Raw genomic sequence first — 105,000 nt, 5'->3', positions numbered from 1 at the left:
AGCATCACAACTCGCCCCCCCTCGGCCAAGCCCACCGCATCACTCTGTTTTCTGGAGCTAAAAATAGACTGGCCTCTCTCGTCACCCAGTCATCACGTCAGGACAGCCCCCCCCCCCCCCCCCCCGTCTCTCTTCATGTAGTGAGGTTTTGACAGCGTCAGATGGTCACATGGTCACATCAGCTGTGGACATGTTTAGAATCCATACCAAGAAAACCACTTGCAGCTTCAGTTCGTATACATCGGCTGTTGAAATTATTTGTTTGATAAGGCATTGTTTTTCTATTCGATTCTATTCGATTCGATTTGATTCTAGGGTTGCAACTAACGATTATTTTCATCGTCAACTAATCTGTAGATTATTTCCTCGATTAATCGATTAGTTGTTTGGTCTAAAATGTCAGAAGATGGGGGGGGGGGGATGTCGATCAGTATTTCCCAAAGCTGAAGTTGACTTCCTCAAATGTCTTGTTTGTTTGATCCACAACCCAAAGAAGCTGGAATCAGATAATAATAATAATAATAATAATAATAATAATAATAATAATAATAATAATAATAATAATAATAATAATAACAATAAAAATAATAAAACTGATCAATCAATTATCGATTAAGTTTATTTGTATAGTACATTTCATACATAGAGGGGATTCAAAGTGCTTTACATAAAATGGCTAAAAGGAAGAGAGCAGAGTCTTACAAGGTAAAATATAAGATCCAAAAAATAGTTGGTGAATAATTTAATAGTTGACAACTAATTGACAACTAACAATTAATTCGGTTAATTGTTGCAGTTCTATTCTATTCTATTCTATTCTATTCAAGACATATTGCAATATGTTTTGACGTTTCCTCTAACGGATTGAAGGAAGGAAGTTATGTTCATTCGTTTCACATTTGTTTCGTAATGGAAAGCAGAAGGTGGCTTTGGGTATTTATGGGTTTGAAACCTTTGACAAAGGGACTCCTAACTTCACAGAGTTGTGTGTCACTTAGCTTCTGGATTCAACCTATTAGCAACACAGCATCTGATTGGGTCTCATATCGTGTGCGCTTCTCATTTGCAGGAAGAGGCGTGGCCAGCGGCTGTGAAGATGGACGGCAGGTTAGTGTGTGGATGTATGTATCAGTAGTTTTCGCATCTCAACTCTGAACGTTTACTGTCACATGAGATGATGATGGAGCCAGGACAGAGAAAAGGGGGGTGTGGTGTGACAATACTGACAAATGCCATCAGTAACATCACAGGGTCTGTCATAAGCTGAGAGCCAGGCGCTGCCTGCAGGGTATCTGTGGGGTCCTGAAAAGTATTAAAAGTTGATAGATCAATTTAGAGAAAATGAAGGCCCTTAAAAAGTCTTAAAAAGTCTTAATCGCCATTTGATCAGGTATTAAATTTGGTAGCTAATTATCGTGCTGATTGTGTTAAATGGGCATTATGTTATTGTCTCATATCGATCGCAGACCCCTGATTTGAATCAAAATTGTATCGTGGCAGACTTTGTGATATCAGCAAATATTGTATCGTTGTCCATAAAATCGATATAATATTCTATCGTGATAAAACTTGTTGACACCCCTATCGCTGGTGTGACGAAAGTGCCGTTGAGGCCTTGAAATAATATTGAAAAGGTCTTAAAAAGGTATTGAATTTAAGGTGAGGATTCCTGCATATACCCTCCCTGTGCCTGGTGCACGTCAGGTGAGGAGAGCAGCATATACCCTCCCTGTGCCTGGTGCACGTCAGGTGAGGAGAGCAGCATATACCCTCCCTGTGCCTGGTGCACGTCAGGTGAGGAGAGCAGCATATACCCTCCCTGTGCCTGGTGCACGTCAGGTGAGGATTCCTGCATATACCCTCCCTGTGCCTGGTGCACATCAGGTGAGGATTCCTGCATATACCCTCCCTGTGCCTTGTGCACGTCAGGTGAGGAGAGCAGCATATACCCTCCCTGTGCCTGGTGCACGTCAGGTGAGGAGAGCAGCGCTCGACACCATCAGGAATGGAAACAGTGGGCCTGTGCTGTTTAGTGTCATGTAGTGGAGTACAGGCTGATTCTGTTAGCCCCGCTCTGCTGATCTTCAGATAAAGTGTGTGTGTGTGTGTGTGTGTGTGTGTGTGTGTGTGTGTGTGTGTGTGTGTGTGTGTGTGTGTGCGTGTGTGTGTGTGCGTGTGCGTGCGTGTGTGTGTGTGTGTGTGTGGAGGACCCGTCGACAAGACATTTAATTGTGAGGATGCGTCTGTCTATGCCTGCAGCTTGCAGATAGAAAGGGAGGCAGGGAGGGAGGGGGAGGATGTACGGTTTGCTATGGAGCTGAACAGTCACGTGACATCTCTTGCCCCGGAAGTGAGTTTCCCGTTCATTTTCTCCACAGACATTTGGAAAAATCCGGATATAACGAGTTTTAAGGCTGGAACCAAGCCAACTGAATCGTGAGCGACCATAAAACATTTCACTTGGAGCAAAAACAAAAAATAACAGGGACAAATAATAATTTTAGATTTTTTTCCCCCTGTTTTTATTTCTTGTTTTTGCTCTAAGTGAAATGTTTGAATCGGAAATCGGTTTTGTATTGATACAAAGCTGGTTGAAAATGAGCAAAATGGCCCTTTAAAGGAATAGTTCACCCAAAAACAAGAATTCTGTCATCATCTACTCACCCTCATGCCAGTTGAGACACAGGTGAAGTTTGTCCATATAACACACAAGGAGGTTGCCAACTCGAGAGAAAACCAGTCACTGACACAATTTGTCTACAAATTGAACACTGTGTTGATTGAACATTTTTCCTCTATTCCTTGGAGCTGGAGCAGCGGTCAGCCCCCTATAGGAGCTGCAGTAGCGGTCATGCAGCCCTCTATGTGGAGATGTAGGAGGCCACCAGATACTTCTAAGCTCAAGCCCACTGAGACATGTCGGCTGGAGGTAATGAAACAGACGCGTGAGTCATAGACTCTCTCGGTGCACATCAGGTCGAGGCACACAGACTGTTCGAGCTCTTATTCACAGAGCATGTTCTTAGATACTCACCTGCTTTTCACAGACTATTAGAGCTCTTAAGAAGCTGAAACAAGAGAATTTTAGTATTTTTTCTTAAAAATGAGTCTTAACACATTCACTGCCAGCCGTTTTTCAATACTGTAGTTAGCTTCTGCCAAGGTTTTTTTTTGAGGATTCTGGCTCATCTTTCAAGAGCCGAGGATTCGTTTCTGTTAGGATTTTGTGAACACACAATATCTCAAAAGAACTAATAGAATGTGTGCTTTCTCTGTCTAAAAGAGTTAGTTTGTAGAGTTAGTAGTTATGTAAGCATTAGCAGTTGAATACAGCATGGTTTCAGCGTCTGAAAATTTATTCTGAGATAAACGGCTTTTTGTGAAATTCGATAGAACAGTCACTTTAACCATTAATTTTTGGCATCAGTAAGACGTCAGACATCTAAACAATAGTTTTGAACAGTCATTTCCTCCATAACAGCAGGAAACACCCCTCTCCTTCAAACTCCTCCCTCCGTGTGTGTTCTTCTTGGCTGCAGCGGGCGTGTCACAAGCTCGTTTCTGTTGCTGCTGTAACCTCGCGTCACCAGGCTCACTGCTTTGCTGCTACTGTGCCTGTCTGCTGGCGGCCGCTGTGCAAGTGGATGGGCTCGCTCGTTTCTTGGAGTTTCGGTTGAGAGCTTTGATGAAGCTTTTGCGATTCTGGTCATATTTATGCTGTTTCAAAGTGTGTTCCACCCGTAATCTATTATGCAAATTTGCAATCCCGCACCGCCAGCAAAAAAACGAAAGCGTTTTCGCCAATCCATTTTCATGAGAATGGCTTCCTCACACTGCTTTTTGCTTGCCTTCCTCTAGTCAGGAGAGCACTGTCGCCACTTAGTGGGTCGGTGGAATGGGTTGTACACGTTCGGTGGCTCCAATATTTATATAAGAGATGTAAAAGGGTTAGATGCACATCCCACGGTAAAAAAAAAAAAAAAACATTTTTTTGACGTCTCAACTCGTCATTGGCAGTCAACCGTTGGATTTTGTTTGACGAGTCAACTCGCCATTGGCAGTGAACGTGTTAACAGTTAATTATAAAAACTAGAAATATTGCGTGCTAAGCATGCTCATTTCTAGCTTGCATTACATTTATACTAGTGAGATATTTGTTGATTAGTTTTCTGTCGATTGACTGATTAATGGACTAATTGTTGTAGCTCTACAGCAAAGTGCTATATTTTAGCTACAAGGGTTGGGTATCTCCTCCGATTTCCCGATTCGATACGATTCCAATATATACACAAGGTCCTGATTCGATTTGATTTCCGATTCGATACGATTCGATAGCGATATTTCCAGGGACGGCTGGTATCAATGGGCTAGGGGGGCTAAGCCCTCCCTATCATTTCCAATAAAATGAGAAAAGTATTATTATTATTTATTCTTTACATACATTATATCAAACAAACTTAGAATTGGTTGTTTATGTTGGTGTAACCTATAGAGCAGCAACAGCGCCATCTGTAGTCACAAGAAAATCATCAAATTGGGCTAGCTTTGTCCAGCCCCAAGACACTAGTGTCAGGCTTCAATCACCTTCGTTATAAGTGATTGACAAGTGTCTGGCACGCCCCCCTTGAGCTGCCGCCGTCTACGGCTCATTTGGGCTAAACTCCTGCAGCCCACCAGACAGAGGAGGCTGGCCAACGAGACTCTTGACAACCAATGACAGCTCGAATGAGATTCACACACATCCATTTTCCTTCATGTTTGACGGGGGGAAATTACAAGTGTAGAGACTGGAGGCACATTGGCACAAAGGGACACAACAAAATCGTAAGTTTTGTGTTACGTGGTTTGAAGGCAGACAACAGCTGTTGCTCGTTAGACATCAAAGGGAAAAGACTGGACAGCTCTCTCTCTCTCTCTCTCTCTCTCTCTCTCTCTCTCTCTCTCTCTCTCTCTCTCTCTCTCTCTCTCTCTCCTCCCAATAGACCCTTCTCACGGGGGCCATTTTGTGTCGAGAAGCCAGGGTAAACACAGGTGCAAGCAAAACGCTAATGAGGGTTTCCAAATCCCAATCATGGAAGTTGGAAACCCTCATTAGTGTTTTGCTTGCACCTGTGTTTACCCTGGCTTCTCGACACAAAATGGCCCCCGTGAGAAGGGTCTATTGTTGTCTGATAAAGATGGACTGAAATCTGTGGGAATGTGTTGGTTTTGAATGTAGTCTGTTCTATCATGTAGCCTATCACACCATTCTTGCATACTGTATCTTGTTTTTGTTAAAGGGTATGTGCTAATGTGTAGCCTACAGAGCAAAATAGTCAAATTGTGTGTGTGTGTGTGTGTGTGTGTGTGTGTGTGTGTGTGTGTGTGAGAGAGAGAGTGAGTGTGTGTGAGAGTGTGTGTGAGTGTGAGAGAGAGAGAGAGAGAGTGAGTGATACAGAAAGTTTTGCATCAGGCAAGTGTCGTTTGTTGCTGCAATTTGGTATCTCGGATGCTGCTGTTGCTGCAGCATGAGCTATTGATGATTATCATTTTTTAGCCCCTCCACCCAATATCACCACCAGCCGTCACTGGATATTTCAGTTACAATTCCAATTTTGCTTGGATATGAAAGAGATTCTCAAAGAATGAATGCTGTAAAATTGTATAAGGAACCCTCTAACCTGGTGTATTATTAAAAATATAAATGTTTACAGATGTTTACGAGATCTCGTTGTGCTAACAACCAAACCACGCAAGTCTAATAGGGTTAAAGCTTCAAGCATCCACGGGAAAAGGCATCCTCCTTTGTATAAAAGGTAGCAAGTGGAATATCTGTCTGTTTCATTTTTTGTTCCACTGATGATGTCACAATGTCTATGACATCATCAGTGATGTCATCAGTGACATCATTATTGACCAAAATCAAATCATCTTATGACATAACTGATGATGTCATAGGCACTGATGATGTCATCAGTGATGCGAAAGTTGGGCAATTGTGCGCTGTGTCCGGCAAGCCCGCACAGCTGGGGCCGATACCCTAGTTATATGAAAAGATCGATATTGGGATTCATGAATCGATATCAGTTCCTTCAAATTAAATATCAATATATATATATATTATTTAACCCAGCCCTACTAGCTACTGATGCTAGGTATTACTAGATACTAGAGTAGCAACACAGCAGTACCAGTAACCATATTTGTAACGCATTCAGTTGTGTTACTCATCAAAGTAAACACATTGCTCATTCATTGATTTGGTAGTCAAAAGGAAAGACCTGTGTTGGCGCCACACAGCTGGCTCATTCAAATTCTGTGGACAATGCAGGTGTGTGTGATGATCACGATGCCCTGCAGATAGACGCACAATCACCAGGTCATCTGCACAGGAAACCCATGTATGCACATTTTTGCATGGCTTTACTGTGGCCTTTCAAAACAGATATATCTCTAATAATACATATTTGCAAATAATGACATTTGAAAGAAATCCACCTCATTGAAAGATGGACCGGAGTGTTTCATGTTACGGTAATATGCTCATTTGTTACACACTTTATTCAGTTTAAATGAGGTAGCTATAACTATCCTCAATCACAATGTGTCAGGAGAGCGTAGAAGATTGAATGGATTAAATAGACAATTTGTAGGAAGAGAATTGAATGAAAGAAGAAAAGAACAGAGGAAATAATGAACGAAAGAAGGAATGAATTAATGAAAGAGAGAGAGAGAGACAGAGAGAGAGAGAGAGACATAATCAATCCGGTGGGCTGTGCTGTCGACTCTGCATCACAACAAACTTGGCCAATCAGGCTGCGGCCTCATGCGTCTCCATGGTAACAGAGCCTCCTCGCTCTCGGGTGGAGGTGGAGACAGCGAGGGAAGGGGAAAAAAGGAAAGAGGTGTATGGGGAAGAGAAGGCAGACAGGGAGAGAGGGAGGAGATCCATACCTTCTCCCGTTTCACTGTGGGGGTTTTATAGAAGCCCGCCTGGTCCAGATTTGCTGGGAGCTCCAGAGGAACGGCGGAGGATGCCTAGGCTGCCAGCCTCTTTGCATATGGGACCAATATCTGGAAGGGCCCCTAAAGCCCCTGCTCAGCGGAACAGTTGGGTATAGCTGTGTTTGGGTGTTCCCCTCCTGCAAGGTAAACGTCCGCTTCCCCCATGGAAATACGTCTGTAGTGTCGAAATGTCCCGAGTGGCTTCCTCTCTCAGTCTCCTCCCCCACCCCCTGATCTGAACCCATATATGAAAACACAGGTAAATTATGATGATGGCGTCATGGAGGATGCCTGTCTGTTGGGCTATGGCTCACACCGGAGCAAATTGGTGAAGAGGGAAGGCTTCTGCTTGAGGGTTGGGGAGGCTGCGCTGTGTTTTTGTGCAAGGAAAAGACCTATCTCGTGAATCCATACCTGCTATTTGTGATTATTGGTACTAGGGTTCAGATCAGTACTGCTGCTCGGGTGCGGTGTGCAGATATGATGTACAGTAAGGCTGCTGCTTCTTCACCTGCTCCGGTGTGAGCGAGCGCTGCATGCAACACGTTTAACGGCAGGGTTGGCTGGTTGGAGATGTGCCGCACGTTCTGACTGCGAGTTGATCATTTCTCCAGTGCTGCTGCTGGCACGACGAGAAGCAAACACCCAATACATAGTACACCAGTATATACAGATGAACGCTTTCTGTGTGAATATCTATGTTGATCATCTTTTGCCGCCGATGTTTTATCGGGAAGTGTCAATCTAGGTAGATGAACGAGACGTACTGTAATAGTTCCATGTTATATATCTGCCGGTTTGTGTGTGAATGACGATAGCAATGAGAGCATAGCACATACAGTATAACCTGGACAGATGATGTGCATTCATTGTGCGCGTGTGTGGCAGACGTCTGCTTCATTTCCCAGTATACTGTATGTCATCAGATCTGAAGAATGGTGTGGTATCTTCTTCATACATCTGTAAAGATTATTAGCATCAGAAGCAGAGCTGATCCCCAGCGGGGGATCCTGTAAACGCAGCACGACTCACGTCGCTCTCCTGACCACTGAGGAGTTGGCTCAGATGCATCAAACGTCCGTGCATCAGCAGGAGATCACAGCTGCTTCACCTCTTTTTTGCATGTGCTGCTTCAGAGGATGAAACTGAGACATTGTGCGTTAGCTCACAATCAGGATCATTGGCTGGCTGGATATTGATCCGATTGCCTCGTGGGACTGGCAGTAATGCAGAGATGTTCTGGGGAAGTTGGTGTGGCCTGGGTGGATGTTGCAGACATGCACACACATTGTCACTGTCACACATGGAGCAAGAACATGCAAGAACCTCGCATGTACGCAGTGTAAGAAGGGTTTGTGCAAGAAGTACATTAGTTCCCCTTTTCCATACACATGTGCAGGCCTGGCCTGGCCTGGCCTGGCCTGTGGAGTTTGCATGTTCTCCCTGTGTTTGTGTGGGTTTCCTCCGGGTGCTCCGGTTTCCTAAGATCTGCTGTATTTGTGTAGTATCGTAATGTATATAATCTAGTCAAATGTGTAGTATGTATGGTATGGTATGTAAAGTACGTTGTGTGTAGATGTGGTATATGACTGTGATGATGCTATGTACAGCGCTTTGAGACATACTTGTGTGATAAGATAAGTGAACTGATTGTTGAAAAGCAGGGGGCTGTGTAACGTCACCATGATGGCTGTGACTAGTGGTCAAAAAGTCACGGCTGTAAAGCGGCGGATAAACATTTCATTTCCTATAAGTTCTTCACAATAAAAAGGCCTCCGTTTAGGTTGTCAGTGGAAAGCTTTTCAAATGAAGCAGCAGCAGCAGGAAATGCTTTTTTCATTAACAGCACGGCTCTGATATACGGCTGAAAGCGATCAGGAAACTATCAAATAAAGCGGATATCTGAAATGACAAACAAACATGGGAGAGGAAGTAAAGTAAAGCTATAAAAGTATCCTACTGAGAGCTGAACACAGAGAGGCTTCCCTCTGGTCTCTCCAGCAGAGACATGAGCTGAGTCTGCAACACAAGCTTCTTTGTTTGAGGGGGAGAAGGCAGAAGGGGGGTTACTTACTTATTACTTGGTATCAAAAGTAATAAGTTATGATGTACTTGTTATTACTATATTTTGCTAGCCCCCCCCTTCCAAAAAAGTACAACCTGTTTAGCCAGCTCCTTTTAGAACTGAATCCACTCTATTGGAACAATAATTAGCCAACAATCAGCCAAACTGCATACTTTTATTTATTTGCCTACTTAGGACAAAAAGCTAATCGCGTTCTGTCGATGCAGAAGTCTCGCATAGCCAGAGCTATCTCCATTCGCCATACATTGTTTTAGCGCTGTGCCAGCGCTGGAGAAAGTAATGGAGTAACATGAAGTTACTTCATAATAATAATATAAAGTAACTTAATATAATAATGTAATATTATTTACTGTATTGGAAACTGTAATTACACTACTTGTTACTTGGAAAAGTAATATATTACAGTAATAATAATATTACTGAGTAATATATTACTGCCCAACACATGGTCAGGGGTCGGCCGCGGTTGCCGAGACGTCACTGCAGCCTGCTTGGAGGCGGGTCTGGCGCACTTTGCCGCGACTCGGGAGAAGGTCCATCTCGAACGCGGCTCAGCGCATTTAAACTGGTTAAGGAAATGCGAGTTGGTGCGGCGCCGGCGAGTGCCAATGGAAAAGCCTATCCACCTTATTTTTGAATGCCCCGCTGTACAAATAATTGTGGGTACAAGTTCCGGTTTAACGTGACTTATTGTTGCAGCTTGGCATTTCCTAAAACGGTATTCTACTTGATTTGAAAAGATGGCCGCCTACACTCCCTTGTACCCTGGCTGAATGGAACATAACTTGGCCAATAAGTATGTAACATACCAAATAAAACAAACATTATACATGTATACATTATACATGTATACATGATTATCTTCGGCACTCGGCCTGCGGCCTCGTGCCTACGACCGAATCACAGCAGTGCCGATATTAGCCAACAACTGCACGACCTCTCGTGTGATATTGCTTAAGTAATGTCTTTATTTGATGTAGAATGCAGAGGACATGTAACTGTTTCGTTAAACTCGCGTTCCAGGAACATTGTATTTACTGCGCTGCTCTAAAATAACGTTAGTGGCGAGAGCCTGTTCGTCCTAGAAGCCACTCGCTTTGCGCCAGAGCACAATCGATTTGGGGGTGGAACACGCCAGGATTGGCCAACGCCAATGCCAGTGCCCAGAACTGTCGAATCAAATCATCGAAAGACGATATGGCCCGCCTCCCAGTATTTTCAGTGTGCAGAGATAGATAGATAGAACGTTAGAAATATAGCCAACCACGTTATAAACAACTAACCAACGCTGATGTGGTTAGGGGAAAGGAATGGAAACGTATGGAAACGGTTTTGCCCGAAATGGTTAAAAGTTATATCAATTTGGTCATTCAGTGGCGTTTTACTGCCATGTAACATAACTAACTAGCAGCTAATATTAGCCACAGTAGGCGATTACCCATGAATGCACTGCGCTCTTAAAGGGATATTTATCGATGAGATGTTTGCCCAGCTGGACCTGATTAGTGATTTGCTCCGTTCGCCCAGACGGGTGTCAAGCTGTCTGCAACAAGGCTGGGAGGATCACACCGGAAGAAAAACCCAGAGGCATCATGGCCACTAGAAATAAGGTGGATAAGACAATATGCAGACACAAACAATCCTGATGAGTATCAACATGAGCATCCAGAGCAGGGGTGGGTGGGCAACTGGCGGCCCCGACCTCACTCAGTGTGGCCCCTGGGTCAAAAAAAATTTTTTCATCTTTTTTTTACAAGGCGGACATTTTTGGTTAGGTTAGGTTAGACCAGAGGTTCTCAAATGTTTTTCAGCCAAGGACCCCTTACAAGATAGAAAATATACCAGGGCCCCCCTCATTCTGATTTGTGATTTTGGGCTTAATTGTTTCCATGGTAACGTGCTTGACTTTTAATTTCATAGGTTTGTTATCAGAATGTAATCCATGAACCATTTTAGATTTAAAGCATAAACTATTTTCGTTGAACTATGAAGATTTTGCAAAAAAAAAAGATATATATATATTTTTATTACATTACATTTACATTACGTCATTTAGCAGATGCTTTTGTTTTGTCCAAAGCGACTTACAATATCACAATTTGTCAACAGTACAGAAAACCACTATGCAACACAATCAATGACAGCCAAGATATTTTGATAGACTAGCACCATGTAGGAAGTAGTTTGAGAAGGAATAAGTAACATGTAGCATTTTTTTTTTTAATTAAAAAAAACAAAAAAACAAAACAAAAAACCTGAAAACTTTTCGCGGACCCCCTGGCAAAGTGCCACGGACCCCCATTTGAGAACCACTGGGTTAGACCACCAAAATCTGTGTTTTTATTTTACTGTAGCCTACAACCCAGAACATGGCACTAATGGCGTTAGCATTGTCCATCCACATACTGTTTAACGTTAGTATATCCAGGATGCACATTGCACATGCAACATTACTAATCTGATTAATATGACATATTTGGGTGATGTACCCCATCAAATTGCTGTAGCAGCGGGCTGTTTTAAAGCTAGAGCAAAGTTTCTGGTGTCATCTGAATGGAAGAATTACTCAATTTGAATATGAAAAATATAAATGTTGGTATAATAAACTTTGATTACCAGTCCTTTTCATCAAATTAGTAGCTATAATTGGGAGTGATGGTGTTACAGTAGGCTACTGGTGGAAGTGCACGTTCACAATCTGGCCTTCTGGTAGCCAGGAATTTTTGTGTGTGGCCCTCTCTATCATCAAAGTTGCCCATCCATCCCTGATCCAGAGTTATTGATGTTTAGTTGAAGTTAGCGTTCAAGTAGTGCTGTCATCGCTGTGGTTATATTTTGATCAATAATAATCCAGCTAAACATCGTTACATAAGATATCATTTCCAAGGCTGTAGACCTGTGTGGAAGAGCCTGTGAGGAGGGTATGCAAATCGCTAGTCCCAGAGATAAGTGATCTCAGCTTTTGACATTCAGGCTGCGACAGTCACTCTCCATGGTGGCTGGCATGTTGCACAATGGGCGCGAGTGCTCATGTCAGTGTGTATGGGTGGAGCGAGGGGGTGGAGTCACGGGTGGGGTGGGGGCGGTTCGGGGGTTCTTGGGAGGGCTGGCTGAGCAGTGAGGCGGCCCCCCAAGAATAAGATGCTGGCAAGCGATACTGGGTTGAATGGACCAGCACTGCTTTCCTCTGGGCTGTGTTATAGAATTGGACAAAGATCGGTTTTGGGAGATTTCTCACTCGCTGCCGGCAGAACGTCTGTTGGACTCTTGTGTATGGTGGAAATGCCATCCCTTTGTGCTGGTTATGTTATGTAGTGGCCACGAATTTGAGCAGGGATTTCTGTTCTGATTTCTGAACTGCAAGATGGATCCGTTAGATGACGAGTAGGATAGAAGTGCACAGGAAGTACGAGTAGAGACGGGCAGAAAGAAAAGTTGGTAATGTGTTGTGATGGGGTCGCTCTGTCTGTGAGCTGTCTGTGAGCTGTCTGTGAGCTGTCTGTGAGCTATGAGCTGTCTGTGAGCTGTCTGTGGGAGCTTGGCGAAAAGCCCGGGGATCTTTTCTTTTGGGTTGAGATGAGGTTTGAATTCAGAAGTGGACATTCCCAAAGTAATTAGAGGGCGAGAGAGAGAGAGGGGGGGGGGGGGGGGTGGGAGAGAGAGAGAGGGAGAAAGAGAGGGAGAGAGAGGACGCTGAGTTGAAAAGCATTACCTCACAAGTCGACAAAGTAGTCTCCGCCTTGATTTATCTGAATGATGTAATTGAAGTGTGTGACTGTGTGTGTGTGTGTGTGTGTGTGTGTGTGTGTGTGTGTGTGTGTGTGTGTGTGTGTGTGTGTGTGTGTGTGTGTGTGCGCGTGTGCGTGCGCGTGCGCGTGGGTGCGTGCGCGTGGGTGTGTGTGTGTGTGTGTGTGTGACTGTCTGCCAAGTCAGAGCTGCAGGCAGCATTTTGAGTGTGCTTGTTTGCCAGCCTACAGACCAGACCATTAGCAGGGACTGAACTCTAACCTGTGGAGCTCGGCTGCCGCTGCCGCTGCCGCTGGGCATGCCATGCAATACAACATGCAATACAACATGCAATACAACATGCAATACAACATGCAATACAACATGCAATACAACATGCAATACAACATGCAATACAACATGCAATACATCATGCAATACAACATGCAATACAACATGCAATACAACATGCAATACAACATGCAATACAACATGCAATACATCATGCAATACAACATGCAATACAACATGCAATACAACATGCAATACAACATGCAATACATCATGCAATACATCATGCAATACAACATGCAATACAACATGCAATACAACATGCAATACAACATGCAATACAACATGCAATACATCATGCAATACAACATGCAATACAACATGCAATACAACATGCAATACAACATGCAATACAACATGCAATACAACATGCAATACAACATGCAATACATCATGCAATACAACATGCAATACAACATGCAATACAACATGCAATACAACATGCAATACAACATGCAATACATCATGCAATACATCATGCAATACAACATGCAATACAACATGCAATACAACATGCAATACAACATGCAATACAACATGCAATACAACATGCAATACATCATGCAATACATCATGCAATACAACATGCAATACAACATGCAATACAACATGCAATACAACATGCAATACAACATGCAATACATCATGCAATACAACATGCAATACAACATGCAATACATCATGCAATACAACATGCAATACAACATGCAATACATCATGCAATACAACATGCAATACAACATGCAATACAACATGCAATACAACATGCAATACAACATGCAATACATCATGCAATACATCATGCAATACAACATGCAATACAACATGCAATACAACATGCAATACATCATGCAATACAACATGCAATACAACATGCAATACAACATGCAATACAACATGCAATACAACATGCAATACAACATGCAATATAACATGCAATACATCAAGCAATACAACATGCAATACATCATGCAATACAACATGCAATACATCAAGCAATACAACATGCAATACAACATGCAATACATCATGCAATACAACATGCAATACAACATGCAATACATCATGCAATACAACATGCAATACAACATGCAATACATCATGCAATACAACATGCAATATAACATGCAATACAACATGCAATATAACATGCAATACAACATGCAATACATCATGCAATACAACATGCAATATAACATGCAATACAACATGCAATACAACATGCAATACAACATGCAATATAACATGCAATACATCAAGCAATACAACATGCAATACATCATGCAATACAACATGCAATACATCAAGCAATACAACATGCAATACAACATGCAATACATCATGCAATACAACATACAATACAACATGCAATACATCATGCAATACAACATGCAATACAACATGCAATACATCATGCAATACAACATGCAATATAACATGCAATACATCATGCAATACAACATGCAATACAACATGCAATACATCAAGCAATACAACATGCAATACAACATGCAATACAACATGCAATACAACATGCAATACAACATGCAATATAACATGCAATACAACATGCAATACATCAAGCAATACAACATGCAATACATCATGCAATACAACATGCAATACAACATGCAATATAACATGCAATACAACATGCAATACAACATGCAATACAACATGCAATACAACATGCAATACAACATGCAATATAACATGCAATACAACATGCAATACAACATGCAATACAACATGCAATACATCATGCAATACAACATGCAATACATCATGCAATACAACATGCAATACAACATGCAATACATCATGCAATACATCATGCAATACAACATGCAATACAACATGCAATACAACATGCAATATAACATGCAATACAACATGCAATATAACGTGCAATACAACATGCAATATAACATGCAATACAACATGCAATACAACATGCAATATAACATGCAATATAACGTGCAATACAACATGCAATACAACATGCAATATAACATGCAATATAACGTGCAATACAACATGCAATATAACATGCAATACAACATGCAATACAACATGCAATACATCATGCAATACAACATGCAATACAACATGCAATATAACATGCAATACATCAAGCAATACAACATGCAATACATCATGCAATACAACATGCAATATAACATGCAATACAACATGCAATACAACATGCAATACAACATGCAATACAACATGCAATACAACATGCAATACATCATGCAATACAACATGCAATACAACATGCAATATAACATGCAATACATCAAGCAATACAACATGCAATACATCATGCAATACAACATGCAATATAACATGCAATACAACATGCAATACAACATGCAATACAACATGCAATATAACATGCAATACATCAAGCAATACAACATGCAATACATCATGCAATACAACATGCAATACATCAAGCAATACAACATGCAATACAACATGCAATACATCATGCAATACAACATGCAATACAACATGCAATACATCATGCAATACAACATGCAATACAACATGCAATACATCATGCAATACAACATGCAATATAACATGCAATACATCATGCAATACAACATGCAATACAACATGCAATACATCAAGCAATACAACATGCAATACAACATGCAATACAACATGCAATACAACATGCAATACAACATGCAATATAACATGCAATACAACATGCAATACATCAAGCAATACAACATGCAATACATCATGCAATACAACATGCAATACAACATGCAATATAACATGCAATACAACATGCAATACAACATGCAATACAACATGCAATACAACATGCAATACAACATGCAATATAACATGCAATACAACATGCAATACAACATGCAATACAACATGCAATACATCATGCAATACAACATGCAATACATCATGCAATACAACATGCAATACAACATGCAATACATCATGCAATACATCATGCAATACAACATGCAATACAACATGCAATACAACATGCAATATAACATGCAATACAACATGCAATATAACGTGCAATACAACATCCAATATAACATGCAATACAACATGCAATACAACATGCAATATAACATGCAATATAACGTGCAATACAACATGCAATACAACATGCAATATAACATGCAATATAACGTGCAATACAACATGCAATATAACATGCAATACAACATGCAATACAACATGCAATACATCATGCAATACAACACGTACACATTGCCTCTATAGCAGTGCACTCACCAACGATAATCAATGATGTTCTCATTTAACTCTAACTCTCTCCCTCTCTCTCTCCTTCCCAATTGATTAATTGATTGTTTGTTAGACAGAACCCTAACCCCAGTTACGTAGTCTCTTAGAACAGACGAGTTGGCTTCCGCAATTTTCAAATGCTTCCGCCATACCGTCTGTACTTCGTGAGGGAGAATCATGCACCAACCGGAATGGGAAGCAGAAAGGCGGGTCTTCCGCTCATTAGTCCAATCAGAATTTTTTTAAGGCGGGTCTTCCGCTCATTATTCCAATCAGAATTTTTTTTCGTGGACACACATGTCGTGATTGGTCGGATTTTGTCGAACTTCCTTCCAGTCTGAAGGTTTTTTTCCCAACTTCCTTGTGCATGTTCTGGGGGTGTAACGTACAGACTGTATATAGCTGCATTCGCCGGATGTAGAAGAGACAGTCTGTTTTAAGAGACTACCAGTTACGTAACAACAACAGTAATGAATGTCCTAAATATGCATGTATGTCTACACTACTGCATCCCCCTTAAGATAAACTGTTCAGCTGTCTATATATTGTAGCTGTTAGCATAGCACTGCTTTTTTTCAACCGAGTCATCCACCCAGACAGATGACACCAGCAGTTCTCTGTTAATGGTGTGAAGTGATGTTTGTGTGAAGCTCAGCCTTGCTAGCGAACGTAGCATACTCTATTTGACTGTGCTGACTCACAGCTTGCTGGGCGGATGGAGGCAAAGGAAAACCAAAGGCATGGATCTGCCCTTCTGTCTGTCTGGCAGTGCTGATCTGTCTCTGTCTTCTGTCTGTCTCACTGTGCTGATCTGTCTCTGTCTTCTGTCTGTCTCACAGTGCTGATCTGTCTCTGTCTTCTATCTGTCTCGCAGTGTGGATCTGTCTCTGTCTTCTGTCTGTCTCACAGTGCTGATCTGTCTCTGTCTTCTGTCTGTCTCACAGTGCTGATCTGTCTCTGTCTTCTGTCTGTCTCGCAGTGCTGATCTGTCTCTGTCTTCTGTCTGTCTCGCAGTGCGGATCTGTCTCTGTCTTCTGTCTGTCTGGCAGTGCTGATCTGTCTCTGTCTTCTGTCTGTCTCACAGTGCTGATCTGTCTCTGTCTTCTGTCTGTCTGGCAGTGCTATTCTGTCTCTGTCTTGCACTTTGCTTTATGGGGATTATTGTGTCTCTATATATAGCAGTCCTTCTGTAGGTCAAGGGCTCATTCTTCATAGGATTTGGTGAGAATGGCCACTCTATTCCTCTGCTGTAATTGTATCACATCGCCAACCCACCGCCTCAGAAAATAACATTATATCTGTGTCAAGTGGATATATACAGTGGCTTGGATGTGAATGTTCATCCACAGTTGATGCATTATTACAATCAATTACATCAAATGTGTTGCATTAAAAACTAGAACGGAGCATGAGAGAGAGTCTTTTATGTGGTAAACCTCACTGTGATTTGGTATATGACGACTGATGTAATCATTTCAGTTTGCTTTATCCAGAAAATAACAGGAGTGACTTTAAACTAATGGACGTCTAAGTTAATGAATGAATGCCTCACGCTGTTAGTAGGAAGTGTTTTGTTTTTTTGCTCCACCCCAATGGATTACAGATAGCCTCTGTCATCATAGTGTAACTCCTGACCTCTACTACTCATCTCCTACATCAGCATAGCCTAACCACGGCACAGATGGACAGACTGTGGGATACGACCGCACCCGCGCGAGCGGGCGCACACACACACACACGCACACGCACACGCACACACACACACACACACGCGCACATGCGCACGCACACGCGCACACACGCACGCACACACACACACACACACACACACACACACACACACACACACACACACACACACACACACGCGCACAGCACAGCATCAGTAATATCTGGACTTTGCTAATCTGACTAACATTATAACAGTGAGTATAGGCATTCATTGTCATGTGACTCCTGAACTCATCCCTGCCTGCTGATTGGTTACTGTGTGGCTAGGAGCAGGTGGACAGAGTGCAGCCTCTAGCCCTGTTCCAAACCGTTCTCTATTACAGAAATAGCGGACTATATAGTGTGTTCGCCATTCTTTTTTTTACTACTAGTGTCCGAATTCTCAACTGTCAATTTGATTCACTATAGTCCCCTATAAAATACCCACAATGCACTGCAATTTCTAGTGAACAGCGAATGTACCCTTCATTTTCTCCCATATACCACAATGCAATGCTGTCATGTTTACCAAAGGAGAAGAAGAGTGAGGTAGTGTCTGAAACTTGTTTGATCGTTCCCCAAATAGTTCACTTTTATGATAAACACTACTCGGGGACTAGTGAGTGAGTGAATGAGTGAACCATTCCGACCACGACACATTACGGCTGAGACGTGTGTGCTGCTAGCCTGGTGAAACCATCCTGATCACGTGACCTCACATTCTGTTTTGCTCTACGTATCAGTCTGGACTTCCACCCGCCCCCCCCCCCCCCCCCCAGCGCTTTCCAGAAATTAGAAGGTAATCGGGCCAATCAGGGACTCTGTGGTGCAGTTGACAACGTAACTGGCCAATTAGGGACGTCGCTGGCATAACAGTAATGCACCGAGCGTAAACACAGCCATGTGTGCAGTTATTACAGAAATAGACTCAGTAATAACAATCAAACAAGAACAAGAGTACAGTGTGCACCAGCGGGGGTTTCTCGTCGGAAGATATGGTTTCTCCCTTTTCCTGAGTGGATTTGGATTGCTTTGGCGATGCTAATTGGCTGAAGGAGTTGTCTGTCAAGGCAAGTTGTCCCTCCCACTGAAATCACTGTGAGCGGCTGGAGGTCCAGACTGATCAGGGATGCAAACTAGTCCATTTTAGGTGACAGTCACATTTTTCATCCCAAACTAGGGCACTTAAGTTAATGATTTCTGAGTGGCTTTGTGTCTCTGTCACCTTTTTCACTCTGCATGAGTTTGCATCCCTGCTGATACTTAGAGTGAAACATAATGTGAGTGGAGTGGACCCCAGGAACTGCTGCAATGCTGTAGCTAATGGGGGTCCAACTCAACTTGAAACTGGCTAGTGTGCTGGGGCAAACGGACAGTATCTGCTAGTTATTTTTCTGGTCGTTTTGACCAGGCTAGTGTGCTGGGGCAAACGGACAGTATCTGGTAGTTATTTTTCTGGTCGTTTTGACCAGGCTAGTGTGCTGGGGCAAACGGACAGTATCTGGTAGTTGTTTGAATAAATGGGTGTGGAAAGTTGGGTGCACCTTAGACCACTGGTTCTCATCGTGGGGTCCGGGGACCACCAGGGTCCTTGAGGGTGGTCCGGAGGGTCTCAAAACAAACTGATGAATTGTTAAATTGCAGAAGAATGACTATTTTGGCCATAGTTTCACTGTTATATCTTCACTGTTATGAATTCTCGACAAAATAGTCTCGAAATATTCTCAGATTCTCAGGGCCTGAGAGAAAAAATCTCATCATGGCTCAATTAGTCACCATGAGACCAAGTTTTCTCTTACAGTAGAAGTCACAGGAGGACACGTACCAGAAGACACACAGATGATTTGAGGGGTAAACTGACCATAATCCAACCAGTGAATCAAAGGACCTGATTTAGGTTGAGATTTAGGTTGCCAGGGCATTACGGTGATGTTGCCACGTCATTGGATTACCTTGTAATAGATCTGGAGGCGTTGGCTTCTGTGCGTGTGGGGCATTTAATCCTCAAGACTAACATGCTAATTCTTCCTCTAGTCTGGTAACAGGTATACAGGGTTCCTACACATTTTTAACACACAATAAACAAAAAAAATCCATACTCTTCCAGATCTTGATTTGTTTTGAAGATTTTGTCTGGTGTTCAATACGATATACGCAGATAGACATCTTGCCCCTCCTAAATAGGTCATACCACTGTATAGATGAAGATTGCTTTTCATAGCCACAAATATCAGAATATGAGATGATTGGCAGGGTTCTTTCACTCACGTTTGTTTCCTTTCTTCTCTCTCAGGTGTGAATGGCGATGACTCCCATCCGCGCTGTTTGACCACACACACACACACACACACACACACACACACACACACACACACACACACACACACACACACACACACACAAACACAGACAAGCACAACCATGTTGATCAAGGAGTACCGCATCCCCATGCCCATGAGTGTGGACGAGTACCGTCTGGCTCAGCTCTATATGATCCAGGTGAGTGGCTTGCTTCAGACAGCTTCACGAGGGCCTGCTATCCTTTACAACAGGGCTTTTCAAAGTCTGAGACTGTGGGCCTCCCTCCAGACAAAGCTTGGAAAAAGGAGCCCCCCTCACTCAATTCCTGGATGCTTATGATTGTGTTATATTTGATCCCACATAGACACTCAGAAATTGAGGCAAGATAGCCTGATATTGCTGTTTGACATTCTTCAGACTACACCAAATATTAATAATAGATAGGCTATGTCTGTCTGAAGGCATTTATTAGTTTCTGAGTCTGGGAAAGTGGGGTAAAACAGTGAAATTCCACATTTCGGCTATTCTGTGATCTCCTTTTGATAATTAATGTAATATTTTTTTTACTTCCATTCACTGAGCCTCCCCTGAAACGGCTTGGAGCCCCCCTGGGGAGGCCCGCCTCGCACTTTGAAAACCCCTGCTTTAGAATAGATACCAGTACCAATACCAGTACCCTTAAAGTGATACAGATAACAGTAGAGTGGGGCATCTGGGTAGCGCCGAGGTAAAAGCATTCGCCCCAGACATCACGGACACCCGAGTTCAGTCACACATCGCATCCGATTGGCTGCGAGCACAACCATACAAATAGTTGTGCCTACTGCACGTTCCAAATGGATTCACGTAACACCACAACACATTGTAGAAAGGTTGGTGGAGGTATGTACTCTTATCAGAATGGTGCTGCGGCTCTACACTACAGGATTGTGGATTCTAGAGCAGGTACATAGACGTCTGTTGTTCAGATGGGCATTTACTGCGGGGGTTAATTCCCCGATCGTGTCTGCCTGGGCTGGGCTAGCAGCTAAATGCTAACTATGCTGAATGGAGAGAACCGGAGAGAAGGGGGGATTCACCCCACCCTGACCACGCCCCCAGCCAGCTACCCCAGTGCCTGCCCAGCGTTTATGACGAGACATCGGCTCAACCTATATATGACTGTAGACATAATCCTAAATTGAAAGAGGAGAAGCTACGGATCAGGTGGGCTAATGACCCCAGGTCACGTGTTAACATGTGAGGTGAGTTCAGGTGTGCGAGAAGAACATGGTCAGGGGGTCAGAAAGGTAACGTGAGGTCCACCACACCAGCTGCTGCTCCATATGCCTGTGGATTGTCTTTCATTTGTGTTTTATTAACACACACACACACACACGCACACACACACACACACACACACACACACACACACACAGGCAGGATGCACAAACGATGAATTAGTTAATTTTAGTGGATTTGTTAGTAGATGTCATAGTCCAGTCGGTCGTTACATTAGCCTCGTCTGTTGTGAGCTCTCCATAAATGAATAGATGAAATCAGCATCAGGCTGAGCAGTGTTTGCCTTTGGAGCCATAGAGCTAATCCTTGTTACTGAAGCGAGTTCATCAGTTTGATTTGTGATTGTTTGATTAAAGTATTGGTGGTTTGATATGAATGAATGAATGAATGCATTTATTTGACAAATTAAAAAAATACACCAACAGGCATACAGTACAAAATAACTCATCAAGGATATCACAATAAAGTCATTAAACGTATTTCCATTGTGGTTCCGAGGTCTTGGCAAACAGAAAAAGGGATGAATGACATTACAATTAAGCACTCGAGGTCGTGCTGTTGTTGGCTAATATCGTCACTGCTGTGATTCGGTCATAGGCACGAGGCCGCAGGCCGAGTGCCGAAGATATATGATATCTTATATGATATCATATGATATGATATGATATATGATATTGATATATGATATATCAATATGATATTGATATTGATATATGATATTGCTTTTATACAACAGTTCTATTAAACAAAGCTGATTAAAAAATGACAAAAAGCTGAGAAAATATATGATTTCTCTACTTATTCCTCCGCCAACAAAAATAGTCCCCTCAGCTTTCTGCTTTGCCAAAAATGTAGCCTAATCAGCCTAATTAACTGCAGGCTGTCTACTTTACTACGGTCTACTCTACAGCTGTGAAGCATTTTGTTGATTAGTGCAGCTGTGAAGCGGAGTGATCTACACACAGTGAAGCGCCAGTGCATTATCATGAAATAACGGCACTGGTAGGATCCCTCTTGGAGATGATTACCTTACCCAGTGTCTGGTCATAGTAAGGAGGAGGGAGGAGATGATTACCTTACCCAGTGTCTGGTCAAAGGGAGGAGGGAGGAGATGATTACCTTACCCAGTGTCTGGTCAAAGGGAGGAGGGAGGAGATGATTATCTTACCCAGTGTCTGGTCAAAGGGAGGAGGGAGGAGATGATTACCTTACCCAGTGTCTGGTCATAGGGAGGAGGGAGGAGATGATTACCTTACCCAGTGTCTGGTCATAGGGAGGAGGAGGGAGGAGATGATTATCTTACCCAGTGTCTGGTCATAGGGAGGAGGGAGGAGATGATTATCTTACCCAGTGTCTGGTCATAGTAAGGAGGAGGGAGGAGATGATTATCTTACCCAGTGTCTGGTCATAGTAAGGAGGAGGGAGGAGATGATTATCTTACCCAGTGTCTGGTCATAGTAAGGAGGAGGGAGGAGATGATTATCTTACCCAGTGTCTGGTCATAGTAAGGAGGAGGGAGGAGATGATTATCTTACCCAGTGTCTGGTCATAGTAAGGAGGAGGGAGGAGATGATTATCTTACCCAGTGTCTGGTCATAGGGAGGAGGGAGGAGATGATTACCTTACCCAGTGTCTGGTCATAGGGAGGAGGGAGGAGATGATTACCTTACCCAGTGTCTGGTCATAGGGAGGAGGGAGGAGATGATTACCTTACCCAGTGTCTGGTCATAGTAGGGAGGAGGGAGGAGATGATTATCTTACCCAGTGTCTGGTCATAGGGAGGAGGGAGGAGATGATTATCTTACCCAGTGTCTGGTCATAGGGAGGAGGGAGGAGATGATTACCTTACCCAGTGTCTGGTCATAGGGAGGAGGGAGGAGATGATTACCTTACCCAGTGTCTGGTCATAGTAGGGAGGAGGGAGGAGATGATTACCTTACCCAGTGTCTGGTCATAGGGAGGAGGGAGGAGATGATTACCTTACCCAGTGTCTGGTCATAGGGAGGAGGGAGGAGATGATTATCTTACCCAGTGTCTGGTCATAGTAGGGAGGAGGGAGGAGATGATTATCTTACCCAGTGTCTGGTCATAGGGAGGAGGGAGGAGATGATTATCTTACCCAGTGTCTGGTCATAGGGAGGAGGGAGGAGATGATTACCTTACCCAGTGTCTGGTCATAGTAGGGAGGAGGGAGGAGATGATTATCTTACCCAGTGTCTGGTCATAGTAGGGAGGAGGGAGGAGATGATTACCTTACCCAGTGTCTGGTCATAGGGAGGAGGGAGGAGATGATTATCTTACCCAGTGTCTGGTCATAGGGAGGAGGGAGGAGATGATTACCTTACCCAGTGTCTGGTCATAGGGAGGAGGGAGGAGATGATTACCTTACCCAGTGTCTGGTCATAGTAGGGAGGAGGGAGGAGATGATTACCTTACCCAGTGTCTGGTCATAGTAGGGAGGAGGGAGGAGATGATTACCTTACCCAGTGTCTGGTCATAGGGAGGAGGGAGGAGATGATTACCTTACCCAGTGTCTGGTCAAAGGGAGGAGGGAGACGCCACTATCAAGGATGATATTGGATTTTTGTGTGTGCTGATATCCAATATGCAGATATTGCCGATGTCGATATATTATGCACACATTTTTCTCCACCTAATTTCAGAGAACATCAAGTCGCTCTTGTAGTGGAATTACAGCAACACATTATTATTACACACTTATTAATTATGACACACCACACCAGACAGTGTGTTTTGGCTTTTATGGCAATTTTGGAACTCATGTCTGTGGTGTGGGGAAGATGCATAACAATGTGGTTTGAAGAGAAAGATCCTGCTGTAAATTAAGCACTGAGAATCTTTCTACAGTATACTATGCACACACACACACACACACACACACACACACACACACACACACACACACGAGCACACACACACACGAGCACACACACACACACACACACACACACACACACACACACACACACACACACACACACACGCATACACACACACGCACTGCCGGACCCCTCCTCCCGTTCTGCGTCACAGTTGAGTGCTGGCTGCCATAGCAACCGGTGACATCAGCTGCAGCATGGCAGTAGCTGCCATCAGTTGTTTGTGATGAGTGAGAGAAAGAGGGAGAGATACATTGAAAGGGAGGGACAGAGAGGGAGAGATAAAAAGAGCGAGGGAGAGAGAGAGAGAGAGAGAGAGAGAGAGATACATTGAAAGGAAGGGACAGAGAGGGAGAGATAAAAAGAGGGAGGGAGAGAGAGAGAGAGAGATACATTGAAAGGAAGGGACAGAGAGGGAGAGATAAAAAGAGGGAGGGAGAGAGAGAGAGAGAGAGAGAGAGAGATACATTGAAAGGAAGGGACAGAGAGGGAGAGATAAAAAGAGGGAGGGAGAGAGAGAGAGAGAGAGAGATACATTGAAAGGGAGGGACAGAGAGGGAGAGATAAAAAGAGGGAGGGAGAGAGAGAGAGAGAGAGAGAGTGAGAGAGAGAGAGAGAGATACATTGAAAGGAAGGGACAGAGAGGGAGAGATAAAAGGAGGGAGAGAGAGAGAGAGAGAGAGAGAGAGAGATACATTGAAAGGAAGGGACAGAGAGGGAGAGATAAAAGGAGGGAGAGAGAGAGAGAGAGAGAGAGATACATTGAAAGGAAGGGACAGAGAGGGAGAGATAAAAAGAGGGAGGGAGAGACAGAGAGAGAGAGAGAGAGAGAGAGAGAGAGAGAGAGAGAGAGATAGATATTGGCTAGTTTACAGTACATGCACACAATATTCCGGTGTTTGCCCTTACAATATTCTGGGTTTTGCCCTTATTCCGAAAAAGACAATATTCCAACTACACAGCTAATGAAAATGAACAATATTGCCGTTTACATACAGCCGTGCATATTCTGATTACTGTAATGTAAAACATCCCCATGACGTACTGTACGTCCTACTGCTACGTTCATTCATCCATTCACTCAATACCAGAGCCATGTAAATAGAAGAGTCCCGACATCTCCATTCACTCCAATGGACCAATGGACCAGTGTTTTACTCTCAAGAGTTCCAGGAAGTAAGGTCCTGGATTAAGCAGCACTGTTGAGTTGCAGCAAAATAGACAGTTTGTGTTGTACTCTGAAATGGTTTTTCCCCCCTTGAATCAAATTGTACATTATCAGCTTGATTTTAGCATGCAAAAGTAGCGCGAGACCCATTCCTGGCTGTTCATTGGCTAATGAGTCTCGCATTTTGGTCCTCCGCTGATGCCACTCTCTCTCTAGAGGACACTAACTCATACTAATCTCAATCTGTCCCCCGATGGCTGTTTACGGTGCATGAACACACCGGTACACACCATTTACAAACAAGCCATTTAGCTAAACGAGCCATCTGGCTACCTAGTTGTCTTTTTCTGTTTCTCCTCACCAGCGTCGTCTGGTATGTTTGAGGAGCTTGCCGCTGAAAAGGTCGATGTTGCGATGTTTGTGCATGTCCAAAAACCTGTTGATAGCCAGCTTTTTCATAATGGTTAAAAGTAGGTGTGTTTCTCCTTCCGAGCAGAAATGTGGGCTTTTGCATAGTCGCATATTCAGAATGTGCTGTATACATAGGAAAGAATCCTCCTAAAACCTGAATAATATCAGCATATCTCATGTGTTTTAATCGGAAAAGGCTCAATTTTGAAAAAGGCCTATTTTGGAAAATCCAACCGTAATATGCTGTTTCCATGACCCATATCAAATGTGGAATATTAGTGTGCATGTAAACATACTCATTGAAAGCGAGGGAGAGAGAGACATTGAGAGAGAGAGAGAGAGAGAGAGAGAGAGAGAGAGAGAGAGAGAGAGAGAGTTGAAAGGGAGAGAGACATTGAAAGGGAGGGAGGGAGAGGAGACGTGATTGTGCAGTGGGCATTGCCATGGCAACGTTACACTGGCAAAACTGAGCTCCTCATCCTGGATACAGTTTGGGTTTGCTGCATGTGTATGCAGCAGGGTTTTTAAATGTGTGTTTGTTATGAATGAGCAGTTACCTCTTCATTGTTTGTAATGTATAGCCTAAATGTATAAATATACCAGCTTCTACACGATAATTACAAACAAACCAACAAGACTCAACCTACAACTGATCTCTCTGTAAATTGCTCTGGGCGAGACCTGCCCTATTCTTTCTCTGAACACCTCTGCCTCTGATTGGCTTACCCTGATATTGTTACCCTAACCCCAACCAGTTGTTACTCCTCATGCCTAAACCCGACCAATCACCACTCCTCGTGCCTAAACTCAACCTCCTTGTGCCTAAACCCAACCCAATCAGAGGTAGAGTAGGGCGGGTCTTACCTAGAACATGTGGGATCCATAATAACGTATAACCAAGAAGTAGCGGTGTAACGTAACGACAGTCGGATATTGAAATAGCTCGCTGACAAGTAAGGGTGAAGGGGTGGGATTAGCAGACCGGTAACTTCCTTGTCTTTCAACCTCCTCATCGCGAGAGGCTGGGTTTGCATCCTGACGTGTGGGAAGTAACTTAGTACAAATACTTAATTACTGTACTTAAATAGGATCTTCAGGTATCTGTACTTCCCCGAGTATTTATTTTTCTGACAACTTTTTGCTTTTACTCCCTACATTTTAACACAACTATCTGTACTTTTTTATACTCCTTACATTTTCGAAACAGGCTAGTTACTTTAGTTTTAATGCACGACAAGCAAAACCCCTCCAAAATTTGGCAAAACACTTTCCAGGGTCTGGCATGAATCTGCTACCATGACCCGTGATGTGGCTTCTCTCCTGCTGAAAGAGGTGCTGTGGCTCGGGTGCGACCGTCGTCCAGCTGCTCCTGGACCACGGCGCCGACCCGGCCCTGGTGACCACAGAGCAGGCGGAGCTGGCAGGAGAGGGCGTATCCCGAGGCACTCAGGGTCTTTCTGGAGGCCAAGAGATGTCCTCGCAGTCTGGCCCATGTGTGTCGGATCCTGATCTGCCAAGCGCTGGGCAGCCATCACCTCAACCAAGTCCACTCCTTACCACTGACACAAGTGATGGAGGACTTTGTGCTCCACCAAGACTGACTTGAAAGACTGTCCGTTTATTTATTTTCATTTCCTTGATTTAGTTCTTCAGTGACTGTTTCAAACAAATCCAGGACCGGAGATTAAATACCATCAGCATACACCACATGTAGCCAATCCTACTGCTATAACTGGAGAGCTGTGTGTCCGTGTGTGCTTGTCTCATCTTCTCCAGACCAGAGTCCCCACCCTAGAACTGAGCGCACGTAGCGCGCAAAATTTCTAGTTATCTTAATATGATGTGCAGGTTCAGTTAGCTTTGCACAGAAACAGCCGGTAGAAATACTTTTTACTTTTACACTTTATTACATTTCAGTGCCTGTATTGTTTTCTTTTTACTTGAGTAAGTAAGGGATAATCAGCGACTAGGTGTGCATTGTATGATTTTAATGCACGTCGTGGACGGAAATAACCACCCGACACTGCAGGTGGAGGGTGGTTATTGGTTATTATTGGCACTGCAATGGCGAAGTGCCATTGCAGTGCCATTTGCAACTTTTGATCAGACATATTCTCGATTAGTACAGCAGCTATATTACCGTTACTAAACCATTTAAGTGGTGAGCGACAGTAGTGTGAAAATGGTAGGCAAACGCTGCTTTGTTTCATATATGTATCATCAGTGGTTTGTATATCCGCAGCCCTATCCACCTTATTTCTGAATGCCCCACTGTAAAAAATAATTATGGGTACAAGGTCTGGTTAACGTGACTTGATTGTTGCAGCTTGCCATTTCCTTTGTTACTGTATACTCTTTGGCTGCAGACCCGAATTATAAACCGGAAACCGGAGTACGTTATAAAAGTTATAAATATAGTCACGTTATAAACAACGAATCAACGCTGGGGGTCCGTATGGAAACATTGTTACTCGAAATGGTTAAAAGTTAAATCAATTTGGTCATTCGGTGGTGTTTTACTGTAAAGTAAAACGCTACCCGCTAGCCACAGTAGCCGACTACCCATAATGCCTTACGTTATCCCAGCACCCGAACGACATTTAATGCATAAAATAAAGCTGAAAACGAAAACCACATTTCTAAATAGCCGTTATTTATCGTTATTTGATCAACTGAGCACACAAGGGTAATCTAAATGGTTACTTTGACTGTCTCATTTTTTTTTCTAAACTGATAAAAGTGACATATTAACCCTTACGGCTGTAGAGCAGAATGGCTCTGCTGTAAAACCCTCATAGACGTTTTATTTTGTCAACTTAAAACCGTCTATTACACCGGAAGAAGCACCCATAGGCATCATGGCAGCTAGAAATAAGGTGAATAGGTCTCATGCAGGTGCAGAATGTACGTGCTAGTTCACTGTCGGCTGTTTTGCTGTGTGTTCAAGCGGAACTTTTTGGCCCCGACACAGTCGATGCAACAGCCTTCTTGCTGCTAGTACTTCTTTGCCGTTGCCCCAGTGTGTCCCAGGCTTTAGTTGCCTAACCTTAACCAAGCCGTTTTAGCTGCCGAAAAATAACTAAAGTTGTTTTAGTTGCCTAACCTTAACCAAGCCGTTTTAGCTGCCTAAAAATAACTAAAGTTGTTTTAGTTGCCGACACATAACTGACATTTAAACATAACGTGGTATTATCAAATTAACCGACGTGTTTCAAAATTAACCGCGTCCCACGCGAGGCGTATCACCACGCACTATTCTAGTGTGTGGATATCTACTCTAGCTGCTATTTTCTAATGTAATACACTCATACACCCGGTTTCGCTCATATTTGTCATTTTGGGAGTCATTGGATATCGACTTATTCTGTCATTTCGGTATGAGGCTCTGTGAGCTGCTTTTATCTAACAACAAAAGTAAAGGTTAAAAATGGGTATGAAATCCACCGATGTAAGTTGATGCACGAGGCCCCGGTGAGGAGTGTGTAGGCCAGGGAGCTTTGTGTGTGTGTGTGTGTGTGTGTGTGTGTGTGTGTGTGTGTGTGTGTGTGTGTGTGTGTGTGTGTGTGTGTGTGTGTGTGTGTGTGTGTGTGTGTGTGTGTGTGTGTGTGTGTGTGTGTGTGTGTGTGTGTGTGTACCCCTGGTTTTTGCTAACCTTGCGGTGTCATATAAATTATTCAGGGACAGCTCAGCCCAGTAGAAACGAGACCCTCAGCAAAGCCCGGCTATTAGAATTCCTCCGATGTCGTCCTCCAACTCCCCCAGACTATTATGTTCTTTCTTTCTTTCTTTCTTTCTTTCTTTCTTTCTTTCTTTCTTTCTTTCTTTCTTTCTTTCTTTCTTTCTTTCACTCTCTCTTCTTCTTTCATCCTGCCTTTCTTTCCTTCCACCCCTCCTCTTCTCTTTCTCGTGACTTTTGAGAGACTCTTCGAAACTTTTCTGCAACACGTCGTCCACTCATTCATTTTTTTTTATTTTTTTTTCGCCGAACGCGGCTTTTTGTCGAATCAAACCAGTTCCTCTGTGCACTCAGAGGCCCCTGAATCCTCACATGGATCTCCTTCAGACCTTCTCTTTCTATTCAGTCAGCTGAATCCTCACATGGATCTCCTTCAGACCTTCTCTTTCTATTCAGTCAGCTGAATAGAGAGCCGCAGGGATGACGTATTTTTGTAGGCAGAATGCGGAAGTCCCGAACTTCCTGGTTCTACACTGTTTCTGTCTATGGGATTTTTGAATGGGTTTTTGCCGCGATGCTTCAAATAAGGTCTCTGGGCAACGCAAGATTAATCAAACGCGAACCAGAGTTCCGTCGGATAATCTTCACACATGAGGACCACTTTCATGAGTTTTGAAGCGTAAATGCGAGCCCTAGAAGTAAAATGCTCGAGCTAAGCTAATCCAGAACTACACACTGTCGCATAGGCTTCCACGTCACGTCAGCACTCAACCTGGACTGTTGTTGATGTGTGCACTGATTACCCCGGGATGAACGGGGCTGAACCAGGTGAGGGAAAGAGAATTTCCGTGTTCGCCCTTTGAAGTGGTGACGTTATTGACGTATATATCCCCATCGACTCAAAAGTGTAGTCTCATTTAGCCGTTTGCTAGCTAGCCGTCCTTTTAACGGCAAGTAAAAGCTTCAAAACTCGTAAAAGTGGTCCTCGTGTGTGAAGATGATATTACTAAACACTGGTTCGCGTTTGATTAAGCCAGCGTTGCCCAGAGAGATTATTAGAAGCATCGCGCCAAAAACCCATTCAAAACTCTCATAGGCGAAAACTGTGAAGAACCAGGGCTGTTAGCATCGATGATTTCCGGACTCATTACTGTGGCTCTCTATCCTCACATGGATCTCCTTCAGACCTTCTCTTTCTATTCAGTCGGCTGAATCCTCACATGGATCTCCTTCAGACCTTCTCTTTCTATTCAGTCGGCTGAATCCTCACATGGATCTCCTTCAGACCTTCTCTTTCTATTCAGTCGGCTGCTCATTTTTGTTTGCATGCCGTGTCCCTCGCCGCCGCTTTATTGCACGTTCAAGGACTTCGGGAATTATTACCTTCACGCTCCGAGATGCACTTATCTGAAATAGTTGTGCATCAGCAGAAAGCAGTGGTGTTGTAATGTAACAATGTAATAATACCTGGTCAGAAACTCTGCTAACATTACCGTCTTGTGTGAAGTAATGCAACCCTAACGTTACTACCGTTATGCTTATGGTCATGGAACATTATTGTTTGACTGCAGTTAGCTGCGGTGGGGAGTCTGCCTATTATAACCATAACGTTAGCTTGATGCTATATGCGGCTAACTAATAGATTTAGCTATATTTATAGAAATCACCACCGAGCCCCACTAATAACGTTACAGTCTTGTGTGGATAATGAATGTAACAGTCGTAAATATGCCTAACGTTACTGTTATGCTTATGAAACATTGTTTGATTGTTCAGTTTGGTCAACTCCAGGCATTACACGGTACCGTACCTACAGGGGAAGCAGGGTAGTTCCTGGCTCACGGTAACGTGAATATCCTATCCATTCCCCCGCAGCCAATGTAAGCCAAAACACGGCCAAACATGCCACAATAACGTCCGATAATTCATCCAGAATCCTTCCTGGGCATCTCGAGGCTGATCTGACCGATAAATTGTCCAGGTTGCCGTTTTCATGTGATTTTTATGAGTTAACGTTACAAAGCAACCAACAGCTCTGCTGTTGCCAGGCAACTGCTTGTGCGCGTGCGAGTATGGTGCCCGCGCGTCAGCTCGTTCACACGCTGCCTGCAGTTACTCTAACGGCCACCGGCGTCAGTAACAGTGACAATAGAGGGAATGCACCGACGCCACGCCCCCTCCCGAACACGCCCCCTCAGCCGGACTGAGCAGCACTGAGTGTCAAATTTCCAAAACAAACGTGGCTTCTGCCAGGGGTAGTAGCGAAACCACGGCTAATATAAACGATTATCTGCTTAAAATAAAGGCAGTTGGACTCGAATGTGACCCTTACAGCTTGCCAAAGAACCAGTGGTCCATGGACGTAGACATGTGGCCAGGAATAGGGTTTCCTGACATTTATATGTACTTAATATCGACGCCGGGGAAATACACAAACCAAAGCATGAAAGCATACAAGAGCCTGGACGTAGCGTGGTCGTACTTCAAGGCTGGATTTGTTGGCGACATTAAAGTAACGAGGACAGCAATGGATATTCTGGTTGTATGTGGAGAGGTACATATTTATTTTATTACAACTTTTATTAAGAAAAATATAGCATACGCTGTCCCTAGCTTTGTTCAGAGTGAACACTATCACTCATGTAACGTTATATCTATGCAGTTAGAACACAGCCAGAGAATGAATGAGCCCTCATTGAAACCCTGGATAGCTGCAGAGAAGACCGGGACCGTTTCATTAGCTTTCGGCAGCCTGTAAAAAGATACCTCCGACGCCTTGTTGAATCTATTTTTACAGTCAATGGCACAACAGCACTTTACCATTTTCGTTGTTTTCTCGCGGAAGCTGAATGCTAAACACCGTGACCCGGCGGCGCCACCTGGCTTGTTTAGACGTTTTGACACTCACTGCAGCTGAGTGGGCGTACCCGCACTGACTGTCGCGTCCGTGACGTCACGTGCATTCCCTCTATTGACGGAATGGGCCTTTAAGTATTTAAATAAATCATTTTTTTTTATTTTTTATTTTATAAAATGGATACTTTTACTCCGTCCCCCTAAAGCATCTTCATGCGAGCGATACATGTAGCTGTCGTATACTGTCACAAAGGTCACTTGAGACTTGCATTTCCCTGAAACTTGTGTCATCCATTTATTAGAATTCCTCCGATGTCGTCCTCCAACTCCCCCAGACTATTATGTTCTTTCTTTCTTTCTTTCTTTCTTTCTTTCTTTCTTTCTTTCTTTCTTTCTTTCTTTCTTTCTTTCTTTCTTTCTTTCTTTCTTTCACTCTCTCTTCTTCTTTCATCCTGCCTTTCTTTCCTTCCATCCATCTTTTTGCCCTCCTAATATTGATCCAGCCTCCTGCAGCTTGCTACTGGTTTGTGGGTATTGGAAGCATCTGGGAGCTGAACGTGTCTTTCTCACTGGGAACGATTGCTTTCGTTCCGTTCCGTTCCGTTCCGCACCCGAGAACGATTGCCCCCTCTCCCCTCTCCCCCGCTGGTCAGCTTTCACATTACAACATTTCTTCCGCGCTTGTTGAACAGTTTGATGACACATCAACTATGCCTGCAGTGTATCCTCGCCCGTCTGTTGTCTATGAGGTTCGGAACGGTTGGCTTTCACACTCCCAAAGTGTTCCGTGCCCGGGCACGCCAAAGTGCTCCCCAGGCCACCTTTGCAAGTGGATCCTGTCACGGTTCCCTGTTGCGCGCCCGTGGCCGCGGAACGGAACGCAACACAACGTTCACACTAGGGATGCAGCGGTATACCGTTTGAAGGTTTGAAAACGGTTTGAAAGCGTCACGGTATCAAAACCACTAAGATTTGCCGTCCTACCTTCCCCACGGTATCAGCTGTTTCCCCAAAACAAAGTGCCCAGGTCGCTTGCAGAGTGCAGCTTACGCGGCCCCTCCCCCTGGCTGCATGCCTACCTAGACTAGAGCACAGTAGAAAGGAGCTGTCGCTGACTGTATTTACAACCGTGTGTGATAATGGCTGAAGCAGGAGAACGCAAGGACCCCCCCTGAACTTTCCCCCATCTAAAAAGACGACGTCCGCTGTATGAGAATATTCCGTCCGCACATAAAGGTCCGCAATACCGCGATACCGTGGTATTTTTGTCCAAGGTTATCATACCGTCAAAAACTCATACCGTTGCATCCCTAGTTCACACTCGTCAAATGTTCCAAAACTGGGGTAAATTTTGGGACAAGTGTGCTCGGGAACGCTACCTGGGCGCCAGTGAGAAAGCACCCTTTTAGTCTCTTTCCACTCATCCCACTTTGTCGTCTGTCATCTCTCTTCACGTGTCAGAGCGGGAATGACTTCAGCTCTCATCACTCTAATGCAGTACTGACCCCATGCTGCTAGCACCTCCTTGTGTGTGTGTGTGTGTGTGTGTGTGTGTGTGTGTGTGTGTGTGTGTCTGTCTTTCTGAGTATTGATGACAGCCAGACACCAGCATACAGACAATAGCAGACACAGCATCCTCAGTGTAGAAAGGCTTCCACCTCTATGTCATGACATGACATGTGTGTCAGAGTAATCCAGAGAGTTCTGCTCCGTACGCGGGAGGCGTACGCAGGATGGCAAAGGCATTTTTACCCTCCCCCCCCCCCCCCCCCCCAGTCCCCCAGGATGGTGAAGGCATGTCCCGCCCTACTCTGCCTCTGATTGGCTTTCCCTGATAATTTACCCTAACCTTTGTCTCCGTTCTGTTTGAGTAGCGCTCCAGCAGATACTCGCTCTTTGGCGTCCTCAAGATGCGTGTCGTTCCCAGAGATCTTTGATGCAGAGAGGATGCAGAGGGGATGCAGAGGGGAGGGGAGGTAATTTAATGCCCTCTGCCTCCTCTCCTAAATTACATTACCCGCTAGATTACAGCGATTTTCCAGCTGTTTGCCTCCTCCGACCTTCATTACTGATACCACCTCGCTAAAGTCTTTGGGCGTTCCCGTAGAGCTCATAATGATCATGACATAGTGCTTCTCCTCGTCCCCGAGTGCTTCACATAGGAGAAGAATGAATCAGTGCATCGTTCATCTGTTTGATAGACCACAATGACTGTGGACCTGTCATCGCACTGACGCATTCGTCAGATCAATTGAGATACAGGGGTGAAGCTTAGCATGCATACAGAGAAACGGACAAAATGCTATGCGGTATTAAAGCATTTTTATTGTAGACATCATTGATTTCATGAAGAGATGTCATTCGGGACCGGCTGTATAAAAAGAGACTGACAGGCCGAACAAACCAGACGCCAATCCTACGCTGAAGCAACGCAGCGCAGAGGCAGTTTCATTTCGGCGTCCTTGTGTTAACAACAGGGGAGACTGATCACACCAGCCGCAGCGCTTTGCCTCGCCACGCCACGCCGGAGCGACGCTGCACGCGCGCTGCAGCGACAGTTTCGGGCGCCTGGTCTATTTTTCGCGCATGCAGCGCGCAGTACGCCAGCAGGCCAGGCATGAAGTCAATGCAAGTTGTGAGCGGGGGCAGGGCAGCGCGGGGCAAAACAGAGCGAGGCGTGGAGCAGAACAGAGTGCTTCTGGTGTGAATGGCGAAGGCTCCTGCTTCTGAGATGCTTTATGTGTGAACCAAGCGTTATGAAGTAACCTTTTAGTCAGACTTAATATTGGCATGTAAAAACACCTGTTCCCTCCTCAGTGTGTGTGTGTCTGTGTGGTAGATGTGCGCACAAATCAACAGGCAGCAAATAGGCTTGAAGAAAAGCTAAGCGAACTGATAGTCTCAATATTTTCTTTTATTCAATTTGTCTCACTCCCTTTCATTCAAAATGATGACCTGTCTGATCAATAGTTTGATCAACCCAGTTTGGGGTCAATTCATTCTCAAACTAATCCTGAATCTAAACTGAATATAATTTTAGTTGGTTGTAGGTAGGTGGAGACAATCACTCTCCTACATCACATACGGTACTCCAGGTTGAATCTATATGTTACCACGTCCATGTGCTTTGCCATGTGCTGCGGTTTGGCACTACAGCCCAGACGGCTGCAGTCTCAATGGAGAGCCTCTTAAGGAGAAGTCGTGTGTTTATGAACTAAGAACTAATCCCTTACTCCCTCTGAGGGGCAGCAGGCTAATACAAGGCTCTGGCTTACAGGATCTGTGTGGTTCAACCATCTGCTGCCTCTAACTGGAGATGCTTTCATTTTGCCTGTATAGACTCACTGACCACAAACAAAACAAACACACAAACACTGATCCTGGTATAGCAGCCATTTCTGACTGTGATCATGTCAGGGGATTAGAGTAGATCATCATAGCAGAATAGTATTTCTTACTGCAGTAACTGTAAGTCTGTCTCACCTGACTTTACTGCCTCATACATGTATCAGTACAAAATGCATCACAGTACTGGGATCAAAGACTGCACTGGGATCAAAAGACTGTACTGGGATGATAGAGACACTGCATGATATAGGCCACGCCCATCATGGGGGAAAGCTCTCCATTCATTTCCACACACCAGTATAGTCATTTTCCTTGAATTAAACATAGCTAAGGGACAGTCCGTTATTTATGAGAGGGGGGGGGTTTGGTGCAGGGGCGACTTTGTTTTCGTTTTTTTCCTTCACCCTCCCCAGATCTATAAATATTTTTCCATGTCCCTCCCTGACTGACTGGAGATAAATGCATGACCCTCCCTCCACCATAAATAACCACACTTTATCATATTCATTCACACCAAACTTTATCATATTCACACCTTTTCTGATGATTTGGCTACGTTTGATAGCGCCCTATGATATCGGGGGAGAGAGGGGGCGGGGGGCATATAACGTTTAGTACCCAGCCCAATAATGGCCTCATCTCCTAGTTATAAAGCCGATCACCCGCTCAGTACCGCTCAGTCCCGCTCCAGTTTCAATCACAACATGTTCGAAACAGAATGCATTGGTGCATGGCTAATTGAGCCACATGTAAAATCTCCCAGCATGCATTGAGGGTAATACATTGACAAGAAATAGCAACCAAATCAGCCTAAATAGGCTAAGTGGTAGATATAAATAATGTTTATGTTAGCACAACATGCAATTGTAGAACATTTCAATATTGGACAAAATAATACAATAAAAATCAAAACACAACCCTATGTGAAACATGTATGTAATCCAGGTGCTATATATATCCCTTGCAGATTTAACGTTATTTGGATGAGTGACACTGATGCACTGTGATGTCGCTCCAGCCTCCAATAAGACTTGGCTTACTTCATGTGCACGCCCACTATTTTCTTGCCAGCTGCTGCGAGAGAGAAGGAAGAGAAACGAGCATGCACCCGACTCTGCTGAGCTCATGTTATTTGTAGTGAGCAATGCCCATTGCCCAGGCGTTTAAACGCAAATTAAAACACCCTGGCCTTTTTATCTCTTTTATTCTTTTGAGCGGAGTGGTGAGTGCGAGCGGGTGAAATCTGTATCGAGCGGCGAGCGGTCTGGAGCGGAGTCCAGTCACCATACAGGTAAACCATAGATATAAATAGGGGAGTAAACACGAATTTTGGAACGAAAAAACGCATTTAAAAATATATACAAAATACAAAAAATGTAAGTTGTATAACCCTCCCTAAAGCCAAAATAAAAAGTCCCTCCCCAGTACTCAAAAAAAGATTTGATACCCCTCCCCCTTTCTGCACCATACCCCCCCTCTCATAAATAACGAACAGTCCCTAAAAGCTGTTGTGTGGTGGGCTGCGCAGACAACAAATGTAAAAAATTGCCAATTACACTTTTTTCGTACTCCCGAGCAAAACAAGGAAGCCATTGAGAATTGGCGAGAAAAAAAATGTGAATCTAGCTGTCAAGGAAGTAAGTTGGAGTGTTCATCTTCCGTATATATGATATTTTTGTGCAACACGCGACCATACACTCGACAGAGGAGAACGCCAGGATTGGGGGGGGGGGGGGGGGGGGTTTGTTTTCCCCAGTTTTGGGTGTGGTTTCTGAATGATGACGCACTCCGCAGTGTCTCTATAGACTGTACTGGGATCATAGACTGTACTGGGATCATAGACTGTATATAAATATGGGCAATTGTGTTTACTGAGGTAATGAATCAAGTGAGAAATGGGCTAATATTCCCATTGACTTCTATACAATCTGACTTCTTATTGCAGCCAGTGGAGTCTCCCCCTGCAGGCCATTAGAAGGAATGCAGGTTTATGGCACTTCCGCATTGGCTTCATTTTTCAGCTGTGGACGTTGCCCCTTGGCTGGGACGAGAGAAAAACAAGAGGCGAAGCGAGTTGCTGAGGAAGTAAGAATGTTTGAACTAAGGAGAAGAAAAAGTACTACTGTTTAATAAGGGGGGGAGCAAGTGAAAGAAAGGAAGAAAGAAAGAAGAGAGAGTTTTTCCATGTGGCAGTTGTTTTCCTCCTTACTCAGCACCTTTGCCTCTTTACCGTCATCTGCTTCGCGATGTAACTGGAAACAGATCTTTTCTATTTGTGTGTTTGTGAGAAAGAGAGAGGAAGTGAAACATTTCATGATTTCCCCAAAAATTTCAAAAATTACCCATATTTTGTAAAATAATGTCGCAAATTTCAGACCCGGACGATGCAAGATAATGATATAAACATGAGCCCAATGTGATCTTGAGCACATCCCTTTCCTCTCTCCCTCCCTCCTTCCCTCCCACCCTCCCCCCCTCCTCCCTCCCTCTCTCTCTCTCTCTCTCCCTCCCTCCCTCTCACTCTCCCTCTCTCTATCTGTCTATCTCTCCCTCCCTCCCTCCCTCCCTCTCTCTCTCCCTCCCTCAATATCATGCATTCAATGATTATGTTTTTGTCTCAAATTAACATTTACTATATGCCATCTGTGTCCTATAAAATCTGTCTCTCCCTCCTTCCCTCTCTCTCTCCCCCTCCCTCTCTCTCTCCCCTTCCCTCCCTGCAGAAGAAGAGCCGTGAGGAGAGCTGCGGTGAGGGTAGCGGGGTGGAGATCTTGGAGAACAAGCCGTATGAGGACGGGCCCGGGGGCTCGGGTCAGTACACACACAAGGTGTACCACATCGGCAAACACATCCCGTCCTGGTTCTGCTCCATCCTGCCCCAAGCTGCCCTGCGAGTGGAAGAGGAGTCCTGGAATGCTTACCCCTATACACGAACCCGGTGAGAGAGTTACACAAACTGTCCCCACATACATTTCTATCTTTTTGACAAACTAATGAATAGTTCTTCAGACTTGAAGGAATCCAAGTTTTCGGGAAGATTTGGCCTGTTGGTGGACATAGTTTGCTTCACTGTCCCGTGCAAAGACTTGAAGCCGAGCTGAAATGAAAAATGACTTTTTTTCTCAATTTCACAATGTATGCAACAATAAATATCACAAAAATTCAATTTCTTTGGCTTTTCACATTAAAAGTCAACCATGCTGGGGTTCATTCATAACGATATGTACAGTACGCTGACGTCAGGTAGTACTATCAAATTTCTACCCCATTTCAACCAATACTAATCATGACATGACAGCTGTCAATCAATCTTCATGGCTAGGAGAAAATTCTGAGCAGGTAACATGGCTGCCTACCTGGGCAGACTTTTCTAGCCCATAAATGTTAATATACTTGGCCAATAAGTATGTAACATACAAAATAAAACGAACGGTAATGTCTTCATTTATTTTATTTATTTCATGTAGAATGCAAAAGGACATGTAACACTGGCTCGTTAACTCGCATTCCAGGAATTTCGTTATTTACCGCAGCTCATCGGACGCTTCAAGGCCGGCAGCCAGGCCTCTCCCTCGGCTTGGAAACGGCAGTCCGCCCGGAGGCAGCCAGTCCCCCGGTCCTTTGCTCTGAGGCTCGCACAGTGAGCCAGGGAGCGAGTATGCACTCCACAAGGCTGTATTTACGTGATATTGTGTTTGTACTGTATGGACTGCTATTGAAACGCAACCGGTAGGTTTCAGATTTGTCCGGTAAAATACATTATTTTGCGTTGCGGAATGCGGACACTCGCTCCGACCGAGGCACAGATCACTGCTTACATTCAGTCACTCGGCGGAACAGTCTGCATGGGCGCCTGTCTGGCCAATCCTGGTGATTGAATGCTGCGTACGGCATGTTCTGCCCCCAAGGCCAGTGGGATCCATAATAACGCGTCAACTCCAGTCCCTAATGCCACACATGCCCACTTTCCAACGGTCAAATCAAACGCTTGTCACGCTATGTCCCGCCTCTCTACCCTGTTTCCGTCATAATACATCACGATAAAGAATCACAGACCCTGAGAAGAATCCCATTTCAGCTGGACTTGAAGTGAACACTATTGTCATAATTTGGCCCGTGAGTGAAAAATCAATACATTTATTACAAAGTTGATAAACGAACAGCTTTGGAATGATGGTGGACGACTATAGCGTTATCCAAAGTAATAACAAGACTGGCATTTTTGTGTGAAAAAGCTGTTAGTGCTTTTTACTGTAAGGCTCTTAGATTCATATTTTTCTTTAATGAATATCATTAACTCAATATAGCTCATATAGCCAGGTGTCAGGTTTGTAGTTAGGACCCAAAAGCGAAACACACCAGGCAGAGGCAGGGGTAAAAGGCCAAGGGTGTCAAGGGTTGCAGGTTCGCACCCCGTGTTACCTCTGGCTTTACTTGGTCAGGCATTCCTAGGCAATTGGCCGTGTCTGCAGGTGGGAAGCCAGACAAGGGTATTTGTCCCGGTTGCTTTGTTGATTGCTTTGTTGATTTGTCCTTGATAGCGCCTCCTCTGGTCAGTTGGTCATGCGCGGCGTCCTGCCGGTGAGACTCCTCGCTGTCTCAAGAAGCAGCTGGCGACTGGGGCATCTGAGAGGACGCCGAAGCAACGCTCAACCTAAGCTCTACCTACGCTGAAACCCACAAGTTTCATTTAGGCGTCCTTGTTAACAGGCGAAGCCGTTCACACCACCCGCGCGCGTGCCGCGCCGAAGCCACGCTCACGCCTTGCTCAAGCGATTGTTCAGGATTCACGCCTATTCCAAGCGTGACGCGTGCTGAAGCCGAGCATTGAGCTGTCAAGCCAGGCATGAAGTCAATGGGAGTTTGTGGGCGGGTTCAAGGCGCAGAGTAGGTGCTGAGAGGAAAAGAGAAGGCTTCTTGTGTGAACGGCTCAGCGTGAGCCTGCCTCGAGCTTCCTCTCTGCTTACGTTAGGCGTCCTGCGTGAACAAGGGCTAAGCCCTCTCCAGATCGGCAGAAGGGGTGGAGCAACGACCGGGACCGCTAGGCAGGGGTAGTGTCCTCTAGAGAGAGAGTGGCGTCAGCGGAGGACCAAAATGCGAGACTCATTAGCCAATGAACCGCCAGGAATGGGTCTCGTGCTACTTTTGCATGCTAAAATAAAGCTGATAATGTACAATTTGATTCAAGGGGGGGAAAACCCTTTCAGATTACAACACAAACTGTCTATTTTGCTGCAACTCGACAGTGCTGCTTAATCCAGGACCTTACTTCCTGGAACTCTTGAGAGTAAAAAACTGGTCCATTGGAGTGAATGGAGATGTCGGGACTCTTCTATCTACACGGCTCTGGGCAGGGGGAATTGGACACGTACAATTCAGAGAAAAAGGTGGGGGGGGGGGGGGGCATCTAGCCAACGATGAGTAGCTATATATGGATATATGGGAGCTGGACACAGACAGTGTATTTCTTTATTTTTTGTATGGTTAAGTGTATGTGCTTGTGTGTATGTACAGCATGTGTGTGTGTGTGTGCATGCGCTCATTCACATAAATGTACCCGTTTTGTTTTTATAGTTTTTTCTTTTTGTGTGTGTGTATATATGTCATGTACTGTACCATCCGGGGTAGGGAGGAGGGGAACCTTTGGGACTGGTGGACTGGACAGGACCGCCTTTGTTGGGCAGGAGAAGGAGTGTTGCATTCTTTGTATGCTTGTGTTGAAATGACTTATGCTCCTGTGGTGGATGATGCATAATGGATGTAACAACTGGTGATCTTGTCTTGTCTAACTGAATGTGTCCTAGTATGGAAATAAAATAAAAATTTGATCAAAAAAAAAAAAAGGGAGCTGGACACAGACACACAGAGCAGAAAACAAGGCAAAAGGCAAACACAAAAGGAACTGAATATGCATAATAATAAGAAAATCAATGGACACCGGCTGGATTCCTGACAGACATTTTTGGAACTGTCTGTTTCAACACACATCCATCCACCGTGCACACTGTTGCCAACTTGGCAACTTTGTTGCTCGATGTAGCAACTTTTCAGACTTTATATCTGGGACATGACCAGCAACAAATCTGTCTCTTTGGGACCACAGGGAACAAGGTGAATGTCTCAGCTTGGTGACACATTATAAATGAGCGGTCTTACTAATCCAAAGAGGTCTGATTCACAGCACTGTGAAATATGCAGATGCAAACAGCCAAACCCTGGAAGAGTGTTGGCAACTGTCTGTGCACTGATGTTTTCTATGGAGACAGGATTTTGGTGGAATGCCACTGTAGAAAATGAAATGAAATGGAATGTTTAAAGCTGTTTGTCTCATGTTTTACTTTTACTTTTACACAACAGATCACTACACTACAACAGATTGAAATACTCATAACTGTTGATCTGAGAGAGCTATCTCAGTCAGTCTATATAGGGGAGAGTTTCTAATTTATGGAAATATCAAATGTCAAATTCCTAGTGTTTTGTCCTAGCACATTAATGGAAGAGAAAAAGGCAGAGGCACAGCCCTCAACATGCCTGTCCTCTCTCTCTCTCTCTCTCTCTCTCTGTGTCACAGCCCTGACAGCATGCCTGTCCTCTGTCTCTCTCTCTCTCTCTCTCTCTCTCTCTCTCTCTCTCTCTCTCTCTCTCTCTCTCTCTGTCTCTCTCTCTCTGTCATAGCCCTGACAGCATGCCTGTCCTCTGTCTCTCTCTCTCTCTCTCTCTCTCTCTCTCTGTCTCTCTCTCTCTGTCACAGCCCTGACAACATGCCTGTCCTCTGTCTCTCTCTCTGTCTCTGTCACAGCCCTGACAACTTGCCTGTCCTCTGTCTCTCTCTCTCTCTGTGTCTCTCTCTCTCTCTCTCTCTCTCTCTGTCACAGCCCTGACAACTTGCCTGTCCTCTGTCTCTCTCTCTCTCTCTCTCTGTCACAGCCCTGACAACATGCCTGTCCTCTGTCTCTCTCTCTCTCTCTCTCTCTCTCTCTCTCTCTCTCTCTCTCTCTCTCTCTCTCTCTCTCTCTGTCACAGCCCTGACAACATGCCTGTCCTCTCTCTCTCTCTCTCTCTCTCTCTCTCTGTCACAGCCCTGACAACATGCCTGTCCTCTGTCTCTCTCTCTGTCTCTGTCTCTGTCACAGCCCTGACAACATGCCTGTCCTCTGTCTCTCTCTCTCTCTCTCTCTCTGTCACAGCCCTGACAACATGCCTGTCCTCTGTCTCTCTCTGTCTCTGTGTCTGTCACAGCCCTGACAACATGCCTGTCCTCTGTCTCTCTCTCTCTCTGTCACAGCCCTGACAACATGCCTGTCCTCTGTCTCTCTCTCTCTCTCTCTCTCTGTCACAGCCCTGACAACATGCCTGTCCTCTGTCTCTCTCTGTCTCTGTGTCTGTCACAGCCCTGACAACATGCCTGTCCTCTGTCTCTCTCTCTCTCTCTCTGTCACAGCCCTGACAACATGCCTGTCCTCTGTCTCTCTCTGTCTCTGTGTCTGTCACAGCCCTGACAACATGCCTGTCCTCTGTCTCTCTCTGTCTCTCTCTCTCTCTCTCTCTCTCTCTCTCTCTCTCTGTCACAGCCCTGACAACATGCCTGTCCTCTGTCTCTCTCTCTGTCTCTGTCTCTGTCACAGCCCTGACAACATGCCTGTCCTCTGTCTCTCTCTCTGTCTCTGTCTCTGTCACAGCCCTGACAACATGCCTGTCCTCTGTCTCTCTCTCTCTCTCTCTGTCTCTGTCACAGCCCTGACAACATGCCTGTCCTCTGTCTCTCTCTCTGTCTCTGTCTCTGTCACAGCCCTGACAACATGCCTGTCCTCTGTCTCTCTCTCTCTCTCTCTCTGTCACAGCCCTGACAACATGCCTGTCCTCTGTCTCTCTCTGTCTCTGTGTCTGTCACAGCCCTGACAACATGCCTGTCCTCTGTCTCTCTCTGTCTCTCTCTCTCTCTCTCTCTCTCTCTCTCTCTCTCTCTGTCACAGCCCTGACAACATGCCTGTCCTCTGTCTCTCTCTCTGTCTCTGTCTCTGTCACAGCCCTGACAACATGCCTGTCCTCTGTCTCTCTCTCTGTCTCTGTCTCTGTCACAGCCCTGACAACATGCCTGTCCTCTGTCTCTCTCTCTCTCTCTCTCTCTCTGTCACAGCCCTGACAACATGCCTGTCCTCTGTCTCTCTCTCTGTCTCTGTCTCTGTCACAGCCCTGACAACATGCCTGTCCTCTGTCTCTCTCTCTGTCTCGGTCTCTGTCACAGCCCTGACAACATGCCTGTCCTCTGTCTCTCTCTCTCTCTCTGTCTCTGTCACAGCCCTGACAACATGCCTGTCCTCTGTCTCTGTCTCTCTCTGTCTCTGTCACAGCCCTGACAACATGCCTGTCCTCTGTCTCTCTCTCTGTCTCTGTCTCTGTCACAGCCCTGACAACATGCCTGTCCTCTGTCTCTCTCTCTCTGTCTCTGTCACAGCCCTGACAACATGCCTGTCCTCTGTCTCTGTCTCTCTCTGTCTCTGTCACAGCCCTGACAACATGCCTGTCCTCTGTCTCTCTCTCTCTCTCTCTCTGTCTCTGTCACAGCCCTGACAACATGCCTGTCCTCTGTCTCTGTCTCTCTCTGTCTCTGTCACAGCCCTGACAACATGCCTGTCCTCTGTCTCTCTCTCTGTCTCTGTCTCTGTCACAGCCCTGACAACATGCCTGTCCTCTGTCTCTCTCTCTCTCTCTCTGTCTCTGTCACAGCCCTGACAACATGCCTGTCCTCTGTCTCTGTCTCTCTCTGTCTCTGTCACAGCCCTGACAACATGCCTGTCCTCTGTCTCTCTCTCTCTCTCTCTGTCTCTGTCACAGCCCTGACAACATGCCTGTCCTCTGTCTCTCTCTCTCTGTCTCTGTCACAGCCCTGACAACATGCCTGTCCTCTGTCTCTGTCTCTCTCTGTCTCTGTCACAGCCCTGACAACATGCCTGTCCTCTGTCTCTCTCTCTCTCTCTCTGTCTCTGTCACAGCCCTGACAACATGCCTGTCCTCTGTCTCTGTCTCTCTCTGTCTCTGTCTCTGTCGCATCCCTGACAATATGCCTGTCCTCTGTCTCTCAGGTACACATGCCCCTTTGTAGAGAAATTCTCCATAGACATTGAGACTTACTATAAACCAGACACTGGGAATCAAGCAGATGTCTTCAACCTGTCGTCGGCTGAGAAGAGACAACGGACTGTAGGTGAGTGTGTCATCACTCTCACACACACGCACATACACACGCACACGCACACACACACGCACATGCACACACGCACATGCACACACACATGCACACACACACACACACACACACACACACCGCGGCATCATAAGCAGGATCAGCAGTGAAAGAAACATGGTGTTATTGTGCGGTGGCTTATCTTTTGGAGCAGTAGTACAGGAGAGATGTGCTGTCTCGCCTAGACACACTCCCTCAGGCTGGGAGTGTGATTACATAAAACCACCGTCTCACTCACACGCACACGCATGCACACACACACGCACACGCATGCGCACACACACATGCATGCACACTAGGGCATTCACGACTAGTGAATTTTACTAGTCGACTAGTCGTCCCTAAAGGTAGTCGACTAGTCGATTAATCGTTTTTAATTGTTTTTAACACGTTAACTGCCAGCGACGTATGCATACGTCAAGCAGAATCCAACCGTTAACTGCCAGCGACGTATGGATACGTCAAAAAAATCGTTTTTTTTTTTTTGACGGTGGATCCTTGATCTGGCCCTTTTGCATCTTCTATTATACTGTTAGAGCCGCCGGGCGTGTGCAATCCATTCCGCCGACCCACTGAGTGGCGACGGTGCTCAGACTATTGAGTGTTGTTTGGCCAGAAACGCACGCATTCCAGCTGAGCTCAACCGAGGACCCAGAAGCGAACGAGCCTCATTCTCATACTGTAGGCGAAAACCTTTCACATGGGCGCACGGCGGTGGGGGCTTCCACAGGTGGACTGGGTGGAAAGCACACTTTGAAGCGCGCAGCATAAGCCTAGAGTCACACAAGGCTTCGTCAAAGCTCTCAACCGAAAATCCAAGAACGGATTAAGCCACATCCACGCTCCCCGACGAGGGACCGCCAGAGAGAGGCTGCTGCTCACTGCTCAGACAGGCAGGAGAAACTGGCTTGTGACTGACAAACACGGAGACACGCCCACGGAGGGAGGAGTTGTAAGGAGAGGGGGTGCGGGTGCTGCTATGGAGGAAATTACTGTTCAGAACTATATTGTTTATGTCTGATGTCTCACTGATGCCAAAAATAAATGGTTAAAGTGACTGTTTGATATTGAATTTCACAAAACTGCGATTATCTCAGCTTTTTGTCTCAGACGCTGAAACCATGCTGTACTCAACGGCTAATATCTACATAACTACTAACTCTACAAACTAACTCTTTTAGACAGAGAAAGCACACATTCTATTAGTACTTTTGTGAACTTTGTGTTGACAAACTCCAAGCAGAAAATTATCCTTGGCTCTTGTAAAATGAGCCAGAATCCTCAAAAAAACCCTCTGGCAAAAGCTACCTACAGTAAAAAAAAAAAGGCTGGCAGTGAATGTGTTAATAATTTTTTTTTTTTTTTTTTTTTTTTTTTTTTAATCTTTAAGAAAGAACATGAGGTATTTACACGACATACATGGACTATCATATCCCATATCCCATATCCCCCACAAAGAACATCAAAACACAACAAAACAAAACAAGAAGACTGCATAAGATACACAATAATCCAAGAACAAACAAGACTATTGGACAAACAACCAAACAAAAACAATGCATTCAGCTCCTATCCTGATAAGCCTAATGACACTGGGGTAAAAAGTTCTTAAAGTCAAACTCTGTATGTGGTTGCCATATTTGGGGGATGTCTAAGAATCTGCCTTTGCTCTTGTAGTAAATGTTATCCAACGTATGGTAGCTTGAGAGTTCATTCCACCAGTGAACTACAGCTGGGGGATTGGATGCTTTCCAATTTAAAGCTATCATTTCCTAGCTGCCAACAGGGCAAGATCTATGTATTTACTTTGAATGCATTGTTTTTGTTTGGTTGTTTGTCCAATAGTCTTGTTTGTTCTGGGATTATTGTGTATCTTATGCAGTTTTCTTGTTTTGTTGTGTTTTGATGTTCTTTGTGGGGGATATGGGATATGATAGTCCATGTATGTCGTGTAAATACCTCATGTTCTTTCTTAAAGATTAAATTTTTTTTTTTTTTTTTTTTTTTTTTTTTTTTTTTTTTTTTTGCCAAAACGACTAGTCGACTACTAAGCACAGTGTCGACTAGTGGTTTTACTAGTCGACTAGTCGACTAGTCTGTGAATGCCCTAATGCACACACACACGCACACGCATGCACACACACACACACGCACACTCCTTAAAGCAGGTGCACGGCGAGGACCTCTAGTGGCAGTCCTTCTGCTCCTGCAGGATCATCACCCCTTAGGGCTCTAACATACAAGGAACATGCGAGCAGGGCCGTTCCTGGCCATTTGGGTGCCCTAAGCGTAATTGTTCTGTGGTGCCCCCCTCCCCCCCCGTAAAACTTTCAATAACTGTCAAATGAAAGACTGCAAAATCATTAATTATGAACGATACTAGTGTATCTCACATTTCATTACATGTGGGAAACAAACAATTGTTAGAATTACTGTACATGTCAGCAAACAAGTGATTGTTAAACTGTACATGCAAGCAGGGGCGGACTGGGATCATAATTCAGGCCGGGCATTAGATACCAAGCAGGCCAGGCCGATACAGGCCGACGTGCGTGCCGGCGTCCGAAGGGCGGCGGCGAAAAATTTGGGCTGTTTGAAGCCCAATTTGGGCCGTTTGAAGCCAGATTTGGGCTGTTTGAAGCCAGATTTGGACCGTCTGAAGCCCGATTTGGGCCAGTTGAAGCCAGATTTGGGCCAGTTGAAGCCAGATTTGGGCCGGTTGAAGCCAGATTTGGGCCGCTTGAAGCCCAATTTGGGCCGTTTGAAGCCCAATTTGGGCCGAGTCCAATTTTACAATGAGATGCACCCTGAATAAAGTAATAAAACCACTAGTAAACCAGTAGGCGGCGCCTGGCCTGCTGTTCAGTGAGTGGCCTGACTGAGGGCACCAAAAAAAAAAAAAAAAAAAAAAAAAAAATTTTTTTTGGTGCCCTCAGTCACGTGATGCCCTACGCAGTCTGCGTACTCTGCGTAATGGGTTGGAGCGGGCCTGCATGCGAGTACTCTGCCAACGCAAGCTGTCTGCTAAACGCATGCAGAGCGAGTAGTCTGAGGTCATAAGTTGCCAATCCACCAGGGGAAGCAAAGCCAACCCGATGCTGGAGATGTTCTCACTTCCCTTTCACGCGTTTTGTCGTGTCATATTCACCTTATGTAGCCACGCCCATTTGACCCGACTGAATTAACTAATAATTTAGCCAATTGTATGTAACATACCAAATAAAAGCAAACGGCAATGTCATGTAACTGGCTTGTTAAGTCTCGCATTCCAGGGAATTACGTTAACGTCTGCGGGTCTTATAGATGTAAGTGGCTCGAGCGCTTGGAGGAGAGAAAACGATCTGAAGCTTTCTTTGTTGGAGTCCAGGTATGTTTTACAAGAAAGTGCTCGTCATTGTCGACGATAACGTTATCTGACCTGGCTAACAGTGGATACTCGCTTGCTTGCTGTGTACCGGCTCAAAGTAGTAGGCTACGTTCTTTATTTTACCCCCTGCACTGTCCGCTACAAAAACAACTCTCTTCTTCACCGCCGGAAGTGTTAACACGACCCGGAAGAATTTGGCCCACCCCCGCGTCTGAACATAAGGTGAATAGATGCCGGTAGCCACGGATGAATTCAGCCAGCTGCTGTTCTTCAACATCTGTCGCCATTGTCATTTGTGTACACAGGAAATGACTTCTTCATTGGTAGTTCCTCCTTTAGCTGTGATTTTCATTTAGCGTCCGTAGCTGACACGCATGATATTGCAGCAGACGTTTGTGTCACATTGCAAATTTTTGCCCTGCACATTTTGCTACGCAAGGAGAGAGAGACAGACAGAGAGAGAGAGAGAGAGAGACAGAGAGAGTGAGAGAGCGAGAGAGAGAGAGATGAAAATGAGACACGTCCCGTGTGCTCTTTGCGTTGTTGCATGTGTTCCTTGCGTTGGAGTATGTTACAGCCCTTAAAGGGATAGTTCACATTTTTTAAAGTCTAGCCCTATTGATAGTATTATTCTGTTACATCACCACACGGCCATTTTGGTAGGAAAACAACAAGTGATTGTGATCAATTAACAGGTGATTACAATCAAGTGACACTTACAGCCAATGAGCTGTGTGTATTGTAGCGCCATATTGGTAGGAAAAAGGCTTGTGACATCATCGGAATACTATGAATAGCTACTTGCCGATGATGATGTTGATTGGTAGAGTTCTTTCTCAGCACAGTCCATCCTGGTCCTCATAGTAGCTCTGGAAAGTTGGGCAAAAATGAATGCAATGTCAATGGGGTCACGCTCCTCCTGTATGTACAAGCTGACTGAAGCTCACTGAAATGTACTTTGTGTGCACTGTGTGTGTGTGTGTGTGTGTGTGTGTGTGTGTGTGTGTGCACGCACTGTGAATGACATTTCAGTGAGCCTCAGTCAGCTTGTACACACAGGAGCGTGACACCATTGACCCTGCATTCGTTTTTGCCCAACTTTCCAGAGCTACTATGGGGAACAGGATGGATGGATTGTGCTCAGAAAGAACTCTACCAATCAACATCCTCATTGGTAAGCATCAAATAGGGCTAGACTTTAAAAAATGCGAAGTATCCCTTTAATCTGACTATGTTGCGTGTCATCACATGGAGAAAACGTTGTTGTGATTGAAAGTTGTGTGACTCATCGTCACTGTGTGTGTCATGTGTGTGTGTGTGTGTGTGTGTGTGTGTGTGTGTGTGTGTGTGTGTGTGTGTGTGTGTGTCATGTAGACCCTATAGACATTGTTAAGGACTACATCCCTCCACATGAGTACCTGGTGGAAGAGGACCCGAAGCTGTATCAGTCGGTCAAGACCAAGCGAGGTCCGCTGTCCGAGGACTGGATCGAGGAGATCAACCAGGATCCAGGCCAGAACCCGGTCATGTGTGCCTACAAGCTCTGCAAGGTGGAGTTCAGATACTGGGGCATGCAGTCCAAGATCGAACGCTTCATACACGATGTGGGTAGGTATGGCAGCTGGATGTGTGTGTGTGTGTGTGTGTGTGTGTGTGTGTGTGTGTGTGTGTTTGTCCTTTAGCAGTGGGATCCGAGGGGGTTCCACTGGGGGTCCCCCCAGCAAAAAGGGAGGGGAATAATTTATTTTCACTATAATTCCATCCATAAGTAACACAATGGCAGAATGTATGACTGTTTTGGTCATGGGTTTCATACACTTTCTGTAATAAAACATCTAAAAGCAAAAATCTTATCAGTTTCAAAGAGCTCACTCTTTGAAAAGAGTGAGCTCTCAAGAACTTTCTATTGCTTTCTTCTTTTTTCCTCCTTTTATCTGAAATTCCACCGATTAACGAAAAGCCCTCTGGTACAGAACTGGGTGGATAGGGAAGAGAGAGAGAGAAGCTGCTTATGCACTTACGCCTATTTTTTCATGCTCCCATTCATGTGTATTGGAGGCAGCCGGCGTGCAATGCATTGTGGGGCAGGCGGGGAGTTGCACGAGCCAGGAGCGTGCGCTGCCCGCCTGCTCATTTGCATAAAGTATACTTTATGCAAATTAGGTCCGTGCCCCGTGCCTCCCCCGCCTCCCGAACCCGTATCCGATCTTTTAAACGAACCGCTGTAAACCCAAAACAAACACAGAGGGAGACACAGCATGGCCGACTGGTAGGCGTCAAATGCGATCAGAAACACATTTCGCCAAATGATTTTCATATGGGAAGAGAACGTTTCAAATTTGCCGCCATGTTTCCCCCGCGCTTCAAGACACTGTTCAGACGCTGTTCGTCCAATCAGGGCCACAGATTGGACAAACGCTGTTGTTCAACCAATCAGGTGCAGCAAGGAACAAATATCGAAGCCCACCTACAAGCGTGCAGTTCTGTGAAGCGAGTGCGGCCCTAGCAAGGATTCATAGCGAATGTGGACACGTACAGAGAGAGAGAGAGAGAGAGAGATGAAAATTAACAAGTTCTGGTGAGTCTGAGGAACAGCAGTGGGCAAGCAATGCAATGCCATAGGTACAGTCGTTCTGTGTGGGAACGCCCACAAAACGTTATACGGCTGGCGCGCAAGTGGGGTAAAACCCCCCATACTGTATATCTCAATGGGCTGACTCACCAAAGGGCGGTGCTGCGGCTCTTCACTACAGGATTGGGGATTCTAGAGCAGGTATATAGACGTGTGTTCAGATGTGCATTTACTGCGGTGGTTGAATCCCTGATGGTGTCTGCTGCTGGGCTGAGCTAGCAGCTAAATGCTAATTATGCTGAATGGGGAGAACGGGGGATTGACCCCACCCTGACCACGCCCCCCAGCCAGCTACCCCAGCGTCTATGACGAGAGTGACACAGACTGTCTCTATGCACGCAATATAGAGAGAGAAAGTCTAGCATAAAGAAAGAGTGCAAGACAGAGAGGAGGACGAGAGAGAAGGTGCTGGCTCCTGGAGATAACAAAGCAGACAGGATTCATTTCCTGTCCGTGTTTGGCTGTCTCACTTTCATTGCAGTGATCTAATGCTGTTTATATCCCTCCCAGCATTTACACACAGGCTAATGTAGCAGCTGCTGCTCAGCCAGTCCCTGCTCACTGCCAGGCCTAATCAATGGATCTGCCCCCGCTCACTGCCAGGCCTAATCAATGGAGACACTGTGTAACGCGTCATCATTCAGAAACCACGCCCAAGACGGGGGAAAACAGAAACCTCCCCTCCAATCCTGGCGTTCTCCTATGTCACGTGCATGGTTGCGTGTTGCACAAAAATATCGTATATACGGAAGATGAACACTCCAACTTACTTCCTTGACAGCTAGATCCACATTTTTCTTCTCGCCAATTCTGAAGGGCTTCCTTGTTTTGCTCAGGAGTACAAAAAAACTTTAACTGGCGATTTTTTTAATTTGTTGTCTGCGCAGCCCCACCACACAACAGCTTTTAGCTATGTTTAATTCAAGGAAAATGACGCTGGTGTGTGGAAATGAACAGAGCTTTTCCCCCGTGATGGGCGTGGCCTATTTCATGCAGTGTCTCTATGGATCTGCCCCCGCTCACTGCCAGGCCTAATCAATGGATCTGCCCCCGCTCACTGCCAGGCCTAATCAATGGATCTGCCGCTGTTGGCTCGCTTCCACCGATTGTTTGTGCTGTAAATAACTTTGGCTTGTGCTTTGATTCATCGTCCATTCAACGATTTCCACTTCCATGCGTTGTTTGGTAATGTGCTCCTGGGCACTTTGAAGTTCACCTGATATCGACATAGTGGCCTTTTCTGTTTACTCATCTCACTTTTATTACCATGTCGGATGTCGGATCATATTCTGCTAGGAGCGTTTTATAACCGCTTGATGCTTGTTTAGGCACGTGAGAGGAGCGCCTTTATTGAAATGAAATCCCGCCACCGTTGAGAGATGACCTTTCTTGTCTTGTTTCGAGAAATCAGTGGGCTGCTCTACAGTAGGTGTTTTTTGTAGATTACATAGGCAGTCAGTTACTATCCCTTTAAACTGATATTTCGCTTTTGTATGACGTGCATTTTTCAGAATCCTACCTGACATAATTTTAGCCGTGAACTTCTTCTTCTTCTTTATTCATCAACCAACAACACAGCCTTTTTTTCTAACGTGCTTTATTGATAATAGCCTCTTCAAATAATTAGCTTGGGTCACTAGCTCAGGACACAGAGAAATGTTATAATGTTATTTAGGTTGATGCACTTTAGCTGGTTTATGTATTAGAAGTATGTTTTTCAAATTACTGTAGGAAAACAAACATCAGTGAGTTGCATTCTTATTGATTACTGGGACAGCCAGTATTGGTGTTTGACTATTGATTTCCTTTACTTGCTAATCAATTTTTTTTTTCTGTCTGTCCTTCCAGGCCTGCGTAAGGTGATGGTGCGGGCCCACCGGCAGGCATGGTGCTGGCAGGACGAGTGGTACGGCCTGACCATCGAAGACATCAGGCAGCTGGAGCTGGAGACCCAGCTAGCCCTGGCTAGGAAGATGGCCCATTATAGCCTCAACGAAGAGGGGGGAACGGAGGCCAACGGCTCTTCCATTTCCCAGGAGCAGAACCAGGGGGCTGAAACCGTGGGATCGGCCCCAGAGGCAGAAGGACTAGGAGCGAGTCTGGGAGATGCACTAGAGACACGAGGGGAGCTCACCAAGCAGTGGTCGGTGTCCTCTAGATCCTCCAATAGATCATCTAAGAGAGGTGGTGAGTAGGACTTTATAGTTTGTACTCATTTGTTTCCTATTGTCAACCCTCTTGCCTGATATAGATTGTCCTATCCACCTTATTTCTAGCGGCCATGATGCCTATGCGTTTTTCTTCCGGTGTGATCCTCCCAGCCTTGTTGCTGACAGCTTGACACCCATCTGGGCGAATGGAGCAAATCACTAATCAGGTCCAGCTTGGCAGAAATCTCATCGATAAATATCCCTTTAAGAGCGCAGTGCGCAGCCTACTGTGGCTAATGTTAGCGGCTAGCTAGCTAGTTACATGGCAGTAAAACGCCACTAAATGACCAAATTGATTTTACTTTTAACCATTTCGAGTGACACTGTTTCCATACGGACCCCCAACGTTGGTTAGTTGTTTATAACATGACTATATTTATAACCTTTATAACGTACTCCAGTTTCCGGTTTATAATTCGGGTCTGCAGCCAGAGTATAACAAAGGAAATGGCAAGCTGCAACAATAAGTCACGTTAAACCGGAACTTGTACCCACAATTATTTGTACAGTGGGGCATTCAAAAATAAGGTGGATATGATTAACGATAATTCACCAATTAACTCACCTGTGTTTCCTGTGTGTACAGGTAGTCCATCTCACCAGAGCATTTCAGAGTGGAGAATGCAGAGCATCGCCCGGGACTCAGAGGACAGCACAGATGATGAGTTCTTTGATGCACATGGTAAAATACATACTTAATACAATCCAGAGACTGCTTTACTTGACATCGTTGTTGACAGGAACTTTATCGGTCATGTTGCAAAAGGTCAGGTTCTCGTTAATCAGAGACCTTTCATATACTCTAGATAGAGACACCCCAACTTCCAGTCACTTCCTGTAGCTGTGCCACAGAGCAGAGTTATAGAGATATAAGAGTCGTGTCATCTCCATTCACTCCAATGGATTTTTTTTTTTTTTTTACCTCGCAATAGTCCCTGGAAGTAAGGTTCTGGATTAAGCAGCGCTGATAAGTTGCAGCAGAATGGTGGTGTACTTTGAAAGGCTAAGACGTTTAAAGAATCACATTGTATATTATCAGCTTTATTTTATGCATTCAAACGTACTTCCTGGAACTATTCACCTGCACACACTACGTGAGTCACGCATTTCAGACTTCCATTGGCACCACTCTCTCGTCTATCTCTTCACTCTGCCACAGAGGTTTCACCACTGACACGCCCTCTTAGGAGACTGGTCAGCCAATGAAGTTTCATACCATTGACAGCCAATCACAAGCTGATAACCACAGCCATTTAGGAGACAGGAAGAGTACCATTTCTTACAATTGGCGGAGCCTGGAGTGGGGTGTCTCTATCTAATATTAAGGTCTCTGGTACAATTTAGCTGTTGAGTACCTCAATCCTCAGTCCTGTTTTGTTCTCTGTCTGTATGCCCTCACTTCTTTCTTTCTTTCTTTCTTTCTTTCTTTCTTTCTTTCTTTTTTCTTTCTAGATCTAGAAGAAAGCTTGTTTGACTTTTTCAGTGTCTACAATACATTAGAAAGATAAAGTGATGAATAGTGTGATCAAGGCCTGCCATTGGAAGCACACTTAGCAAGCTGTATATTTTTTCCAAGCAAAATTTAAAATCCAGTTTATACAACAAACTGGCATTTCACTGCTAACTTGTTAGCGCTGACGTTATCCTGTAGTAATAGGTTATTATTGTTAATTTTTCGGGAGTACAAAAGTGTGTTTTCAACATGGTTGCTGATTGGATCTTGATAAGCCAGCCACCAGTTGTAATTTAACTTTCACGCCTAAAGTGTCATTATGGTTTTTTTTCTCTGTATAGTATTGTTAGAATGATATTCCCATTGCCTGATATTCTGCTGTTTCTATTCTGCTGGCTGATTCTTTGTGGAGACAGCAGTACAGCTTATAATGTAGCCTATATTTTGTTAAGAAAAGTGCTCATGTTCCTCCTCCTCCTTCTCCTCTATATTGTGCAGAGGACTTTTCTGATAATGAGGAGATGTTTGCCAAGGAGATCACCAAATGGAGCTCCAATGATCTGATGGACAAGATCGAAACAATGGAAGTAGATGAAGCGCAAGGTAGGTTCCTCTCCAATATGCTCTGTGTCCAAAAACAATGGTGATGATCTCTGTTTTGTTATTCTTGATATTACTGTTGTCCTGGATACCATTGTGTCTCTTGATTTGTAGATATGTCCTAGGCTTTTGATGCTGGTGATCATACCATTCTGAAACATTGAATAGGCTTTATGTGCAGGACGGACCATCAAGTAAAGCAGCGGTTCTTTCCAGTCCACTGCAAACCATTTGATTCAAATATATAATATTGCTGTGCTGCAAACCTTGGGAAAACTGCACAGTACAAACTATATTTTCTACCATTTCTTAAGTGAATGCTGGCATTTAGGATATTCACAAACTTGAAAAAATGTACCGCAAAATCTTCCTTGTCTCATTCATTTGAAAGGAATGTGATAAATACTTTTTATTAGCGATGGGGATCAGATTTTATTGGGATTAACGAAACATAGTTGTGTAGCCATGAGGAAATGGAATTGCATACATCATATACATTTTTCATAGAAAAGTAGGAGATCATGGAGAATTGATTGTTGATATGGTTCGGTCTCTAAAACTGCTTTCTTTTTACGGTAAGTGGCAGAAAACCCTGGCTTGGCTGTTCGAGGAAAGGGTGGTCTGTGAGGTGTGTCATTGCAGTTATGAAGTGGGAGCCTCCCATGACTGATGTTTAATTAAATTAGATTGAGCTCTCAAAATATAATTTCATGCATCTTAAAATCAGCCCCTCCATACCTACTTTCAATACCGATCAGACCTGCAGTATGTACAGTGTACAGTAGTATGCCTATGCGCTATACATACACTACACACTATACATATGTAATATACGGTAGGTTATATTGAATTTAGCCATGGCTGACCCATCTAGCTTAAATAAGGGATTGTAATAGTTAAATCACATCTTATATATAGATTGAAAAGTCTTCGCACCTGATACTGTACTGCTGATCCCCTACTGAACAAAGTGAAGAAACACCAAGAAAAAAATGACACTCAATATATGTTTTACAGAAACCTTATGACACTCATCTCAATATATCTTTTACAGAAACCTTATCAGAATCTGAATCTGAATCACTTTTATTGCCACAGTATGCAAGTTACATACAAGGAATTAGTCTTAGTGTCTGTATGCAGCGTAGCGGTCACATCAATATACAGAGATAAGAAGTAGGAAGATAACTAAAGACAATCACAAAGTTGCAAGTGCAATCAAATCTAGTAAATATATACAATATGTACATGAGTGGTGAAGTGTTCTGTGGATGATAAATATGAATTTACGTTGAATTTACATGAGATTTACAGACTGAGTTAACTAGACGTTAAATAGGCAGTGGATTTACATGAATTTACAGTCGGAGTTAAATAAGAGTTTACATTGAATGTACATGAAATTTACAGGCTAAGTTAAATAGGCATTAAATGTGCAGGGAATTTACATGCATTTACAGTCCCAGTTAAACAGACATTAAATTAGATATGAGTTCCAGTTTTATAGGGTTAGGGGGGGGGGTTCAGTTGAGTTTAGGAGGAGGTAGTGAGTTTGTGTGTGTGTGTGTGTGTGGGGGGGGGGGGGGGGTTGTTGGTGAGGTCCTTGGCGGAAGGGGTTTCCGGGCCTTGTTGGTGAGGCTGATGGCGGTTGGGAAGAAGCTGGTCTCGTGGCGGGTGGTTCTGGTCTTGGCAGATATGACACGCATCTCAATATATGTTTTACAGAAACCTTATGACACGCATCTCAATATATGTTTTACAGAAACCTTATGACACGCATCTCAATATATGTTTTACAGAAACCTTATATCAGGAGTCTGGTGGGGAGTATGCAGTGATGAGTAGCGAGGAGACTCAGCTGGAGGTAAATTGTCTTGGCTTATGTCCATGCCCTTGTCACACTAACATCTGTCTTTATATAACTCATAGAGGATCTTCTTCATAAATTCACCATCTCTGATCCTGACAGTATAGTGAATTTACAGTCCACCCTCTGCTGCAGTCAACAGAGGGGGTAGATTATAGTATAATCACAGTCACACTCCCTGGGTGAGTGTGTGTGTGTGTGTGTGTGTGTGTGTGTGTGTGTGTGTGTGTGTGTGTGTGTGTGTGTGTGTGTGTGTGTGTGTATCTCATTTTTTCTGGGTTTGTGTTGTCATTCTGCGTGTCCAGTGCTCCACGCCTAAAAGGCGACACCATCGCTCTGTCATGTTTGCCAGACGGCCAGCTGTAAGTCTTATCCCAGTATAGCAGAAAAGTCTGTGGTTTAGTGTACAGTACCACTTAGGGAATAGAATGACTATAGACACCTTAGGACTAGAACCTATAGTAGAAGTAGAGCACATAGAGGGTATTAGAAAAGATATAAGTAATGTAGCACTTACTATATTTAAAGCTACGCTCAGAAGCATACCCCTCGGCAACAGTTTTTGGAGCTCTCCGACAAACCCCCCTAGTTCAGAGGCAAATTGGAATTGGCTCTGCGCTCGCAAATCGGTGCTCGATTGGTATGAACTATGAACTGTCCACAGACCTGGGAGCTCGCCGATGAGTCACAGACACCCAACAGATATCTCACAGGCTAAATATCTGGTCGTGTCGGGAGAGCCACCATTGGCAAGTGGTCTGAGGAGCAAAGACGGAGAAAGTATAGGCCATTGTACTGAATTGGTGCAAACTGCTGTCCCACAACCAAAAAACGAATTTAAAAAGCATTTGAGTATCCCAATCTTAAATCTTTACAAAGACCATTCTATTATTACTGTATCTATTGAAACCCAAAATAATATTTGAGATAGCAGTCAACTTAATAACTCTGACTTTTAACCATTTCGGTAGAATGATCCATATGTTGTGCGAGCGCGTGTGTGTGTTTAGAAATGAAGCCATGAGCAGAGCCGCGTGTAAGACTGCGTTTGTTGACATGTTGGGGATTCTCCTGGTGAAATATCTTGCAATGTGTGTGGTCCCCTGACTCTGCTCAAATACAGTAGCATGAAAACCACAACGGCTTCAAGACTCCCGATTACAACAGAGACAATTTTTTAATCTGAACAGAAGAGCAAACTGACGACCGTCGGGTAGTGTGTCCGTGCCGTGACCTGCCATAATACTGTCCAGATCCAGCCACCCTGGCATGCTGCTGTCTTTTGCCCTCCATGTTGTCTCAGTTGTCTCTCTCTCCCACAATCATTCACTCTCCTCCCCTCAACCCCACGTTTCTCATTGTCTCTCTCAGGATGGATCTTCTCAGCAGTGTCTGCAATCCTCCAAGACTCATGTTCTTGTCCTGGTCCTGCATGGAGGCAACATTCTGGACACTGGCTTGGGTACACAATGACCTCATCCAATAACTCCATCTCAAAGTCACTCTTCACACACTGTAGAAATGTTGTATTTATATCACCAATATTGAGAGTCAGAAACTACAGCTTTAGAGCAGTGGTTCTCAGCGTGGGGTCGGGGGAGGTTCTTGAGGGGGTCCCAGGGGGTCCCCATAAAATTGATCAATTGTTAAACCTCAGCATTATTTAATTCACTAGAAGTTAAAACAAGTAAGAGGGTGTAGAAGAATGACTGATCATAGTTTCACTGATCATAGTTTCACTGTTAACCCTCTACCTACACACACTACAGTACAATACAGATACGGTAGTCATGGAATTCTGGACAAAATTGTATAAAACGATAAAAAATATTCACAGATTTGGTTCCGAGAGACTCATCAAATGGCCCTAATGTGGACTCAATTAGGGGTCCTTGATATAAAAATGGATTACCGTAATCACTGATAGGATAACTCACTGTCAAATCATGCCAGCTCTCATCGGTATGGCACGGTGCCTCAGTGGTTAGCGCTGCTGCCTCACAGCAAAAAGGTCCCGGGTTCGAACGCCGGTGCGATCCAGGTCCTTTCTGTGTGGAGTTTGCATTTTATCCCCATGTTCGTGTGATTCGGTTTCCCAGTATGTTAGGATTAATACTAATAACATCTAGGGCAGCCAGGGTTTCCCAACCATTTTTGGCTTGTGACCCCACTTTGACATCACAAAAATCTAGGGACGCCGGCCCAGACATTCAAATGCATTGACATCGTCAATATCATCAGTGACATCATCAGTGGTGTCACATGTAACAGTATGCTGACTTTAATCTCAGAATTCTGACTTTTATTCCTCAGAATTCTGATATTAAAATCTGAATGCTGACTTTTTTCTTAACAGACTTTAATCTGAGAATTCTGACTTTAATCTGAGAATTCTGACTTTAATCTGAGAATTCTGATTTTTTCCCCTCAAAATTCTGACAGTAAAATCAGAATTCTGACTTTAATCTCAGAATTCTAACTTTATTCTGACTTAATTCTCAGAATCCTGATTTAAGATCAGAACAAACAAAAAAAGCACAAGTGGCCCTAATCCTCTTCGGGTAGTTTTAAATTGTGTGAGGTGTAAAAAAAAATCGAAACAAATCTGGCGACCCTATTTGAATTCCAGGCAACCCCAATAGGGGTCACGACCCCAACGTTGGGAACCACTGATCTAGGGCTTGTGGACCCCAGGAAGAGGGAGGAATAGCTGCTGCAATGCTGTAGCTAATAATGGCGATCCTCCTAATAAACGTAAACTCATGTAGAGTCCTGCACCTGCTCTGACCCTGTTCCTGTTTTGCTGTAGGTGAACAGAACAGCAAACAGGGAGATGTGAACACCCTCAGCGGGTCCTTTGAGACCGTCATGAGGGTCCATTACCCCGCAGCATTAGGCCGCCTCGCCATCCGGATGGTTCCCTGTCCCGCCGTGTGTGCTGAAGCCTTCTCGCTCGTCTCCAAGTGAGCGATACTCTTGGAGTGTTCAACAGTCTTCATTTAATCAACTGTAACGCCTGAACCACTCAACCAACGTGTCCTCTGCCCCTGTCCAGCCTAAGCCCGTACAGCTATGATGAGAGCTGCCTGTCCAGCAGTCAGGACCACATCCCCCTGGCTGCTCTGCCCCTACTAGCTACGTCCGCGCCACAGTACCAAGACGCCGTGGCAACCGTCATCCAGCGAGCCAATCAGGTGTACGGCGACTTCATCAAATCTCCGGAGGGAGTGTGTTTCTCTGGCCAGGTCAGTGTGTGACCCCGGGGGGGGGGGGGGGGGGGGGTGGGGGGGGGGGGCAATTTCAAAACAAAACGTCACTATGAAGTTTGGCAGCATTCAGAATTAAGCTACACTGCGGCCAACTTCAGTTACATATTCATAGCGTTACTGCTGCGAGGAGCCGATGGCTGTACCCGGTCGGCATTTAGCGTTAGTTACAAAAGCACGTCGACAGTGTTTTCTCACTGCCAGTAGCCTATAGTAGGGTTTGACAGATAGCTAGTCCGACCGGCCAGCACAACCAGTCCTCGCTGCTCGTTAAATATTTCCAAATAGGCGTTATTCTGATAAACTGGTCACATATTTGGAATGTTCTCATCCGAAAAAATATTACAACTTTATAACAGTGTATAACAGTGTTTTTTGTGTGCTTGAAAACAGCTTTTTGGCAAGTCTAAAAATGACTACGTAGGCGTCAGCTACTTCCGTGTCTAAAACGGAAAGACGATTACAAAATGACGTCATGCAGAATGCCTTGTATGGGCAAATAATAGGGTGAATAGGAACTTGTATTGGAACTGATAGAACTTTCCTGCAGGTGTGTGTTATCGGGGACTGTGTGGGGGGCATCTTTCCTGCAGGTGTGTGTTATCGGGGACTGTGTGGGGGGCATCCTGGGCTTCGACGCTCTGTGCAGCAGCTCTGTGACCGTGTCAGAGAGCCAGAACAGCAGTAGGCGGGGCAGCGCCATCAGTGTCCAGGTACCGATCTGCAACGCACGCCATTACATCACAAATCCCTAATAGGGATGCAAATTTTAATTAATCAATTTCATTAATCGACTAATTACCTCTGCCAGCTGTTCGGTTGTGTATGTGTGTGTGTGTGTGTGTGTGTGTGTGTGTGTGTGTGAGTGAGTGAGTGTGTCTGTTATCCATCTGACTCCTGAATCCGGTTTGGCCATGGTTAGCCGTAGCGGTGCCTGGCGGAGATCTGCACTCCACTGAGTGCACTTTTCAAGTTTGTCATGTTAAAGTTAAATAAGTTAAATATATGTTTGATCGATCAAATTCTAATGGCGATTAATTGTTTTGAGATTAATCATCAACATCCCTAACCCCTAACTGACCGTCTGTCTTCAGGCCTAACCGTGTTCTTTTTCTCATCTCTGTCTGTCTACTCCGTCTCTCAGGACACCGACCTTTTGTCCCCGGGCATCGTCATAAACAGCGTGTCTCCCTCGTCTCCGTCCTTGGAAGGAAGCCGTCACCTGAGCCGCAGCAACATCGACATCCCACGCAGCTCGGGCTCTGACGACCCCAAGAAACAGCTGCCCCGCAAACGCAGCGACTCGTCCACCTATGAGCTGGACACCATCAAACAACACCAAGCCTTCCTGTCCAGGTGAGACACAGAAATACACACACACGTGCACACACACGCGCGCACACACACACACACACACACACACACACACACACACACACACACATGCATGCATGCACGCATGCACGCACAAACACACATCTGCTAACCATAGACTGTATAAAAATATGGCCATGGCCTCCGTGATGTCACCCATAGGTTTGCAGACTCCCATTTTGAAGGCATTGTGACTAACAATAATTAATAACCCCTAATAATAATAATAATAATAATAATAGAATAAACACACACACACACACACACACACACACATACACACAAACACAGGTCTCTGCAGTGCTAACGTGCTGGTGCTTTCTCTCTGGTCAGTCTTCACTCCAGCGTGATCCTCATGGAGCCCGGCTCGCGGCGCTCCAGCAACAGCACCATGCTGGAGGGAGGCTCCTTGGGAAGGTTTGACTTTGAGGTGACGGACTTCTTCCTCTTCGGTTCTCCCCTGGGGCTGGTGCTCGCGCTGAGGAAGACTGTGGTGCCCTCATTAGATGGTGAGGAAGGCTTTATCTCCTTTCTTCCTCCTTTACAGGTCAAATGTTTAACATGATTTTTGTTTGTATGTACCTCACTATATAAGGGCCTTTAGTAATCATTTTACAAGAGAAAACCATTGCTCATTCTTTCCAGATGAGCAATGGTTATGTGTAGCCTCTGACGGTGTTTCCTGTGTGAGATGGATGTCTCCAGCAGCTGGAAGGCAGGTGTCAAGGGTTGGAGATTTCAGAGAGGGAAAGAGAGAGTTTCAGATCTCAAAGGCCAAACAACCACCGGCTACAACATCCAAAAGCCAATGACTTCATATGAGAGCCAAGACAAATAAGAGCGGGAAGAGAGAGTTCACAAAGAAGAGTCCTGCGGGGGTTGGAGGAGAGAGAGATTACAGGATTGCAACAGTCTGTTAAACTCAGGGCTCTTGAGAAGTTTCTGTAGTTTCATTTCCTCATCTGTCATTTTTTCCTTTTCATCTTGAACCTTATTCACATGGGACTAGTATTACTTGGGAACCTCATTTGTAATAATTGCGGTCATCTTTGATCTTAATCCTGTGCAAATCTGCCATGTCCGTAATTTGTAATGTAAAAATTCCACTGCAAATTACCTATCATATTTTGCCAAATACAGAGGTCATGTGATAATATTAGTCCCCCGTCAGTGCAAATTGGCATCTTGGCGATTTGCCCGCCCCCCCCCCCCCCAAGTTTTTTTGCAGTTTATGTGGTAAGGAACATTTTTCTATCTTTCAACAGGCTCAAGAGTTTATGTGGTAGCCTAATAGTAAGTGCCCTGGTGCTTTCCAAACAATATTTCTCCAAAATAGTGGAGATGCAAGGTTAATGTTAAGAATACTTTTTCACTCATCCTATTACCACAACACAGTCTCTTAGAAAAACGTATAATACCAACGATGTGGACCAACGTTGCTATTTTACAATTTCGGCTCGAAAAACGTAAAATATTAACGTTCCGAGTGGTTAGGGTGAGGATTAGAGTAGGGGGAGGGGTTAGAAACAGAAAATCTCCATAAAACACGCCCAAACCCCGCCCACCGCTGTAGACGCGTACGTTCCCATTTTACAATTTCTTAGCCGACATCGTAAAATAGCAACGTTTGTCCACAAACGTGCCTATTTTACGTTTTTTTTGGAGATCGGGTTGATTACCAAGCTATGAATTAGTGATTAACCTACCTTCCTGATGGCAAATCCAAGCAATATTGACTGCGGTCTGTTTTCTAGTACTTTTAAAGTTGTGGTCAGTGACAGTGTGTGCCAGTCAGGGCTGGGTTTAGTTCACTTTCAAATCAAAATAACTCTTAGATTTCTGTTCTTCTTATGTTAACAGTTTTTCAGTAGGCTACCTTATATCCAAGGGATAATGTCAGACTTCGCGTATCCCGTGCAAACGCACAGATATGGGGGGGTAATTTCTAAATCACATGAGATCCCCAGGTAATACTAGTCCCGTGCAAAGTGGGATTTATTGTTTTGTCAATACTTCTTTCCTGTCATTTTGTATAATATTTCTCTCTTTATCTGTTTTAACACGACAGCAGTCTCATTAGTTTGGTTTCCATCCAAAGGTATCACAAATTTTAACCAAATTTTCAGAAAGTCGGCAAAAGTAAATTAGAATTTTTTAATTTTGCAGCATTTCCACTCAGGTTTTTTAATGCGCAAGTTGAAAATGTGCATTAAAGAGGTGGATGGAAACCCACCTACATTATTGTGCCTCTCTTCCCTCCCCTCCCTCCTCTCTCCTCTCCAGTGTCTGCTCTGCGTCCGGCCTGTCAGCAGGTGTATAACCTGTTTCATCCGGCTGATCCCTCTGCCTCTCGCCTGGAGCCTCTCCTGGACAAGAGGTTCCACCTGCTGCCTCCCTTTAGTGTTCCCCGCTACCAGCGCTTTCCTCTGGGTGACGGACACTCCGCTCTGTTGGGTGAGTCTGTGGGGCTTACACATGGCAGGCCACCTCTCACTCTATCATACTGTCTCGCAATTAGGGGTGTAACGGTTCGAACGGTTCACAAAATTCACGGTTCGGCACAGTTCGGTTCGGTTCGACACGACACAGCGGTGTCATGTTTCGTTATGTTTTCGCGGCGGAATACGGGTAGTTGTACGGTTGGGAGAAAAAGCAGTGCCGAATGAAACTGCTGTTTTGCGGAAAAGTAAAGCGTTGAAAATTGTCAAAATAGAGCGTGCATGTACACAGATATCGATTTGTTTAGGTGGCCGTTGTTTTAGGTGGCTAAATTACGTTTTAGTTGTTCACCCCACATTGTTCACCCCACATACTTACAGAGAAAAAGCTGGTTTGGCTGCTGCTCTGAGTGCCGGGTCTCGTTACACAATGCGCCCAGCCTCCAGAACACTGTACCTAATTAAGTTAGTGTATCGAACTAGCTGATAGGACCCCACTTCAAACAAACCGAACTATCCCTTTAAGAAGCTCTGTCATTGGCTCCGACCATGTCAATCAGAGCGGCTTCCGCTCCCTCCTCCCTGTGTGTTGCTGTAAATAGTCCCCTGCCGCCTCAGGGAAAACAACAACGCTAACTAGCTAGCAAGCTAACGGCAGAAACCTACACGCTAGCTCGTTGCTACACGCTGAAAACGGCAAGTTGGATTGTTTGAAACTATTTTCCAAGGGCACTGCCGCTAAGCGCCGCCCATCGCAATCCCACTATGGAGACCTGCGGCGCCAGACTCCTCGGATGGAAGGGAGAGGAGGCTGGCCAGCGAGACTACGCTATTCCCACCATTTCCCTTCCGCCCCGAACAGGCACCCCGACTGACCAGAGGAGGCGCTAGTGCAGCGACCAGGACACATACCCCTATTTCGGCTTCCCACCCACAGACACAGCCAACCGTGCCTGTATGGACGCCCGACCAAGCCGGCGGTAACACGGGGGCGCGAACCTGCGACCCTCGTGTTGGTAGGCAGGGAATCTACCGCTACACTACCCGGACTACCCGAATATGGGTATTGTTACACCCCTACTTGCAGTATTACTCTGATGTGCTAAAGTATATTGTATGTGGGTGAGTCCATGTCCTTTGTGTTTGTCATGCTGCTTTTGTTTCTGTCTCTTTTTCCACCTCCTCCCCCATCCGGCTTCCTATAGTTGAGACCATGCAGAGTAACCCTCACCTCCTGATGGAGTCTGGGGGCGCAGTCTCCCACCGCTGCCTGGAGGGCACTGTCAGTGAGACCTCCATCCCCGTGCCCATCCTCAACTGGCAGGCCTCGCAGGCCCCTACAGAGCGTGTGTACCACTGTGTTAGCACTGTCTGCTGCCCATGTGTCACGGTCTACCAGTCTGTCTGCTCTCTCTACCCCTTATCTCCCTCTCTTTAACCAAGCCGTATCTCTGACTTATTTCACTATAATAACAGGGTTCCTACGAAGGTCTGATAACTCTATTCAAACGTAATTTGATCATTTCCAGGTATTGAATAGTTTGGAAATTTTTAAATGCCTGGAAAGTATGGAAAATGTGGTTCAGGTCCGACACACATAACTCCAGCTTTGATGTTGTTGTAGAGCCAGTTTGAGTCCACAGGTTTTGTTGATGTGAAGAATAATGTTCAGATAGAGGGATGTTCTTATTACCCAGCCGCTGTCAGTCAGCATGCGTTATATCAACCTAGCGGAATATCCGTCCCTGTGTGAATGGCCATGTAGTCAGGCTTCGCTCACAGAGTTGGCATGCAGCCTCTCCTCTCTCTTTTACATTACATTACATTACGTCATTTGGCAGACGCTTTTATCCAAAGCGACTTACAATAACACATTTTTGTCAGCAATAGAGCAATCAACTATGCAGCACAGTCTATGACAACTACAACTTCTGAAGGAACAGTGGTACAAGTTTAGTTTAGGTTCGTTTTTTTTCGTTTTTTTCTTTTTTTAAGAAAGAAGTTAGATCAAGAAGGGCCCAGATGGAGCCTGAAAAGGTGTGTCTTTAGTCTTTTCCGCAAGATCGGCAGTGATTCAGCCGTCCTGACCGAAGGTGGAAGCTCGTTCCACCATTGAGGTGCCAGGGACGAGAAGAGTCGAGATCGGGATGAGCGACTTTTGAGCCCCCGTAGCGAAGGAGGGGCGAGGCGTCCTGCACTGGTGGAGGAGCGAAGGGAGCGCTGAGAGGTTTGGAACCTGACCATAGATTGCAGGTATAGGGGAGCTGACTGGTGTACTGCCCTGTAGGCCAGTACCAGTGTCTTGAATTTGATGCGTGCCAAGATGGGAAGCCAGTGGAGGTCCTGGAAGAGGGGAGTGACGTGAGAGAATTTGGGTTGGTTGAATACCAGACGGGCTGCAGCGTTCTGAATGAGCTGAAGCGGTCGGATGTCGGTGGCAGGTAGGCCGGCCAGGAGCACGTTGCAGTAGTGCAGGCGAGAGATGATAAGTGACTGGACCAGGAGTTGAGTCGCTTCTCTTGTGAGAAAGGGACGGATTTTGCGGATGTTGTAGAGGGAGAACCTACAGGAGCGTGCTGTCGCAGCTATGTTGGCTGAGCAAGACAGCTGGTTGACAGCTGGCTCTCTCTTCTCAGAGGGTTTTCATAGTCCACTTCTCTGGCTGATTCCAACTCTCCTCACCTGTGCTCCTTCACTCAGGTGAGCTCCATCAGTAGCTAACGAATGGAGCTGCCCATGCTGCTGAACGTGTTCGCTCATTTGCCATTTTTTGCCCATTTAATCGGCCCTAATCACCTAATTCAAAAATCTTGCTCCGTCAGGTCACCCGCAGGGGTGCTCTTTACGCTTCCTGAAAGATTCAGCGCAATCACACGTAAAATGGCATAGCTGTGGCCGAACACAATTTCTGCTCACACACACAGATTCGATACGCACCAAAATCAAATATAGTCAAGAACAAAGGGTCTGGGAAAAATATGGAATTTAAAAATTGAAACCGTGTAGGAACCCTGTACTAACACATCATCATGACTCTGCTTGCTCATCTTTTTACAAATAGATTGTAACTCCAGCCCGTCTCTGTCATTTATCTCCGTAGCAGATGTTCTTCACTCCCACTGCGGTGTTTTTCTAGATGGCCAGTTCCCGTCCTCCCCCTCACCAGGGGTCCCACACCTCCGCAGCCACCGCAGGGCCAGCGAGGCCAGCATCGCCAGCCAGGTGTCGGGCATGGCAGACTCCTACACCGCCTCCAACATCGCCACCAGTAGGTTGATCTCTGACCTCTTCACCTGAGTTTTCTCAAAATGTCAATACGTTCATCTGCTGTTAAAGGGATAGTTGGGATTATTTGTGACGCGGGGTTGTATGAGGTGCTTATTGATCATCAGTGCCACCTACAGGGGGGTTGAAGTCGGCACGCTCCTGGTTCAGAGAAGCAGAGAGCAGCCTTGGCACGGAAGCAAAGCAAAGTACTGCTGTGGAGAGGGGTCAGCAGTAAAACTTTTGAGCAACCTAAAGGAAGGCGCACCTAAACAAATCAACATCAGTTTAAGTGGCTTGTGAACATAGGTGATTCTAGACCTTCCAAACAGGGGTTGCACCACCCAGAAGTCAATATAACTCTGGTAGGGGGGGTCTAAAGAAATTTTGTAAATTTTAAAATAAAATGCATTAATCTGGGGCACTCTGAGAGCAAAATGAAGAGGCTAGTAGATATGAAGAACTACACACATCACATTAATATCCTCTTCACTGTGCTGTGGCTTTACAGTGATGAAAAAATAATTGTCTCCTTATATAGCCTATTCTATCTGCATGATAGTGTTTCCCAACCACTGAACCGTGGCCCACTGGTGGGCCTCAGAGCACCATCTAGTGGGCTCCTAAAGCAGGTGTTTGCAGTCAACTACTTGAAATTAATATGTGGCAGTCAAAATCTATTTGTGGTGCTCAAAATCTATTGTGGTGTACCTCCACAAATAGATAACTGTATAGGAGACACTGAATGCTATAGTAGGATATGACAACACATTCTGAACAGGGCACTCCTGAAAAAGAGAGCATTGCTCTCAGTGAGACTCCCCCTGTATAAATAAAAGGTAAAATAAAAATAAAAATAAAAATCATCTGGCCACTAGGGGTTGCACGTGCAGCCAGTGCACCAACGTATAATCGCGCATGCTTGTGAAGATCATCTTGTCCCGGGCCCCGGGAAAGCTGACCTGTAATACAGTGCTTGTCATGGGTAGGAATACAGAGGTTCTACGGGTGAGAAGATGTAGTGCCAAAGGAAAGAGCTGTTTGGTAGCTAGGTAAAGCGCTGAAAATGTTGTTAATATAGCGCACACTTAAACTGATATTTTTTCTCCCCATTTGTACTTGGCCAGACGCAGCCAATCGTCCCTGTATGGAGGCCCGACCAAGCCGGAGGTAACACGGGGGCGCGAACCCGCGACCCTCGTGTTGGTAGGCAGGAAATCTACTGCTGCACTACCCGCCGGACTCCCGATATTGATTTATTTAAGTGAGCCTTCTTTTAGGTGGCAAAAATACATTTTGCTGCTGGCTTCCTCCACAGCAGTACCTTGACTTGCTTACGTGCCCTGGCTGCTCTGGACTTCTCCAAGCGCCGACTGCCATCTACTGTAGGTACTAGGTATTACACTGACTATACATAAGCACCTCCTACAACCCCACGTCAAATAATCCCAACTATCCCTTTAAGACATTGGCTACAGGATCATTTGGTCTACAAACTGACAGTTGGCATTTATATATTGATATTGTCATTTCCTCCCTTAAAACAACCTCTCAGCACACACACGTGGAGGCGGCCATATTAAAAGGCTCACTCTGCTGTCCCACCTGGCACTCCCCTACAATAAACTTGTCTCTCGGAGCCAGTCCCTCCGGTCGCACAAGAAAGTCCTCCCCGTGTTCCCGGGACGCAATGGTGTGGTGGAGTCTGAGCAGAGCTCGGACCTGAGCTCTGACATGACCTCCGACCTCACCGATGTCACCTCTGACATCACAGACATCAACTCCGCCCCCCCATCACCAGGGGTGCTGAAGAACCTAGAGCAAGGTACCCTGGGAGCTGTAGTGAGAGGATATGAGGGGAAGGATGCTAGCCCCATCCTCGTTCCCCGTGCTCTTTCCTTCTTTCTCTGACGCCTTCCCTCCTGAGATATCTTCAGTAGTCTAGACCCACAACCCCTCCTCAGCTTAGTCTCGTTAGGACCGCCTCTTCCTTTCCTCCTGAGATATCTTCAGTAGTCTAGACCCACAACCCCTCCTCAGCTTAGTCTCATTAGGACCGCCTCTTCCTTCCCTCCTGAGATATCTTCAGTAGTCTAGACCCACAACCCCTCCTCAGCTTAGTCTCATTAGGACCGCCTCTTCCTTCCCTCCTGAGATATCTTCAGTAGTCTAGACCCACAACCCCTCCTCAGCTTAGTCTCATTAGGACCGCCTCTTCCTTCCCTCCTGAGATATCTTCAGTAGTCTAGACCCACAACCCCTCCTCAGCTTAGTCTCATTAGGACCGCCTCTTCCTTCCCTCCTGAGATATCTTCAGTAGTCTAGACCCACAACCCCTCCTCAGCTTAGTCTCGTTAGGACCGCCTCTTCCTTCCCTCCTGAGATATCTTCAGTAGTCTAGACCCACAACCCCTCCTCAGCTTAGCCTCGTTAGGACCGCCTCTTCCTTCCCTCCTGAGATATCTTCAGTAGTCTAGACCCACAACCCCTCCTCAGCTTAGTCTCGTTAGGACCGCCTCTTCCTTCCCTCCTGAGATATCTTCAGTAGTCTAGACCCACAACCCCTCCTCAGCTTAGTCTCTTTAGGACCGCGTCTTCCTTCCCTTGCAAAACGACAAGAACTAAAGTGGAACACAGTTCTTAGCTGTTGTTCTCTTGAGTGTGGAGGCTCTAAACTGCTTTTCAACTTACCACTCTCCACTTTCAGCCACATGGATTCCCTGTTTCCTAATCTTTTGTACTCGCTCTCTCTCTCTCTTTGCTCTCAACCTCCCCTCCCCCCTCCTCCCCCTCTCCCCCCCTCCGCTCCCCTCCACTCCCCTTCTCCCCCCCTCCGCTCCCTTCCTCCCCCCCTTCGCTCCCCTCCTCCCCCCCTCCACTCCTCTCCACTCCCCCTCCACGCCCCTTCTCCCCCCCTCCGCTCCCCCCCTTCTCCCCCCCTCCGCTCCCCTCCTCGCCCCCTCCGCTCCCCCCCCCTCCCCCCCTCCCCCCCTCCGCTCCCCCCCTCTGCTCCCCCCCTCCCCTTCTCCCCCCCTCTGCTCCCCTCCTCCCCCCCTCCACTCCCCTCCTTCCCTCCTCCCCCCTTTCACTCCCCTCCTCCCCTCCTTGTAGTTGCGTCTCGCTGGTGGGGCAGTAAGAGGATGGACTTCGCCCTGTACTGTCCCGACGCCCTGACGGCCTTTCCCACCGTGGCTCTGCCTCACCTCTTCCACGCCTCCTACTGGGAGTCTACAGACGTCGTTTCTTTCCTACTCAGACAGGTGCTTGATTCGTCTAGTCATGATATGCATGAACTTAGTGACTTATAGTGATTTAATGACTGGACTCTGGCAGCCGTGCGGTGTAACTGTGCTGTTTTAGGTTGTTAAAAATCCATTACTTCCCTAGGTAATGAGACACGAGAACTCCAGTATTTTGGAGCTGGATGGTAAAGAGGTGTCTGAGTTCACTCCATCCAAGCCCCGCGAAAAGTGGCTCCGCAAGAGGACTCATGTTAAGATTAGGGTAAGTTCCTCTCTAGACTGGACTCATGTTAAGTTTAGGGTAAGTTCCTCTCTAGACTGGACTCATGTTAAGATTAGCGTAAATTCCTCTCTAGACTGGACTCATGTTAAATTTAGGGTAAGTTCCTCTCTAGACTGGACTCATGTTAAGATTAGGGTAAATTCCTCTCTAGACTGGACTAATGTTAAGATTAGGTTAAGTTCCTCTCTAGACTGGACTCATGTTAAGTTTAGGGTAAGTTCCTCTCTAGACTGGACTCATGTTAAGATTAGGGTAAATTCCTTTCTAGACTGGACTCATGTTAAGATTAGGGTAAATTCCTTTCTAGACTGGACTCATGTTAAGATTAGGGTAAATTCCTCTCCAGACTGGACTCATGTTAAGATTAGGGTAAATTCCTTTCTAGACTGGACTCATGTTAAGATTAGGGTAAATTCCTTTCTAGACTGGACTCATGTTAAGATTAGGGTAAATTCCTCTCTAGACTGGACTCATGTTAGGATTAGGGTAAATTCCCCTCTAGACTGGACTCATGTTAGGATTAGGGTAAATTCCCCTCTAGACTGGATTCATGTTAAGATTAGGGTAAATTCCTCTCTAGACTGGACTCATGTTAAGATTAGGGTAAATTCCTCTCTAGACTGGATGAGACTATCCAACATTGAAACTCTCCATTTAGACCAAATGTAATAATAATTTAAAAAAAATCAAGCTCTTGCGGTTAGAGTTCCTGATCCTATCTTTGCATTATTGTCACTCTGCTTTACTTGTTACTTTGATCATACAGTATATGTGACACGGTCTGGTGAAAGGGCGAACAAATAGGCAACCGTGAAATCGCACAAATCAAGATAAAAGTTGGGGGGGGTTTTTCAATTTTTCATATTATGCAAGTTTAAGATGTTGAAGAACGCACGCAATAGATAGCCAAAGTGAACGTCACTTCCTGCTTTTCTCTGTGTACCAGCGTGTGAAAAAATATTAATGGTGGTGAACAGAGCGATACGCTACCTTTTTGATCCCGTTTGAATTGTGCCACAGGAGTACACACATCATGTTTGTCAATGTAAAAGAAAGCTCTGCAAGTCGAGAAAGTCGCAGTCAGTTTGTGATAAAACTGTGGCACTATAAGTTATAAATCAGAAAGACTACGCACAACCAGTCGCGTAAGTGACGTCTCTCCATTGTTCCATTGTTGTTGATGGTGTGACCACGAGAGATGTAGTTGATTGACAAAACTAAACCTTACGTTTCAGTTTCAGGACATGCATAGTTATCTTTCAAATTGACAAAAGTTAACGTGTACCCCCATGGCACAATTTAAACGGGATAAAAAAAAGTAACGTATCTCTCCGTTCACAACCATTCATATTTTATCACACGCTGGTACAGGGAGAAAAGCATGAAGTGACGTTCACTTTGGCTCTCTATATAATAAATAATAAATAGTTTTGCAATCACTAAATACCGTAAATTCCGGACTATAAGCCGCGGCTTTTTCCCCGTTTTTTGGCCCCTGCGGCTTATATAACGGTGCGGCTTATCTATGGATTTTTTCAGAAAAAATAAAAATAAAAAACGGAATTCTCTCTTCTTTAGCACTCTTTCTAACTATAAATCCACTTCTGTTTTAATTTCCTCTCTTGCCCTCTTTTCACCACACCGCGGACACTGTGTGCACTGTAAAAAAAAAACACAGGTGGTGTTGTGTTATGTTGTTTTGTTGAAATGTTAATAAATGGGAGCTTCCTCAAACAGCCATCTCTTTCCCGACAATCCCCTCTGTGCACGAACCCTTACATATGGTAATTAAACATTAAAACACAATTAAAAAAAAAAAAAAAAAAAACATTAAAACACTCGCGGCTTATTAGTAGGGTCATCTGTGGCACTTCCGTGACCGTGGAGAGCGAAGGTCTGTTTCTCAATGGATTTGTCATCTAGGAGGGTTAATAAACAAATTTAGCCGGGGTGTATTTTTAAAAAAGGCGGGGAAAATATTTGAGAGACCAAAATCCAAAATGTCTGCCGTGGAAATGAACTTTTTAATGGTTTGACCTACAATGATGCACAATACATGGTTTCAGAGCTTATTCTGGTCAAGGAATACATATTTGGTGTTTATATAATGATTTGACTTATTTTTGACCTTCAAATACAAGATGGCTGCCAATTTTGAGCTCTAAAAGGCAGTTTTTTCAAAATCGTCATAGAGCCTTCATATTAGGCTTGAATGACAGGTCTTCTCATGATGAGTTGAATAATATACAGTATAAGTACACAGAAGTAATCTCTGAGGTCATTAAAGTCAATGTTTGTGTGTAAACAACAGTTGCTGATTTGCGGTTTCCCATTAAATAGGGTAGGCTACTGAGAATATGGTGTCCAGTTCATCCCATCACATTTTCATAATGAACCAAAAACAATTTTGCACTATAGCCTAACATAAAATAGTATTCTGTATGCAAAGCTAGCAAGGTTAGTTGCTTGAGCTGAATTTAAAGGTCAACTCAAAACAAACAATGAAATTAACTTTGAAATTAAAACTGAATCCTAGGCTATTAAATTTCATCAGCACACAGTAAAGGAAACTTGTCTTTGAACTCAGCTGACTGTCTAGTCCTAATCCCTGTTGTGCAATGTCCCTTTTCAGTGAAGTTTTAGTTTTTGTTAAGAGTATGGACTTTTAATCTTGACCTTGTTGGTAGGCAACGGCCCTTTTTCAGTCAAGCATTTTCAGATTAGCCCAGTCAGTCTGTGAAGCAGTCAGTGTCAGCACTTGCGCGAGCTCGCTTTTTCTCTAACTAATGTTAACATTACACACTTTAAGACACTTTGTTTGAGGATATAAAAGGAGGTACGGTGGTGTAGTGGTAAGCACTATCGCCTCACAGCTCGAAGGTCGTGGGTTCGATTCCCACCTGGGACGATGTGAACGCTGAAGGAATGCGTGCCCGTCCGCATGTCCTCGAGTGCCCACCGCCCGGGTGGGGTTGTCAAAAGGGCCTTTCTGTGTGGAGTTTGCATGTTCTCCCCGTGCCTCCCGGGGGTTTCCTTCATATAGGAACCCCCTTCACCAAGTCAAGTCAAGTCAAGTTTATTTATATAGCCCTAATTCACAAGCATGTCTCAGAGGGCTTCACAGAAAGTATGTCTAGCTAATTCTAGCTGACACAACAGTAACAAGAATATACAGAATAAAGATAACATTTGAACAATTGATAATATAGAAAAATAGAAATGAAGAGAGAGCAGAGGAGAGAGCAGGAGAAGGGAGAAGAGCAGGGGGAATGTGAGAGAGTGATGGAGTGTTGGAGGGTATAGGAAAAACATGCAATATCCTGGTTGCTAATGTGGTTCCTCCTCTGGTCGTTAAGGGCGCCTGTTCAGAGGGAGGGGAACTGGTTGGAATAGTGTGAACCTCCCACGTGCTATGTCCTACCGGTGAAGCTTCCCCTGTCAGGTGAAAAGAAGCAGCTGGCTAACTGCCCATGTCTCGGAGGAAGCATGGAGCCAGTTTCGGCTCTCCCCAGATCGGCAGAGGGTGGAGTAGCAACCAGGATAAAGAAATTACGTTAGCACTAATGGGGGATAAAAATGGGATAAAAAACCGGGGGGGGGGGGGGGGGGGAATATATAAAAAAGAAAAAGAAAAAGAAAACTTTGTTTGAGGTTATCAACGTTATTCACTAGTCTAAAGATAGTTCTACCATCAAGAACATATAAAACAAAAGCAAAAACAATTTTTATTTGCAGAAGTCATCATTGATATTTGGTGTTAGCTAACGTTAGGTAACGTTATTATTTTTAGCTAAAGTTAATGTTATCTGTCTCCACAATTCTGTCAACTGACATATGCATTTGCTTTTGAAAATAAACAGCGTATAACAGCAATATAATATAACAGTAATATAATAGCGAGTTGCTTTCCCTCCCAATGAAAGACAAAGCACACAATGTCCTATGAATGTGTCCTAAAATGTGACAAGCCTTGCAAGCCCACCGATACAATAAATCAAGGCAAATGGGACAGCTTACAATTAAAAGCCCAAGACTGGTCAGGACTTGATAAATTTGATGATGTTTACACCACCACCTCCTGGGAAGATGGGGCAACCAATCGGTACATGCATTCGTCATGTTATATTTCTATTTAATCTTCAGTTATGCTTAAGCAAGCCAGGCTGTTTATTTTCAAAAGCAAATGCATATGTCAGTTGACAGAAGTGTGGAGACAGATAACATTAACTTTAGCTAAAAATAATAACGTTACCTAACGTTAGCTAACACCAAATATCAATGATGACTTCTGCAAATAAAAATTGTTTTTGCTTTTGTTTTATATGTTCTTGATGGTAGAACTATCTTTAGACTAGTGAATAACGTTGATATCCTCAAACAAAGTCTCTTAAAGTGTGTAATGTTAACATTAGTTAGAGAAAAAGCGAGCTCGCGCAAGTGCTGACACTGACTGCTTCACAGACTGACTGAGCTAATCTGAAAATGCTTGACTGAAAAAGGGCCGTTGCTTGTTCAGTTTTAAAGGTCCCATTCCGTGCAAAAGCTGTTTTTACTTGTAAATGCATATTTACTGCTGTCAGCCCTCCCTGTAATGAGTGGTCACACGCTCAGAACTGCCACAGTTGGATTTGTCCCTATCCAGCGTCCCCCTGCAGTCTCCTCCAAGCCACACCCCCAAATGCTTCGTTTGCCCAGAGGGGAATTGGGACGTCACTAGCTTCCTCCTGCATACTGCGCGGGTCTCTCTCACACAAGCTACCTGCACCATTTTGTCTATAGCCACAAAATTAACACTTCTAGCTGGAGCGACGCCAACTGTACGTGATCCAGCAACTGCAGAGGTGCATTCGGTAAGTCTAGGCATTTTGAGATGTCCTCTTTAGCGTAGTACCGTTAAGTTAACGATAACTCGCAACCTAGCGTGCTGGTCCACAGACGCTAATCTGATTGGCCGCTGGGAGCCTGGGGCGGGCTCTCCCTCAGCGGCCAATGGGAACTGTTAGTTCTGAATATATTATAGAAACAGGCCATTCTTGGGAAGCGACGAGATGAGGAAGTGAGAACTCCGTCACAACAAACGGGGTTGCTATATTTTCGACAGATTAATCCAGAATCATGTTTTATGGACCAGAGACACACGTTTTTAAGAGGTTACAGCTGCACGAATTGGGACCTTTAATTTCAAAGTTAATTTCATTGTTTGTTTTGAGTTGACCTTTAAATTCAGCTCAAGCAACTACGGTAACCTTGCTAGCTTTGCATACAGAATACTATTTTATGTTAGGCTATAGTGCAAAATTGTTTTTGGTTCATTATGAAAATGTGATGGGATGAACTGGACACCATATTCTCAGTAGCCTACCCTATTTAATGGGAAACCGCAAATCAGCAACTGTTGTTTACACACAAACATTGACTTTATTGACCTCAGAGATTACTTCTGTGTACTTATACTGTATATTATTCAACTCATCATGAGAAGACCTGTCATTCAGGCCTAATATGAAGGCTCTATGACGATTTTGAAAAAACTGCCTCAAAATTGGCAGCCATCTTGGATTTGAAGGTCAAAAATAGGTCAAATCATTATATAAACACCAAATATGTATTCCTTGACCAGAATAAGCTCTGAAACCATGTATTGTGCATCATTGTAGGTCAAAGCATTAAAAAGTTCATTTCCACAGCAGCCATTTTGGATTTTGGTCTCTCAAATATTTTCCCCGCCTTTTTTAAAAATACACCCCGGCTAAATTTGTTTATTAACCCTCCTAGATGACAAATCCATTGAGAAACGGACCTTCGCTCTCCACGGTCACGGAAGTGCCACAGATGACCCTACTATATAGTCCGGTGCGGCTTATATATGTAACAAACAGGCAATTTTGCTGCTGCGGCTTATACTCCGGTGCGCCTTATAGTCCGGAATTTACGGTACTTATAAATTGTTGTAAACTAAGCTTGTTCGGGGCAAACCAAGCATGTTCACCAAGTTTTCTCTGAATGTACAAACTATTTTCAGATTTCAATGGATGACACATCATTTGAAAGCTGACAATCTGCACTTTAATAATCTATAAAAAAAACTGAAAAATGACCATGTCCTACTTGTTCCCCAAAACACCAGTCCCTGTCACATATTTCTGTTAAATCTGTATGCTGATTTCTTGTGTTGTATGCTTGTCAGAATGTGACAGCTAACCACCGTGTGAATGACGCTGTCTTCACGGAGGACGGGGCCCAGATGGTGATGGGACGCTTCATGTATGGCCCTCTGGACATGGTCACCCTTACTGGGGAGAAAGTGAGTGTGCTAAAAGAGATGATTTTTGTGTGCTACTAAGATCTAAAAGTAGATATATATTTTTGTATTTGCACATGTTTAAAAACACAAACAGATAAAAGGAAAACAACCAATATTAATAATAATCATAATAATCATCATCATATAATGTCATCATATATGTCATCATATAATGTCCCGTCAATAATCATAATTATCTGGAAAGAAATATTTAAAAATAATAATAATCCGTACAAAGCAAACAATATAAACAAAAACAAGAGAAGAGAAACAAGCACACAGTACATGAGGAGAGGAAAAGCAACAGTAAGAAAGACAAAAACAAAACAGCAACCAAAATGAGCAAGTAGACGGTTAGACAAGTAGACAGTTAAAAAGGCAGTGAGGTGTGTGTGTGTGTGTGTGTGTGTGTGTGTGTGTGTGTGTGTGTGAGATGTGGGCTATGTGTGACTTATCAGGGAGATTCTAGTAGATATCTGATCGATGCCACCGTCACCAAAATCGGTTGAAAGAGTTTTGTTTTTTCTTTTGCTCTTGTTTCCTTCAGATTGACATCCACATCATGACCCAGCCCCCGTCCGGAGAGTGGGTGTACTTTGACACGGAGCTGACCAATAGCAGTGGCCGCATCTCTTACGCCATTCCCGAGAGCCAAAGGCTGGGCATCGGCGTGTATCCTGTCAAAATGGTGGTCAGGTAAGCTACATGTAAGATGTCGTTTCTCACAATCACAATGAAACAAGCGGGACTTTGCGATAGCTGCGACCAGACCACACACATTTCCAAAACGCAGGATGGTAGAGGCAGCCCACCCTACTCGGCTTCTGCCACCCTGCATTTAGAAAGGTGCCCTCCCCTGCCCCCTTTTAGCCAAATAACATGAACACACACACACACACACACACACACACACACACACACACACACACACACACACACACACACACACACACACACACTTGCCCTCCATGCCAAATTTCAGCCTCCTAGGGTGAAAACTGTGCCCGCCAACCAACCGACAGAATGCCTTCTAGAGCTGGTGGTCGCAGCTAAAAAGGCCTATTTGCCTCTAACATCCTTCCTCCCTCCCACCTGTTGTTTCTGTGACAGAGGTGACCATACATTTGCAGACAGCTACCTCACTGTGTTACCGCGCGGAACGGAGTTTGTGGTCTTCAGTATCGATGGATCTTTTGCTGCCAGCGTGTCCATTATGGGCAGTGACCCTAAGGTCCGAGCCGGAGCTGTGGATGTGGTGAGGTAAGGAACGTACCCAGCACAGACCTCTCCAAGCCAGGGGCATCTTGTGGGAAACGGCACACTCAGTAGAGATGCTAGCAGAATGTATCTGTGCTTTGAATGGTAATTTATCAGTGTGTGCCCCTCTGATGACGTCTTGTTTATACGTTGCCTTTCAGTACTGTATGCATTTATGCTAATTGACGAGGCCAGGAGCAATGAGTCAAGTGCATAGAGTGGATAAAAATATGGACCTAGCCACCGTGACGTCACCCACTTAACTTAACTTAACTTAACATAACTTGACGTAGCCACCGTGACGTCACCCATTGGCTTGTGGACTCCCGTTTTGAAGCCCTAGTTTGGCATTTTTACCATCGCCATCTCTCTCTTCTTCTCTTTTTTTGTCAGACAGAGCAGCAACGCCGCCTGCTATTGGTCTGTGATCAGCAAACTGCGCAATCACAGGGGACCTGTCAATCATGTCCCAAAGCATAGCCTCTTTTATTGTGTATTTTACTCTAAATGGAAGCATAATTTACATCATCCTGTATTTAACCCATTGATACCTGATGCAGCATTTGCATGTATATCCCTCATTTGTGTGTGTATCCCTTTAAGACCGCGAACCGCGTGACCCTAAATAATTTCCGCTTTGAAAATATGGCCACCCGAAAAAGTTTCCGCTTTGCATCAGGTATCAATGGGTTAAGAAGACTTAAACTAGCGATTGAATGAATGAATGAATGAGATTTTTATTTTTGAATATGAGATCAAACAATCAAACATTTTCCACATGGTTTCACATGTTATACCAAGAAAATAAATTACATGTATGTTCAAAAAAGGAGAAGGAAGAAGCTAATGCTTGTAGTTTCCTACCCCTTTTATACATCTTAATTTTTTTGACACGGTTACTGTTTGTTTATCAAAAGTACAGTCATTTCTCCAAATAATAAACTTAGTTTATCGGAAGAAGTAATTCTGGAAAATAAAAAACAAAATATTCTAGAAATAAGTACAAGAAAATACTGGGGAAAAAAGAAGCAAAATATATGTCTGGATATATGAGACAGACAAGCGAAAACGATTCAGTACGACCTCTTATATTTTATAGTTCTCTAGGGTAAACATTTTAAACTGCTTTTTGAATTGAGCGATGTGTAAACTTTCTTTGATCACTTCAGGTAAGTTGTTCCACAGCCTCACCCCGTTGACGGATATGCACATGCTTTTGAGTGTGGTGCGCACCTTGGATTGCAAGAGATTCCCTCTCCTTCTTAAATTATAACCACTTTCTCTTTCTTTGAACCATTTTTGTATATTGTTAGGGAGTACGGTAATTTGTTTTTAGCTTTGTAAATGATTAGTGTGGTCTTGAAATCAACTAAATCCATAAATTTTAATGTGTGTAAATTAAAAAATAAATCATTGGTATGCTCATAATAGCCAACATTGTTAACTATTCTTATTGCCTTTTTTTGCATGGTGCATATTGTCTTTAGGGTGGTTTTGTAGGTATTGCCCCACACAATAGGACAAATAGGGAAGAAAAAGCGAGCAATAGAGTGTGTACATTGTTTTCTGGTTCAGTATGTGTCTGACTTTGCATAGTATACCAACAGTCTTTGCCAGTTTAGAACAGATGTGTTTGACTTGTGGTTTCTAGTTGAGATTGTGGTCAATTAATACTCCCAAGAAGGAGTTCGATTGAAACCATAAATTTGTTGGGAAAGTGTTTACTGAGGTAATACATCAATTGAGACATAGGGTCATTTACCCATTGACTTCTGTACAATCTGACTTCTTTTTGCAGCCATGTGACTGTAACAGTGTGCATTTTAACATGGGGGTCTATGGGGATTTACTCGCTTTTGCAGTCAGCCTCAAGTGGCCATTCGAGGAACTGCAGTTTTTTGGTACTTCCACATTGGCTGCATTTTCTCAGAAGCGTAGGTTGGGGCTTGGTCAAGTGCTGTGTTGTCTTTGGGCAGGCACTGGCAGGACGTGTGTTGTGTGACTTGTCTGACTTGTGTTGTCTGACTTGTGTTGTCTTTGGGCAGGCACTGGCAGGACTTGTGTTGTGTGACTTGTGTTGTCTTTGGGCAGGCACTGGCAGGACTTGTGTTGTGTGACTTGTGACTTGTGTTGTCTTTGGGCAGGCACTGGCAGGACTTGTGTTGTGTGACTTGTGTGACTTGTGTTGTCTGACTTGTGTTGTCTTTGGGCAGGCAATGGCAGGACTTGTGTTGTGTGACTTGTGTGACTTGTGTTGTCTGACTTGTGTTGTCTTTGGGCAGGCACTGGCAGGACTTGTGTTGTGTGACTTGTGTGACTTGTGTTGTCTGACTTGTGTTGTCTTTGGGCAGGCAATGGCAGGACTTGTGTTGTGTGACTTGTCTGACTTGTGTTGTCTGACTTGTGTTGTCTTTGGGCAGGCACTGGCAGGACTTGTGTTGTGTGACTTGTCTGACTTGTGTTGTCTGACTTGTGTTGTCTTTGGGCAGGCACTGGCAGGACTTGTGTTGTGTGACTTGTGTTACTTGTGTTGTCTTTGGGCAGGCACTGGCAGGACTTGTGTTGTGTGACTTGTGTGACTTGTGTTGTCTTTGGGCAGGCAATGGCAGGACTTGTGTTGTGTGACTTGTGTTGTCTGACTTGTGTTGTCTTTGGGCAGGCACTGGCAGGACTTGTGTTGTCTGACTTGTGTTGTCTTTGGGCAGGCACTGGCAGGACTTGGGCTATTGGATCGTGTACGTGACGGGACGTCCCGACATGCAGAAGCAGCGGGTGGTGGCCTGGCTCTCGCAGCACAACTTCCCCCATGGCATCGTCTCCTTCTGCGACGGCCTGGTTCACGACCCCCTCAGACACAAGGCCAACTTCCTCAAGTCGCTCATCTGTGAGGTGAGGAAGGCGCAGGCAGCGCTTCTAAGCTACATTTAAGACGATATAATGATATATGTATAAAGTGTCTAACAGCAGACCTCTCTTTGTTCAGGCACATATGAAGATCTTTGCGGCCTACGGCTCAACTAAGGACATTTCTGTGTATTCCTCTATCGGCCTGCCTCCATCGCACATCTACATCGTGGGAAGACCCACAAAGAAGATGCAGCACCAGTGTCAGGTACACTGCGCTACAGCAGAGGGCAGATAGCCTAATAGTAAATGGCAGTGCTGTTGTTCATCTTATGCTCAGACGCGGGGGTGGGCCAAATTCTTCCGGGTCGTGTTAACACTCCCGGCGGTCACGGCGCGAAATACAAATTAACGTCATGAAGAAGAGAGTTGTTTTTGCAGGGGGTAAAACAGCCCACTACTTTGAGCTCGGTACACAGCCAGCAAGCGGAGTATCCACTGTTAGCCAGGTCAGATAACGTTATCGTCGACAATGACGAGCACTTTCTTGTAAAACATACCTGGACTCCAACAAAGAAAGCTTCAGATGGTTTTCTCTCCTCCGAGCTCGAGCCATTTACGTCTATAAGACCCGCAAACGTGAACGTAATTCCCTGGAATGCGAGACTTAACGAGCCAGTTACATGGCATTGCATTCTTAGACATTGCCGTTTGCTTTTATTTGGTATGTTACATACAATTGGCTAAATTATTAGTTAATTCAGAGTTAGATTATATTGGAGCAGCCAGCCATTTTTTCCCCTTTTTTTGTGCCGGAAGTCATCACACGACCACACAACCGGGTCAAATGGGCATGGCTACATAAGGTGAATAGCTTTGGTATAGTTTAGTATAGTTTTACATTTTTATTTTGTTTGAATTTGTTTGTTTTTTCAGTGTGGGCATGGTAGATTGAGTTATTATGTGTTTTGTTATCATTATTTTGTTGAAACACAACACACACATACACACACCCAACACAACAACACACACAATACAACACACAACACACGTTCGGCCCAGCCACATCCGGCCTGGCCAGGACCGATACCACACAACACAACACAACACAACACACCAAGACAGAATAAAATAAATAATTGTAAAATATACGAAGCAGTTACAAATTGTTAAAAAATGTTAAAAATAAAAACACACACCACAAGCAAATTAAAACCCTGCAAAACTACAATAGGTCAATGAATGTGTATTTTGAGGTGATTTGAAAGATAATCAATCTAAAGATAATCAATCTAATCTCTTAGCTTATCTAAATTCCTCAGACATGATGTTGCACAATCTAATCTTGTTAACAAAAATCACTTTATAAGTCTTGAATTGAGACGGTGGAAAAGAGGAACTTGTAAATCGACACTTCTACTGGACGCTTCACAAATACAAATAGTTGTTCTGAAGCTCTGACAAAAAGTAGATTACAAAGTTCTTTACAAACAATAAAAGACGATCCCTGAAAAGTAGATGTCACCTCCTCTGTGTGAATGACAGTGACAAACTTGGTGTGGAGGTAACACGATATAAATGTATAGCCTACTTATTATCATAGTACATAATTGCCTCTGATTCAATTATGTGTATTATTTTATCATAATTAAAATTGCCTAAGTGGGCAGGTGGGGGTTAGTCACGATTTTGCGGGCTGTGTCAGTAGCTGTGTTTCCATTACAGTTTTTCGCAAAATAATTGCGATATTTCTACAACTTCGACAATGTACAATTGCGACTTGTAGGCGTTTCCATTGAAGTTGAGTTTGGTCTGACGGCGCACACACCTGAACGCAATTCCCCATTACCAGCAGCTGCCACAGTGATTACGCACGGGGATCTGCCCCATATGGCCATATCCCGTCCCCTGCATGCTCAAATCCAACCAATGGTCAATGCAAATCACAACACGAAGTTACAACGCATATAAACGAGCCTGATTATCAATTCAAAATAAAATTAGTAGCAACGTTGCTGGCTGCGGTGAATGCAGTGAGTGCGACAGGCAGAGGAAAAAATGTAGCCTAATACAACTGGTCCGATTTAGAGATGGAGGAGGGGGGAAAAGGCTGATATGGTTCAATAATCGGAATGTCGTGTATTATAATTATAACATTGCACCTGAAACGTGTGTTATGTATTACTCACAGTCACTGTATTCACTTCAGACAGCACCACCGCACCAGTGTGTGCTTTTCATCCCCTCATCTCGCTGCTCAAATGCGCGCACAGGCAGCCTGTCACCATGGACCACGGCTACACATCTGCCACGGCTTATCGAACCTTACTTACCGAACTTATTTTCCGCTCCTTTTCCAAAGGAGAAGATGGGTCACATGACGTGCAAATGCGGAAAATGTGTTTCAATTACACTTTTGCGATAAACTGCTATATCGACACGTCTGAAAAACCACCTCATGGGAGCGCAAAAGCTTTCTGCGATATTTGGCACGTTTTTCGAAATTCACGTGTTTCCATTACCCAATTTCTATTGCGATATTTAGATTTTGCGCATTTCTGAGGGTAATGGAAACACGACTTGTGACATCATCAATGATGTCATAAATCAGGAATTTTATTAGTGATGTCACTTGCAATTGTGATGTCATCAGTGATGTCACTCGAGCAATTGTGATGTCATCAGTGATGTCACTCAAGCAATTGTGATGTCATCCTTCCTGGCTGAGGCTACATAAGTGGTGGAAGATCCAAGGCATCATCCAGTCGACCGGAAAGCCATAAGAAGAAGAAGCTGCTGCTCGCGTACGATAATTCCCTCCAAAAACGATCATTTTGACCCTCAGGTACGATAATTCAACATTCCCCACCTGGCAACACTGCTGCAGAAAGACATATTTTAACTTTTCTCATAAGGAAGGAAGAACTCAACATTGTAACATGGCCAAAACCAAGCAGACAGCCCGTATGTCCACTGGAGGAAAAGCTTCCAGGGAGCAGCTCAGAAAGATATATTTTAACTTTTCTGATAAGGAAGGAAGAACTCAACATTGTACCATGGCCAAAACCAAGCAGACAGCCCGTATGTCCACTGGAGGAAAAGCTCCCAGGAAGCAGCTCGCCACCAAGGCTGTCCGTAAGAGCGCCCCGGCCACCGGCGGCGTCAAGAAGCCTCACCGTTACCGGCCCGGTACCGTGGCTCTGAGAGAGATCCGTCGCTACCAGAAATCAACCGAGCTGGTGATCCGCAAGCTGCCCTTCCAGCGCCTGGTCAGAGAGATCGCTCAGGACTTCAAGACCGACCTGCGCTTCCAGATCTCTGCTCTCACGGCTCTGCAGGAGGCCAGCGAGGCTTACCTGGTCGGCCTGTTTGAGGACACTAACCTGTGCAGCATCCACACCAAGAGGGTCACCATCACGCCCAAAGACCTCCTGCTGGCCCGCCGCATCCGCGGAGAGCGCGGATAACACTAGAAAGACCACAGTGTCATTTTGAGCTTTTTGAAAGGTATATGTGCAATAACCTTGTTGAATTAAAAATGACAATACTGCGGGTACCTGACTTTTCCTAAAAGTGTCTGTATTGTCATTTAAAATAGTTTTTATATGAATTACGCAAAAGGCAAAGAAAATAAAATGTTTACCTAGAAAGACCATAAGCTGTCATTTTGACCTCACTGAATTTCCCAGGGTTCTAATCTAGACCCATTTTTGGTTCAGTTTTGTCTTTTTAAAATATAAACACAATAAATGCATTAATCTCTCAATTAATGCAGAGTCGGTATCCAGCTGCATACCGACCCCGCTCCGCGAACCTGCACATATGATCAATCAGTACCGCAACCCACCCCGCCCCGCAGACATGAGACCCGCACCCCGACCCGGAACCGCATATATACAGTATAATAACCGTTACTCTGCAGTGCAAACATTTTGTAGTGACCCTAACAAAACTGCCACCGTTTCACACGGGAGGCGAATAGCAGTCTTTCTGGCCGAGACTCGTCAGCTGATGTACGTTAATTAGCTTTTAGCAGCTGCTAGCTGACTAACCAGCTGGTTAGCTCTGCTATCAGACACTACAGACAGTTGTACAGCAAGAAAAGTGACTTACTAGTCATTTCCAATATGTCCAGTATAATCCATACTGCCTTTATGATCGCTGTTGCAGGAACGTAAATCCACTTTTACAACGTTCAACCTCTCCACTTTCACGGTATCCATGTTGTTGCCTGTTGCTATGAAAACAGCCAGTGTGTATGGTTGTAGTGGAGGCTAACATTAGCCTACTACAGCATCTGTCCGACTCGTATTGTCTCCAATCAATCACCTGGACCCCGCAGCTGAGTTTTGGCTGTTTTGTGCAGTCCATATAGCGTCACACAATGATGCCGGTTATGTAAACAAAGCGGAAAACGTGCTTCAGAAAGTTTTCTCCTCTTCCCTCTGCCTGCATCTCAGAGTCAGACCAGCTGCCAGACACACCCCCTGCTAGACACACCCCCTGCCTCAGACTGAGTGCAACAGAAAAACATACTGTGCCTCCTACGTTGTTCTACCCGCCCCCTGCCCACATTTAGTTCATTTTTACCCAAACGAGACGCGAGGAATTTCTGCTTTACGGGAGTTTTTAAATCATATTGATAGGATTAGCGGTTCAAAAGTTAGTAAACATTTAACAATAGCATGGTGGGGCAGTGGTAGCGCTGTCACCTCACAGTTAGAAGGTCCTGGGTTCGATTCCCGCCTGGGACGCTGCGGGCACTGAGGGTGTCCCCCCCCCCCCCCCCCCCCAATGTCTTCATTGTCTACTGCCCAGGTGGGCTCTCTTGTCAAAAAGGCCTTTCTGTGTGGAGTCTGTGTGTGGACCCCCACTAAAAACATGCAGCCTGACCAGCGATGACAAAGAACTGAAGTTGGTCCCCGGGCGCTGCATGGACACTAAAGAAAGCCATAACCGTGGCAGCCCTACCCGCACCCCTTGAGTTTGACATGGTCATGTGCTCCAAGTCATTTATACAAACAGAAGATCTCAAGTCAAGACTTTAGTAACCTTTAAAGGTATTCTGGCTTAGTGAAGGTTGTTTCATTGTGATTTGTGAGGTTCCAGGTGAGGCCCAACACAATGGCCTGTCGGCCAGGACAGAATACAGCAGAGGCTTGGATTGCAACACTAGTCTTTTATTTATACACCCATTATGTTGTTGCTGGTTTGCTGGTGATAAAGAAAGAGAAGAACATATTGTAAATCCATAGTGATTCAACAAAAGTAACAATTAAATCCAAACAATTACTAATTATATAATATCCAAAATAAAGAAATAACTCTATTAAAGGAACTTAAGCAGTGCATCCAATAATCATAAATTACCAAAGCAAAGTCAAATAAAAGGAAAACTTACTAATCATTTACACAGCAAACAGTGAAGGTGAGGAATCCAGTGGAGGCCAGCCAGCTTGTGCTACCATGGTTTGCAGCAGAGGATTTGCCACAGGTGAAGTGACTGGCCTTATTAGCTCTCGGGCTCCGCCCATCCAGAGAGCAGTGAAGGGAAGCAGTGAGGAGGCAGTTGGAGGAATATGAAATGAGGGGATTTTCTACAGAGTGTGAAAGCAGTGAACACAGAGAGACACAAAGAGCTGCGTTCAACAGGATGAGGTTTTATAGAAGTATAAATATAGGCATTAGCACACCTCTCAGAGAAACGGACGTGTGATAAACATGTGACCTAGGTATTTCATAGAAATGCCACCAACAACCTACAATGCAACAAGTAAAGCAAGCTTACAGGTATAGGCAGTATTTAAATGACTCAGGCCTTTGACAGCAGTATTATATGGTGACTGATATCACAGTTGTATGGAGTGGGCGGGTGGGCCTAGAGATCTGATGTGATGTCATCAGACAGTTGTGAAGGCTAAGTGTGTGGGTGGGCCTGGACGTCCAGTGATATAGGACAAAAGTTGGCTATGATAACTATGATGTCACTCAGTTGTGATGGCTAAGTAGGTGGGCCTCAGTGATGTCATCAGTGATGTCACTCGAGCAATTTGGCTAAGTGGAGGCTGGGTGAGTGGGCGGTATGTATGGAGGACGGTCAAGATTTCTGGCTGAAAAAGAGAGGAGGGGTGATGGAGAGAAGAAGAAGACTGAAGAGGGAGGAGAGAAACAGAGGGAGGTGGATGGAGATGGGAAAGAAAAAGACAAGAAGTGTCAAAGTGGACAAAGAGAGAGAGACTCTAGTTTAGAGAAAAAGACAGAAGATGAGAAGAGCAGCTCTGGCAGGCTGCTACCCTGGGCAGCGCTGTGTGTGTGTGTGTGTGTGTGTGTGTGTGTGTGTGTGTGTGTGTGTGTGTGTGTGGTGTGTGTACGTCACTTATAACATCACATGCTCATCTCGTGTCAGAACGGTGCATCTGCTTTAAGTGAGGACCTACATGTTTTTGTGCATTGACCAACTGACCAACAGAGTGACTTATATAGAGCTGCTGCCCAGCCATGCTGGCTGCAGATAAACTGGACAGATAACTGGAACCTTTCTAACAGCCGGTGGTGAGAGCATAATTGCTCGAGTGACATGTAATCGTTCTGATATCACCAGAAAGATGACATTCTCCTCTTTCCAACAGTGTAGTAAACTCTAATGGTTTTAGGGTCAATGTGACTCATTTTGATGGAGCAGGTTACAGTTGTGAATGGCTAAGTGGGTGGGCCTAGAGATCTGTGATGGCCTGTGATGTCATCAGACAGTTGTGATGGTAGTTGGAGGATGGGTCTAGAGATCTGATGTGATGTCATCAGACAGTTGTGATGGCTATGTGGGAGGATGGGTCTAGATGTGATGTCATCAGACAGTTCAGCATACTTAATCAAGGCAAAAACATTTCTTAATCCATACAGAATAAGTTGGCAAAATACATTTTATTTACATTATATAGCACTTTTCTCTTCTTGTTCTCTTATAAAAGCAAAGTTTGCAATGTACTTTATCATACAGAATAATATAAATAATTGTAAAATATACGAAGCAGTTACAAATTGTTAATTTAAAAATAAAATAAAAACACACACCACAAGAAAATAAAAAACCTGCAAAACTACAATAGGTCAGTGAATGTGTATTTTGAGGTGATTTGAAAGATAATCAATCAAAGACAATCAATCTAATATCTTATCTAAGTTCATCAGGCAGGATGTTGCACAATATAATTTTGTTAACGAAAATCACTTAAGTCTTGAATTGAGACAGTGGAAAAGAGGAGCTGCTAAATCGACACTTCTACTGGACGCTTCACAAATACAAATAGTTGTTCTGAAACTCTGACAAAAAGTAGATTACAAAGTTCTTTATCCCTTAAAAGGAGATGTCACCTCCTCTGTGTGAAAGACAGTGACAAACTTTGTGTGGAGGTAAAGTGACAATATGTTTTCATTTGAGATGTCACAATGTTAGAAGTCAATCACTTTTTCACAGACCCAGTAATACAATAAGTCACACCTGTCATCATTCCAGCTGTTTAGTTCTTGAGGCCAAAATGTGTTAACACAGTCCTGATTTACACGGTTGTATTTTCCATTGGGCTGGCCTGTGTGCCAGAAGAACCTGTTTAAAAAAGAAAACATTCAACTGTACTTGATGCAAAATAAGAGCACAATGCATTATCATTATCAGGCCAACCTGATGACTGTAGGACTGAAGAATGAATGTCTTACCTGCTGCTCAGAGGTTTACCATCCACCCATTTCCAGACTCCCTCCTCATCTCTGTCACTCAAACCAATCCAAATGTTCTTGTTGAAGGAATTGATGAATTTCTGTTGAATTGTTTCAAAGACAAATGACATCAACACACACGTGTGAAGCACTCAAACAAAGTGTGCAATGTGAGAGTTTTAATCCAAATTAATCACCTCTAAAGAGATTTTTACAATCAAACAGCAACTTCAGGGAAAAACATGTTGCCACTTTTCTCTTTACCTGTTCTTCTTCAGTGTTTATGATGAGCAGGTCTGCTCCTCTCTTTATGCACTCCTGCCTGCTGTCCTCCCAGCTTGTCTCAGTAGAAATGTAGTAAAAACTGTTGCTCAATGAGCTGCATCCTCCATCTTTACAGAGACGCTCTGCAAGAGGAGAGGATCTTAAGAGCAGCAAATAAAAGCACAATACATAATAATGCACACAAATGTACAGTACATGCAAGTTCATACATACACACACACACACACACTCATTCCTATATTTTCTATATTATCAATTGTTCAAATGTTATCTTTATTCTGTATATTCTTGTTACTGTTGTGTCAGCTAGAATTAGCTAGACATACTTTCTGTGAAGCCCTCTGAGACATGCTTGTGAATTAGGGCTATATAAATAAACTTGACTTGACTTGACTTGACACACACACACACACACACACACACACACACAGGCAGAATAAGACAGACTCACTGAGCTCAAACCAAGTCTTGTTGAGGGTCAGCAGTTTGTTGAGTGATTCTTCTTCTAGTCTGCCATTAGCATTTGTACCTGCACAAACAGGAAATCCAAAACTGTGTTTAAATGTAGCTAGAGACAAATATACAAAATGGATGCTGAAGAGGGCAAATCTAATGTGTGATAGAGGAAGTGAATGGCTTACAGTGGAACACAACGCCTATAAGAGCAGCCAGTAGGAGAAGACACATCAGCAGCAGACACACTACAGTCACCCTGCAGGGCTTCTTCACTGGCTGGATAACATCAGCTGTAAGAACAAGACAGAGCGGCCATGTTTTAGTAACACAAGCACCAGAGGGACTGTTACACAGCTACTGAATATTACTGTTCATTACAACATGACTGGCTATTTTCTGATTGTGTGTGTGTGTGTGTGTGTGTGTGTGTGTCTCTGTGTCTCTGTGTGTCTGTGTGTTTGTATGCTTGCGTGGTTGTGTTACTCACCTAGTTGCTGATCTGGTGTGTTCTCGATATTTGATCTGCGTTCACGACCCCCATAGTTGTCTAAACTTTCATAGTGGTCCACTCCGCTCTCCTTATCTAAACTTTCATAGTGGTCCACTCCGCTCTCCTCCACCTCGTTGCTCCCTCCAGCTGAGGCTCTCTCTTCTCTCTCTCGTAGACGCTCCTCTCTTTCCAGAGAATCTTCGTTGTTGTAGATTTGAACGTGCTCAGACATCTCCATCTTCTGTCTCAATCTTCAGCTGCTGTGTGTGTCTGTGTGTGAGTGAGTGTGAAAGCACTGACCAACACAGAGACACAAAGAGCTGCGTTCAACAGGATGAGGTTTTATAGAAGTATAAATATAGGCATTAGCACACCTCTCAGAGAAACAGACGTGTGATAAATATGTGACCTAGACTTTTCATAGAAATGCCACCAACAACCTACAATGCAACAAGTAAAGCAAGCTTACAGGCAGGGTGGGAATATCATCATTTTAGGGGCACGGCCATCTGGCCTTCAGCATCACAATACTGTTTAGGGCACAAAGGTCACATGCCAGGGCACATGCCAGGTCACATGCCAGGGCACATGCCAGGCCACATGCCAGGCCACATGCCAGGCCACATGCCAGGCCACATGCCAGGCCACATGCCAGGCCACATGCCAGGTCACATGCCAGGCCACATGCCAGGCCACATGCCAGGGCACATGCCAGGCCACATGCCAGGCCACATGCCAGGCCACATGCCAGGGCACATGCCAGGCCACATGCCAGGCCACATGCCAGGTCACATGCCAGGTCACATGCCAGGCCACATGCCAGGTCACATGCCAGGCCACATGCCAGGTCACATGCCAGGTCACATGCCAGGCCACATGCCAGGTCACATGCCAGGCCACATGCCAGACCACATGCCAGGGCACATGCCAGGCCACATGCCAGGCCACATGCCAGGGCGCAAAGATGCTTTTAAAGCAACTGACAGCAGCAGGCTGGTAGCAGCAAGGGCACTGCCAAGGTGTCCTTAGGGATCTTAGGGCATCACAGCCAGAGGGAGGGGCAACACAGGCCATGGCCTGATGGTCTCCGTGTAATTCCCACCCTACTTACAGGCAGTGTTGGGAAGTAACGAGTTACTAGTTACTCGTTACTGTAATAATATTACTTTTTCCAAGTAACGAGTAGTGTAACGAATTACTATAGAATATAAGTAATAATATTACAGTTACTTCAAGATAAACGAGCTCGTTACGTTAGTCGTTACATCTTTTGTTGAGTCCATTCTGTGATGCCGCTGCGCTGCAAAACGACACGCAGTCGGCATTCACTGATCACAAGCAGCATGGCTTTTAACGCTCCCAAAACAAGGTGACGTCACCGCAGAGCACATTCGAGCACCAGGCAACAGGCAGGCAGGCACACCTCCCTCTCTGTCCTGCTGAGCGAGGAGGAAAATCCGTGGCTGGATATATTCCCATGACTTTGTTTTTGTCGGGAAGAAAGGTGACACGATTGAACATCGAAGTCAAATGTAAACGGTGTCCAGGACAGGTAGGCTACTAAACACTCTTTCCACTGTGAAAAACACGAGCTCAAACTTCCTAACGTTAACGTTACGAGACGAGAGGACAGCACAACAGAAACCGGAAAACTGTTCAAATACAGAGATAACGTAAAAACTCACAAGCTGGTGGACATCAAACATTGCTGTTATTATTGTCAGGTTAATGTTAATGTTGCAGAACTAACGTTATTTGTGACACAAACTTGTTAAGCAAAGATGTAGCCTATACGTATTGAGTTTGCATTGGCAGTGCATACTGCATTCTATAAAACAGAAGCTGTTTAAAAGATTGCATCTTGTCAGTCATCACTTTGAGCCAGGTGTGCTCTTCATCAAGCATCTCTGTAGGAAGCTGTGCTCTGGCAAAGCGATTAGTTTAAATGGAACGGCACATAATAGACCTAGTTCACACATTCGCACCGCAAAGTCTGCATTTTGATGAGAAAAACGCCATGGGCCTTTTTCACAACGGCCATTTGTGTCTAGAAGACAGAGTATACACAGGTGCAACCAACTAACTAATTAGGGCTCCAGCACTGGAACACCTAAATGGACTGGAAGTTGGAAGCCCTAATTAACATCTTGGTGCACCTGTGTTACCTCCTGCCTTTTAGACACAAAATCGCTGCAGTGAAAAAGGCCTATTGCCATTTGTGTGGAATGTAACGGAAAAGTAATATAACGAGTAAAATGGTAAATGGTAAATGGCCTGCATTTATATAGCGCTTTTATCCAAAGCGCTTTACAATCAGTAGATGGTCTACATTCACCCATTCATACACCGATGGCGGCAGGCTGCCACGCAGGGTGCCTACACACCATCGGGAGCAAGGAGGGTTAAGTGTCTTGCCCAAGGACACAACGACAGCAGCTGGGAGGGAGCGGGGATCGAACCGCCAACCCTTGCGTCATTGGCCGACCCGCTCTACCTCCTGAGCTAAAGCCGCCCCCTGCCAGCCGAGTATCTAACGAATTACTTTTGGCATGGAGTAATAAGTAAAGTAATAATATTACTTTTGAAAATAGTAACGAGTAATATGTAATATATTACTTTTTTAGTAATGAGTGCCCAACACTGCTTACAGGTATAGGCAGTATTATAGGGTGACTGATATCACAGTTGTGATGGCTAAGTGGGAGGACCTCAGTGATGTCACCGGTGATGTCATCAGACAGTTGTGATGGCTAAGTGGATGGGTGGGCCTAGAGGTCTTGTGTGTGCGTAGCGTGGACGTCCAGTGATGTATAGGACAAAAGTTGGCTATGACAACTATGATGTCACTCAGTTGTGATGGCTAAGTAGGTGGGCCTCAGTGATGTCATCAGTAATGTCACTCGAGCAATCTGGCTAAGTGGAGGCTGGGTGGGTGGGTGGTATGTATGGAGGACGGTCAAGATTTTCGGATGAAAAAGAGAGGAGGGGTGATGGAGAGAAGAGCAGGACTGAAGAGGGAGGAGAGAAACAGAGGGAGGTGGATGGAGATTGGAAAGAAAAAGAAAAGTGTCAAATGTCAAATATGTGGACAAAGGGAGAGAGAGTCTCCTCCATAGAGATCGACGTGTGCGAGAACTCTAGTTTAGGGAAAAAGACAGAAGGCTGATACCCTGGGCAGCGCTTTGAGCACAAGTCTGTGTGGTGTGTGTGTGTGTGGTTGTGGTGTGTGTGTGTGTGTGTGTGTGTGGTTGTGGTGTGTGTGTGTGTGTGTCTAGCTGTGTGACACACACGTCACTTGTAACTTTGCGTGCTCATCCCGTGTCAGAACTGTGTATCTGCTTTAAGTGAGGACCCAACATTTTTTTGTGTATTGACCAACAGAGTGACTCAGAGGCCTTTACACCTGGCGTTAACATGCATTTTCTGTGATCAGATTGCAATCAGATTGTGTTTTATCACTTGAAATGCCAGGTGTAAACACCCCCAAAACACATTGAAGAAGGATTGCAATCTGATCGGCCAAACCACCTCCGGAGGTGGTCAGGGATGCATTGTGTACACATTGAACACAAGTGCAAATGCAATGTGTCCTCTCAATCTGGATACAGCAACTTTATGCTGATTGAGAGGACAGCCATTTCTGCTATCAGATTGCAATCAGATTGCAGAAAACGCATGTTAACGCCAGGTGTAAATGGCCTCTTATTCACCTTATTCACACCACGCCCACTTTTTCTCTCTTCCGCGACCCGCGTTACCCGCAATTGTATTTGTTCTTCCGGTTCAGCGCTAGTTGGCGGCCAATTTCAAAACAAAACGTCACTATGAATGACGTTTGGCAACATTCAGAAGCTACACTGCGGCCAACTTCAGTTACATGTTCATAGCGTTACTGCTGCGAGGAGCCGATGGCTGTACCCGGTCGGCATTTAACGTTAGTTACAAAAGCACGTCGATAGTGTTTTCTCACTGCCAGTAGCCTACAGTAGGGTTTGACAGATACTAGCGTCAGCTAGTCCGACCGGTCAGCACAGCCAGCGCTCCCAATCCTCGCTGCTCGTTAAATATTTCCAAATAGGCTTATTCTGATAAACTGATAACTGGTCACATATAGGGCTGGGTATCGCCACTGACTTCCCGATACGATACGATTACGATACACAAGGTCCCAAGTTGATACGATTTCTGATACGATACGATTCAATATCAATATTTTAGTTACAATACCAGTTTTGCTTTGATAATGGAAGAGATTCTCAAAGAACTAATGCTGTAAATTGTACAAGGAACCCTCTAACCTGGTGCATTATTAAAAAATATTAATATTTACATTAAGAATTGACCATAAAGCAAGCAGTTACATCATGTAATTCTTTTTTATTTAAACATGTTTTATTTATTCTTTATTTAACCAGGAAGGTCTCATTGAGATACAATATATCTTCTGCCAGGAAGTCCTGGTCAAGATGGACAGCAAAAATAAAAGGTTTCATATAAAAAATACAAACAGGGACAAATAACATCACAGAATACACACAGAAACACAACAAGCAAACACAAACTACAAGGATTAAAGGCTAAAAAGAAGGGCTAAATTAACTTGACAATCGCACATTTCACATGCAATGACATTGTTCTGTAAAAACAGATTTTAGAGTATTTTTAAACATGTCAAGAGGGGGTAAAGATGTATGTTTAAAACACCTTGTAACTCGATCCAGGCATATGGTGCATGAAAGGAGAAGGAAGATTGACCTAGCTCTGTTTGGGGGTTTTGGGGGCCAAGAGAATCATTTTCTCTGATGACAGTGTTAAATCGGCTGTGGCGATATGTCAATAAACTAGAAATATACAGCGGTAACTTACCTAATAAAGCTTTTAAAAGAAAAATTTACATATGGGTTTTTTCCTCAGACTCAGAGAAGTCCATTGAACCATTTCATATAATTGACAATGATGTGTGCGGAAACTTGCATCAGTTACAAACCGCAGGGCACCATGATAGACTACATCCAGAGCAGAAGCAGCATGCATATAGATGACCTCACCATAGTCTAATACTGACAGAAAGGTACTTTGAACCAACCTCTTTCTGGCAGTAAAAGGAAAACATTTTTTTAAACGAAAATAAAAACCCAACTTTGGTTTAAGTTTTTTTAAGAGGCTATCAATGTGGACACCAAAAGTCAGCTTGTCATCAAGCCATATTCCAAGATATTTATAAGAATTAACCCTCTCTAGTTGAGCGCCATCTAGTGTTAGAACCATACAGTCAATAGGAGATGAACGGGAACGTGTAAAAACCATAAATCTGTCTTTTTTGCGTTTAAAACCAATTTTAAATTAACAAGAGACAACTGCAGTGAATTAAATAGGCAGTCTGTAAGGAGTCCATCGCCACTTTTAGAGATGGTGCCAGGGTGTAAATGATAGTGTCGTCCGCGTAAAGGTGCACCTTTGCTGGATTTAAACCAACACCAAGATCATTAATAAAAATAGAAAATAAAATTGGAGCCAAAATGGATCCTTGAGGGACCCCTCTCTTTACTATTGAGGGAGCAGAGTTATAATTGTCTACAGACACACATTGAGTTCTCCCAGTCAAATAGTTTAGAAACCAATTCAGCACAGGGACACTAAAACCAATCTGTTTGAGTCTTTGAAGGAGAAGACCATGATCCACTGAATCAAACGCTTTTGATAAATCAATAAAAAGTACAGCACATGATTTTTTTATCATCCAGAGCAGTAATAATATCATTTGTGACCGATAAAGCTGCAGTTACAGTACTATGCCCTTGCCTAAAACCTGAGTTTGACTTAAAATATTATTATCAGACAAAAAATGCTTTAGCTGTTCATTCACAAGGGATTCAAACACTTTAGCTGTAACAGACAGTCTAGAAATATGGTGATAATTATCAAGAACAGAAGGATCTCCACCTTTTAATAAAGGAAGGACAAACGCTGACTTCCAAGAGCTGGGGATCACACCACTGCTTAGACTAAGATTAAAAATGGAGGCAATGGGCCTTGCAATCAAATTGGCAGCTGTTTAAAAAAAATAGGGCTCAATTTGGTCAGGACCAGCAGATTTTTTACAATCAAGACTTGATAGAGCTTTGCACACCTGAGTGGGAGAAATTAAGAGAAAATTACAAAGTATCATTATTGATTGCTTAAGCGACTAATTACTATAGACGGTTTTCACCAGAGCGCAACCCCACAGCACTTCCTTTTTCTCAGCATTCGGCAAACTGCAGAAATATTCACTCGACATTGTTACTTTTGTTTTCGCCGCTCAGCTGTATAGACGGTTTTCACGGAATGGTCAGTCCTCCACTTGAATGTTTTTTTTTCTTTTATGTCCATAGCAAACACTGCAACAGGAAGTGAGCGGGGGTTCAATTTAGAATGTATTTGTTGTCAAGTTAAAACCGTCTATAACTAAATTAATCTCTTCCAGTTCATCCCGGACGGCTACGCCACCCACCTGTCCCAACTGGAGTATCATCAGAGGTCTCGTCCCGCCAAGTCGGCCAGTGCTCGCATGGTCCTTCGCAAGGGCAGCTTCGGTCTGGGCGCGGCCAGCGGCGACTTCCTCCGCAAACGCAGCCACATCTTTCGTACCCTCTCCTCCAAGCCCGGAGGGGCGGGGCCCGGCTCCTCCTCCTCCGCCCCGCAGGGACGGACCGAGCGCACGCTGAGCCAGTGCGACCTGGAGCGGGAGCGCGGCGCCGCCCCGGCCGCACAGAGGAGCATGAGCCTCGCCGCCGGGTGCTGGGGCCGCAGCGGGAGCACCAAGGAGGGCAGCGGAGGCCTACTCAGCCCCAAATGAAGTGCACGCTCTCTGGGTTGACCCTTGGACAGCTAGAGGACGAGTGGATGGAGAGAGCAAGATGAAAGGCATTAAGGGTGCTGCGGAGATGTAGAGTGAGTGTCGGGCGAGAGATGTAACAGGTTGGACGCGGAGTGGCCCGGATGGAGTGGCGTAAACCAGGCCATGTTGGATCCAGTGAACAAGAGACAATTCCCCTGTAGCATGACACTCTTTCACAGCAGTACTTTTGTAGAATACTCCACTGACCATTCAAGAATGACAAGGAAGGATGAAAGGAAATATTGTAAGCCTTAAACAAATCTCGTGTAACGGGACGCCCCTGCGTGAACACGCTCATATACAGTACGACACACTGTACAAACACACACACACACACACACACACACACACACACACACACACACACACACACACACACACACACACACACACACACACACACACACACACACACACACAAGCTCAGGACAAACTATGGAGCCAGTCTCATTGTCAAACAGTCTTGGTAGCCATGGCAAGAAGCCAATAACTTTCACCTCTGTTTCTATCCCACGTTCAGCTGAGCGACACGTTAAAAGCACTAGAAATATTGCGCGCTCATTTCTAGCGCCCCCCCCCCCCCCCCGAAACTAGTACATATAGATGTGAGATGACCACACACTACCGGGGCAAAGCCTGGGAATAACTGGAAAAAACCCTCACAACATACAAAGAGGAGCATCATTTTTCCCCCAAAGGAAGGAGAGAGGGGATACGCAAGTTATGAGAGCTGAATGTGAAGGAGACGTGGAGAGAATCGTAAAACATTCAGAATCTCCTCCATGGGACAATTGTGTTAATTTTGTCATAGACATGCTCTTGAAATACAGTTGACATACGTATAAGTCAAGTTGCTACTCTGGTTCCGTTCCACCCTTTGCCAGGCTGGATAGTATTATTTCTTTCAGTGTGGCCTATGGGCCATGGAAGGCCTTAATATCCAATGAGACATTACTACACACAGATGGGACAGAAGACAATGAGACATTACTACACACAGATGGGACAGAAGACAATGAGACATTACTACACAGATGAGACAGAAGCTAGGGGACAGGGCATGCAGCATTAAAGCCACAATTTGAACTCTGTACAGTCCACAGCAACAATCCCTTTATATAGTCATCTGCTTGCAATACCTCTGTTCCCCCATGTGTGCTGCTGCTGGGAGACGCTCCATCCTGCGGTGCTCTTTCTTGCTCTGACAATACACAGCATCCATGAAGGCCACAGAGAATGGACATTGTGTTTCTTCACTGAGCAGGACATGAAGGCCACACAGAATGGACAGGGTGTTTCTTCACTGAGCGGGACGGAGAGCGCTTTCCTGTTCATCTTTCAATAAATATTTTCACCAAATAGAGGGAGGGAGGTTCTCTATCATGTGTCGACTATCTCTCCACCATGACATTTCCAATGTATTAGTATGGGATTTACCCTGATTAGCGGCAGCTGACGTTGAATAGCTCTACAAGACACATAATCACCTCACCTGTGAGTGAATCACTTCACCTGTGGGTGATTTGGGGCAGACGCCCTGATTGGCCCATGGCTATACAGTATAAGCCCCACTCAGACGTGGCCCCTGATTTTCACAGCAAGCCCTTTTGACGAGTGTTGGCATTTGAGTTGTGTGCTTGACAGCAGTATTATCCACTTACTGTAAGAAAGCGGGGTCTGTCCCAAGCGAGGGTTCCTCTCTGGATCACTGAGTGCACGAGCTTTTGAAGCGTGCTAGCATGTGACATCGGCGCCGGCCGTGATCCCTTGCAAACCATAGCTCCTCGTTGAAACCCGACTGAGTTGGGGGAGAGTGAGTGAGCGTGCTTCAGCTAACGCTACACCCCGAAGCTAGGCCGACTTGTGGTCAGAGAGGCAACGCTGCTCGACGCAAAGCCCTAGTCTGTTGTGGGCTCAGCTTCCAAGAATAAACAAAACAAACAGATGAGAAGCGGAAGTAAAGTGAATCAGTCAGAAGCAGTGTTGGGCAAGTTACTTTCAAAATGTAATATACTACATATTACTAGTTACTTTCATTTGAAAGTAATAAGTTACTTTACAATATTACTGTCTGTGTAGAGTAACTCATTACTTATTACACTACTTTTGCATTACTTTCACCAAAATAACTGCAGTAGCAGAATGACATCGGTGCCCCAGAACACTCCCGAAAAAGAATTTAAACCGTCTTGAAGTCAGTGTAAACCATCCAAAATTCTAAATGTTATCCTTTTCCTTTGTTATTGTCATCTATAGTGGTTATTTGCATAAAAACACACAGTTTGATTAGGAAATGATTTTAAAAAAAGTAACTCAATCTGTAACTTGAGTTACTTGACAAAGTAACTGGTATAATATTACTGAAAGTAATAAGTTATATTACTGAGTTACTGCTAAAAGTAATATATTACATGTAATATGTTACTTTTGTAATGAGTTACCCCCAACACTGGTCAGAAAGAAGCTGACGAGATTGCACGCAGTACTTCCTGGCGGGGAGGTGCTTTTGTGTAAGGTTACATGGGCATTCTATGTTAAATGATGATATTTATCTATTAGCTCATGATGGATTCAGTTGGAGCCTGTCTATTGGTATTGTCTATTTGCAGTGTTTGTTTGGTTTTAAGTGTGTTTTATTGTTTTGTTAGTGTATTGTGATGAGTAGGGTAAATGTATATTTTTGTGCTGTCACCATGTAAAGGATTCCGATTCACTTTATTAGCCACAGTAAGTAATCAGATTACATTATGAGAATTTGACTTGGTGTAAGTATGCAGCGTAGCGCAGTCACATCAATAGCAGAAGACAAAAACAATATAGAAAGACAATCACACAAAATGTGAAGTGCAGCTCTCCACCCATTACAGCTGGCCTTAGCATCTTGTGGGGCCAGGCTAAGCCTTGGTGACAGCGTGCACCTAGGGCCATGGGTGTGTACACACTGCATTTCATATCTGGTTAATTTGATTGAGCACAGAGGTGACTCTGGTGGGGGTGATGTCATTCAAACTCAACTGCCACTTGAGTCCCATACCAATACATTGGAAATGTAGTGGCGGAGAGATAGTCGAAACACGATAGAGAATGCTTGGTTACATTGTAACCCAGAGTGGAGAGACTATCTCTCCAGCTAAGAGCCGCCACTCGGAAACCAATCGAATCAAGGTTAACCAACGGGGCCACGCCTGAGTGGGCCTTATATAGCCATGGGCCAATCAGGGCGTCGGCCCCAAATCACCCACAGGTGAAGTGATTCACTCACAGGTGAGGTGATTATGTGTCTTGTAGAGTTATTCAACGTCAGCTGCCGCTAATCACGGTAAATCCCATACTAATACATTGGAAATGTAGTGGTGGAGAGATAGTCTCTCCACTCACAGAACCTGGGTTACAGTGTAACCAACTGTCCACTCACAGAACCTGGGTTACAGTGTAACCAACTGTGACTCGGTGAATGTTGCCGGATGTGGAGGAGGGGAGAACATCACGTGCTACTTTATTGTATATTTTCATACAAAGGTGAAGGGAAAAACACAAGTGAAGGATGTTGCACAAAAGAGTGCGTTTTACAGTGCTGATGGTTTTACAGATGGTTTTACAGTGCTGGTCGCCCAAGGCGACCAGTGAAACCTTTCGGACGTGTGGAACACTCGTACCTCTTGTTCACTCATTTGACTCTGCTCTTGTTTTACGCCCAGATTCCATGAGCAAGATGCACCGTACGAGAGTATGCCTGTTTCCACTTTGTGTATCATTGATAATAATTACCATCAGCAATTCCTTCAAAACCACCACAAAAGCCAAATTCATGATCTAATACTGTAGTAATTCAACTGTACCTCATTGTTGTTTTTGCACTAGCTTACGGTAGAAAATATAGTTACCATCTCATGTTGCTACATAATGCATTTGTAGTGCATGGTTTTATTTCAGGGTATGATGTGCTAGTATGCGCACACTTCTGTACATTTTGTTACGTCATGAGAAAAATGTAAGTAAATGTGCCAAAAAGTGGACAACTTTTTGGGGTCGAGAAGTGTTGGGCTGTATCCAACCTTTCGTTACTGTAACTGTCCCTTCACACCAAACGCGAATTCCCGCGGCGAGACTGCACACAAAGTCAATGCAAACATGTGAGCAGACGTCGTTTGCTCGAGTTGTAATTTTTCAACTTTGGCGGTTAATGCGTGCGGTCAACCTCAAGCGAGTGACGCGATTTCCGCTTTTGGTGTGATGTAACATAAGAGGGGAAGAGATGGCTGTACCGAGAGCACGACTATCTGGATTGACTGGAAGATTCGTATTCATTTGTGCGTTTTTGGTGACTGCATCTTCTCTACAGTAATATTGGTCACATTAACTTAAAAAGATTTAAGTAAGGGATGTGGCTTAGTATGGAGTATTGAGTATGGAGATGTCTAACCTTTGAAATGAGAGCACAGGTCAAGCATGCTGCTGTAAGCTGTAAGGCCATTATGCTGCAAACAGTACATTTTCAGTACATTTTGTACGAATCATGGAGTACATTTGCGTATATTTTATGCTGTGCTGTAACATTTGCTACCAACAGGGGGTGTTACTGTGGTACTGGGAGAGGTTTTGGATACAGCCATATTGCCCCCCTTTGGCCTACTGGCTGTTGAGTTGAATGTTTATCCGCTCGGATTCTTACAGGAGTCATGCGTGTGTCGGTGTAGATACTGTAAAGATGTATTATTTGGGACTGATTGAGAGTTATTTATTTACCTACAAATCATGATGTTATGGAAATTTCAGGTGAATTATATTTGAAATATGTAGCATTTTATTTGTCACTTTGGCAGTCATTCAGTCAAATGCTCTATGTAGGACCAACACTGTTTTTTTTTTACCAGTGCAATATTGTTCCAATTACGGCGAGGCAAAGCCACTATCACAGAAGTCACACACACACACACACACACACACACACACACACACACACACCAGGTTCACACCTTGTGGAAACGATTTGTATTTCAGCCACTGTTGACCTCTGCGTCTCTTTACAAAAGCCAACCCGCTAAACATTTTATAGAGCGGACTTCGCTATTTTTCAAACTGGAATATTTTACAAAACCTTGTGGAAAATTGATGCAGGTGGGTTTTTCAGTGGAAGCCCATCCAGACAAAGCTGCTATATGTATCAAGCTGCTGCATGCATACAGCCAGATTGCAACTACTCAGAGGTGTGGACTTGACTCACATGACTTGGACTCGAGTCACAAATTTGATGACTTTAAAATCCCAAAAGACTTGCAACACGACTGACTTTCACACCAACGACTCGTGACTTCACTTGGACTTTTGAGCCTTTTGAGTTGAAAAGACTTGATACCTTCCCCCAAACAGACTTCTCTGTCAGACCATATTTGACATCTGCGTACACAAGGGCGTCACTTTGTGTTGAAAAGTGGAGGGGACATGTCCCCATTGTAAATTACACCTACTGTATGGCCACACCACAATTTGGAGGTTTGGGGTTTGAGCCTCAGTGAAAGCTTGGACTTTGAAGAACTTCTCAAGTGAAGACTGAAAGGCTCTGACAGAAATTATTTTGGTTGTGGGTTCGAGCCTCAGTCAGTTAGAGAGTTTTGAAGGTGGACACCCAGACGAAGGACTGAAAAGCTCTGAGAAAACCTGTCTTAAGAAGTGTGACCCGGTGGCTCAGAGTTGGATTACTGCCCAGCAGTATTGAGCTTGTGGGTTCGAGCCTCAGTCAGTTTTGAGGTCGTGGGTTCGAACCTCAGTCAGTTTTGAATGACAACAGCCAGAGGAAAGAGAGAAAAGCACTCAGTGAAGAGTTGTGAGAGCAAAGGGGAGCTGGTGGTGTGATGGAGTTGTCGACCACATAGAGACAAGGGAGCCAGCAGGTGGCCGGTTTGATTCCTGTCCCACTACCACCGGCGAAGCATCCCCTCAAGGAAACTCAAAAGTCCAAAACTCAAAAGTTTAGGACTTGGGACTTGAGTGCAAAGACTTTACTCTTACTTGTGACCTGCAAAACAATGACTTGGTCCTACCTCTGGAACTACTTAACTCTCACACTTAACATAAATCAGTTATGTTAACCACTATGTCCTTAGTGTTTAATCAAATACTATATCAAACATACAACTGATTATATTTGGGATTATAAAAATTATTGCCACTTTATGACAGCGGAGATATGCTTATAGGCCTACACAGGTTTATTTTATATACAGTTTTACACTGCACAGTTAAGTATTAGTGAAACTGTACAACACAACACAACCTTCTTTATGATATATCAATATTTATACAACAGCATAGAGATGTTCATTATACCACAATATATATCCGAGTTCTGTATAGTACTTGTTGGCTGCTTGGTTTTGTACATGCAACTGGAACATACAGTACTGTAAGTATGGTCCTAGATCTGTAACACATACAGTACAATGGTGTAAAACTGTATATGGTGGCAATAATTCATATATTTTGGATATATGCAGTATTCGAGATGACATATTAAAGTTTCACATGCTCAATTGAATACTTCTCTGTAGCTCAGTTTTGCAGGATCATATTATAGCTGTGTAGCTGGTCATAACTTTTTTTTATAGGGTTTTGTTTTAAATATATAATTTGTGCGTTTATCCACATGACATTGAACACCATTGGAAAAAGCACTGTGTGTACTTGAAATGTACAACAGCGATATCAGAATAGCTTCTTCAGGTGATTCTGATGGTTCTGATAGGCAGCGTGGTGTTTTCAGGTTGAAGGTCGTTTCTAATGCCTGCTCGTTCCCTAAATGTTTTGCGTGTGTCCAGGCTGCTATCTGGCTCCTCCCAGCCTGGGACCACGGCTTGCTCCATCATTGTCTATACTGTGGAATAAATACAATTGGACGGTATTTCAACTGAGTGTGTGTGTATATGTGTGTTTTTAATGGCATTTCTCTCTTTTTTTTGGTTCTATGGCAGAGCGACACAACACTGTCAAACTCACTCAGTGGTACGAGTACTCTGAAGCCATGAGTAAAAGTACAGATATCTTCCCAGAAAAAGACTTTGGTAAAAGTGTCAAAGTCACTCATTAGAATATTACTTGAGTAAAAGTCTTACAGTAGCTGATATTTTCTGTACGTAGTACAGTAAGTAATTTCCTGATATTAAATGTACTTAAGTATTGAAAGTAAAAGTACAAGTAAATGCTGTTAAAAAAAATCAAGCAAAAGACATGCCTGGGCTTGAGCGGAAGTCTATTTCTTCTTTCTTGACTTTTATAGCCATTGGCAAACAACGTTTGTTGCATTAAAGCCACCAATTGGAATGGCGTGTGCTATACCAGAGATGCTCACAAGTCATTATACATATATTTAGGCTACTATATTTGGATATCATATGATATTAAAATATAGCCTAAAGAGCCTCCAGGAACCTCAAATTGGG

The 105,000-nt window shown here is 44.4% G+C and overlaps 2 protein-coding genes and 1 pseudogene across 3 annotated transcripts in view; all 3 read left to right on the top strand.

The window, feature by feature from the left end:
• Positions 1 to 20,572: 20,572 nt before the first annotated feature.
• LOC310777756 (membrane-associated phosphatidylinositol transfer protein 2-like) lies at positions 20,573 to 97,522 on the top strand (the record flags this gene model as incomplete). Its single annotated transcript, XM_083638118.1, has 25 exons — positions 20,573 to 20,650; positions 38,816 to 39,030; positions 45,179 to 45,300; positions 50,081 to 50,314; positions 53,187 to 53,525; positions 54,135 to 54,230; positions 55,500 to 55,604; positions 57,401 to 57,465; positions 57,774 to 57,830; positions 58,840 to 58,930; positions 60,278 to 60,431; positions 60,524 to 60,713; positions 61,328 to 61,447; positions 61,879 to 62,090; positions 62,442 to 62,617; positions 64,392 to 64,562; positions 67,647 to 67,814; positions 70,922 to 71,070; positions 71,198 to 71,314; positions 77,523 to 77,639; positions 78,187 to 78,335; positions 78,750 to 78,899; positions 81,602 to 81,785; positions 81,880 to 82,008; positions 97,151 to 97,522. 25 exons carry the CDS (start codon positions 20,573 to 20,575, stop codon positions 97,520 to 97,522), a joined length of 3,960 nt encoding a protein of 1,319 aa, XP_083494244.1.
• On the top strand, positions 84,797 to 85,207 carry LOC310778717 (histone H3.2 pseudogene; annotated as a pseudogene). The gene has a single exon. The product of its transcript is annotated as a histone H3.2 pseudogene (transcript).
• Positions 97,523 to 104,525: 7,003 nt separating the features above from the next.
• Positions 104,526 to 105,000, top strand: part of LOC310777754 (membrane-associated phosphatidylinositol transfer protein 2-like) — a gene marked incomplete at both ends in the record, with an annotated part of 42,991 nt that continues 42,516 nt past the window's right edge. The window contains one exon of the mRNA XM_083638116.1: positions 104,526 to 104,563. Coding sequence (XP_083494242.1) covers positions 104,526 to 104,563 — 38 coding nt within the window. The remainder of the gene's footprint in view (positions 104,564 to 105,000) is intronic.

Source organism: Poromitra crassiceps, assembly GCF_964638095.1.
Source record: "Poromitra crassiceps genome assembly, chromosome: 6".
Lineage (NCBI taxonomy): Eukaryota > Metazoa > Chordata > Actinopteri > Beryciformes > Melamphaidae > Poromitra > Poromitra crassiceps.
This window is presented reverse-complemented; position numbering and strand designations above follow the sequence as displayed.